The sequence below is a fragment of the Gossypium arboreum genome, chromosome 3 (genome assembly GCF_025698485.1).
Source record: "Gossypium arboreum isolate Shixiya-1 chromosome 3, ASM2569848v2, whole genome shotgun sequence".
Classification (NCBI taxonomy): domain Eukaryota; kingdom Viridiplantae; phylum Streptophyta; class Magnoliopsida; order Malvales; family Malvaceae; genus Gossypium; species Gossypium arboreum.
In genome coordinates this window covers 1,779,966-1,895,829 of record NC_069072.1, presented here as the reverse complement: position 1 = coordinate 1,895,829, position 115,864 = coordinate 1,779,966, and the positions used below count along the sequence as shown (strand labels likewise).

Here is a 115,864-nt window from a genome sequence, read left to right as displayed (position 1 = left end):
CTTTTTTTTAGTAACTGGGTAAAATGCAATCTGACTCTTAATACAAGGGCCTTCGTGATATTTTTACTGTTTTTAGTGCATTAATTAAGAAATATAAAATTTTTATAGGGTAAAAAAATCTTCGAATTTTGAAAAAAAAATTAAGTCCCTTCATAAAAAAACGCATTCAATTAAGTCCTCAAACTCTCAAATTATATAAATTAAGCCCTATAATCAACATTTTCTATCTTTGACCATTATGTCACTAATGTGGCCATTAACGACGCTGATGTGACGATCCACATTAGTAAAAAATTAAAAATTTTAAAAAAGAAAAAAATTTTGTCCTAAAACATTTCGGACACAAAATTTTTTTATTTTTTTGAATTTTTTATTTTGATTTTTTTACTAACATCGTAGTTGACGTGGACCACCACTTCAATACATAACAATCAAATATGAAAAATGTTGGCCAAAATTCTTAATTGCTGTAATATGAGAGTTAGAAAGCTTTATTGAGTATCTATTTTATGAAGGGGTTTACTTGATTTTTTTTCTTAAGATTTAGGGACTTTTCACCATTTAAGCCAATTTTTAATAGAAGTTCTGTAAGCCACTCAGGTATCTGAGTCGAATTCAACTCGAAGTATTAAATAAGTTCAAGTAATTCGAGTTATTGAATAATCAATTTTTTTAGTGGCGTGTTTGAAACCATGATTTGGGTAAAAAAATTAGATTTGGATTTGGAAATCCAATTTTTTTTATAACAAATAAAATATTGGATTTGAATTTGGGCAAATCCAAATCTAATTTTCATAAGAGCTAAATTTTGGATTTAAAAATCCATTTTAAAACTTAGAATTTTCAAAATCCAAGATTGATTAAAAAAATGGAGAACTTTTTTGTTCTCTTCTTTCAAACATCCTTCAAAACCCAAACAATAAATATTTAATTTTACTTTTAATATATCATCAACAAAGTTCACGATTTTTAGAGTTTGGTCGGTAGGCAAACCGATCAGACCATCAGTTCTTGGTTCAATCAAGTCAATTGGTTCGATTGAATAAATTATTTAAAATAAAAAATTTAAAAATAGATAAAACTTATTCAACTGTTGGTTCAGCCAGTCCAATCGGTTCACGAGTAAACCAATCTGAGCCCTTATTATAGACTGGTACCTTAGCTGATTCCTAATCCAATCTGCCTGAACAATCAATTCAATTCTAAAAACAATGATGAAGCCTATACATTTAATTTAATACAATATAAATATTTTTAAAAAAATCATTTATACCATAATTTCCACGATTTTAATTTTAAATTCTTGATTTTTAATTTATATCTAAGTTCACTTATGCCTAGTGCAATCGGTTTAACCAACAAGTTCGGTCTGATTTTCAAAACTGAACTGGTGGCCAAACTAATTAGGCAACCAATTTGATCAGTTTGGTTGGTATGATTGGTTCGACCATTCCGTCCGGTTCTATTAAATAAAAATTTTAAAAATCATAAAAAAAAATGGTTCAAGTAGTTCAACCACCCAATCAAATAGTCCGTATCAATTCTCAAGTCAATCGATCTAATACTTTTCTCCAAACTGATACCCTAGCTAATTCTCGGTCCAATTGATTAGTCGAGTTTGATTCAAACAACGAAATATTTAAAATCCTCCTAAATAATAAAATTAAAAATATATTTTCAAAGCCTAGAATTAATTGAAATGAAAATTTAAATTTGAATTATCCAACAATGAATTTGGATTAATTCAAAATATTAAATTTTAAATTCTTCCATTACCAAATAAAAATTTAAAATAATAAATTCATAAATCATAAATTTTTAAAATCTAAATCTAAATCCGGATCCAAACTTTCCTAAATGTTACCTAGATTAAAAAAAAATTCTAATTCGAACTTATACTCGAGCTTTAAAGTAGAACTTAATCAAAGTTCAACTGAACTTTGGAACGCAAAATTTAATTCAGCTTAAGCTTCATTCAAGCTCAATTTGGTTCAATTACATCCCAAACCCATCACTTTAAAAAATAAAAAGATGCAAGTCTTCAACTCTAAATATGGACATTAGCATACCACAAAGAAGAGCTATAGTATACACAATTCAGGGATTTATCATAGAAAAAAGGAGGGATCGAGTTCATCGATTTGTAAAAACATTACAACGAAAGGAGCATAATGCTTCGGTACGTAGGAATTAAAGCCCAAAAAGATACAAATCAAAGAAAGCGGTATGAAACTTGACAAAAGCTAAGCCATACCAGAAAAACCTTTGAACCAAGATTGTTTATATCCATATAATTTCAATTTAGTCGAGGGCCGGAGTTCTTTACCGGAGGTGGAGATTGCCGAGAAAGAAAAGGAACATCCACTACTGTCCCAATAATCTTTTCTCCAACAATTACAGTGTCTCCATCTGAAGCCGCTTTCCTCTTGATGTAGCCTAAAGCAAAATGGTCACATTCCTTTCTTCCTGTTGTATAGCTTGTCAGCTTTCCCACCTGCAGCGATTCAAAGAAGATCAAATTCTTCTATAAGTCTTGTGGATTTAGTCCTTGTACTTTAATTTGGTCAATTTTAGTCAATGTACATTTCTATTTAAATACTAGTAGTTAGATCAGTTTGATTAAATTTTGCTATTAGTCTTGTATTATGCCTAAAGTTGTAGGTTTAATCCATGTTCTCCAATTAGATCATTATTAATTCCTATATTTTTCAAATTTCAAAATTTCAAAATTTTAATCTTAACACAAGCGATAGTCTTTAAATATAACTAACTTTTTTATGAGTGAAAATAACAATTTGATAAAGAATTATGTATGTGATAACATGTTTGCTACATCATATTCTGGAAATAACATAACTTAAATGAATTTGACAGTTATTGTTTTATCAAGATTGGAATTTTAAAATTCATAAACGCGTAATACAGGGACTAATGGCAGAAATTTCCCTTTAAAGAATAGCTTTATGTCAATAGTTCCCAAAATTACCCAAAATATAAAACCATACATATCATCAGTTCGGGGAAAGAGTGAGATTAGAACCTTTTTCCCATTAACTGTAATGGGGCTGCCTGGTTCTGCAGGTGCTGATAAATGAATACCCCACAGTCTCTGTTTAACTCCATCATATGTAATGAGTCTTGATATTGTCTCTTGTCCCTTGTAACAGCCTAAGGATCATAGAGTCCGATAACGCATGTTTTGTAATTTTCTTAGCAGACATTCAATGGTAAGGAATGTATATATTATAAGGGTTTGGGGTAGGGGTTGTCCAAGGATAGTAGCAAATCCAGAAAATTGCTTTGGGGGTCAAGAGATGAATCATAAATTTGGGGAGGCAAAATGCAATGTTATTATTATACAAACATGTAATTTCATAAATTTTTAAGGGCCAAATGGAAAATTTGCTCCCTTGCCTTCGCCCCTGTCAACAAAAAGACTTGATCGGAAGTCTTTTGTCACTCCACCAGTAGTTCAGTTTAACACATGGTAAGGATTAGGTACCTTTGTTCAATGAAATTGAGTTCCAAAGACCAGCCTCCAGAACATTAAAGTCATTGGTAAGTTCCTTTCCAGGAGCTGGTCTACCTGCAAAATTAAATTAGAATTTCCTAGGAACTTTGTTACAATAAGTACACCGTTCTTAAGCCATGACTAACCAATAAATCAAGAGTTACCACCTTGTGTAATCCTTAGCTTTTCCCAGGCATTAGAACCTAAAGGAATAGCACCTTTAGATAGAAGAGTTTTCCAGACGGAATCGGCTGCCGCTGGTGACATCAACAATGAAAAACCTTCGTCGGAAATGATATTTCCGACCCCAACAGTTACAGGCATACCGTTCACCTGAAATTGGTTAATGATCCTATTTTTGATTCACTGAAATGAACATTAAACAGAGTAAACTTTTACTATTTTTTCACTCAAGTATTGCTTTGATATTAGATTACCTCATTCTAATACGAAATAGTTCAAATGTTCAAACATTTACAACTTGGCATTGGCAATATATAGGTATCTTACGTTATAATGACGATTTGTGCCGTATGGTTGTCCAACAACATCACCCAGATTCAAATTAGCCATCACCTATCATTAAGATTATCAGATTAAAACCAACAAAAAGAGAAATATCCTGGAAATATGCACAATTTATACAAAATTGCTTACTTCAGAGCTCTTGGGACCAGATAAAGCGAAAAAGCAAGTTTGCTTGGTGATGTCTTGAATCTCTACCTTATCCGCAAAAAATATGTACCTGCATAAGAAAAGCTTAGCACTCACTACAGTAAAAGTATCATGGAAATATCTGTATTAAAAGTTAGATTGCATTTTCCCCCTTTACTAAAAAAATGGACAAATTGGTCTTCGTACCTAAGATCAAAGAGTAAACCGATCTTTCTATTAAAAATTTCATCAATTTCTACTTAAATCAACATGAGGTACACATAGCAAGTCATGTCTAATTTTCTGATTGTTTTGTTAGCCAAACCAATTTTTAACACTAGAAATGGATGAACTTTTTAACAGAGATCAGTTTGCTCTGTGATCTTCTATACAACGACTAATTTGCCTATTCTTTGAGTAAAGCAGACAAAATACAATTTGACTCCTAATAAAGACTCTCCATTTTTTTCTTCATAAATGAAGGCAAGGATCTAAAAGAGATTGATCATTGATGCACTAACTTATTGAGCATTTCAGTTATGTTTCCACATGTCTCTGGTGAAAGCACCAATAAAACTGCCTTCTTCTGTAAAAACATAAAATAAAAGTATAGTAAAGTCTTAACAAATCAACTAGGATCAATCCATTACTATAAACTAAAACTAAAGATTATTAGAAATAGCAAAAAGAAGAACTACCATAATCCAAGCATAAGCAATATCAATCGTCCTTGCAGTCGGCGTAACGAAAACGGTTTCACATCCCTAAGAATTTTACACAAAATCCAATCAATTTGAACCAAATTAAGCAAAAGAGAAGAAAAAAGAAGGGGTAGATTAGATGATTAGATCTATCACCTGCCCTTCACTAAGACATTCAAAATTGGCAGTGGTTTGATTATGAAGAAACTGAATCCTATCATCTCCACTGACTTTTTCAACAATTAAATCCAATACATGTAAATTTTCATAAAGAATAATAAATTCATAATAAATAAAATTTAAAAACCTAAAATTAATTGAAGCAGGAATTAAGCGGAGACACCAACCTCTTAACCTTCCAAAATGTGAAAGGTCCATAACCTAAAGCAATTATCAAATAAAAAATAAGAAGATAATATTAGAAATAGTAGTAAGAGATCGAATCAACGAAGACAGGAATTCAAAAGTAGAATCTTACCACCACGCCATTATCGAATGCATCCAAAGCTTCATCGTCATTTTCAAACGTTTCTATTATCCCTTCCTCAGAAACTTTTGCTCCTTCACCTGTAACTGAATCCTGCAACAACAAAAAAAAAACGAAATTAAAGTCCATAAACGAAGTTTTTTTCCTAGGATTAAAAGAGGAAGAAAGCTACTTACTAGGAAATCGTGATCGATAGGAGGAGGGGAAAGTTCGAAAGGTAAAGCGGCGGCGATGGTAGATGAAGTGTTTCTCGATGAGAGATTGTTCTTGGTGGTTTTCTTGGTCCGAAACGCGGCGTTTTGGTGAAGAAGAAGAGCGGCTCTGGAGTGTTGAAGACGAGCTGTGGAACGGCTAACTAAGTGAGCTACGCAAGGCGGCGCCGTCGCGGTTGCAGTCGTAGTCGTCATTGCTTCGTTTTGTCGCAGCGGATATGCCGGCTGTGAAGTGGGAAAATGCTGAAATATGGATTAAAAAATTAAAAATGAAAAATGAAAATAATCTTAACCGCCAGTTTAACCGTTGAGTTGGAAATTGAGTTTTATCTTCAATTTGTTTATTAATTTTAAGCTTAAATGTCCAGAAAATAATTAAAATTTTCATAGAAAATTACAAACAAGTGAGCTCTAATCAAAATTAATAATATAATTTTTTTAAAAAATAATAATATTAAGATGAAAAAAATATTCACATGGAAAATATTGAATTTAACAATTTAATTAAATGTCATATTTATAATAATTGATAAAAAAACTTTAAATTTATGATGTGAACTTAATTAAATATCATAATATAAATTTATAATATGACCGGACATAATCACTGAATCATGGTAATTTAAAAAACTCAAACGGTTGCATTTAACTAATAAATAATATATGAAATCGAATTATATTAAGTGCAATCGTTTGAATTTTTTAACTACAATAAATTCAATAACGTGTCATATCATATCACGACATATTTTAAATTGATGTAACATCATTTAATTAAATCTATCTTATAAAATAAACAATTTTATGTTGTTATAAAAATATCAGTTTTGCTTTTTTCTTCTTTAATATAAAAAGTCTTTTATTTTAAAAATATAAAAATAAAAAAGATAGAAAGGCATTTAGTCTTTAAACTTTTTTGGTTCACATTTAGTCGGTTAAAGTGTGACGACATGGCACTTCAAGATTATGCCACATCATTACTTTAAAAGTTTTTAATTTTTTTGTATTTTTAAAATTTTTATAAAATTTTAAATTTTCTTGTGATGAAGAGTACCATGTCATCTTACCTTAATAAAATACAAAATTAAGGACCAAATTGAAAAAATTTGCCAAGTTAAGAAAGATTTAAGGACCGAATTAAGAAAACTTGCTAAGTTTAGATCTCAAATAAATATACAGTCCAAGTTTTACCACAAGGGCGAAGCCAAAAAAAATTTTTACGGACCGAAATTAAAATATAATTTTTACGATAATAAAATACAATTTCACTATTTTAATTATAGCATATATCTTTATAATTTTAAAAGATTAAATCAAATTTTTATCATTTTTAAGATACTCAAAAGTAGAATTTTACCTTTATTAATTTAAAATTTTTATATTACCATATAAAATTCATATAGTCTTAATATACACAAAATATATGATTCCGCACAGCTATTTTTTGGATTATATGATACAACATGCCAATGAGATTGCAACAATGTTAACAGGCGATTGTAACTAAAAACTATAATCTAGTCCGAGTCGCCATTAATGGATATTTAGTAACCATCTTTACCCCAAAGTCAAGCTGAAGAGCATTTCATTCATTACTTTCAGATTGACAATCACGAAGCTAACAACAACAAAGATGGTGTCTGAAGCGGAATCGATGGCAAGAGAGAGTGTGATCGTGGTGATAGATGGTAAGAGAAGCAAAGGAATGGTGGAGCCACTTGACTGGGCTCTTAAACACGTCGTTCGCCGGAAAAACATCGTAATCGTCGTCGGAATTTTGGGTGATATGGGGAAGAAGAACGCTACTCAATGCTTTCCTTTGAACATGAGATTTAACATCTCTGGAATATGTGAGTTATTTTATTTATTTATTTATTTAGTTCTCTATGTGTTTGGAAAAAATAGTCTGACATCTCTCATCTCTAGTATAGGATGGCAGTTGAATTTGGGGTTTGAAAATATGGAAAAAAAAATTGGATGAAATAGTAATATTATTTCTTTCAAATAGTTTTATTTACAGTAATTTCATCTTAAATTTTAGGATTTTATTTAGATTTGATTTTTTAAGATGAAAATATTAAAAATTAGGATGAAAATATTAATGTAGCATACAATAATTGGAAAAAAAGTATTTAAATGACATGACGTTACTGTTTCATACAATCTTTTTCGAAAATACTTGTGAAAGTTTGGCGGTTGATAAAAGATACCAAAAGTGTAGGCAAGGGGTGAAGTAAGAAATTCAGGGTCAAATTTAAATTATAAATTTGTGAAAGTTAAAATGTAATTTTCAATAAATTTTTTTAACTTTTTGAGGGATTAATTATAATCTTTTTAAAGGAATAGAAATGAATTTTAAATTTTAAGAGGCCAACATGTAAATTTATTGTTAGATTAACTTAAAATTTTATAATTTTTAAAAGGAATAAAAAGAAAAAAAGTTTAGTTTAGGAGCGAAGGCTCGTGCCTACCCCTAGCTAGAGTTGTCTATAGGCCTAAATTTTTGCTCAAGCCCGGCTTGAATAAAAATGCTAAAATCAGGGCGAGTTAAAGATTAAAAATATTTTATTTTATTTTTATATAAAAATTTAGAAAAATATAATACATTATATAGACTAAAAACATTAAAATAAATATTTTCCAACAAATTGAAAATAAATTAAAAAAGTCTTTATACTTAAATAACATTAATATATGTGCAACTTAGCAAGCAAATAACTCTAAAATAGTAGCAAATTTAACAATAAAACATTAGTTATACAATATTCAAACAACAACAACAAAATAGTAACAATATAACAGTGAAATAGTAGCAAAACAGTGGGAAAACAACAACAAAATATTATAATATTTTTTTATAAATTCAGGTTGGGCTGGGTCAAAAAACCTTACCCGAGACCCAACTCCTTATTTTTTGCCCAAAATCTCACACTTTTCGATCATGACCCGGCTTATGGACAACTCTAACCCTAGCATAACTTCTATATATAGGTAAGGTTGGAACATCATTGGAGCCAAAGTAGGAGGCCTTAGCCTCAAAATTTTGAAAAACTTTTATTATATCACTCAAATTTTTTGAAAATTTTAATCATATTCTTTAAAGCTTTTAGAAAACTTAATTAAGTCTTTAAAAGTTTTAAAAAATCAATTAGACCTCTAATTTTTTTATAAATTTTCATTAATCTTTTTAATCAAAATTTTTAAAATTTTAATTCAACCCCTAATTAGATCTCCCAAAATTTTTTTTCATGTTTTTCCACTAAGTGTAAGCGTTGAGGATGAGTTTCATAATCGGAATTTATACATGACACCCGAGCTATCTAAAGGGCTACACGATGCATGTTCAGTGACTATCTGTCTAATCATAATAGTGCACTGGCCTCCGTGATCTGTTTAGTGATCAGTTTGTTTGTCCTGTAATATTGGTTGCTTAGAATAAGGTTATTGGGCATTAACAAGCACTTGTTATGTCTGGTGGCTTGTTTTCTTGACTACAACCAGACAAGCTATGTTGGGTTATGGCCAAAGAAATTTTCTTTTTCCTTGTGAGAAGTATTTATACATTTGGCACATATGAATTCTTGAATTGTTTGTTCTTTTTACTTGATAGTAAAAAGCTTAAATTCCTTGGTAAGCACTCAACTTGTTATCAAGGTCAAGACATAAGAGATTAGGGATATTAGATTAATGGACTTACATTTGATAATCAAAGCTCTAGATTTTTCAGGCTGAGAAATAATTTCTGAAAATTGGGTCCAAACTGCTTTGGCATCTCATTTTAGATATGTTATGGAGTTCATGGATTTTTCACATGGTGCAGGCTGCATAATATTATGGATTTCATGAGTTAAATTGTTCATCTAATGCTTTTGTAGTGGAAAAGTTGGAGTTTTCAATTTCATCAGGACATGCAGAAGTGAAACCCAGAGATCTTGGTGAAGAAATTGAGAGAAAAAGGGAACAGTTCCAAGCTATCCTTCAACCTTTCTCTAAACAATGTAAAAGAAACGAGGTAAGTGAAAAAAAAATTTGGAACTTAGTTATCTTCTATGTCCGTTTTATGGTATATAGGGATTAAATCTTTTTGGGGTTCGTGGTTGCCTCCAACAATATGATCTCTAGAATTGAACTTGCGTAGGGGTGCAGTTGAGTTGAGTTGAGCCTAAATAGTGGTAAGCTCAAGCTTGATTAGAAATTTGAGGTTTGATACTCGACTCAAGCTTGACTTGAGCATCAATTTCTATGTTTGAGCTTAGCTTGAGACATAATTAAACATGTTTATCAATTTTCGTACTCAAAACTTGATTATCTTTGTTTCTATATAATAAAGATAAAAAATGTAATTTTATGATATAAAAATATATTAAAATAAAAAGCTCAATTAGGCTACGAGATAGTGCTTGAATTTGGCTCGATTGAAAGTTGGAGTTGCTAAAGATCGAGATTGGCTCGATAATTACCGAATCAAATTAAAGTTTTTTCAAGTAGAACTCAAATAGTTTGCAAGCATTAGTATCTTATTTACAATCCTAAACTTGAGTTTTTTTCCCTAAGAGTGTATTGTATATTATCATTGCAATCGAGACTTGTCCGTAAATAGGGTTTTACTGGCATATTATCTGAAACTTTGTACTGATTAGGTTAAGATGGAGGTCAAACTTGCTGCTGGAATATGTCCTGAAGAAATAACACTCAAAGAAGCAGAAAATGCTAACACAAGATGGATTGTTCTTGACAGGTATGGCCAACTATCCTTTTCATTGCTTCTGTTTTTTGCATTCTAATGCATACAATTTCTCAAACTGGAAAAAGGGTATTAAATTTGAATATTGATTAGTGTTTTTTTTTATAATCTTGATTACTGACAGCCACTTAAAGAAGTACAAAATGTGTATATATTGGAATGTTGAATGCAATGTTGCAGTAATGAAAGGAAAAGATGTTGCTACTTTAATGCCATCAAGGGCTCCCAAGCCTGATTACTCTCCTGTAAGTAGTGAACAAGCGGATGCTCAAACTTGGCCCGATGATCGATCCCTTAATGATCAAGAAACCGGAAATCAGAACGTGATTGAGGAAGGGGAATCATCGATACAACAAACTCCACGGGGTCCCTCTTGGTATCCATTACAATTTAGACCTGGTTTTCCTCGAGAATTTTTGTTCAGTGAAATCGAAGAGATTACGAACGGCTTCTCTGATATCATTTGTCAAGAGGAAAATCTTAAAGTTTACGAAGGGGTATTGCAGAATACACCTGTTATAGTCAAATCTATTCAAGACGATGAACAGTTTTGGTCGATGCTTACGATCCTCTCCCGTGTACGCCATCGCAATATCATGAACATCGTTGGATATTGCTGTACCGCCACGAACAGATTACTCATATCCGATTATCCATGTTTGTATAGTTTTGCTATGAAGTTGCAATGTAAGATACCTTCTTCCTTTGTTCCCCCGTTTCAGTTCCACAGCTTTAGAGCAAAACATTCTTAATATTCTGCAGGTGATGTCTCTGCTATTAACCTTTCTTGGAGAGCAAGGTGGTATACTGCTATTGAAATAGGCGGTAGCTTGCGCTATCTCCATGAAGAATGCCCCGACGGACCGATCGTTCATCAATCTGTTTGTTCATCTAACATTGTTTATTCTCATGGTTGCTCACCTATGGTAAGTAAATCTAAAACTATATCTTTTGTATTAGAAATTTGCATACAGATTACTGACTGATGTTTATGGATTTGTATTACCATATTGAAGCTAAGCAATTTTATGACAGCCAAGTGGTACAAAGGTGATGTTCCTTTTAACGGGAATTCAACTGGAAAGTAAGAAAAAATTTTCTCCATATGAGTTGAATTTTTACACGTCTTTTGCCTGTAATTTTTACACGTCTTTGCATGTAACTTTTAAGGTGAGATTTTATAGGGTCTTTTTTAAATCAATGGTAATGGTTAAAAGATAAAAATAAGAGTTGTAACTGTTTGATTAAATCACGTTAGAAACTAAAAAATTATGCGGAAGACCTGAAACCTATCAATCCGTCACCAATATGTTACTTTTCTTTAGAAATTAGTTTTTCTCATTCTTTAGTATTAAAACTAATTAAATTGGTTAAAATGCAAATTTTACATGACATGATCAACAATGTATTGAAGTTTCTTTTTCTTCCTTTTTATTTCACCCGTTGATTTAAAAAAATCTCACAAGATCCCATTATAATATAATCTTTAAATAAATGTCACCCATGTCAAAATATTTGTGATAATTTTGAACCTGTTTTTGGTGGATGAAGATGCCCAAACCTAGAGGAAGACAAGCAACTTTATGTGGATATACATGACTATGGATTGTTTCTTGTGGAGCTTATTTCTGGAAAAGTTGCAGGTTGCTTTCCACATGAAAATGAGGGTCAGTCCCTGATAGACTGGGTAAGATTTTTGTTCAAATTGCTTCCTATGGTGACTATTTTCTATTGTTATAAGGAGGTTTTAGTAAAAACATCATGAACACCTCTGTATTAAAAATCAGATTACATTTTATCCCATTTACTAAAAAATAAATAAATTAATCCTAATACGTTAAATCAAAAAACAAATTGATCATTCTCTTAAAAATTTCATTCATTTCTATTATTAAAAACTGGTCCTTATACATCAGCATGTGATACACAAGACACGCTTGTATCACTGTTTGATTATTCTATCAACTACACTAGTTTTTAACAATATAAATGAATGAATTTTTTAACGAAAAAGATCAACTTCCTCTTCAATCTAAAATAGATGGACTAATTTGCCAATTCTTTAAATAGAGGAAACAAAATACAATCTAACTTCTAATAAAGGAAACTCCATAAAACTTTTATAGGAGTTTCTCGATGAAAATGATTATGAATCATCACATATGTTCTAAGAAATTTTTAGGCAGCTAGAAATATCGAACAAATATAAGCTATGTTACCCGGATTTAGATGAATGTTAGATACTAACATTTGTCTATCACGAGGTTATACCAACGTCTGACTATGTATTAGGGTGACATTAATGCTCTTCATACTTAAATGAAGGCGCTGCCGCTTCTAGAAAGCAGTTCAGTCACTCAACTGATGGATCCGAGATTGGCGGATAAAGAAGATGATTTGAAGGTGGTTCATTGTATGGCTCGGGCGGCTTTGCTTTGTCTGAAAAATGATTCTGGTCGCAGTATTTCCATAAGCGAGGTAAGGTTTTCTTTTCAAAATCACGTTCTTGCTTGCAATAATAATACCAGTTGGAACTCCCCAGATTTTAAGAGTTCCCTGCAAATTTTTGCAGGTCTTAGCTGTGGTTCGAGGTGATCAGCGTGCAGTACTTCAGCTTTGAATCGGTCCAAGAGTCGTATTCATGAACAAACCAAAAAAAAAAAAAAAAAAGAGAACGCTTGCTTGTAAAAGAAGAATATTGTTGAAGGAATAAAGAGAAGCACTTACATATATTATAAAGCAGCTTGTTTGCGAGTGAAAATTATGAAGGTTGCGGAGTTATTAATATCACTTCTTAAAAATGATTGCATGAACGGAAACCAACCTGAAAACTTGTCTCTCCTATCAAAAAAACTCTGGGTTGTTCTCCATTCGGAGCTTCTACTTTACAAAGCATCGATTTCCTGGTGAAAATTTACGGAAATCAGCTGAGGGAAGTGAATCCTGTCCACCTTCACTTCACAAGATACTATCTAATGGTTTGTTGAGTGAAGCTCAAGAAAAGAGGTTGAAACATGCTTTTTACATGGACGAAAGGTCTTCCCTACAAACACAAACAGATCCTAAAAGCATTGATATTTTGATATTGAAATGTCTTGGAAAAACAAAAAACTTGGAACACAAGAAAGAATAAACGTTAACACAAAGGAATTGGATTTTGGAAAATCAGAATTATCATTACCTGCAACCAGATTATTTGATTGGAATTCTTCTATTCAATGTAAACTGTTCCATTGAATGCTGACCCAGCTGTGATCTAACGTTTAGACTGTGACCCTTTCGACATTATATGTTGCTTGGATAATACCTCTGCAGTGAGTTGGCGTCCAAGTAACTCAGAGTTCTTAAGAATCAGGTTTCTTGTCGTTGAATCAACAGCATATCCTTGTCCTGGCATCCACTGCAGCAACTGCAGGAGCAATTCCTTTTTTTCGGGCTGAGCAATATAACGGGATACAGCAGTCTGAAACAGTCCCTGTGTAAAACCGAATAAATCGAATGATTTAATCATATTATGAATTATAACACACAGCCAAACCTGTATCAAAATCAAGAGATATTGCTCCAATTCCATGGAAGTAGGACTGGGTCTAATTGTGTTCAAAAACCTATGTTGCTCGGACTCTTCATTATTCATGAAGTACCCATGTCCGACACTGGTGTTTGACACACCGATACAAGGATATGACCTCCAAAAATCCTTCAAATACACGAAAAAACTTAGAAAAACCAACCATACCTGTATACAACACACACCCGAGTCTGAGTAACATAATCAGAAACTATTACCTATGTTTTAACCTGACCATCTTTTCTATGGCAATAAAAACTAAAAATAATGCCACTACAATACCGATGTATCCATGCTAAGGATCTCCAGGGTATAGCTTTCACGGACTGGAGATATTTAATCCAGCAGATGGATTATAACATTAATATGATCTGTTCAGCTCTAAGTATACCTACATACACCAATCTCATGATAATCAAACGCAGATGCAGTCCATGCATCAGAATGCAGAATAGCAGAGACATGGCAAGTTCATAGAAAAGTAATTTCAATTCGTGAATCAGATTAATTAAAGTCCATAAATACCTACCTGATCAATCTTGGACTCGGAACCATGAATAACCTTCAGGACATCATTTATCAAGTTGATATTACCGAACTTCATAAATGCACTTGCGAACTTCTTTATAGCAGGCTGAGAGATGTGTTCTGAATTATCCTGATAAGAGAAATAATTTGAGAGAAAAAAATTGATAGTAAAGAAGGGACTGATAGTTCTATCACATACCTTGACAACTACATATGCATCTTTGAACAGTTTTCCAGCTATAAGAATTTGTAGAATTTTCTCATGAAAGGCTTTACACATTGTTCTTTTGCTATATCTCAACATATTGTAAACCGAAAATGCTTCAGAATGAGCCTTCATTTTACCAAGTTGAAATATTAAGGAGGAGCAAAGTTCCTGCAAATAGAATAGAATTGTATGGTTATAATGATTTAACTTATTTCCATAAAAGATGCTGCCTACATGCCAAGCGTAGAATTCCCATTAAAGAAAAACCAATAACTTAGGTATGTTTTCCGGATAGCTTTTAATGCGACCCTTGTTATTAAGTAACATGTCCACTGCCAAAGCAGCAACGCAAATAAGCTTGAGCAAACAAAATTCACATAACGACAAGAAACCACCTTCAGGCATATTTGCGGGAAAAAAAAGAGAGTATAGTTGGAGATAACAATTGTATAGACAAAAAGACTCGTTCCAGTAATTTGTATTATGACAGGCAACCAAGTATATAGTCCCGTAACTGGAAGTACAAAACATTGCTATGGAAGAATGGACCAAGTTCTAAGAGTGTTTCATACGATGCGCAAAGTGAAGAAAAACTCATGGGATTACGTTAGTTATGCTGAACCGATGCTGGACAATGATAACAACTCAGAAACCCACGCTACCATTCATAATAACATCTAAAAATTTGAAAGTCCTGTACCTCCGCCGGATGATATCCTTTACCGTGCATGTCCTCCATGATCTTATAAGCAAGAAGATATAGTTTCTCCTTACAGAAATACTTTATTAGGATATGAAAAGTGCTATAATCTGGACTGATTGCAAGTTCATCCATTTTCTTCATTGTTTGCATTACACTCTCCATATCGCCTGCTCTACAGTAAGCACAAAGCATCGTATTTAACATAACCAGGTCATACTTGTTATACTTGGCCTCAAAATCTTGAGCCAACTTCTTTGCCTCTTCAAAAAGCTCGCTTCGACACAGAGCTGAGATCATGATGCTATGCGAGTATCCATCTGAAGGAGACAAATAAGTTTCATATACTTGGAATTGGAACCAAAACAAGGGTAAAAGTACCATAGAGAATCCCATACTAAGAATTAAATTGCATTTTGCTACCTATACTCAAAAAATGAGCAAATTAGTCCCTGTGCGTTAGATCGAAGAGGAAATTGGTCCTTTCTATTAAAAATTTCATCCATTTTTACTGTTAAAAACTCGCATAACTGACAGAATAACTAGACAAGGACACATGACATGCCACATGTACCTAATGTTAACATACATGGACCAATTTTTAACAATAGAAATGGATGAAATTTTTAATAGAATGACCAATTTGCTATTTGGTCTAACATATAGGGATTAATTTGCCAATTTTTTGAGTAAAGAGGGCAAAATGCAATCCGAATCCTAGTACAAGGGCCTCCATGGTACTTTTACTAAACAAGGGGAGATGAAACTTCAATATAACAAGGTAAGCGTGCCTTAAATCATTAGCCAGTGTTCCTTGAACATGCAGTAATTGTAAACTTACCGGATTTGACACGTTTTTCATGCATTTCGGCAAAAACTGATCTTGCTTCATCAAGGCGCCCAGCTTTCGAAAGACCATCCATCAATAAACAGTAAGGCATCTACATAAGTGTTTGTATATTACGAGCACTTAGTTACAAAACTAAGCAAGGTTTTCAATCACAAAAGCAGCCAATGAAGCTTAATCGTATGAATAAATGCATAACTTTATCAATTTTCACATCTCATATTTGACCAGGCACAAAATGAGAGGAAATTATCAAAGTACCTCATCTTTAGCATAACCCAAAGCTTCCAATTCAGATAATAATTTTCTCGATTTTTCAAACAAGCCTCCTCGAACATACACCTTTAACAAAGTAGTCAGTATAACCTGCAAGAATTACAAAACAAAATAAACGAAACATCAATTTACACACAAGTAACACTAGCTAATTCCCAAATGCAATTTTGAAATCTAACCAAATAAACGCAAAAAAAAAAAAAAAAAAAACCTTATTTGGTGCTAACCCTGAAGATTTCAATTCCTCCATCAACTCATCGGACTTACGATAATTCCCATCGTAAGAGTAAGCATTAAGTAAAGAGCTGTAATGATATAAATTAGGTGAAAGGCCTTCATCCTTCATCTGGTTGAAGTAGTTTTGAGCTTCTTCGCTAAGCCCACTTGAAGCACAAACGGCCAAAAGTGTTCCATACATCACATTATCCATTTCCAAACCATTATATTTCAACTCCTTAATCAACTCTAATGCCTTATAATGCCCATTTTTTATTCTTATGCAACCTGCCAGCAACTAAGTATTGACAAAAACAAAAACAACAATTAAAGATTCACATTCAAAAACAACCATTATATTCTCGGTAAAAGCACTGAGGATGCCTTTGTACTAGAAGTTGGATTGCATTTTACCTCTTCTATTCAAAAAATGGGCAAATTAGTCTTTATATGTTAGATCAAAGAGCAAATTGGTCTTTTTATTAAAAATTTCATTCATTTCTACTGCTAAAAATTGGTCCTTGTATATCAGAATGAGGTAAATGTGAAATTTTAACAAAAAGGAGTTGTTTTCTCTTTGATCTAACGTACAAGGACTAAATTGCCTATTTTTTAGTGAAGGGGACAAAATGCAATCTGATTCCTAGTGCACTGGCCCTCATGGTACTTTTAACTTATATTCTTAGTTGCATTAAGAAACATACCGTGTTATACGTAACCAAATCTGGGGTTAGGCCCTCTTGCTTCATCTTATCAAACAATTTGATACCACTATCGAATTTCCCATTCGTAACCAAAGAACTAAGAAGAGAATTACATATAAATACATTAACTTTGGTTGGTTTATCAGGAATACCATTGTAAATCCCCAAAGCTTTAACAGGGCTGAGTTTTTTCCCCATAACTTTCATATAAGTGCTATAAGATGAACCATTGGTCTTCCCATGCTGTTGCATCCAATCAAACAGCTGCAAAAAAATTATCCAAAACAACAAAGAATCAAAGTCCATCCAAACAAAATATCTACTTTGACATTAAGGATACATAGCAATAGCATACACACAGGGGTGAAACCAAGGGACAGGCAGGCCTTCGGTAAATGGAAAATTTGCATTTTAGGCCCTCCCAATAATTAAAATTTCAATTTAAGACCCTTTTAACAGCTGCAAAAAAATTATCCGAAACAACAAAGAATCAAAGTTCATCCAAACAAAATATCTACTTTGACATTAAGGATACGTAGCAATAGCATACAAACAGGGGTGAAACCAAGGGACAGGCAGGCCTTTGGTAAATGGAAATTTTGCATTTTGGTCCAACCAAGAATTAAAATTTCAATTTAAGACTTTTAACGCAAAATTCATGTCTTCCCACTGCATACAAAAATCTGGGTACCTGAGAAAGATGATGCCATTTGCCCAAGTTCCCGAAATGTCGTAAAACTACATTCAAATCTTGCGGCTTTAAAATCCCACCGAGTTCTTGAAGCGAAGAGCTCAGATTAGAAGATTGTTGGAGCTGAAGAAGAGCGGATTGTCTTTTTAAGTAAGACTTGGAGTGAGGACGAGTGGGGCTGGGTTCTTTAAAGGGAGTTGTTGGCGGTGGTGCAGAGGTTGGATTAGTGAAGCAGGCTCTTGGGGCGGGATGGGATATGGAAGGAATTGTGGGAAAAGAAGAGGGTAATGGATGGATGATAAAATGGTGATGAAACTGAAACCTGTTTGTACTAAGAATCGACGATATCTCCATTATAGAGAGTTTTGTTTTTCTTAATTTTATTTTATCAGTGTCTGCTTCGGTTTTCAACGTTTTTAAAAGATGGTTGACGTCCGGTATAGTTCATGGGCCGGGCCAGGCGGGTCATGGCAAGACCCGATTCATAAAAATCTTTAGGCCCGAACTCAAGCTCTGTCCTCTCGAGTCCACTTAAATGATCCATTCTACTGTAAAAGAAGGGTAAATTCCACCCAAGGTCACTAAACTACTAGTAAGTTTACATTTTGGTCACTCAACTTTAAAAAGTTACAAAATGGTCATTTAACTTTTTGAAAGTTTTCATTTAAGTCACTAGGCTTTTAAATTCGATGTTGTATGGCCTTCTTCATTCACAACACCTGCATCAATTGAAAACTCTTCTTCTCTTTCTCTTCTAAAGTTAAGTTTTTTTCTCATGAAACAACTTTAAACGTCACGAATTTATGAATCAAAATTCAAATAGCTTTCTTTTATTATCTCTAACATTGATTGTCAGATCGACTTCGATGTAAGATATGTTTCTTTATATCGTATCGATCATCAAGTCATCACTTGAAGCCCACTAACCGAACTTAAAAAAAAAAAAAACTTATCATCCTAGTAACTTAAATAAAAACTTTTGAATAGTTCAGTAACTTAAATGGAAACTTTCAAATAGTTCATTTTGTAACTTTTTAAAGTTGAGTAACTTAAACATAAACTTACTAATAATTTAGTGACCCTGGACGTAGTTTACATTGAAAAACAATAAAAAATATTTTTATTTGAATTTAATTTAAAATATATAAATATTTGTTATTTTTATGATTTTTAAATAATAAGTGGTTGAACTGGGTCGAAGTTGAAAAATATAAGCTTAATCTTAACTCAAAATTAGACCGATTGAGCAAGATACTTAAACTCGACTCGACTTGTTCAACCCATGAACACATCTATCAAAAACTAACTATGATCAAATACAATCGGTTCTCTCGATAACTGTAACACCCCCTTTACCCGAGACCGTCGCCGGAGTCGAGCACGAGGCATTACTAAACTTATTTGAGCACTTAAACAAATTCAAACAATTTATATCACACTTTCCAGACAAGTTGTCCAACTGTGTCATAGTTGCTAAATAATTCATATCTCGAGTTATAAAACTCAAATCCAAATCCGTAAATTTTCTATGAATTTATACTCATATATCTACTTACCAATTTTTTCTAGAATTTTGGTCAAGCCAATTAGTACAGTTTATTATTTAAAATCTCCCTGTTTCAGGGTTTGACTACTCTGACCTTTGTGTATTACGAATCAGATATCTCTCTGTACAGAGCTTCAATGACTATGCAGTTTGTCTCTAATAAAACTAGACTCAATAAGGAATCTGTACATATAAAGTATGACTTATAATTATCTTTGTAAAATTTATGGTGAATTTCCAAAGTCAGAACAGGGATCCAGAAATTGCTCTGGCCCTGTTTCACAAAAATTTAAACATCTCATAAAATATAGCTCATATACCTGTTTTGCTTCTTCCATATGAGAATAGACTCATCGAGATTCGATTCCATAATTTATTCATTATTTAATTCCATTTCTACTATTTTTAGTGATTTTTCAAAGTCAAACTACTGCTACTTACGAAAACTATTTTAGTACAAATATTGTTAACTAGTTTATAACATCTTTACTTCAATTCATTCAAACTCTATACATGCCATATAAATCTTCAAACATAAAACAAAAGCTACCGAATTGATCTGGATAGTGTGCTTTGTTGTGTTGATCCGATCTACCCACTTCACTTCAAGTCAATCTACATAAAAATATTAAACACACACAAGTAAGCTTATTGAAGCTTAGTAAGTTCATAGGTTAAAAGTAATGCTTACCAAACATAATATTTCCAAACAATACCAAAACATTTACTAAAGTTTCTGCGATTCACAACCATTGTTATAATATTTCACATAGTTGAGCTCAACAAGAATAACTACTCAATCTCTTCCATTTGGATCACTTCTCTTTATTTCTTATAATCAAATTAGGAAACGGCTTACGAAATTGAGTACGTCGTTGCTCAATGCCACGATTCACAACTCAGTATGGTTTTTCTCATTGAAATACCATACCTATATTTTTTAACTCGGTATGGGAAATGCCATACCTACATTTCTTAACTCAAGATGGATTTGATAATACCATACCTACATTTCACACTCAAGATGGATAATACCATACCTACATTTCACAACTCAAGATGGATGATACCATACCTACATTTCACACTTTGCCATGGAACAACCATGGTCTTATCCAATCAATTCATCACACGTCCACGATACTTAACGTACTCAATCCTGCGTTTTCCTAATTTGCATTTCCACATTTATTCTTTCATTAACAAAATCTACACAATCCCACAACAAATTCGTATATAATAACACATTATATACTTCAATCATTCACAAATAAACATCTAATTTCAACCATATGAACTTACCCGCTAATTTGTAGAAGATATTGAAATTTTGGGACTATTCCGCAACTTTTTCTTTTCCTCGTTCTTCTTTGGACTCTTGATCTATAATATAAAATATTTCTACTCATTAGCATTTATTTGATTTCTATTTCACTTCACAATTTATGCTGTTCAAATTTCGAAATTGCACTTTTACCCCAAAATTTACAGTTTTCACAATTTAGTCCCTACTCAATTCACCCATCAATTGAACTAATTTTTCTCAATTAACACTTTATTTTATCATTATAAACTATTTCAAAACCTTTTATATTCTGAATTTCAACAGAAACCTTCAATTCACAATTTTTTCACAATTAGGTCCTAAATATCATTTCCTATCAAAATCACTTAATAAAACCACCTTAATATGAAATTAGAACTTAAATTTCATAATAATTCATCATAAAATTCCCTTATCCATCCAGGGTAACTTCCAATTTCACCCATAAAATCAAAAACTAATGAATTCTACAAGTGGACCTAATTGTAAAAGTCATAAAACATAAAATTATCAAGAAAAAGCAAGAATTAGACTCACATGATGTAAAAATATGAAAACCAGCTTTCTCCAGACCTTCTATGGCGTTTTGGCTGAGAAATTATGAAGAAAATGTCTAGATTTTTCAATTACATCATTATTTAACTATTAACTTTTATCTATTTCCAATTTTGCCCCTTGTTCACATTGTTTTCTTGCTTATTTCATACCCAAACCGTCCAGACATTAACCTTTGGGTCTAATTGCTCTTTAAATCCATCTTTTTAAATACTTAAGCTATTTACTCACAATTTAACAAATTTTGTGCTATTTTCAATTTAATCCTTTTCAATTAATTAGCCATCCAAACGTTAAAATTTTCTAACGAAACTTTAATACTAACTCAATGACACTCCATAAATATTTATAAAAATATTTATAGCTCGATTTTCAACTTTGAGGTCTCGATACCTCATTTTTGACCCGCTTGACCTAATAAATTCTTTTAATTCACTAATTTCACCATTTCACAAATTCTTCTAAATTCTTACTTGACTCATAAATATTAAATTACTATCTTGTTCAATCTTATTTGTCGAATTTAGTGATCTCAAATCACCATTTCCGACACCAATTGAAAATTAGGCCGTTATAACTCTCCCCCTTTAAAAATTTCGTCCTCGAAATTTGTTACCTGAAAATAGATTTGGATACTGTGATCTTATTGACTCCTCTGTTTCCCAGGTTGCCTCCTCCATACCATGTCGATGCCATAATACTTTAACCAATGGTACTCTTTTGTTCCGCAATTCCTTAACTTCACGAGCCAAAATCTTCACTGGTTCTTCTGAATAAGTCATATCTGGTTGAAGCTCAATTTCAGTATGGGGAATTAAGTGTGAAGGATCTGACCTATACTGCCTTAGCATAGACACATGAAACACATTATGAATCTTCTCAAGTTCCGGAGGTAAAGCCAAACGATAAGCCACAGGACCAACCCTTTCCACAATTTCATATGGCCCTATGAATCTGGACTTAATTTTCCCTTTTACCAAATCGTAACACCCTTTTCCATGGTGAAACTTTTAAAATACTCGATCACCCACTGCATATTCTATGTCTCTTCGTTTTAAATCCGCATATGACTTCGACGATCCAAGCGACTTTTAGACTATCTCGAATAATCCGGACTTTCTCTTCGGTTTCTCGAATCAAATCAACCCCAACTATTTTTGATTCACTCAATTCGCACCAACACAATGGAGTCTTGCATTTTCTACCATAAAGAGCCTCAAATGGTGTCATTTTTATACTAGACTGATAGCTATTGTTGTAAGCAAACTCAGCCAACGGTAAATACCTTTCCCAACTGTCACCAAACTCGAGTATACAACATCTTAACATATCTTCTAAAATTTGAATCACTCGCTCTGACTGTCCATCTGTTTGAGGATGAAATGCTGTACTAAAATTCAATCTATAAAATTATTTTATATTGATAGTTTATATCGATCTATAAAATTATTCACTTTACTTGTTCAAGTTTCAAAAATTTGAAGAATTTGAATAAAAATGATATGTTTGAAAAATGATTTTAAAAAGAAAAATTTATCATAGTTGGATGCAGTTTATTTTGAATTTAGTGGAAGATCAATATATTTAAACAATAACAAAATAAAAAAAGGTTAAATTGTGCTATTAATCTCTATAGTTTGTAAACGCTATGGATTTAGTCCATGTATTTTAATATGGTCATTTTTAGTCTCTATAAACATATCATCACATGTGTAATACCATGTCAGCTTGTTATTTTCTCATATTACTAATAAAAATCTGGATAATGAAGGATTGTCATTTGGGTCAATATTGAAATTTTAAAATTTGAAAAGTATAGGGACTTAGTATGATCCAATTGGAGAATATGAACTAAATTTACAACTATATGTGTCATACAAGTTTAGTAATTAAATTTATCCAGATAAATTTAATTGCTACTGTTTGGGTTAGGACTTTCAAAATTAGAAAAATTTAGAGACTAAAATTGATCAAATTAAAGTATAAGGGCTAAATCCATAATTTTCATAAAGTACAAAGACTAATAGTAAAATTTAACTTTCAGGGAAGGTGGAATCAAATGTGTTATTCAGTCGTTTTAATTTATTCCGCTTAAAACGAAAAAAAGTTCATAATTTCAGCATCTTCGACTAGAGGTGTTCAATCGATTAACCGACCCAAACTACCATTAATCGACCCTTTTAAACTCTTAACTGTTAACCGAACTGAAATTTTTTTAAAAAAAATTTAATCGAACCGAACTTTTTAGGTTAATTTGATCAGTTAACCGAATTAACCAATATATATATATATATATATATTTGGTTAAAACAAGTATAAAACATATAAAAAATTAATTGAATTAACCGACCAATTAATTTATACTTTCAAAGAATTAACCGAACCTACCGACCCCTACCGGATACTTATATATTATAATATTATTTATTAAGTTCAGTTAACTCAGTTAACCGATCGATTTCGAACCGAATTAACTATTAACCAAACTTTTAAAAAATTAACCAATTCCAATCAAATTAATTCAATTAACCGACCAATTAACTAAATTCAATCGGTTAACCGAATTAATTCGATTTTAACCTAAATTTCAACAACCCTATCTTCAACCAATCAGACGAATCATTCAACGGCATCGATTACATGTTTAGTTAGCGATCTTATGGCTAGTGGTGAACCGCTACTACACCAGATAATTATATGTTGTTAGTCGTGGAAGAATCAATTACCTTAGCCTGGCGATAGCAAAATCACAGCAACAAATTTCACACTGACAGACTCAAAGTTCATTTTTTCTTTTGCCTTCTGGAAAACCAATCTCCTGACCCGTGGTGATGGAGGAGAAACGCCGGGACGCGGGGAACTCACCGGCTGGACCGAGCTCAGCCGAGCTGGAGCCGGCAACAACTCGCCGTCGAGTTGGAGCACAAAAGAGGAAAGCTAATTCTCTTTCCGGGTCCAGCTCATCATCGACGCCGTCGAAACGGGCTACACGGGAGAAGTCATCTAACTTGATCTCCCACTCTTCGATCAACCATAACGGTCCTTTAACTAGGGCTCGCCAAGGAGCGCCTAGTGGAAACCTAGCCTTGGGTTTGGGCTCGGGATTCGGTGGCGCGAAGCTTGAGGAGAGGATTTTGGTTAAAGAGAGTGTGAAGGCTGAAGATTTGGAGGAATTGAATAAGGCAAGTGAAGAGTTGGAGGCTTTGGAAGCTAAGATTGAAGCTGAGTTTGAAGCTCTTAGGTCTCGTGACAGTAATGCGCACGTGGTTCCTAATCATTGCGGTGAATTTTCTTTTTCTTTATTTGTTTGCTGGGAAAAAATGGGTAGAAAGGGAAGGGAAATCGAAGATTTACTTTTAGAACTTAAGTGAGCTGAATTTCTTCTTTGGGGAGCTAGTGAATTGGTGAAATTAGATTGAACTTTTTTTCCTGTTGATTTAGAAGTTAAATTCAGTTTGAATTGAATCTTAATTAAATGGAAACAGGGAAAAAAATTAGTGAGTTCTTAAGTTTTATTGAGTGCTTAAATAGAGAGTTTTCTTTCTTTATACGTTTGGACTTATATGATATTATGAATGCTGCGATAATGTCCTTATATAATAAGGATTTTATTATGTTTATTTACTTGAGAGTTCTTTCATTCAACTGTAGTCTTAAATGTCAATGCGGTTTGAATGGTTGCTATTCATACATTTGATCGGTAAACAGAAAGATTCGAAATGGATGAAATGTGAAAATGTTAATTCTTTTTTAAATTCGTTAATATTATGGTTTTCTCACAAGGAAATGATAATAAGTATTCTGGACAGTTTCTTGTGCTCACATTTTTCATTAACAGAGTGCAGACTAGGGCTATGAATAAATTGGCTATCATGGAAGCCTCTTAATTTGATGTTGTAAATATTGAAGAAAATGAAATATTAGACTCTCTGGTGTTTGATATTGTTGTCAATTTTGGTCTTCATCCTTTTTTGTACTCACAGGATGGTTTTCATGGAAAAAAGCTCACCATGTGGAGGAATGTATATTACCTTCATTCTTTAATGGGAAATCCCCAGTGCGTACCCCTGATGTGTACTTGGAGATACGTAATAGCATTATGAAGAAATTTCATGCAAATCCGAGTGTAAAAATTGAGTCTAAAGATCTGCCAGATATTGAAGTTGGCGACTTGGATGCAAGGCAGGAAGTACTGGAGTTCTTGGACTACTGGGGTTTGATTAACTTTCATCCATTCCCTCCAGGTGATTCTGCCGTGGTCAGCGCTGATGGTGATTGTGACGGGATAGCAAAAAAGGATTCTTTGCTTGAAAATTTGTTTCACTTTGAGGTGATTGAATCGCGCCCATCAGTTGTTCCCAAAGCTAACCTTTCAACTCCATCCATGCCATCTGGGTTTCTTCCTGAATCTGCAGTTCTTGATGATTTGTTGAGACTTGAGGGACCATCTGTTGATTACCATTGCAACTCTTGTTCAGCTGATTGCTCTCGGAAGCGCTACCATTGCCAGAAGCAGGTTCGTGAATAGTGACTTGACTAATAAGTCTTAACCTTAAAATATTTAGTGAACTATGCAAGAGAATAACTGCACCAATTATGTCTGTTCAGGTTCTCCCTATGTTGTTATTAAATCATGCCTGGGTGGAATTGATATATGTATTTTGTATCTACATATGCATTTTATATTCAGTTTTATGTTCCTAAGAGAGCAAGAGGGAATTCTACCATTTTATGCATCTTCTTTTAGGCCAAGTGGTAACGAAAAATCCACAAGCCTTTCCCGCTTCTCATCCGACTGTTGTAGAAATAGGTTTTCAGCTTGTAAGAAATCAACATGAATCTTTTGCACCATCTGTACAATTTGTTCTATGTTTGATGCACTACTTGCAATAATAATGTAATGAGCTTTGAAGCTTTGTATGAATTAGATGATCACAATGGCAAACGTAACTAATTTAGTAAATTGGTTTATGTTTATTTATTGACTTATTCTTACATTTCTTTATGATGCTAACTATGTTTGTATTTGACAGGCAGATTTTGACTTATGTACTGATTGCTTTAACAACCGGAAGTTTGGCTCTGGCATGTCTTCTTCTGATTTTATTCTCATGGAGCCTGGTGAGGCCTCTGGCCTTAGTGGCGGGAAGTGGACAGATCAGGAAACTCTCCTTCTTCTCGAGGCACTAGAACTTTATAAAGAAAACTGGAATGAGATTGCAGAGCATGTTGCGACAAAAACCAAAGCTCAATGCATACTGCACTTTCTTCAAATGCCAATTGAGGATGTATTCTTTAATTCTGATGATAATATAGACACTAATTCCAAAGAAACATCTGCACCTGCTGTAGTGACTGATGAAACATCTGTCCCTAAAGATGTCTCTGAAGCAACAGAGACTAAGACGACTTCTCAGGAAGATCAGGTTCCTCAAGAAGATCAGACCCAGACTACACCCGTGGATGCTTCAAAACCTGAAGATGAGAAAGAAAAGAGAGAGAGTGAGGAAATGTCAAAACCTAAAACAGGAACCGACATAAAATGTGCTCCAGAAACATCAAAGCCAGAAGAAACAGATGAAGCAAAAGATGGAGAAGACACCAAAGAAAATTGTGCAATTATGGCTCTAAGGGAGGCATTCGAAGCTGTTGGTTATAATTTAACATCTGAGAGTACACTCTCATTTGCTGATGTGGGAAACCCCGTCATGGCATTGGTGAGTTGCATATCAGGGAATCATGTATTTGTGTTTGAATAATTTTTGATGGCTTTATCAAGTTTGATTCAAATCAGAAGGCATGTTCATGGCTTTACTTCAATGTGCTAAATAAGCTGATTGGAAAAGATTGAGGACATGACTTGATGTGGTCCTACTTAAACACTTTGACCTGATTTCTTAACCCCCAAAGATGTTAGTCTTTTGATTCTATTTATGTGTCTGTTTATATATATTTTTTAATGAAATCGGTGCCAAGCGTCCTTGGATTTACATTCATATTTTCCGTGCTTGGTCATAAATGAAGGACAGAACCACAAAATGCTGCATTTTGCTTTTTCTGCTCCATTGCAGTAGCTTTTTCAAGGTCTTTTTTCTGAATCCACTTCTTTGTGAATGATTGTTATGCCATACAAAGTCCTTTATCTTATGCACATGCTATACTTAATGATGAACAATCTTCATTGCTTCAGTCTAGATGTTTTGCTTCAAGTAGACTTTGCAGCTTTTCTCTTGAGATATTCTACTTTTCATTATTGTCATCTATCGATTTTGTTTGATATGTTACAACTTAATTTTACTTCCTCTGCAGGCAGGATTCTTTGCACGCCTTGCTGGGCCCAAAATTGGTGCTGCTTCAGCACAGACTTCACTGAAAGCATTGTCTGGTAGTTCTCCCAACATTCAACTGGCTGCAAGGAACTGCTTTCTTTTGGAAGATCCACCAGATGACAAGAAGGAACAAACTGGTTCTGAGAGGTATGTAAACCTTTTCTCAAGCTTATATTTCCTTGCCACTTTGTGGCTTTTATATCTGATGTGAGTTAGAGTTTGGCAGTGTTGTCAATGATGCCGGTAATCAGGATGCTCAGAATGTCGAAAATTCAGAAAACAAAAGCCTCAAGGAGGACAAGTCCACCCCTGTTTTGGATCAGAAAAGTTCATCGAGCAACCATGCAGACCAAAATGCTGAAACTTCTCTTCCTGAAGAAAAGGTGACATCAGCTTCACCTAATTGCCTGTCCACTGATAAGAAAGAGCCAGGTACTTGTGCAACCAGTAAGGAAGCTAAAAAGGCTAGTCAGTCAAAAGATCATGAACCAGGTGTAATGAGGGGATCAGATAACTTGGCATCCCAGGTTCCAGCAAGTTCTGCGGAGGAGACTTGGGGGAAGGAAACCTCAGCACAAGAGTCTTCTCAACGAACAGAGGTAGTGAAGGAAGTAGAAATGTCCGAGTCTGTTCCATTAGAAAAGAATGAGCCTGCTGATGCAGCTGCATCAGAGCCAGTGGCAGAGCTATCTGAACCAGCAGAGGCATCAAAAAATGTAGAGACGGTTTCTGGCTCTCCATCTAGAGCAAAGAATGAGCAACAACCGGTTAAATCAAGTTCTGGTGGAGAGCTTTCTCAGCCTACAAAGGCATCAAATGATATAGAAATGGTGTCTGATTCACAGCCATCAGAAAGGAGCGAACTTCAGCAACCAGTCACATCTAATTCAGTAAATGAAAATGGAACAAGCACAGGTTTCTCTCCTTTTTCCCTTGAACTTTTTGTTCAGAAGCTGATTGTACTGAAATTTTAAGTAATATTTTGTGGGAATACATATAAATATTTCGTGAGTCATATTGAAAATATACATGGAGGGCTAGATGCAATACTTGGTCCTATAAGGTTAAGCATAGCAGCTTGGAAATTTGAATTTTGATACAGAGCAATGTCTTTATAGTGTCTACTAAAACATAAAAAGTTTATTATAAAAACCGCATTTTGGAAAAACAGGTACTGTTTATCTTCTCATTTTTCTTATTATTCTCGGCAGATGTGATTACAGAAGGTAAAAGTGAGAGCCATACCTCTACAGAAACAAAAGATGATAGTAGCATTGATAAAGTAAAGCGTGCTGCCGTAACAGCACTCTCAGCAGCTGCAGTGAAGGCCAAACTTCTTGCAGGCCAGGAAGAGGATCAAATCCGGCAACTTACAACATCATTAATAGAAAAGCAGGTAATTTAGTTGCAAAAGCAAATGCAGACTCCTTTTTAGGATTTACACAGCTGGAGCAAAAATTTGAGTTCTTTGAGGCTTTAATTCAATGCAGTTTTCTAAGATGGAAGCCAAATTAGGTTTCTTCAATGAAATGGAGGGTCTCATGATGAGAGTAAAAGAGCAATTAGACAGATCAAGGCAGAAGCTTTACCATGAACGAACTCAAATTATTGCAGCTCGACTGGGGTTACCAGCTTCCTCCTCTAGAGCAATGCCACCAGCAAATACCGCAAATAGAATTGCAACCAACTATGCAAATTCAGTCGCAAGGCCTCCGATGAGAACAACTGCCGCAAGACCACCAATGCAAAGACCTATGGGGCCTATGGCTCCTACCTCATCCAATCCATTTGTATCTACAACAGTTGCAGGAAGTTCAATCCGGCCTGCTAGCCAAGACAACCTTTCTTCAGTCAGAACAAAGTAGTCTCTTTTACTTGTGAATAGAATTTGTCATCCGTTCTTATACGACGGTCACCAATCATGAGGTTTGCCAGGTGAGTACCTCTTTCCCTTAAGCGTTGCCCTTCATTTCTGGAACTTTTAAGAACTTAAGATGTTTCCCTGTGATAGTTACAGCGCCAGCATCAAGAGCGTTGACTATCTCCAACCGACCAAATGGAGCTGGAATCTCATTGTCTTGGGAGGAAGGAGCAGATGGTTATTGTTCTCCCTTCGTCCCTACTCGAGTTAAAAAAGTTTAAGTCATCTAACCTGCAATTTTTTTTACTGTGTTTGGAATTTTGTAAGGATAATAGGTAGTTGTACTCTTGTTGAATTTAGTGCAAAAATTAAACATTCATATAGCCTTAGTTACAGAACTCTTTGGTTGTCTTAAGGTGCAAGTGTGGCTGATGTAACCCATGTAATCTATTTATTTATGATATTTTAGTGTTATAAATGATTGTAAATCTTTGGATTGGACCTCCTTTCATCGCTGCAAACTTTTAAAAAGCTCACTGTTTTCATGAACTTGGTCTTTTAGTTGAAATGCTTGGCTCTAGGGGCAGAGTGTTTGATGTTAGTTGAGTTGAAGAGTTTAAATCGAGTTGAATAATTTTTTTTGAGTTTAACATAAATTTGGAATTATATATTTATGAACTCTATCAAAGCAAAATAAGATAAAGATAATTTAGTATAATAAATTTGATTTTTACATCAATTTATTATTTGCAATCAATTCTAATTTGAAAAATTGAATAATCCAAATAATTAGATTTAACTAATTTAAAAGAAAAATAAAAAATTTAAGTTAAATAGTTTTTCTCATTCATATATAGATTTTTTAATTTCCTAATAAAGAATTTATATTTAATACAAAGGCCGTATATGTTTATATAATTTGATACGTTGTAAATAAATCACAATAAATCACTTATTAAAAAATACAATAAGTATCATTTATCTTTAATGTGTTTTAAATTTATTTATTAATTTTTCTAAAAACTATTTATTAATTTATTAATTATGCATTTTAATATGACAATTTGATAATGATATTGTAATTATCAACAAGATAAAATGAAATATTCATTATAATAAGAGCAAGATAAAGTATAGAAGTAGTATACTAGAAGGGCTCAACAGGTACATCATTTAGTAGATAAATATCTTTATTATATGCAATTTTAATTGGATTTTTATTAAATTTAAAATGGTTTTTATATTATAATAATAATTCTCTTACGAAATATATCAATATAATCCCTAGGATTCGCAGAATTTTAAAATGAAACCATAATAATACTAAGAAAACGAATAATATTAAAATGAAACTAAAATAATTACTAAATTTATAATTTTAAAAAAATTAGAAATATATTTCCAAATATTGTTAAATTAAATTATTATTTTTAACTATTACCATTTTAATAATTAATTAATTTGTTTTAACTATTAAAAAGGGTAAACTATACAATTGATCACTTATGTTTACGTAAATTTACATTTTAGTCATTGAACTTTATTAAATTATTTGACTATTAAAACTATTTTAAAAAAAAGAGAAGAAATTCATGTTTGACTAACTATTTTACTTCAGGGACTAGATAAGTAATTTATCTCAAAGTGAAAGACGTGAAATCTTAACGTGACCCTTTCTTTTCTTTTCTTTTATTATTATTTATTTCCTTTTTTATTTTATAATTATTTATTTTTAATATAAATAAAAATAGTAGCTTAAATTTATATATTACAAAGTCTTCCGATTTACTAGGACACTTTTTTTATATATTACATTAAATAAAATATTATATTAATAAATTAGTTTATCATCATCGTAATAAAATATAAAACCATTAATGAAAACTTATCTATTAAAATAAATAGACAGATTATAATATTACTCCTCAAGTAACCTATTTCTTGTTGTACAAGTAATCGTGGGCTTATATATAATCTTACGTGTGCTTACATGTTGAACTAACAAGATTAGAAAACAGTTGTTAAAAATCGGCACTCTACCGAAAAAACAGAGACAGAGATTACGATATTGAGCAGAGACAAAACAGAGTGAGATTACGGCAACAAAAACAAAGCAACGATGTTGATTTCTAGCAATAAGTCAATCGTTGTGAGACGAGTTTTTGCTGAAGATTTGGACAATGAACTCTGGTTGATTAAGGCTGCAATTCTGAGGTATCCTTTTGTATTTATGGATACTGAATTTCCAGGGACAATTTTTAAACCAAGTAAGCAAGTGGCTTGTGAAGATAATCCCGTTATTAATTATCATTATATGAAGTCGAATGTTGACGCGCTTCAAATTATTCAGCTCGGCTTGAGTCTTTCGGATGCTCAAGGTAATTTGCCGGATTTTGATTCTCCCTTTTGTTATGTTTGGGAATTTAATTTTAAAGATTTCAATATCAATCGAGACCACTATGCTAGCACTTCGATCGAGCTACTCAAACGTCAAGGGATAGATTTTGAGAAGAATAAAGAGAAGGGGATTGATTCTAGAGATTTTGCAAAGAAGCTTTTGGATTATGGTTTGGTTTTCAACTGTTATGGTTTGAATGGTATTACTTGGATTACTTTTCACGGCGCTTATGACTTTGGATTCATGCTAAAGATTCTTACTCAAAGTCCATTGCCCTTGGATCTTCACTCATTCGTGTATCAATTGGCTTTTTTCTTTGGCTACAACGTTTTCGACCTCAAACACACATTCAAATTATTAGGGTTGCTAGGTGGTTTAGAGAAAATAGCTCAAACATTAAACGTGACTCGTATTGTCGGATCAAGTCATCAAGCCGGGTCAGATAGTCTACTCACGCTTCAATGTTTTATGAAGCTCAAGAGTAAGAAAGTTTTTGAATCTATATGGAATGAGACGAATCAAATACTGCTGACTCCCTTAGCATTATACGGACTAGTTCAAACCATAGGATGAAATATTTTATTCTCTTTTCAAGTCTCTTTTGATTAGTGACATAAAAGCAATGTTATTGAAGATATTACATCAATATGTTTCCAAAACTATAATCTCCTACCGATTGATGATTTTTTTAGCTGTGTTCAGTTTTTTCTTTTATGACTTGTGTGGAATTTGAAGCTTCATTATGATGGGTTTTATTTATTTGCTTGGATATTCAAAACATAAACTGGCAGAGTACATATCAGTAATGTTTAGGTGCTTTCCATGGTGCTGCTGGTGTTTTAAGCGTATCGTGGGATATTATATTTTAGGAATATCTAAATATATCATATATTATTGTATATCTTTCCATATAGTTAGGTATATATCTAGGTAGATATATCTTTTCTATTCCTAAGTAACTACTGTTCTAATGTCTATCAAGAAAAGAATCCCTATTCTGGTCAATCCTCCATATTTGATTTACATTCAATAACAAGCCTTTCAAGGTTTCCAATTTGAGTTATAAGATAGTGATGAAACTTTTAAAAGCAGCTGAAAGGTGCAGAGGAAACAGGGGATAATCTTTGTTTGAAACAGCTGAAAGGTTTCCAATTCGAAAGTGCTGAAAGTTATGTTTGTACAACTACTTTATGGTTTTTAACTTAACATCTCTTCCTCCACCATGCTGGGGCCTTTAACTCCTTCCTTGGCAGATGTCTTGAAATAGGGGATATTTCCTTTCGAGGCACACCATGCTGGGGCCTTTTTCTCAGACACCTAGAGAGTCAAAACAAAGTGGATAATTGTAAGTTTTAGGGAGAAAGAGAACATCAAGTGACATTCTAAAGGAAGAATTGAAAAATACATACCACTCTACTATTTCAACATCAACATCGATTTTGTTTCCCAAAACAACAAACGGGAAATTCTCAGTGTAACGCCCCTTACCCGAGACCGTCGCCAGAGTCGAGCACAAGGCACTACTAAACTTATTTGAGCACTTAACCAAATTCAGATAATTTATATCATACTTTTCAGACAAGCTGTCCAACTGCGTCATAGTTGCTAAAAAAATCATGTCTCGAGTTATAAAACTCAAAATCCAAATCCGTAAATTTTTTCAGAATTTAGACTCATATATCTACTTACCAATTTTTTTATATAATTTTTGGTTGGTCCAATTAGTACAGTTTATTAGTTAAATTCTCCCATGTTTCAGGGTTTGGCTACTTTGACCCCTGTGCACTACGAACCAAATTTCTCTCTGTACAGAATTCAAATAACCATGCCGTTTGTTTCTCTTAAAAATAGACCCAATGAGGAATCCATACATTACAGTATGACTCATAATTATTTTTTTTCAATTTTTAATGATTTTTACAAATTAGAACAAGGGAACTCGAAGTCATTCAGACTCTGTCTCACAACAATTTAAATATCTTATAACATAAAATCCAATTGCATGCACCGTTTCCTCTATATGAAACTAGACTCATTAGGCTTTAATCTCATTTTTTTCTCAGCCCTTAACTCAATTTCCACAATTTATGGTGAATTTTCAAAGTCAAACTACTGCTACTTACCAAAAACTGTTTTAGTACAAATATTGTTAACTAGTTTATAACATCTTTACTTCAATTCATTCAAACTCTATACATGTCATATAAATCTTTAAACATAAAACAAAAACTACCGGAATTGATCTGAATAGTTTGTCTTGTTGTGTTGATCCGATCTACCAACTTCTCTTTAATTCAATCTATAAAAGAAATTTTCAAACACACACAAGTAAGCTTATTGAAACTTAGTAAGCTCATTGAAGCTTAGTAAGCTCATAGGCATAAAAACACAAATCTTATCAAATATTGTACACAATCATATATCTATTAGTTTAACTATTTCATCCTCCAAATCACAATTTCATTAATAACTCATTTAAATAATTTCCATATGGCTACTCACAATTTAACTCCCTTAGGCCCATTTCTCATTTACTTCATTGTCAAATTAGGGAACAATAAGGGAATTGAGTGCTTCATTATCACATTGCCATAGTAAACTATGGACTTTCACATTGTTACGCATCACACACGAAGCCATAGCCTTGCCATGGTCTTACAGTTCACATATCATACCAAGTCATATCCTGCACATGGTCTTATATGGAATCACATTATCACATTATATCGATGCCATAGCCCAGCTATGGTCTTATACGGAGTCACATTATCACATTGCACCGATGCCATAGCCCAGCTATGGTCTTAAACGGGCGCACTTATCACATATTTTTCGTCAATTCATCAGGGTCACAGAATAGAAGCACTCAAATCCATTGTTCCTACTAATTTGTACTTTTAGTTACACATTATTTATTAGTTAATGCAAATTGATAGTATTCATCAATAATAAAATACTTTAACAATCATAATATTTTCATAACAAAACATTGAACTTTGCCATATGAACTTACCTGGACTAATTTGCAAAAGTCGTAGAAATTCAGGGACTATTCTTGAATTTTCTCCTTTCCACGATTCAGTTCGTTTTCTTGATCTATAATTATAAAATCATTCCTTCATTAGCATCCATTTCAATTCTATTCTATTTCAAAATTTATTCCCTTAAATTTTCGAAATTATACAATTACCCTAAACTTTTCAAATTTTACAATCTAGTCCCTACTCAATTTATTCATCAATTGAACTAATTCTTCTCAAATAACACTTTATTTAAACATTATAAACTATTTCACAGCCTTTGACATTCAAATTTTCATCACAAAACCCTAATTTTATAACTTTCATAATTAGGTCCTAAATAATGATTTCTATGAAAATCTCTTCATAAAATCATCATATAATAGAACTAAAACCTCAATTCCATGATAAATCATCATAAAATTTCAGCACTTATTCATGGAAACTTTCAAAATTATATATATAATCAAAAACTAATGAATTAAATATATGGACCTAGTTGTAAAAGTTACAAAAACATAAAAATTATCAAGAAAAAGCAAGAATTAAACTTACATGATGTAAAAATATGAAAAACTAGCTTTCTCCAGACCTTCTATGGCGTTTTGGCTGATAAAATATGAAGAGATCTCTAGATTCTTCAATTTTGTTCTTATTTTATATGTTAAAGTTGTAAAATTTCTAATTTTGCCCTTATTTCCCTTATTTTTCTGCTGATTTTCTTGCCTTTGCCGTCCAGCCTATTCACTTTTAGGCTTAATTTCCCTTTAAATCTTACTTCTTTTAACACTTGAGCTATTTAATTCTTTTAGCAAAATTTATTTTTATTACAATTTAGTTCTTTTTATTTAATTGACTACCTAATCGTTAAAATTTCTCAACCAAACTTTAATACTAACTAAATGAAACTTCATAAATATTTATAAAAATATTTATAGCTTGATTTTCAAATTTGAGGTCTCGATACCTCGTTTTTGACCCGTTTGACCTAATAAATTCTTTTAATTCACTAATTTCACCATTTCACAAATTCTTCTAAATTCTTACTTGACTCATAAATATTAAATTACTATCTTATTCAATCTTATTTGTCGGATTTAGTGATCTCAAATCACCATTTCCGACACCACTAAAAATTAGGCCGTTACACTCAGGATCCGAAGGGCTCCATCGAATAAATCCCAGAGAGTTGATAGATGGCTTTCATCTGTATTCAAATGTTCAGAATATATATCTGAATAAGGAATTCTTCTCTACAGTTGTTAAGGTTTTCAATCGATTTCATTGAGTTGACATCATAAACAAGAAGACAACATTCAGCACCGGGATAGAAAGCAACGTCTAGGCTCTGGAATCTTTCCTGGCCAGCTGTGTCCCAGATCTTGGGTGGGGGGGGGGGGATTGATGAATTTTGAGCTAAGTGGCCACTCAGATAACACAAACAGGCAGAAAGAAAAGTTAGATAATTTTAGAATGCAATGCTACAATCTGCTAGAAAATACTCAATAGTAATCCATGAGGTTGTCTAATGCTAAATCACAGAAGTCTAGTCAACATAATTCCCTAGTCAAATAACCACAAATCCGCTCCTCGTCAATTGGTCAATGATATAACTAAAGAAAAAGGCAGCCATGGAGTTTTTCAATGAATAAAAAGGAAAAGGTTAGCATTGGCAGTTCTGAGTTAAATATCATAGAGAAAAGATGCAATTGAGAAATCCTGGTTAAGCACTAGTCCGCCATAGCTAGAGCTTGTTTTATGAACAGAGGAGTAGCCACTAGTCAATAGCACACCATAGTCGTTCATTGTAGATTAAGATCCCCTGCAGCAACTAAAACAAGCTCATCGAAATGTTAGAAAGTAGAGATGAGGGTGAAATCTAAGCCTCAAGCTGCACTTGCTTTGTCAAAAAATCAGCTCCAATCGTCGCCTTATACTGATTGCTAAACTTCTTATTTACATATCTAAAAGGCAAACAAAACCATAACTAATAGTAACACTAATTCAAATTAATTGATAATAAAAAACACTTCATTTCTCTGCTTTCCTCAATAATTAGTAAAAAACGACTGCTGCAGGATACTGATTCATCAAACACGTCTTCCCTACCCTGCAAGTTCAACATCATCACAATTCACAATCATTCGACAACAAACGACAGCAGTAATTCCTACAGCAACCATGCTGACCAAAATGCCGAAACTTCTCTTCCTGAAGAAAAGATGACATCAGCTTCACCCAGTTGCCTATCCACAGATAAACAGCACTCTCAGCAGCAGCAGTGAAGGCAAAACTTCTTGCAGACCAGGAAGAGGATCAAATCCGGCAACTTACGACATCATTAATGGAAAAGCAGGTAATTTATTTGCAAAAGCAAATGCAGACTCTTTTACTTGTGAATAGAATTTGTCATCCTGAATCCCTAAAATTTAATCAATTTTATTTTTTTACTTTTCTAAAAATTCCAATCATTATCCAAAGATAACTATTGAATCCTTTTGGTTAAATTACGCATTAGTCATTTATTAAGTATAATCGGATTAATCTTATTCTCTACCCTTTTCGAATTTCGAAATTTTAATCTTAATGCTAACGACAATTGTTAAATTCATTATCTAACTTCTTTTATTTTTTTAGTATGTGGAAATAGAAACTAACATGGTATCACATATGTGATAATATATCTGTCAAATCAGATTTTTGAATATAACATGACAAAATTTAAAGGCTACCATTTGGAAGATTGAAGTTTTAAAACTCAAAAACTATAAGACTTAAAAATTAGTTGAATTAAAGCATAGGGACTAAATCCACAACTTAATAATAAAATTTAACTAAATTCAAAAGTACTAAATATATATGTTTGCGGTAGTAAAACTAATTATGATTTTTTTAACTTCATTATGCATTGAAGGATTTTAATTAGAAGTGTTCATGGGCTATGCTAAAGTTCGATATTAAAAAAATTTCTAAGCCAGAGCTTGCTTAAGCCAACTCGTCCAAAAAGAGTACATTTTTTTTAAAATAATAAAATAACAAAAGAATATCTTTTATATTAATATTTATATATTTTAATAATTAAATTTCCATCAAAATATTTTTAAAAATCATTTAATTTAAACTTGGGCTAATCCAGCTAGACTCGAGGACAAAATTCATTGTTTAAGCTCAACCCAAATCAATCGAATCAAATAAAATACCCAACTCATGAATAGGTCTAATCTTAAACTCCTATAAAGTTAGGAGGTTAAAATATTATAATGATAAGTAAGTTAAATTGGAAGAAATCTAAAAAAGAGAGCAAGACAAATTAAAATGTTTTACACTAGAAAGGTTTGAGATGGTATATTATGTAGTCGATAAAATACCCTCAAAATGATGGAGTTAACGTTTTGATTTTGTAATTAAAAAATTATTATTGCAAGATATACGAGTTGAATGTCTTTGATGAGACAATAACGTCTATTATGAGACATATCCTATCATTCATTCTGATACAAGGTATAGAGCCACTGGAAAAAAAAAAATCCAACTCCTAAGCATACTAGCCTCCACTCCGTCAACTTACCCTCAACACTGAACATTCAAACTCTCTCCTTGTCTACTCTTTATAATTTTCGACTCTTCACCCAATTGATACCACCACATCCTCCTCTCTCTATAATTTCTGACTCTTCACCCTTATTATATCATTGCATCAACGCCCAAGTAAATGGATAAATCATGGAAAAAAATGGACCAAATTTTAGTAGCCGATTAGATTGATTTCACAAATATTTCGATGATTTTAGAATAATTTTCACAAGCTGCTGTTCATTTTACAGACCATGAAAATTAATTATTGCACAAGATAATCCTAGTTTAAAAACAATGCGTAGGCAATGCTGAACAAAAAACAATGTTTACAAATGAGAACATTACAGAACTAAAATCCAGCCAAACCAAAAGCAATAACAGACTTTTTTTTTTTTTTCCTTTTTGTTTCTCACACCAACACTATGAATCCCATAAAATGGTTGGAAAACACCAAATCATTCGAAACATTTTAACCGTACTTATTGGCGGAACAGGAAAAAATAATGAACATGCATGGTATCTTTCAACATTCGCATCCGCTTGACCTTGGTTGGCTGCTGCTGCTCCCAACATCTATGGTGTCGGGCAAGTATCTTCATGAACGAAAACAAAAACATGAGAAAATAAGAGCTAAAAAAACGAAAAATTAAATGGAGAGCTAAAATGACATTTTTTTGTAAAGTTGTAGGGCTAAATAAGTCATTATGCTAAAAATAAATTCACAAACTAAACAGTCTGCAACTATGTATCCTCAATATCAAATATTGCCATGCAAATATTGCTACTTCCCGGTTAGAGAATGTACAAGCTAAACCCTTGTATTGCATATCTATGTGTAGCAATTGATTGGTGTTACCGAGGGCATTTTTTTCACAATTCGAAAGTGCTGAATGTTATGTTTGCAGGAGTAGAACTACTTTATGGTTTTTAACTTACATGTCTTCCTCTTCCCCACTCTTTAGAGCATCCTTCGCTATGCATTGGAAAGCTTCTTCCACGTTAACTCCTTCCTTGGCAGATGTCTCGAAATAGGGGATATTTCCTTTTGAGGCACACCATGCTCGGGCCTTTTTCTCAGACACCTAGAGAGTCAAAACAATGTGGATAATTGTATCTTCTAGGAAGAAAGAGAATATCAAGTGACACTGTAAAGGAAGAATTGAAAAATACATACCACTCTACTGTTTCCACCATCAACATCGATTTTGTTCCCCAAAACAACAAACGGGAAATTCTCAGGATCCGAAGGGCTTGCCTGCAAGGTTTCTCAAATTGTCATTTCTCTACCGAATAAATCCCAAAGAGTTGATAGATGGTTTTCATCTGTATTCAGAAGTTCAGAATATATACCTGAATAAGAAATTCTTCTCTCCAGTTGTTAAGGTTGTCAAACGATTTCATTGAGTTGACATCATATACAAGAACACAACAATCAGCACCACGATAGAATGCAACACCTAGGCTCTGGAATCTTTCCTGGCCAGCTGTGTCCCAGATCTGAGGGAAAAAATTGATGAATTTTGAGCTAAGTGGTCACTCAAATAACACAAAAAGGCTAAAAGAAAACTTAGATAATTTTGGAATGCAATGCTACAATCTGCTAGAAAATACTCAATAGTGATCCATGAGGTTGTCTAATGCTAAACCACAGAAGTCTAGTCAACAAGTGGAGCAACATAATGCCCTAGTCAATAACCACAAATCCGCTCCTCGTCGATTGGTCAAGGATATAACTAAAGAAAAAAGCAGCCATGGAGTTTTTCAATGAATAAAAAGAAAAAAGTTAGCATTGGCAGTTCTGAGTTAAATATCATAGAGAAAAGATGCATTTGTTACAGATCTTGGATGCAATCGAGAAATCCTGGTTAAGCGCTAGTCCATCAAAGCTAGAACTTGGTTCAAGAACAAAGGAGTAGGTATAAAAACCCAAGCACTAGTCAATGACACAGCATAGTCGTTCATTGTAGATTAAGATCCCAAAAAAAAAAAAAAAAACAAATACAGCAACTAAAACAATCTCATCGAGATGCTAAAAAGTAGAGATCAGTGTGAAATCTAACCTGTAAGGTAAAAAGCCTATCCTCAAACTGCACTTCCTTTGTCAAAAAATCAGCTCCAATCGTCGCCTTATACTGATTGCTAAATTTCTTATTTACATATCTGAAAGTAAAATGTAAAGGCAAACAAAACTATAACTAATAGTAACAATAATTCAAATTAATTGATAATAAAAAAACACTTCATTTCTCTGCTTTTCTCAATAATTAGTATAAAACAACTGCTGCAGGATACTGATTCATCAAAGACGTCTTCCCTACCCTGCAAATTAAAGATCATCACAAATCACAATCAAATCATAATCATTCGACAACAAACGAGAGCAGTAATTCGAATAGAAAGATCTGTACGGAAAACCTAGAAACGAATTCTTTCAAAATACATGCGAATATATACGCATAAAATTGAACGGACAGGCTTATAATAATAACAACAAGAAAAAAAAAACACTAACCCGCTGTCGCCGAGGATGATGACCTTCAAGAGGGTTCTACGGCGCGACGGCATCGTAAAGAACACTAAGGAATCGGCGGATGTATAGATCGATAGAAAAAAGGAGAGAAAATTTTCTATATTGAAACCTAGTGAGAGGGCTGGTGGACTTGTTTGTCTGGCAGAAAAATTGGCTGAAACTTTCTAGCGTGTTTTTTCAAAGTATTTTCTAGCTTTTTTTCCTCTCCCTCTCTTATGCAAAAGCTGGAATGACCTGTAATTGGAACTTTTTTTTTTCAATTTTCTCTTAAATGTATGGGAGCTGTGAAGGAATTGAGGGAAAGTATGGGTGACAGCTTTATTGATTGTTTGTTTCGTTCAACATGAGTGAACCTATGAGTAACTGATTTGGTGGTAGCTTGTTGATTGGTCTGTTATTTATGGAAAAAGATTTAATGGTAACGTTATCTTCCCCTGTTGCTCCTGTTAGACCAAATTAATTCAATAGAGATGGACGGGCCAGGGTGGGGCTGGGTTTTCCTAACCGACCCGATTGAAATTTTATGTTGATCCGATCCGATTTCTATAAAGATTACTAGGTTCTCTCCGTCGAATTTTTGATAAAACTAATTTAACTGATTATAACCTACAAAAATTTCATCAGTGAAACATAAGTAAAAGTGGTCACCAAAAGACTACCATAAATACGATAACCTACATCCAATGTAGGTAGCACAATAATTTCATCAATGAAGACAGAGTACAAAAAATAAACATGGGATACATCGAATATTCTTGAAGAAAATTTTAGATTCGTTTATAGATTTATTTACTTGTGATGTTTATAGTGTGACATATATTAATCCTGAGTGAAAGATGGACTAAATACGCATGACTCATATTCTTTGATGTAAGTAAAAGTTTGAGTTCAAATAGATAATGAACCGAAAACTAGTGCGTTGGGTATACGACTTCTGTAGTATGTAGCATGTAGCATCATTCACAAAAGTGAAATTCATAGCTCAACTAATGGGTAAATGATATCCTCTCATCGACATTACATGATAGATGAAAAGTAAACGTGGTCATGGATCGTTTGTCTTTGTGACAAATGACTTCATTATTATCTGATAACAATTGACTTTTCATTAAGGAAGATGTAATGGTTACTATGAGATAAAATAAGATTATATTGGGAGAACGAATTTATTCTAAAGAGATTAATAATATCCTATGAAGGTAATGCACTTATGACAAGGCCCTTGGATGAGTACTGATTAGATTGCTTTCATAATGATATATAATTAGAGAGAGCTCAATTACGATACTATAGCGAAATAACTTTGTGACTAAATATGTTTATAATTAATAGGCAAAAAGTTAAAACTTAATTATCAATTATTCGAGCCCTAATTAAATATGTTCAATCGGTCCTTCAGCTACTTGTTGAAACCATAAATGAATTATATGTAAAACCAAATAAACAAATATGAATGAAACTGACGAAGATAAAGATATGGATCGCATTAACAATTGAATGTGTTTTCTCCCTATTTGAATTATCATTTAATTAAATATAATTAAATAATTGAAGTTCGAAAATTAGATATTAAAAGTGTCAAGGTTGGGTGCCATCCAAAGGTGTTTCAAGGCGAAGTCCAACCAAGCACCGAGGGAGAATGTGAAACCAAGCGAGAAGAAGTCCAACCCTTCTCATTTGAGAGTGCAACGAAAGGAGTGGTGAGAACATCGACAATGTGGAAGTAAAGGAACCTAGAACGATGGTTTCGAGAGTAGCAATGGTCAAGCAAAGCTGAGGGTAGAAGACTTGGCGTGGAGGCTCCGAATGAGTCACTCACGAAGAAGGTGTCGACGAAAGAATCGAGAGCAATGCTCCCTTAGCAACAAGGGCGTTGCTGGATTGAGTGAGGGAGAATGTCACGCCTCATAAGTGAGCAAGGCCTCATCAAGCTCGAAACCGAGCAAACACGAGAGTATCGAGCCACGAATTTCCCAAAGTGTCTCTGAAAACTCTAGAAGTCCAAAGAAGGGACCGAATCCTTGTAGAATGTTCTAAAAATTCTAGAATGGTCCAATATTGAGTTGGGTGGGAAGGTTGTAGAATTAGATATTGACTGTGCATTGAGATTAATTGTAACCATTAGATCGAATAGGGCTTGCCTTTATAAAGAGAGGCTCCCCTCCTTCATTTGTATCCATGCTAGCTTTGAGTAATAGAAATACTTCCACAGCCTCTCATTTTCTCTCTCTTTGTGTTCTAAGTGCTCTTTTCCTTATTTACTTGCTTAGGCTAAGTGTGCCAAGCCTCTCTCAAGCGGGGATTGAAGATTAACTAGACTTGTGGACGAGAAATCTATGTTCAAGGTCGTATGTGACTGAAGCTAAAGTCTCGACACGTGACACAAGAACTAACATATAGTAACTTATTTACTTGAAGTAGTAAGAGAGATTAGGTGGAAGCTTGTATTCAATTAGCCATGATGGCCAGTTATCTCTCCATGACCTTCTCGAAATAATAAACAAAGTTTTAATTGACCCTAATCTAGATATCAAATTAACCATGAATTAGCTGTTGAAAACTTTAAATCGTGGATGCATTATTATACTATTTGTTGCTATAGTAATTTTTTCTTTTTCACCCACTCATCTTAAGGCTAAAGTTGATTATGAATTAGCTGTTAAGAATTTTTCTTTTTCACCTATTTGAAGGTTAGAGTTAATTATGAATTTATGAAAATTTCAAATTATGGATGCCTTACAATATTGTGGCCATAGATTCTTTTGAAATAAAGCGATTGTTTTGCTGGCAAAATTTTCTTGATTGAGGATGTAAAGAATACATATATCTTAATAAAAATAATTTTTTTTTCTTATTTTCTTTTTGTTTATGGTGTTGTGTGAGAGGGAATAAGGAGGGATGATATGGATTTTGAATTATCTGATTGTATAACTCTTTTACATTATTTTCTGTTTTGTATGTTGTCGTGCGAGGAGGAATGGTATGGATTTTGAATTATCTTATGATATAAGATAGAGGGACCAAATTATATAAATTAAAATATAAGAAAGTTAAATCTAAAATTTAAGTATGTTAGATGAATCGAAATGAAATTCAACCTTTTTGTTATTTATACCCCCGCGAGCGAGAAAGAGAGAAAGAGAGAAAAGCGAGCGAGAAAGAGAGAAAAAAAAAATAAAGGGGGGAAAAATTGACTCGCCTGTAAATATAAAATAAGGATCTTCATATAACTATTGTTAGATCTCGAATATTCAAATTCTTAATTAGCGATGGCACAGCCTTTGGTGAAGAAAGACGATGATCGTGACGATGAAGGTAAGTTCAATTCTCATTTTCCTGCGATTCATCTTCACTCCACTCTTTTTCAGCCTTTTTTATGTATCTTTTTCTCTTATTCGGAATTGAATGTTTGTTTAGCGTTTAATTTTTAGTCGTAAATCTTATTATGTTCGCGAGTTGTTAGATAAGCCGTTAGCTTCTAGATCTGCGCGGTTTTGATTCATTTCGATTGATTTAGAGATGCACTGCGTAATTTATAGATCTTATTTTGAGGATTACGGTTTAGTTTTAGTGAAGTATTGTTTTGTTCTAGTTGATCTTATCTAAATTATTGCTCTACTATATTTTTCTGTTTCTGAAGGAGCAATGTAGCTTGGTTGGTTCGATGGATGCCTGTGATTTTAGTTGATTTTGATGTGGATCTCGAGGCTTTATGTTTCTGTTTTGTTCGAGTTCTATTTATAGTGTTGTTGAGTTCTTCTAGCTTTTCAGGTGTTCAGTGAAGGTCTTTTTTAATTGTTTATTTTGCAATTTTGTTGTTAAACAGTGGATTACTCTCCCTTTTTGGGGATTGAGAAGGGTGCCGTTCTCCAAGAAGCGAGGGTCTTTAATGACCCTCAGCTTGATCCACGAAGATGCTCTCAGGTTTCTTCTTTTAGGCTATCTTGATTCTCTATTTTCTGTGTTTGCTATTTCAATTTGTAGAGGAATGTTTGTTTATAAATGTTTTTAATGCAGGTTATAACAAAGCTTCTTTATCTACTGAACCAAGGAGAAACGTTCACTAAGGTCAGTCTTTCTTTCTAATTGTACAGGAAAGGACTAAATCCATTTTTCTTCTGTGCTGAATTACAATTGACCAATAATGTTTAGATTTCTACTTTAGTTAAGCATGTATAATGAAGGAAGTGTGCTCAATTTTGATGAAAATTGACCTTGTTGAATGATGATTTTCTCGTGTTATATGTATAGGTTGAAGCCACAGAAGTTTTCTTCGCTGTGACGAAGCTCTTCCAATCAAGGGATATGGGTTTGAGGAGAATGGTCTATGTGATAATAAAGGAACTATCTCCATCAGCAGATGAGGTTATATGTCTTGAATTTTCCATGCTTGTTGAATAACTTTTCACGTGTGTGTATGCATGTCTTCATATTTAGATACTAATTAATACTTACTCTTGTTGTTAATAGGTTATTATTGTTACGAGCTCTCTCATGAAGGATATGACTAGCAAGACTGATATGTATCGAGCAAATGCTATTCGTGTACTTTGCCGGATAACAGATGGAACTCTTCTTACCCAGATTGAGAGATACTTGAAACAAGCAATTGTTGACAAAAATCCAGTTGTTGCAAGTGCAGCCCTAGTCAGTGGTATTCACTTGCTGCAGGTAACAGTTTTGTCTTAAGGTTTCTTTTTTTATATGTAAATTTTAAATTAATTATCAAAATTCTGATGATTTATTAACTTGTCATAAATATTTGGGCAGACAAACCCTGAGATTGTTAAAAGATGGAGTAATGAGGTCCAAGAAGCTGTTCAATCAAGAGCAGCCCTTGTGCAGTTTCATGCCTTAGCATTGCTCCACCAGGTATTTACATTCCTTGTTTGGAAAGTTTTGGGGTTTTATCTGGTAATTGAAGACAAGTTTTTTCTTAAGATAGGTTGTGTCATATAGCTTCTCAAATATTTTTCGTTTCTTCAGATTAATTTTAGCATCTTATCAATTTCTGGTTACTAGATTTTAACACACAGCATGCTCATCATCCTAGTTAGAAAAGTTCTGCAACAAGTTGAAACTAAAATGAAGGAAAGTATAGTGAGTTCATGCAGTGCAAATCCATGGTATTTTTTGCATGGTTGGGTTTGGGGCAATGTTTGTTATGATTCACATTATTGATGGATGTATGTGATTTCATACTTGCAGATACGGCAAAATGATCGACTAGCTGTTAATAAGCTGGTCAGTAGTTTGACAAGGGGAAGTGTCCGTTCACCTTTAGCCCAATGCCTGTTGATACGGTATACTAGTCAGGTATTTCATCTCCAAAATATCTTTTCCCTTCTGCCAACCTTTTTTGTTCATAAACATTAAGTAATTGTTGAGTCTGCAGGTCATTCGGGAGTCAACCAATGGCACTCAAACAGGGGATCGCCCTTTTTATGATTTTCTTGAGGGCTGCCTGCGCCACAAGGCTGAGATGGTGATTTTTGAAGCTGCAAGAGCAATCACAGAGCTCAATGGTGTGACAAGCCGAGAATTGACACCAGCAATCACTGTTCTTCAGCTTTTCTTAAGCTCTTCTAAGCCAGTGCTGAGATTTGCTGCAGTTCGTACGCTGAACAAGGTTGATTTATTTTCCTCTGCTAATTAATGTATCATGCAATTATTAGATCTATTACTGGCTCAGAAAAATGATAGCCATGCACTTTAGTGGGAAGGGCTAGAGTAGTTCCTTCTGCAAATTGCAGAAGTTAAAACATGCTTATGGGGTGTGTTGAAAGGTCTGTTACTATATTGTTTAGGGAAAACATTTAATTAATGATAAGTGATTGTTGTTTCTTTATGATTCGGACATTCAGTTTTTTGTGTATCCTGACCTTTTGACTGTGTGACATAATTTCTCTTTAGGTTGCAATGTCTCATCCAATGGCTGTTACTAACTGCAATATTGACATGGAGAGTTTAATTTCTGACCAAAATAGAAGCATTGCCACACTTGCAATCACTACCCTTCTCAAGACTGGAAATGAGTCAAGTGTGGATCGCCTGATGAAGCAGATAACTAATTTTATGTCTGATATTGCTGATGAATTTAAAATTGTTGTGGTGGACGCCATAAGATCACTATGCTTAAAGTTTCCATTGAAGCACAGATCTTTGTAAGGGATACTTTGCTTTGTATTATTGGTCAGTAGGCTTCGGTAAATGCTTCCCTTAAAGTGTTTTTTATCCATTGTTATCTTCAGGATGAATTTCTTAAGCAATATTTTAAGGGAGGAAGGTGGATTTGAGTACAAAAAGGCCATTGTAGATTCAATTGTGATTCTAATCAAAGATATCCCTGAAGCAAAGGAGAGTGGATTGCTTCATTTGTGTGAGTTCATTGAAGATTGTGAATTCACATATCTTTCCACACAGGTAGCATTTTCATTTGTTATCTTGCATCAACTCTGTCATGTTATTTATTTATTTTCCATTTTTCTCCCATCTTTGAGTACGGTTAAATTTATCTGAACATTGTATTATAGATACTCCATTTCTTGGGGATTGAAGGCCCAAAAACATCTGATCCAAGCAAATATATACGTTACATTTACAACCGTGTGCATCTTGAGAATGCCACTGTCCGGGCTGGTGCAGTGAGCACCCTAGCAAAATTTGGTGCTATGGTTGATGGATTGAAGGTATGAAATGTTAATGATTCTCTTTCGTTTTTCTGAAGTAACCAAAACATTCAACTCATTGCTCACCTACTAAAGCTTGAAAATTTTGCCCTCTCTTTTGCAGCCCCGCATATTTGTTCTCTTAAGGCGCTGTCTTTTTGACAATGATGATGAGGTCAGTTTATTATAAATAATGTCATTTTTGCTGGTTTGCGTACTTTTCTTTTTATGTGCACAGTTGTATTACTTGCTGATGCATGCATTATTGTCCCATCATTTGTTATTTATGTTAGTTGCATTGTTAATTGGATTTTCTAGCAAGTCAAATGTGTTTTTCTTTTTACTCTTAAATAGGTTTTCTAAATCTGTTGCATTGTAGGTTCGTGACAGGGCTACACTCTATCTTAATACACTTGGTGGTGATGGTGCAGTTGTTGAAACTGATGAAGGTGTAAAGGAGTTTCTCTTTGGTTCACTAGATGTCCCTCTGGTGAACTTGGAGAACAGTTTGAAAAATTATGTAAGTTTCTAAATTTCTCTTTCAACTTTTCTGCTTTTCAGGTCATAATCTGATGTGTTTAATTTGGGTGCAGGATCCATCAGAAAAGGCATTTGACATTAATTCTGTGCCAAAGGACGTCAAGACTCAGCCACTTGCTGAGAAGAAAGCTACAAGTAAAAAACCAACTGGTCTTGGTGCTCCTCCCCCTGGCCCTCCATCAACTGTTGATGCTTACGAGAAGCTGCTTTCATCAATTCCCGAGTTCGCAAGCTTTGGCAAGCTCTTCAAGGTACTTCCATTGACTTTGCCTTGCATGTCCCTTTCATATAATTGCATATAATGATTTAGATGGTATTCCAAATTTGCCTCGTGTGACTTTTCCTTGTTTTTCGATTGGCCAGTCCTCTGCACCTGTGGAGTCGACAGAAGCAGAAACGGAATATGCAGTTAATGTCGTCAAACATATTTTTGATGGTCATGTTGTGTTTCAGTACAACTGCACTAATACCATTCCAGAGCAATTATTGGAGAACGTAATGATCAAATTACATGAAGCCATCAATAAATTACTTAAAAAATCTGGTAGACTATTTGATAACTTTATCTGCCTGTTACTAGGTAACTGTTATTGTGGATGCTTCAGAGGCTGAGGAATTTGCTGAAGTAGCTTCAAAGCCTTTAAGACAACTTCCATACGATTCACCCGGACAGACCTTCGTGGCATTTGAAAAGCCAGAGGGGGTCTCAGCTGTTGGAAAGTTTTCAAATATGCTGAGGTTCATCGTAAAAGAGGTACGCATTCTTCTCTTTTTTGCTCCAAAGAATGTGTGGTTTTTTTACATTGCTGAACTATTTGAATGATAACTTGGTTCTCGATGGTAACATATTTTGCAAAGACCGGACATCGGGTTTAAATTGATTCTGAATGATAACATGTTTTGGCATGAACTGGAGACATTTTAGGTGTTTTTCCTATCTCATGCTTGCAATGTTTCTGCTAGGTTGATCCAAGTACTGGCGAGGCTGAGGATGACGGAGTAGAGGACGAGTACCAACTGGAGGACCTTGAACTTGTTGCAGCCGATTACATGTTGAAGGTGGGTGTCTCTAATTTCAGGAATGCATGGGAAAGCGTGGGTGTGGACTTTGAACGTGTAGATGAATATGGCCTTGGCCCAAGGGATAGCCTAGCCGAAGCTGTAAATGCTGTCATTAATCTTCTCGGCATGCAACCCTGCGAGGTTCGTACCTGTTTTATTTTTTCATTTGTTTTGCTCTATACTGTTGCTATTGATATAATATAATTATACATGCCTTGCGATGCAGGGCACAGAGGTTGTCCCTCCAAATTCAAGGTCACACACTTGTCTTTTATCTGGGGTATACCTAGGCAATGTGAAAGTGCTTGTGCGGTTGCAATTCGGACTTGACGGTCCGAAGGACGTCGCCATGAAACTTGCTGTTAGATCCGAGGACGAAACTGTTAGTGACACCATTCATGAGATCGTAGCTAGCGGTTAGTTTTTCATTTTTTGGGGGCTCTAATCTGGCTTCTAAGCTATTTTTTTGGGGTGGTTTTGTACGAGTTCCAAAGGCAAATAATTGTGTAGAGAGAATTGCATGCAAACTTATTCCTGGATTTTCGTTTACATTTATATGGTCTGTGTTAATGCTGCCAATAATACCGTGTTATCAGTCAGGCTCAGGAATCATTTTTTCTTTTTACATTTATTTTTATGTCGGGATTCAAGTGTAGTGGATCAAAGCTTTGCTTCATTTTTAATTTTGTTATTAATCATGAATTTTGAGGTACACTTGTTTTTCCTGTTCTAATATAATAAAACGTTTGGTAATCTTGTTACCGATTATCAATCAATTTTATAAATATTTGGATCTGGGTTGTAGACATTAATTTTGAGTTATTTATTATCATTTTCTTATAATAAAGTTTTCTTTTAAAGTCTTGTAGTCTTTTTGCTCAGTTTGTGACTACCTGTGTGTTAAAAAATTCCTTAAAATTAAGGAAGATTATTCTCCTTTTCAATGACTAAATATTCTTTTGACAATTTAAATATAAAATATTTATGTTATAGGTAGAAATTCAGTTGCCATTAACACTTAAATTGATTAAAATTGGTAGCTAGATTGATGAAACGACTTGATTAAAATATTTAGAAACTAATGAACCAATTTGAAATTTAGCGATAATTTAGACATTTGATTAAATTAATTTCATAAATTTTATACTTTAGTCATCTTTTATTGCTATCAAGTGATCGACCGAGTATTTTTTTATACCAACCAATTTAATAAAAATTTAAATTGTGTAATTTTGAAATATAAAAAGAAAAATAAATTCTTAGAAATAAAAATATAAAGACTAAATTTTAAATTTATGAAAAGTACAGGAAGTATGACATATTTTAACCAATTACACTTCTCAATATAATCTCAACTTGATGCTGCTCCTGCTTAAGATGGTATGATTACACAAAGCTTATTAGTTTATTAATAAAAACAAAATTAGCAGATTTATAATTTAACACAAAAGTTACATTATACGAATGAAAACGGTCCAAAGTCAGACAATTTGGGAAAAATAAAATGAATTTTTTTTCTTACAAATCACAATCAAGCAAAAGCTATATAAGAAAAATGCAAATGAACATCTCTGCCTAATACAAAGTTTTTTTTCCTTAATCTTTCTTTATGCACTAATCAAATTGGGTTTTCAACATGGAAGTTTACAAGCAACAGTGCAAAGCATTAAAATACAAAGGAAATCTCCCACATAGGATAATGCCATGAAAGATTGCAGTTTGAAGAAACGGGGCACCTGCCGGAGATACCGTAACTGGTTTTCTCGGTCTGATGAATCAGATCACCTTTCTATGCCCTCCAAATGCCCAAATCTGCCATTTTCAAAGATCGCTTTTTCATTTAGAAGAAATTCTGAATTTCCATTTTTCGTTTCATTACCGATTCCTGGTCGTTTTGGTATGCAGAGCCAGTTTTTCATTCCTAGGAGTAGCAAATGCAAGTATGATAAAATGAAGAATATAGACTAACCTTGAGGTTTGTATCCGAACTTCCTGTACATAAGGCACTACCGTCGGCCGATAAACCCAAACAGCTAATCCGTCCCTCGTGTGAGTTCTGGACAGATCCCAAGTTCAAAACGACCTGACATAAAAGATGAAGGTGATTAGAGAATCACAGCCTACCATATGCCAAACCCGAGTCAGCTATAAATAGTTTCAGCTAAAGTGTAATTCAAGTAGTTGAAACTTTAAAGAATGGGATAAAAAACGAAAAATAAAAAAGTTTAGGCTGCAAGGTTCCAAAGCTGACTACATTTGACACTTCATATTATGCATTTGCACAAACCGTATTCAACCCGAAGAGAGGGAAAGTTGACAAAACTCGGGTTCATTGAGTCCTATGCCTTTCAGCTTAAGTATTCATTAAACATCTATGTCAACGATGTGAGCACCATGCTGGTCTAAATCATCAAAAAGTCTCATGCTAAAGAAAAGCCTGCTAATCACCGATGGTGATGAGCAGGGAAAGAATACAATGAGAACCGGTAACATTATGCCTAAACCAATATGCAATCCAAAACAAAACATCACATGGGGGAAAATAGGTTTACGAATGGATTAAAATTTCGTGTTTGGGAATCAAAGGGTTGGAAAGATGAAAGTAAGTCAAAAACGGGGGGTGGGGGATGGAGGATGGGTTATTATTAAGGGTGGGGGATGGAGGATGGGTTATTATTACCCTTTCCAATAACGTGTCCCATACGTAGCAATCTCCATTTGAGTATCCGGCAAAGAGAAGTCTTCCAGAAATGGAGAATGCGATGGAGGTCACATGTGGAACCTCGTTATCGCCATGTTGCTGATAGTATACTTGTAATTGGTGACCAGTTCTAATGTCAAACAACCTACAAGTCCCATCATCCGATCCAGTACCAAACCTATTGCCATCTGGAAAGAACTTCACGGTGTTTACATCGCCCTCGTGACCATGAAATGTACGAACTGCTCGACTTGCAACACGAGTATCCCACAATCGGGCAGTTGCATCACATGAACCAGAGACAAACATTCTTGAGTTCGATCCATTAATTGAGACACTGAAAGAATAAGCATAGAAGAAGACTTATTATCATTCAACAAAAGTTTTGATAAACACAAATATCACCGGACATAGGTTCTGCCATACCAATAAAAGGAGAACAGATTGATCAGAAGCAACAGAAAGTCTGCTCAGGATTCCTCGAGCTTATTATCCACAGTAGTTAACAGAGTATGTGCATAAAACAACCATTATACTAAGGTTAAAATATACCAGAAGTCCCTCTATTCTTCGAAAATTTGAAATTTAGCCCCTATACTTTTATTTCTAAAAATTTAGTCCTACTTTTCAGATTTTAAAATTCAGGTCCAACTGTTAACGCTTAACACTATTAAGATTATTTTGTTAAATTTAGGTTTATTGCAGCGTATTTTTTAGTTACACTGCTATCAATTGAGTTCTTTTTTTTAATTTCAAAATGTTATACCAACAAATTTAACAGTGTTAACAATTGGACTTGAATTTTAAAATCTGAAAAGTAGAGGAACTAAATTTCTAGGAAAAAAAAGTACAAGAACTAAATCCAAAATTTGTGAAGTGTACAGGGACCTATGGCATATTTTACCTTATACTAATCATAACTTTTCTGTATTAACTTCATACCCGAGCCACTTAAACAAAGATATCAAACACTTCATTAATGCAAATCAATGGACTTATAAGGTAATCCAAATAGGTTAAAAAACACTAAGATACCTTAGCACATCAGCAGTATGTCCGGATTGAAATTCTCCCCCGAAAACCGATGTTCTAAGGCCAGTAGTAATATCCCATAGAACACAGGTCTGATCACCGGAACTGGTAATAATGTGAATATCTTCATCCGGAACATACTGACAGCACGAGACGTAACCCTTATGTCCACTAAGGGTTTTTGATACAGGTAGGTTTCCATCCCTGTCAGTCGGAGAATTCAAGTTGAAAATGGAACACATACTATCGAGACCACCACAGGCAACTGATTGACCCGTGGGAGAAAAAGCACACGTCATAACCCACGCACAAGGCAGCTTTATGGCGTGAGTTTTCTGGCTAGTTAGAGCGTTCCACACAATTAATCGTCCATCCTGAGACGCGCTAACAATCCGGTTCCTTTCTGGAGTCCAATCCAAGGAGTAAACCTGCATAGTTCCTTGGAAATTAAGTTCAAATACACAACTTCATCTATAGCCATCAGTATAACAAGTGATCCGCAAACAAATTATCGTTAACTTAAGATTTTCCCTATCATCATGCAGAACTCAAAAACAATCCAAATGACTATTTGCTTCAATTTAGCAACTATTTAGCCCCATTTCAGTAAATAATTCATTCGTGAAACCCAAGACTCGAAAAAACGAAAAAAGAATTGAATGACAGTGAAATCAGCCCAAAAATATCAAATCTTAAATGAAGCACTCTAAGTCAAATTTTACTCCAAATTCGAATCTTTATCCGAGCTTCTCTTGCCATTGGAGCATCCATCATTTAAACAAACGACAATTATTCCGTCCACCGCCAGTATAGTAAAAAAACTCCACAAACGTTCTAAGATGATGCCAAGTGTCCTTAATAACAAATAGCATCACCCTAAACCCGCTTGTGAAGATTTTTATACTCCACTCGCGGCGGCGTATATGATAATAATCCATAAACTAAACCACCATTTTTGTCTTCCAACAAAGCATTTCTACTTACAAAGCTATCAACATAGCAAAAAAGAAAAAAAGTCCCTTTCTCCTAGAGAAAATACACATGCAACTGAAATCTGATATACATACATACATACATATATATATATAAACATGTCCCAAAGCAATTCAATTTCAAACAAAGTAAGCAAATTTTCACCTTCTTTAACCTTAAAAAAAACAATAATCAATTCAAAAAATTGCAATAAAAAAGTTTTTTTTTTTTAAATTACCTTGCCAGTGTGACCTTGCAAGGTCCTGCAACAAACCAGATCCGTAGGACCAAAAGTAACTGGACTCTTCCCTTGTGATCTTGCATATGTAGCAACTACACATGATAATTTACAAAAAAAAAAAACAAAAACCCAAATAGATCTTAGAAGCTAAAAAAAAACATTTATAATTACCCAAAAAAATTCAAAAACTTTGATTTTTTATTTTTTTTTACCATCAGTGTCGAGCAACTGTTGACGTCTTTGCTTTAATCGTTCTCTTAGATTATTCACTGTCTCCGTCGCCGCCGCGTGCTTCTCTTTCAGCTCTGCAACAGACATTTTTTTTTATACTTTTTTTGGGTCTTTTAAAATCTTTTTAACTTAAAAAGAAAAAGCATTTTTTTAAATTAAAAAAATAAACTTCCTTGTTGCGAGATCAATCAAAGGTCAAGCCTTCTTTCTATGATCTCTCTGCTATGGATTCATAATTAAAAAGAGAAAAAAAAACCAAAAATTTAGAAGGAAAAATAACCCAAAATAAAGGAAAGGGTTTTTTATAGTGAAGGTGATGATTGATGGTTTTATAAGATTCTGAAAGAGATAAAATAAAAAGGGGGGTTTATGGCTGATCGGTAAAGGTTTTGATTGTGTTTTGACTGTCGCCGCCGGCCCCACTTACCCTTCCACGTGGATCTCTACTGCGGCATTTTTTGGATTAATTTTATTATAAGTCCTCAAACTATGACTCAAATTCTAAATTGGTCTAAGCTAGATGCTTTTGGAGGTTAAATGCAACTCAAATATGATTTAGAAGGGTAAAAGTACCATAGAGGTCTATATACTTGAAGTTAGGTTGCATTTTGCTTATTCTACTTAAAAATTACATCAATGAGCAAATTGGTCTTTCTATTAAAAATTTCATCCATTTTGATTTTTTAAAATTGGTCCTTGTACATCATTATGAGGTACACGTAGAATGTTATGTGTTATTGTCGAGTTATTTCGTCAACCATGTCAATTTTTAACAAAAATGACTAATTTTCTCTTTGATTTATCATACTAGGACTAATTTCTCCATTTTTTACTAGAAGGGACAAAATATAGTTTGACTCTAATAGAAGGACTTCCATGATACTTTAAACGGTATAAAATATATTTTAAATGTGTGTATTAAATTATAAACACGTATATATTTACTACAGAAATAGTTTGGATATAATATGTTAAAAAATAGAGGTTCTAAATTTTATAGAGATGTTTTGTTTGAGAGATAAAAAAACATTTAGTCCCTGAATTTGGAAACTTTTCTTGCCTTAGCTTATCCATATTTGCCTCAAAACTTGACAGCTTTTCTTGATTTTATCATCCTCAAACTTGGTTTCTATTAAAGTGTAATAACATGCCACTTTAAGATTAGCTACATCATCACCTAAAGTTCGTTCCGGTGATAATATGACACTCTACTTAAAATATCCCATTATCACGTATTAATGGAATCCAAATTCAATGATCAGATTAAAAAAATTGTTCAATTTTGAAACTAATGTGAAAAAAGAAAAAGTTTTAAGAATCAAATTAATTTTTTTTATCAAGTTCAAGAACTAAATATTGCGTTTAACACATCTTACTCAAGATTCTTATACAATAATAGATTATACATTTACACTAATGTTTACAATTGATAGCTCTTATTCTCCTCTAGTTGATGCCTAAATTCATAGAATACTGATTTTCAACTACAATTTTTTGAAATTTAAGGATTAATTTAAATTTTGAGTAATAGTTTGGGGACTCTTAGAGGAATTAACTTTTTCCCCAATCTTCCTCCATTACCATGTTATTATTTTTTTCTTTTATTTCTTTCTCTTATAAACACTAGCAGAAGCATAGCTGGAAGATAATTTAATTAATTTTTAGTTTTTCTTTTATCTTAATCAATAATCGAGGGTTTGATCCTTATTCCGAGTATAAAGTAATTTTAAAATTTATGGCCAATAAACTTTACAAATTATTAATTACTAAACTCATTCCGATAAATATTTAAAAAAAACTTCTAACATTGAAGTCAACAACTAGAGGAGAATCTATCTTCAATATAATGGAATTTACTAAAATAACAAGTAATTAATAATATTAATAGTTGGAATGGCTGCTAATCATATAATATAACAAGAGAAAAGGTTGGCCCCATAAGAATACGACAGGAGAGGAAAAGTTGACATTGTATTTGTCAATTTTTTTTTGTTAATAAATATAATAAATATTATATTCTTGTAATAAGTTTTGAAATGGTCTAAACTAGATTTTATATAAATGAAAGGTATTTTTTATTTAGAATAGTTTTTTAAAATACCATTTAATTTTTTTGTACAATAAAAATATCATTTTTTATGGTTCTCTTCCTTCCCTTCTCATGGATTACTCCTCGTATTTATAAGACATGGTTTTTTGATGAAACGTGGTATGAGGACACGTTATCCTTTTAAAGGGTTCCTCAAAGAGGCATCCTTGTGGGTGTACGAATAAAGAAATGACGAGTTGTGGCCATCTAAAGGATGAGAGGATGACGAGCTATTGGTATCAGGCAGATAGGGGGATGGCGAGTTGTAGACGCGAGAGAAGGTGAGTTGTTGAGGTTTCCCTAATCAAGTCGTCATGTTTGAGTTTCTCTAATCGAGTGATTCTCTGGACCAAGTCATAAGACATGTAGTGGTAACACATTTAATAAATATAGAAAGACTACTTCTGTATATATATATTTATTATATTGATCTAAAGCCAATACTATAAAAGGAAAAAATGGAACCCAATAAAAAATTATAGAATTTTATATATATTTTTAATTATCCTTTTCTTTGAATGAATCATATTGAGTCAATACGGTTAAAATCATGTCCATAAGTTATTTTTTGCACTTAATGAAAAATATGAAATGCATTACTTTGATTTTTTTTTACTTTTTAAATTAAGGTAGTTAAAAATTAATTTTCAAAATTAACTTTATTTTAATATTAAATAAATATCCGACTACAAATGATTAAATTAATTTGAATTTTAAACATTAACAAGTTCATTTTAATAATATTTTTTATAGTTCATAATGACTTTGGTTTTTTTAAATAATTTCATACATATTCAATTATATTTATCCATGCCAATTAAACTAAGACTCAATCGATTTTCTGTCTGGCTTCAATTTTAGATCCATTGGTATTTGTATTTTTATCTTACACAAGTTATTTTCCGTTTTTAAGTCTTTGTTTTGTTAGAAATTGAAGCCCCATCTTAATTTTTTTCATATGAAGAAATCAACCTCCAAACGATAAAAGTATCATGAAGCCCTTTGTATTAAAAGTTAGATTGTATTGTGTCCCATTTACAAAAAAAAATGGGCAAATGAATCTCTATATATTAAATCAAAGAGCAGACTAATTCTCCTATAAAAATTTAATTTATTTCTACTGTTAAAAACTTGTCAGTGTATATTAAAAATTAAAATAAAGTATACGTGACACACCACGCATAATAATTTAATTGTTCTGTAAGCCGCACCTATTTTTAATAATAGAAATGGATAAATTTTCTAATAGAAAGTGCTAGTTTACTCTCTAAACTAATATATATGGACTAATTTTCTTATTTTTATAAAATAAAATATAATTTAATTCCTAATACAAAAATTACAACACGAGTTTGAGTAGTATTCAATCCTCAAACATTCATAAGCATATAATAAGCATTTGAACAAGTAAAGAATCAGCTGAAACTTGGATATGAAACCAACATCTTAGGCATAAGAAAAGGCCAAAATTCATTGACTATATATAAAACAATACATTTAGAGAAGACATGGTACATAGAACATGCAAGAAGCAAAATATGATTTTTTTTTTTTTAATAATTGGAGAAGAAAAATTAAATGTTTCGGATCGAATCTAAACTTTTATACCTACATCATACTGGTTTTGATATTATGTCTAAGAGATTATAAGCATGACCCCATTTTTTTTAACCACTAAAAGTTCATCACTGTTCCAACCCTAACTTTATTAGATCAAATAATTTACCCCCAAAAAAGAACACAGACCACAGCAAATCCATATCAAAGGAGAATAACTTTACAGTTAAAGCTACAAATATAAGGTACCCACAGCTTTTATTTAACCATCCTTTTCCTTTTTCCAATTTCAATTCACATTTTGTCTGGCTTTTCTAAGTGCTCCCACCAGGGTAGATGCAATTATTATAACCTGCAATCAAAGGAAAATTTTCATTTAGAGAAAAAAAAAATGGAAATTAAGATATTATATTATTCAGATTTTGATGTAAATGTGTTCTATATATATGTATGCATTGAACACCGGCATTGGAGGCTTATTTTTAAGGCTTAAATGTAAAGTTAGTCTTTAAATTATCGATTTAGTTTCGTTTTATCCCAAAATATAATTTCAATAAAAAAATGTGACATATGATATGTTTTTATTGGATGTCTTATAGATATATAGAATAAAATGAGACCACATTGGTAACATAAATATCACTTTTAACTAAAAAAACTTTAAAATCATTTAGGAGCCTAATTTTAAAGTTAATTAGATGTTTCAATATCACAAAGTTATTAGCACTAATACCACAAAAAGAGCATAATCTTTTACTAAATGTCCATTTCTATGGGTCTATTACTTGGATTTGGTATGTGGTTGGTATGTTTTTACTTTGATTTAATGGGTTAATTCAGTTGATTATTAATTTTTGAATTTTTAAATTGAACTGACCGAAAAAGCCAATTAAGTTTATATTAATTTTAAATTATTTAAAAGATATTTATATTTTATTATATAATAAATATATAGTCATATAACACAACCCAATAACTCAAGATTAGTTAACCGACAAAACTCATTCAAACCGACCGTATCACAGTCTCAGTTTGATTAGTTTTTTCAACTAAGCTGATCATATTAGTTTTCTCATGTTAAAGTTGGTTAAATAGATTTGAAAAAAACCCGATTGAACCGACTGATTAAACTGATTATCCTAGAAAAAATGCTATAGAACTGAGATGAAGTTTGAGTGAAGTATATTTACTAGGATTTTGGGATGTTAGTGTTGCCGTCTGCGAGAAATCACAGTTCCACGGATTCTTGGCGGAACTCTGGTAGTAAAGGTTCATGGCATAAGCAGCGTGAGACGCTATGGTGTTCGGTTCGAAACAGGCACCTCCCGGTTGGATCGGACTGCAATCGATGCCTTGGCCACATGCATAGTCTAGACTCGATTGCAATTGAGCATCGGAAATACCGGCCTTCGGTACACACCAACCAGTTGCAGTCGGTTTCGGTTGAGGAGTTACCGGAGTCGATGGAGTCGATGGAGTCTAGAACATAAAAAAGGAAAAATTCATTATTATAACTTTTTTTTCCGTTCAAATGAACAAATCAATTCACTTACCTGACTACTCTTTGAAATGCCAACATCATATACCATGGAAAGGTCCGGCTTGTAAAGTCCAAATGCCCGTTCAGAACCGGGACCGGGTTTCAAGTCCTCATCATAGAGTGCAAAGAGGTAAGTATCCACAGATTTCCCGGGCATCAACGGTGTCCCGACCATCGATTTCAAATGAGCAATCAAGTTCCCGTTATAGGCTTTTGCGTTCTCAATGCTAGGTCCGACCTCATTACTGTCGCCGCTATATGGCCATCCCGTTTCGGCAACCATAATCTCGACATCCTTGAACCCCATAGCACTCAAAGCAGAATGCACTGAATCAACCTGCACAACCATTAGGACCAACTATCAACATTTCAATGCCGTAATCAGTGGCAAAGTGCTGCATTATGGTAAGAATATAATCTTCTTCTTTTCTTTTACCCTGTTAAATATGTGCAATTATAAAATCCATGAAGCTCTTATACTGAAAACTAGATTACATTTTGTCCACTCTATTAAAAAAATAGACAAATTAATCCCTATACGTTAGAACAAAAAACAATTTGATCATTTCTATTAAAAAAATTCATCAATTTGTACTGTTAAAAACTAGTATGATTAACGGAATAATCAAGTAATGATATTTAATGAGCCATGTGGCATGACGTACAAAAATCAATTTTTAACAGTAGAAATAGAATGAATTTTTAACAAAGTGACCAATTTATTTTTTTGATCTAACATACATAGACTAATTTACCTATATTTTGAATAAAAAAACAAAATGCAATTCAACTTTTACTGCAAAAATAGTTTAGTTTTACTTAAAATCCATCTATATACATGCAACAGTTAACAAAACTATTGAAGGGCTAATCTAGAATTATTGGACTGGCCAGCCTGTTACCAAGCACAATAAATCACCCATCAACCACACTTATTAGTGCCTCCAATTATTTCATGAAAAAAGCTAAAGATGCATTTAATGTGATTAGGATTTAGTAGGGACACATTAGCTCAGTTAAAATATTATGTTTATCAGAAATTTTACTTTTTTATTTAAAAATAATTAAATTTTTATTATGTAAAAATAATATTTTATGTATAAAATTACAAGAATAATGTAAATATTCTACATAAATATATTGAATTGTTGATTTTTTTATTTACTTGAAATATTAATTTTAGAAATATTTATTTAAAAATTGAAACTTTATTGGATAATGTTCAAAAGTATAATATTAATTTTATTAAAATAAATTCAAAACTTCAAAATTGATATTAAAAAATAAAAATAGAACCGAGTCAATTGAGGCATAGAGTTGGCTATTTCTCATACCACAGCTATAGAATGACATGGTTTTGTGTGTATATGCACAATTTTTTTTTCAGTTATTTTAATTTCTTCCATTTGAGAAATTATTTTATAAATTTTTCTTAACATATCATTTATAGATCATTTCTAATTATTTAATAATATTTTAATAATTTGTTTTATGTTTGGTAATTTTTTATCATGAATCAAGAACCTCAAACTTATAATCCTAAACTCTAGACACAAAATTCTAAACTCAAATCTGAATCTTAAATCCAAATCCAAATCCTAAACCTTAAACTTGAGTTCAAAATTCGGTTTCAATGCTCAAAATTTGAGTTCGGATTTTAAAATTCGGGTTTAAAATTTATGATTTGGGGTTCAAAATTCTAAGTTTAAGGTAGAAAAAATATTAAAATTATGTGTCAATAACATGAAAAAATTACTAAAATATTATTAAATGATTAAAAAATCATGAATAATATGGTGGTAATTTATCTTTTTAAAAGTGATTAATTCCATAGAATATAATGATATACCCATGACAGATTGCAGCAAGATAATGAATTTTAATCAAACTTTTGCAACAAATCTAGTTCTTGGATAAGATTTTAAATTGAGTCCAAAAAACCCATCAAAATCATGAAAGAAAAGACAGGACAAACAATGACAAATGTCGTCTTAAAGAGTTCATTAATCAACTCAAGCTAATTAAGGGACAGTGTCACCAGTTATTTCTTAATTTTATATCTTAAACTTAAAGATTGATGATTCAACTAGTTCTCTAAAGCTGAGTCTGAACTAAAATTTGAAGATCGATATTCTGTTCGAGTTCGATTGAATATTTACTTTAAAATTTGAACTCAACTCAAGATATAATTAAACTACTCCAGTTCAAACTCAATTAAGCTCAGTTATCAATTTTTGTACTCAAACTTCGAGTACGACCTGAAATTCGGTGCTCGATGCTCGGCTCGAGTTCGATCGAATATCTATTTTTAAGTTTGAGTTCAACTAAAACTATAATTGAACTACACAAGTTCGGACTCAATTAAGCTCATTTACCAATTTTTATACTCGAACTTTGAGCTCGACTCAATAATTAAACTTAGGGTTGATGATATATATTAAGGGCAATAACATAATTTAACATTATAAAATAAGAAAAATTCAATAAGACTCGTGAGTCATTCGAATCAAGTATTACTAAGCTTGAATTCAACTCGATCGATAGTTATCGGCTCGATAATTACCGAATCAAGTTTAAAGTTTTTCTGAATCGTACTCAAGTAGCTCATGAGCACTCTTGTCTCATTTATCGATTCTCAATCCAATCGGTCTATCCAATTTAAATTATATAATTACTAAAAAAAATACTAAAAAGTTATGAAATTCGATTCAACCACTAATTTAACCAATATGCCGTTGCGGTCCCATCTAATTTCAAGTAAATGTATAAAAAAAACTCCTAAACTAAATGCATTAAGATAACCCTAATTTCTACATTTAACTAGATTTTCTTGTATATAACACCTTGATTTAAAAAGAAAAAAAAAGTTGGATTAGGCAAAGAAATAAATATATATATATAAATTCTGGGCTAAGTCAAAAAAGTAAATCAAACAAATTAAAAATTAAATTAAAAATAAATAAATAAATAAATAAATAAGAATTCATGTGATCAAATCCCACAGCATGGTCTACGTCAATGTCAAGGACCAGTGACTAATATTAACGTATGTCCTACGTTTTTATTTCCACAGTGTTGTCTGTGTTGACTCAGATTCCACTTTTTAACTGGGCTCGGTCCGAACCAAACTCAGCTCAACTCAGCCCATTACAGAAAAAAGACAATGGCAAGAATATTTATTTTATAGTGAATAATTAGCTCACACGTGAACGAGAGTGACGAATTCCACCGACAATTAAATATTTACAGCAAAAAGAAAAGTATTAATATAATCTGTGAAACATTCCTTGAAAACGATTACTACTTTGGAATTTTTGTAATCCCAATTTTTCTTTGTAAATAGAAAAAAATATAAATATATAATTTTGATTTTGATATTTTAATCATATTCTCAAAATTGAAATTTAAATGTGGTAGCAAAAGCTGGTAAAATTATGGTTCACTCCCTGTAAAAGCTATAAAAATATAGGTTGATACATTGTTAACATGCCTTTTTTTTGGATAAGGTAACATAAACCTAACAACTTTTTTTTTAATTCGGTCCCTAGCTTTTTTTTTTATTTGTATGAGTCCCTGAACTTACAACTCTTTCAAAGATATAAAATTTTGAGACTTTGTCATAGTATCAACTAAATTTTAAAGGATGGTATAGGATAATTTTATAGTGTCACATGGATAAAAATGAAAAAATTGTCAAGTTCAAGAATTAATTTTAAAAAAATTTAGAAATTAAGTTGGGAAAATTATCAATTTTAACAACTAAATATTTCTTGTTGTTCGAAAAGTTGTTTTCAAGAAAAAATTATGTTAATATTTTAATTGGAATAGGTTTAAATGCAAGGATTAAATCTTAAAATTAAAGATAACAAAAGCATCAAAACCAAATTTAACCAAAAGAAAAAGTTAGGGAGGGACCAAAACCTGGGCATCAAACATGTTCATGTACTTGATTCCGTTCCCCGAGTCAACTCGTCCCGCGTTGGGTTGAAACAAGCAGAAGGCAAGCGTTTCGGGTCTGGAGTCACTTTGATAAGCGAAAAACGGGTACGGATTAATGGCAAAAGGGGACCCGTTGTCCTTCTGGAACTGAAGCAAACCTTTCAATGCGGGTTGATAACTCGGGCTAAACAACCCGGAAGATGGCGGGTCGGATTGGCCCAACACCGCCATTGAATGAACCGTTGAGACCTTGATCTTTCCACCCAGTGAAGCACCGTTAATGGCGTTTTGCATATTTTGCATTGCGGGTAGCAGTTGGTTTATTAAATTCGGGTCATTTGTAGTCAATACCTGGGTAAAATAATAATAATTTATATGTTATTAAATTGAAATTGCCTGAATTTTTTAAATATTTTTAATTTAAATTCCTCGAATTTTTTTAAAAAATTTCATTAAATCCAAAATTTTTGAAATTTTTTAACTAAACTCCCAAATTTTTTTTAAAAAAATTCAATTAAACTCCGAAATTTAATACCTCGTTCCCAAGCCAGTAACAATATTAACTGAATTTTTTTTTAGTACAAGGTTTCACTTTTGCTGAAATTTAAGAATGTTTTTAGAAAGTGAAAAAAAAAATTGAAAAAGGGAGTGTAAAGCGAAGAATGGGTAATTTTTTAGAAAGTGACCTCGTTGCCAACAGTGATGAGGATGATTTTGCTAGCAGGGTAAAAAGGCAACACGTTGGAGTTAATCCACTGAGCTGCTGAGTTTGGATCGGAAGCCAAAGAAGGAATATCTCCATTAGCCGCTCCGATTACGATCCCAATTTCGGTATTAGCCAAAGCTTTGATAATCGCCGGATCCGCTCCGTACAATCTAACTTTCTCAATCGACGTCGATTTTAGAAGCTTCGCGGTGGCTGACGGCGGCGGTAAGTTGTCCGCCACTTGGCCGTAGTTCACTCCAATAAACGGCTCAGCACCTATTTACAAAAACAAAAAAAAACACAGAAATTATTAATTGGAAATATGGAGCTTGAAAGTGAAGTAACTGATAGTGATGCAGTTTCTTTTTTTTTTTTTTTTTGTGTGTGTGTGTGTAGAGTTTTCATTTTATTGAGAAAGGGAAAGGGAAAACGGTGTCGTTTTGGAGAGTAAGAAACTTACTTGACAAGTGAAAGCAGATAAGGAAGGAGAGGAGGAAGAAGAAGAAAGTAGCCATTAAAGAGACAAAGGAAATACAGAGAGAGAATGAGAGTGTGTGTTTGCTTATTTGTTAAGCTGAGTGTTTGTAGCTTGCAAGGGATGAGTTTATATAAGAGCTCATTGTTTGAATATCCAACGCATTAATTTTCTGTTAAATTATATTATTTTTGATTTAATAATAATTAAAATAATAATAAAATTAATTAAAATTTTTTATCGATTTTGGACATTCTTAATTCATATGAATCAATATTGTTTGTGGATCAAAATAATAATTAAACATATAATTTATTGATATTTTATAAAATTATATATATCAAATATAAACTTTAAATATCAAATTAATAAATTTTACCTTGAAAAATATTTAATACACAATATATTAGGTTAAGAATACGTATTAATCCTAGAATAGGGTACGTATTGACATGCATAGAAACCTACATACGACGTCACATCTGGAACTATATCATATAAATAAATAATTAATACTCTTTAGAAATTGACACACTAAAACACTCGACAATTATAAATTTTTGAATAAGATTTCATTACCAATTACTATTAGGCTAAGTGCAAACAAATTTGATGCACTTTTCGAGTTTTATCGGTAGAGAAAAGTCTAATGTTATTTGATTTTAGATTTAATCGAAGTTTAATGCGATTATCGGTTATTGAAAATTTCCGAATAAAAAAGTATATGATTCATTATTAATGTATAGATTTATACACTAATCATGCATCAAACCTAACCTTTTTATATTTGTAATATGATAAATCTTGTCTAATGATTAACAAGTAGATAATTGAAGTGAAATCCACCTCGTCTCTCGTAAATAAAAAGACACAAATTTAAATTCTGAAAAGTGTTCTTATTAGTTTTAACGCTTTTGAAACGATATAAAATGGTCTCATATTTAATATGATAAAATCAAAGTTTTCAGAACAAAATCGATTATCAAATCGATCACGCCACCACTTTAACGGTCTAATCATTTTATACAATTAAATCAAACAAATCATTAAAAATTTATAAAATTATAAATAAAAACAGTTTAATCAATTTCTTAGCTCGATTCATACCAATTTACAAATAACTCGATTTGATGTCTCTCTCCAAGCTTATAATCAAATTAGTTCTGAATCTAACCGATTTAATCCGATTCAAAAACCATATAGAAGGGTCAAACAGGGAGGATATGAGAAATTTAACATTTCAACTACCTCGTGCTGGGATGTGGGACCAAATTGTTAATTTTTCATAAATTATATTATTTTCCCAAAATTTTCCCAAAATTTTCCACAATTAAATGATGTAGCAGATTACTGTATCTCGTAGGGACCCCTCAAGTGTTTTTTTTTTCTTTCTCTCCTCTCTTTCTACTATATTAAATTTACAATTGGGTCTAGGTGAATAAGAGGTGGACCATTTACAGTTAGGGTTAAATTTAGTTTGGATTTTTCTTCGATAGTGTCCGTGGTAATTATAGCAAGAATTTATTAGGGATTAGATTGCATTTTACTTTTTCGATTTAAAAATGAGTAAATTAATCTCTATAGGTTAAATTAAATAGAAAATTAATCATTCTGTTAACAATTTCATCCAATTTTTTTGTTAAAAATTGGTCTTTGATGTTAGCATAAGGTACATGTGGTATACCATGTGTAACTGTTTGGTTACTTCGTCAGCCGCATCAGTTTTTAACAGTAGAAATGAATGAAAATTTTAACAGAAATGACTAGTTTACTCTTTAATCTAATGTATAATAACTAATTTACCCATTTTTTGAGTAAATGGGACAAAATACAAATTGATTCTTAGCACAGAAACATCTATGATACTTTTATCATAACAACTTTTAAAACAATTTTATGGAAACTACACGTTTTTAATTATTAGATCAAATTAAAATTTTCTAAATTATGAATTTCCTTTTCATTTTACCATCAAATAAAAGGGTAAAAAAATCCCATATATTAATGCTATTAAAATTATTAAATAATGGTTAAACATTTTCGAATTTGCTAAAAATGGGATCAAACATTTTCAAATATATTAAAATAAAGACTTTTTAAATATCGTACATTAGATTTAGATTATGTTTATATATATATAGTAATATCTAATTCAACTATCATATATTCTATTCTAAACCTTCCCTAATTTTAATTATTTAGCAAACTTGTAACTATAATGTAATATCTTCTTCCATTTTTTGGTATTGAACAATAAAAGAGTTAGTGTTCTCTCACACACATGGTCGAGACATACCTACACCACTCACCCATACACTATGTCTAAAGGAAACTGTTCAAATAAAGACTTACTACTTGTTCTCCGAAATACCCAAATCCAAATGAAGTCTATAACAATTAAGAAAGTTCAATATCTTCTTCCATTAATGAAATAGCAATCCCTTAACCTTTTCTTTTTCTGTTAAAGGACGAAGTTGGTGTCGCTTTCTGTGCCCTGGCTTTTGTTTTATTGGAACCAAACGTATGTATAAAGGCACAGAAGAAGATGGGGTAAGTTAAATCCAGTGTGCTAGATTTGAGCCACCAACCCAAGGATCGGGTTGCCATTGCAGGCACCTTAGCTCAAGCTTTAGCCCCACGTTTAAAAAGGAAAAAAGTTCTCTCTTCCTATTTATCTAAGTCATATCCTTAACAAATCTTGTGTATTAGCATGATAATTAAGATGTATATCGCTTTTAAATGTAACCTAAATTCGAGTCGCATTAATCGCGAATCACCGCAGTAAAAAAAAACAAAAAACATAGCCTTAATAATAACAAACAAAGAATGAAGAAAGAGCTGTTGGTATGGCGAAACGTCAAATCCCGGCCCATTCACTTTGCTTCAAATTTCAAATAAGGTGATTGATATTGCAATAGTTAAGGAGACGTGGATTAGACTGATTTAATTGTGCTTTTTTTTTTCGATTTAAAAGTTGGGAGTAATAAATAGGAGTAAGAATTCTATAAAAAATTTCAAATAAGGTTACTATATATTTTTAGTCATGGGTCTACTTTGATATTTGTATATTTTTAATTTTAATTTTGTACATAAACTTAGCAATTAAGTGTGACTTGGGCTTTAAACTTGATTTGATGATGTGACATTCAAAGTGTCATTTAGTCACGAGGTTCGTTTTAGTTATTAAAACTCGGATTCTGTCAAGATTTAGTGATTTGGCACATAAAGTGTTATGCCATCAAACATTTACATTTACCGAGTTTAAGGATAAAAAATTCTATATCCTATTTCAAGTTTGTTGATAGAGAAAGCAACTCTAGGAGAATTTCTCCCCATTCAGGGGTCTAACACAACTTGGCTTTGAAAATAGTTAAGATTCGATGTGATTATCAAATATTAATTTTTTTAAAAGAAAAAGTATATGGTTCTTTATAAATACTAGATTATAACGCACCACGTGAGTGTGTGAAAAAAGTATAAATAAAATATTTACAACAATTTTATGTCAAAATCAAATGAAGCTTTAATTGAATTGATATTCAGTCAAATGTTTAAAACTCGTGTGTTTGAGTTCAAATCTCATCTTAATATTATTTTATTAAAAACATAAATTAAATTGATATTCGATTAACTCATTAAGTTAACTCAATAAAAATTAATATAAATTTATATATCGATCATGCATCGAATTAGACTTTTTTATATTTATAATATAATAAATCGATCAACAAGTAGTCAATTGAAATGATACCCACTTTGCCAATAAATATAAAACACGAGTTTGAGTCAACGTGTTTATTTAAACGTGTAAAAGATTTCACTTTTAACACTTTCTAGACAATAAATACTAGAGTCAAAGCTAATATGATGAAATATTGCAAACATTTGGAAGGTTCAAAGAAACTGAGGACTGAATAAATGGTAAAGGAAAATGGGTTTTGGAAAACTCATCAAAGTAGTGTGAATTATTTTTAAAATATTTATTTTAGTCCACATAATTTTTTTTCCGAGATTAATATATTCTGATATCGATTTGTTTTGATGTATTTTTTCGAATTTACTGTAATTTTTTAAAATATTTTATATATGTATATAAAAATACTTTTAAATATCAAGTCTTAAATATAAAATAGTTTTCAGTCGTATAAAATATTCTTTAATAATATTTACAAAATACAATTTATTATTAAATAAACTCAAAATAAATAAATAAAAAATTATTTCATAAATTAAACAAGAAAATAGTCCCATATTATGCAAATCCAAACCCTTAAAAGTGTACAATTTCACTTTTAACCTTTTAAATTTTACAAGATTTAATTTAATAAATGATAAAATTACACATTAACCTCCCAAAATTATAAAAATATAAGTTGTTAAAATTGTGAAATTTCCTTTTAACTCTTATAAAAATATAAAACGTAATTCTGATCCCCTCGATTTTTTTTTTTGGTTTCACCCTTATATTTTAAAATCATTTTTTATACAGGTTGGTACACCATATTTTGGTCAATATGGATGGAATTAATCTGTATGCATCAATACAGTTGAGATTGACTGAAATTTACATTAGAACGGAATCTAAAATTATTATCGAAATAAAATTGACTACCATGTTTCAACTACCTTAAGTTGGGACGAGGGATGATTTTTTTATATTAGGTATAATAATTTTTTCAACCCTCTAACTTTATAAAATATATCATTTTAGCCTTCCATTTATTTTTAAATTTGCATTCGTTTGTCAAGTCACCTCAAAATAGATGAAAAAGTTAACAAACGTTAACTTTGTTGGAGTGGACGTACACATGGACTGCCACATAAACAATTAATTATTTTATAATATTTTTCAATTTTAAAATTTTTATAATATATTTTTTGTTTTTACAACATTTTAAATAATTTTAATAACTTTCCTTTTCTGAATTTTTTAAAATAATTAATTATTAATTTGGTTGTCTACATATATGTCCATGTTAAAAAATTAACTTTTGTTAAATTTTTCATCTATTTTGAGATAATTTAACAAAAATTAAATAAAAAATATAAAAATCAAACAAATAACTAAAATGATATTTTATTAAAGTTAAAATACTAAATAAATTATTAAACCTTCCACATATTTTCCACAATTAAGTGATGTAACATTCTGCATTTTCCTCAGGACCCACAACGTGTGTTTTTCTCTTTCGTTTTTGGGGTGGGGGCAAAACAGGAGTACCATTAGTTTGTTTTATTCGTGGACTTTTTGAATTATTTTATTTTATTTTAATTTTTAATTTATAATTAAGTACATTTTAATATTTATAATCTTTTGATCCATATTGGTATTTAAATTTAGTAATTAAATTTATTTTACTTATATTCAGTCAAGATTTAATGATTTAGCACTCAAAATATCACTTAGCAACAAAGTTTATTTTAATAATTAAATTTGAATTTTATTGAGATTTGATGATGTGGCATATAGAATGTCAAGTCATCAAACATTTACATTTATTATATTCAGGAACCAAAATTAATTTAGTTTTCAAATTTAAGTATTAAAGTAAACAAAATAAATACTAAAATTAAATTAATTATCAAGTTCAGGGGCTAAATATTAAATTAACCCATTGAAATATAGAAATTTTCAGCAAACTAGACGCGTCATGCTTATTTGGAGGAGCACGTGTATGGATAGGCCTACCAACCAAGTCTCCGACCAACGCCCGTTTTCCCAAGGCAGGGGCAATGCAAAGGGCGAAAGAAGTAAAGAAATTTCGTTTAATCAAATTGTACCCTGGGCTTCCCAATTGGGCCCATTTTAGATTCAGATTTTCGGATTAAATCATCTATTTTAATGAATAAAATTGGATTTATTTAAGATTTAATTACATTATTAAAATTTTCAAATTTAAAAACTAAAATAAAACTAATTGATAAAATTAATTAAATTTTTTAATAAGTAATTTATTAAATTTTGATGCTAAAAGTTTAAAGAAAAGTTTAAAGAAAAGTAAAATATTGTCACGTAACTTTCAAAATTAAAAATAAAGTAAATTTTTAAAAAAATCAGTAAAATTTTCAAAAACCTCGAAACTAATATTTTTACAACATTTATTTTTTTTAAAGTTTTCATTTTCAATGATGTCATTTACCAGTTAAATGAACGATTTTTAAAAACATGACCTTATTAATATAAAATTAATAGTTTAAAATGTAATTAAAATATTTTAAAATTTTAAAATTAATTTATGAACGTCATAGTTTAAGAATATTTTGTGCAATTAACTTTATTTTAAATTTAAAAAGTTCAAGTTTAGATTATTTCGAATATGAGGTGGTCAACATCTGATTAAAATTTGAAAGTTGTAGTACCAATCTACTATTCTTCATTTCTTCTTTACATTGACTCGATTATTGGAAAACATAAACTGTTTGTTTCACGTGTTCACATTTTATCACCTAACATCTTTTTCAGGACATCCAAATAAATTAATAAATTAAGCAACTTTAATCTAAGGAAAATAAATTGAAGAAATCTTTGTCCATATAAAATAAATAAACCGAATATATCAATTTATTTAAGAACAATTCAAAAAAAGAAGTTCCAATTACAACATAATATAAATAGTTGCAAAAAAGCTCATTGAAAGAGAATAAAAAAATTGTTTTTTTTATTAAACTGAAGGAATAAAAAAAAAAACAAATAATGACCGATTGATATGTATCATAAATTGATCAAAGGGTAGAAAAAGAGATCATAATCATTGTCCAAAGAAATAAAAGAATTGAAGTAAAAATTAGAAGAAAAAAAGGGCTAAAAATTGTGGATTTTAAAGTTAAGTCTTACTTAAGCTCCTGAGTGAGAGACTGGACTAGTTTCAAATTGGCCATTCTTATATACATGGATATACTGTTGTGGCAATGGATGCTCCGCCTATCACAACAAACATGGTTAAGCCATCATCCATTTCTTGGTAAAGAAATATATAAACCAACATGTCATTGAAAAGCATGCTTGACATAAATAATAATTGAAACATAAGAAGCATATAATCATGAAATAATGCAGGTCGAAATTTGGTTTTATCCCTTTACAATACTTTAATTTGATATTTAATGCCTGTATTTTAATTCAGTATAATTTAGTCTTTTACTAATGTCATTAGTTAATTTCTTTAACTATTTCGATTAAAATGTAGATATTGATTTTTATAATAAAAAAATATCTTGAACATTAGAAAAGCTTGTGTTAGTATGCTGAGTTGGAAGAGATTTTTTTTGAAGGAGAAATTAAAATCAACATTTTAACTATAATAATTAATAGTATTAACTATTTAAATTAACTAATGATATTATCAGTGAAAGTAATTGTCAAGTCACTCTATCATAAGGACGAGATCAAATAGTCCCTCTATTATTAAATACTTTAATTTAATTCTTATACTATTACAATGAAACAAATAAAGCAAACTTGTAGCATAGCTAACATTTAATGTTAAAAATTGACATGAAAACTAAATTTTTTCATTTGTAGTTTAACTCTAAACAAAAATTTTCATTTGCAAAATCATAAAAAAATTCAAAATATTAACTCTTTTATCCATAAATGCCATTTTTAAACAATAAATGTTAATTCTATTGAAATTTGGACTTATTTTATTTTTTTAATAATACCATACTAAATTGATCCATTTAATAATATAGGGACTAATTTAATTCTATTCTTATAATAAAGAGACCTGGCCGGTATATTCACTTCATGTTATTGGTCTTTCAATATATATGCAGAATAAACTTTTATTCTATAAGACATGGCAACCAAATCGATATTAACATAGTTCAAGCTCAACAATCCATAAGTAAAACAAAAGGATTCGAAACAAGAGGAAGGAGAATTAAGGTCATCAATAAAACCTTTAAAGCCAAAAGGTTCAAAAACTTGAAAACTTACCCAGTCAGCATCAGAGGTAGCACCAGGTACTAATACATTGATGTCAATTGACTTTGCTGTCGTTATAGCTGCTTCTAAAGAATCTTTGCTCAAGTACAACTGAGCTCCGGATGTGTTGTCCACTGAAATTGTTGGAGCCGAACCCTTGAACATCCGCAAAGTAGATAATCATAAGTATAAAAACTGTCAATCACTAATTACAGCATAGTAATTGGTAGAATTATCAATCAAAGAGCATGGGAAAAGGGCCCCTATACTAATTTATTTACCAAGTAACACGATCAGCATCAGGGATGAAGAAGTTACCTGACATTGTGCCTCAACGCCATTGCAATTTACTATCTCAAAAGCGGCCACAACATCCTGCCAATTTAAGTCAAAAGCAGCATAATGAGTAAATATTATGCTTCTGAAGATATATATGTAAAAAGTAGGTCTTCTCCTACAAACCTTAAATAACACTCCCATCTTAGTGCATTTGTCAAGTGTTATATTGTTAACTTTCCCTGCATAATATAACAACAGCGCTAAGTTGTTCATACAGCCAATGCAAACAAGCATACATGTTAACATTCATAGAGATAATAAATTTACCCTGAATCTGCAAAACGGAATCCTTGCATCCAAAAACATACACAGATTGTTTGGCATCACAATCATCAATAACTAAGTTCTTGTTTCCTATGTGATTCTCAACAGCCCACCTGCCAATATTACAAGTAATAAGTCAATTAACAAATCAAATACCACAACCACCAAAATAAAAGGTAATACAGAAAATATGCAAACTTACTTACGACCCATTTGCAGCTCTAGTTTTGGTGGTGCGACTTTTTTGATAGTGGGGGTAGTAGTAGAGGGTGTGGAACTTGTTTGCTTTTCGCCGGTGCTAACAACGCCTGTTCTATCAGTACGGTTCTTCGCCTTCATATCATCAGTAACCTTCCTCAGGCCTAGATATTAAGAGAATCTGATCATATTTGCTCAATCATTGACATAAAATTTAGACAGGAAAGCAGAAGAGAGAGAGGGGTAAGAGGTTAACCGGCAGTGACATTCCCGGAACTGAGTTCTTGAAAAACAGCTGACATCCCTTGTTTTGGTTGTGATGAAGAAGCTTTAGAAGGTTCTGAGGTGAAATGAGAAGCAGGTGGAGGACAAGGAGGTGCAGGGGCACCTGATGGAGGAGCTTTGGATGGAGCAGCAGATACCTTTTTACCAGAAGCATTCCATACTGGTCCAAGAGGATAATGACTTTTGACATAACCTCTCAGACCTGGTAAATACAGCTCCTTCAATGCTTTTGCCCACTCAACATGGTTTGGATCTTTAGTTTTGTACTCCACAAGAACCTGATATTTACAATAAATATTTCGATACGAACCAACTAGACATTTTGCTCAAATGTATGATCATACGGATTGAATGGACGATATTACATGAAAGATAATGTATTTATCACAGCTTACTACAAATTTAAACAGATAAAAGTTTCTTAGTCTGATAAATTTGTATATATAATGCATATTTTTGCAGTAAAAAGATCAATTGTATCAGAAAAGAGAGGTTTATTTGACCAACGACAACATCATAATTGATCGAAAGAAAACTTCCAAATAAATATAAGATTTGGCACTCTTGTTATGCATCCAATGTTGTTCCTTAGTTTCAAAGCAATAGATAACATGCATAGTGGATGATAGTTTCCAACTTGAGTTGCTTACTTCCTAGAAGTAAAAAGAAATACCTTGTTGTTGTAAAATTCAGCCGCTTGCCAACTTTCTTCCACATGTGCAATAGGCATGCTCATACCTTGAATAAGAAAGCATTACCAAGAATCAAACAACAAGTAGCAGGAGATCATATGCTATTGTCACGTACAACTGTAAAAAGGCTATTTAGACATAACAAAAACTTGACTGGATATTATGAAATATATACAAGCAGCAGCACCTCTCAAATTCTTTCACTAAAAGCCTAAGCATGGAAAGTACGAATTGGAAGTCACACTTTCCTAATTCTAGCTTTGACCTAAGGCATTAATATAAATCCACACTTCAAACAAACCGTGTGAAAAAGACTCCAGCTTTGTTCAACATTAGTTATGATTTATGCTACACTACACCCTAGACGAGAGTCACTTCATTGAGAAAAGTGACCCACTTCATGCAGACATATCTATGTGCAAATAGGCCACAACATACATTCACATACCACAATCTTTCCCAGTGTAAGCAATCCATGCTAAAGCTGAAAGACTCTCCGCAGCACTCTTAAAGTGGTTGATAAACTCAGAACCCCTCGCTTCTGCCATAGAATTAACCTTCATGATCACCTCATTTAATGGTTTGAGAAATTCAGCCAGCCCTGCCATATCAGGTTTCTGTACCAGCAGAGCAAAACGCGTTCAGCATTTCATTAGTATTTGATAGAATGGAACCACACTGAATAAAAACATGTAGAGTAAAAGGAATAAAAAAGCAAATAGCAGCTAAAACTTAGAAGACTTCTATTTTTGCTCTAACATCTAGAACCAAACCATAACATCAAACGCTCAAACCACCAAATGTTAATTTCCTCCTTGATAATGATCTTATTCAAACAGCTTCCTATAAACACTTTCACTGAAATGCTTCGTGATATTATTGTAATTTCCTTAATAATTCTAATGTTTCTTATATTAGTCAGACTTCAGAAACAAAAATGGACACTCTTCAGATTGGAATGAAAGCTATCTAACTAATAAAATATCTTTTTGCAGAGCAACAAAATCCAAAACCTCCTTTATACAATCATCGCAACAACCACATTAAGCTATATGGATAAATTCACACTTTAAATCTAATTCACAGAGTTTTCACGTAATTCATAAAAAAAAAAAAGTCATTTCAAAAACTAGCTAATAAAAAAAACTCAATCAAACAAAATTTGAACAAAAAAAAACAGTAACCTGAGTTTGCTTGATCTCCATAAGAAGCTTCTTTTCCACTGAAAATGCCTCGAGAAGCAACTTACTCACATCCAACACTTGACCTCCAATCTTCTCCGCAGCACCGGAAACCTTCGCCGCAAATTGATCCATCAGATCTTCAAACGCAACAATAGACGGATCCGAAGACATGTCATCACCGCCACTATCCGGTAACCCCCTGGCCGAAATTCCTCCTCCGGCAGCAAGAGCCTCCAGCCGCGCCACCGCGGCCTCTAACCTCTCAACCAGCTTCCCTTCCATAACCAAAAATAAACTTTCTCACACAAATGTATTTTTTCTTTAAAATCTGTCGCTTACATTCAGATCAAGAGGAGTTTGAAGGGATGATCGTGTATAACTGAATTTTAATTTCTTCTGGAATTTTTTAGGGGAGGGCCTTTTCATTGTTGTTTTGTACACGTGGAGTCTGTTGACGTGAGCATTTAGTTGTTTTAAGAGATTGAATGGGAAGAAGACACGTGTCGGATAGATATGGATTTGTGGCTGTTCCTCCGTTGGGAAACGGATAGCAGTGAAGTGGATTAAATTGAATTAAATAAAATTTACAGACCTTCAAAGAAGTGAAATTAGATCCGAATATAGAAGTTTCATTAGTTTTTTAATACAAATTAATAAATTAGAGTTTAAAATTTTGATTTGAATGAAATTATTATGGATAAAGGGAAAGTCAGAATTTTTGTGGGAGGATGAAATTAAATTATATATTTTATAATAGTAAAAATATAATTTTGTCATTTTAATAGTTTATATATTTATAATTTTAGAGGATTAAATAAAAATTTTATTATATAGGAGGTTAAAGTATAATTTTACAATTATTAATTTAAAATTTTATAAATTATAAAGAGTTTAAATAAAAAAATTCATTTTAAAGGGTCAGAACCCCATTAGCCCTCTAGATTTGTCCATATTATGGACTACTAAAAAAATTTTAAAAAATATGATTGCCAAACCGAAAAGTAAAGGGCATATTATTGTTATACTCCTTACTTTACTTAAATATATGAAATTCAGTTGATTGAGTTTTAGCTCAATTGATATGGATTTTATTGTCAATGTAGGAGAACGTGGGTTCGAGTGCGCTGAAGCGCATTATCCTATTATTTAAGGGTCGGGGAGCTATGAGTAATTCTAGGTATTGTGTTAAAAAGAGCAGATACAATCAGAACTATAACATTTGATCCTTCTATGATATTGAGAAAAAAAAAACCTTTTAACCGCTTTTATGTGTGATTCGTGTTGGTAGTGACTTATTTTTATTAGTAGAGTGTAAGTTGTAAATATATATATATATATAAATTTTAGGGTAAATTGCATCTAAAATTATTAAAGTATTAACAAGCTTATGTTTTAATTATTTAATTTTAAAAATTACAAAATAATCATTAAACTATTCAAAAGTTTTTATTTAAGTCACTAAACTATTAAAATGTTTTTATTTAAGTTATTAGGCTGTTAAGTTTTTTTTTTAAGTCCGACTAACAAGCTCTAAGCGACAATTCGGCAATCAATATAGTAGATCAGTACCCATAAATGAGTAGAAGAATATAACTTAAATCCAAATCGATCTAATGGCTAATGTTGGAGATCGAAAAAGAAAATTGTTTAATTTTAATTTACAAATTCATGACATTCAAAGTTGTCTTATGAAAAAAACTGAATTGTAAAAAAGAAGGAAAATGAGAGTTTTTTTATTAATACAAGTAGTGTGAACAGAGAAAATCAGACAACAACAATTTTAATGGCCTAATAACTTGAATATTCGAATAGTTAAAAAACCAATGTAGTTTCCTTGGTGTAATTTTCCCTAAACTTAATACATTCGTGTATTCCTGAATACAATAAAGAACTCAAGAATTGATTCCTAACTGAAGTTTTCCTTCTGGAATCAGCAATGTAATTTTTCTTTATTTTAGCTATTTGTTTACCCATTTTGGCAAAAATGGTGGTGGCTGTCATTTCATTACTAAAAGAACCAACAGAGTGATAGGCGTATATCAACAGACAATGTCATATTCATTATTCACTGTCCACATCAATAGTTCAACACGACATCGTGGTCCGAAAGCAACATATTCCATTAAAGCCACTGCCTGCCTGCCTGCCTTGTCATGTTGGTGAAACCAAAAGGATACCAAGTTAGGTACTAGCAACCAAATTTTCAAGCATTTCCACTTTCGGTAACTCGAAAGTTACTGTCTGCCTGAACGATTTTGATCTCCCGGAGCATTTACTCATTGACTTACGCAATTTATCTTAAAAGATGACATCCAACAGATTTAAACTTCGAAGTTTATATATATACAAAGCAAAAATGGCGATAATATATATGTATGTAGATATGCACATCCAAGGTGTTTTTTAGCATTCTTCATGTGGAACTAATGGAAAACTTATTCTACAACATATAATCTGACCTTGGTAAATTATAATGCCTTCTAAAAAAACCAATTATTTCCGTCTTGATTTCGCGGCATCAACTTTCTCGGTGTGCTTCTTTGGATGCGGAACTTTGGCGGATGTTGGCACGGAGGATGGAACAGAGTATCTCTCCCGTGCCGGTCGATGCTCCTGTCAAGAAAAGAAGTGTTATCACTAAATGAAGCTATTGTTTTCTCTACGAGAACGATTGCGATACAGGTTATGGTATGTTATCGATAACTGAGTGCTAGTTATAAAAGGCTGTGAAGCAACAAGTATTGTGATGAGATAGGGCATACCGAGCGAAAAGGGAAATCATCTGCCTCGAGCATATGAACGATTTGCCCCATTTTTGGTCGTTTATTGGCATCCAAATCTATACACCGGAGACAAACGAGCAATGCTCGTTTCAAAGCTCTAGGTGAAGGTTGAACCTCGATCAACGGGTCCACGAGCTCTTCACCGCGACGACTTGCTACCATGCCTTTGAACCATTCAACTAAGTTCATCTGAAAATATACATCAAATAAAAAAGGTGTTATTATGCACGGTATCCTGGCATTCGATGAAGGCATATTGGAAGAGAAAAAGCATTGGTTTTACCTCTCCTGGTGCCCTGGAATAATCAATCGGGCTTCTCCCCGTAATTATCTCCATCAGCAATACTCCAAAACTATAGACATCGCTTCCCTCATTCAACATGCCTGTGCTTGCATATTCTGGTGAAACATAACTGCATACACACACATATATATATGAAGTTCCCATCTGCTAAAACATATAGAAATGAGATTATGAAAGAAAACAAACCCGAACGTCCCCATTACACGCGTGGTCACATAGCTCGATTCAGATCCTAATAACTTGGCTAATCCGAAATCGGATACTTTCGGGTTCCACTTCTTGTCCAGTAGAATATTGCTTGATTTTACATCACGATGCACAACTTTGGGTTCTAGCCCTTCATGCAAATAGGCTAATCTGCAAAATAAACAAGAAAGGACTTGCAACCAGAGTTTTTCGAGTTTGATTCCTGAACAATCCGTATCCCGAAAAAAGGGAATAGAAGAGGAAGGTGCACTCACCCTTTAGCGGTTCCAATGGCAATCTTCATTCGTATATCCCAAGTAAGAGGGCTTACAGGTCCAACATCACCATGTAACCATTGTTCCAAGTTGCCATTGTCAACGTATTCGTACACAAGAATCCTGAATAAATGAATAATAATAATAATAATGATAATAATAACTTTAGGATTTGACGGTTCATTTTCATTAAAATGATATAAGGTTTTGTCTGTAAAGTGGAGGTAAAACTATCATAAAGGCCCCTATATTAAGAGTTGGATTACATTTTGACCTCTCTAGTAAAAAATAGACAAGTTAATCTTTGTGCGTTAGATTAAAGAGTAAACTTATCCTTTAGGTAAAAATTTCTTTCATTTCCACCATTAAAAACTGATCTTTATACGTTAGCATGAGATACATATTGCACACTACGTGTCTATGTCTGGTTATTCTGTCTGTCACACTAATTTTTAATAATACATATAGATGAAATTTTTAATAGAAATGACCAATTTATTTTTTGATATAACATATAAGTAGAAGTAAATAACTAAGTACACAAAACCTTTTTTTTTTTTTTTTTACCTTTGAGCACCTTCAGTGCAGTACCCAACTAGACCCACCAAGTTCTTATGTCTCACTTTGCCAATGGCTTCAACTTCAACGTTGAACTCCTTCTCTGCTTGGCCTCTGTAGAACAATGTTATAAAGAATTTCGATTAAACATTATTTTAAATCAAAATAAAAGCTGGTCGAATTCTATAAAAGGTCCCTGTATTATGTATTTTTGGAGGATTTAGTCCTTGGGCAAATTTTTACACATTAAAAAAAAAAGGCAAAAAGGGTAAATATGTATCACATTTGTCTATCTGTACAAAAAAATGTTAAGGTGTATGACACACATAACTAGTGGCCCATTGGCCCCAGAATGGTAAATTTTCCATTCGGTCATTTTAATATTTGTGAAATTTTAGTAAAATTGTACTTTAGCCTTTCAAAACTTTTACAATTCAATTATGTCCCCTGAAACAATTTTCTGGCTTTGTCCTTGACTAAATGTTTTGAAAAAAAATGGTCCATGCAAATTATTTGATGAAATGAAAGTACAAGAAAAAAGTTTTTTTTCAGGACTAAAAATATAAATTTTGAAAAGTATAGGAGTAGAAATGATTAGGACTAAATCTGTCAAACAGATATAATTCAGGGACTTCTATATAATTTGACCATAAGAATTTTGCTAATAAGTGCATTAGGTAAGAGAAAAAAGTTTAGTTTTTTAAATATTATTAAAATTTAAAACCAAGAACATAGTAACTCATTGAAAAGAAATCTAAAGCCAAATTGGAGTCAAATTACAAGGTTGGACCAAATAAAAAGTCAAATCAGAAATTAAAAGGAAAAATAATATACAATTTTCAATTGTCTGTCTTGGATCTAACATGCATGAATAAAATAACCAAAGAGCGCAAATGTTTTCCCGGGAAACAAACAGAGCAGAAAAAAAAGCATGATCTCTCGAAACGATCAAAAGAAGTATAGTGTATACGTACTTGTTATTAAGCAGATTTTTTACAGCGACGACGGAACCGTCTTGCAAAAGGCCACGGAAAACGACGCCGTAACCACCTTCACCGATCACATTCTCCTCGGCGAATCCACGTGTCGACATCTCCAGCTCCTTCATGCTATACCACCGACCCCAACCAATATTCTGAGCATCCGCCGCCGATGAGACGTCACTGGCTCCCGACGCATCGTCGCTGACTCCCTCACTACTCTTACTAGGAACCGCATTTCCGATCTTTCCTTCCTCGGAAGAGAAACAAGAACCTACGTTCCGATTCAACGCCTTGATCTCCAAGATCTCTTTAGAGACCAACGGGATTAGACCAGAACTGTGCTTCACTTTGCGCTTTCGCGCGTTTCTGTTTAAACGGAAACATAGGAAGATCGTTAAAGAAAAAAGTAGTACGAAGGCTACGAGAATGGTGATTACTGCGTAAAGTTTGAGATTGAACAGCGGCGTTTTCGAGGTAAGAATGTGAGTTATGGAGTTGTTTTTGTTGTTGTCTTCGGTATTGCCGGTGACCGGCATTGGTTCCGGCGAGTGATGGGACCTTTTTTTTTTCTCGGGAAAGTGAAGGAAAATGAATTTTACGGGAAAAAAAAAAAAAGGTTAAGGAGCGGAGGGGTTTTTGGTGCTTTAAAGAGAAAGAAGAAAAGTGAAGCTTCAACTTTCAAAAATGGATATACAAATGAAGAGCGTGAAGAAGACAGTGGAGGATGACTTTTAACTACAATATTGGGTTTGGTTATGCAGATTTATTACAGAAATGCCACTATAATTTAAATATTTATGAATTCGGATAATATTTGAATTTAAATATTTAAGTACTTAAAAATATACCAATTTTTCACTTTAGTACTTAAAAATTAAAAGGTTTAATTTCGATTTAGCCCTAAAATATACTATTTTTTCACTTTAATACTTCAACTCTTCTTTTTCATATCTAAATTTTAAAAACGTTATGTTTTTTTTGGTCCAAATATAAACCGACGTCTGAAAAAAAGATTGGTCCAATAAGAATATTAGAAATATATTTTATTTATTAATTTGTTTTATTTATACTAAATAAAGCGGTAAATATTCTATCATCGTTGTTGATTGAGTCTTAACTCAATTGGTACAAGCATTGTTGTCAGTTACAGAAAACTATTGGTTCAAGTGCATTGAAGCACATTATCCTCCAATTTAAGAATTGGGGAGGGGCTATAAGTACTTTTAAATATTGTGTTAAAAAAACAAATATGATCAAAACTATAATATAATTAAAATATGAACAAATATTATAATTTTTAAATTACTAATATTATATAAAATTTTATGATTTTTTTAATTTTCAAATATCATAAATTATATTTTTCGTTACGTATCTTTATTTTTTATAATGATTAAAGTCTCAATATTTAAGAAATTATAATATAATTAATATATGAACAAACTATTTAATAATAAAATATAGAAACATAAAGTTACATTAATTTAGAATAAATTTTCATTTCGATTAAAGTAAATTATAATAGAAAAATATACATTTTTACTTTGTCTTTAGACTAAAATTTCATTTAAGTTAAACTATTATTACGTGCCTACTTTTCATATAAAATATATCAAAAGATAAAATCACGATATAATTTTTTTGTAAAATAATCATATTTTAATTAATATTCAACTAAATTGACATAAAATATAATTAAAGGCTTAATATGTAGTAGAAGCTAGTCTTTTTACGATATACACGAGTTTAATTGTAATTATTGATTAATGAGACTTTAATCATAATTTTGATCACAATAAAACTTCAAAAACTTGTGTAACGCAAAGATTGGTTGTGTGTATTTATTAAAATATGTTATATTTATTTGTTGAGTTTTTCTACAATTTTTCAAGGTTTGATAAATAAAATGATTTTGGAAAATAAAAAAAATTAATGAGTAGTTCATATTTAGAAAAGTAACTTATTCCGTAAACATTTTATAAATAGAAAAAATTACGGGTAAAAGAGGAGAAATTCACTAATGTTAAAAAATAACAATACAAGAGAAGTACCGCCACAAGTCTCCTATTTTGCCTCTCTATTTTATTTTTTTAATAATTAATAGGATTCGGGTCACACAACTCTAATAATATATATATAAATATCCATGCAAAGTTAAAAAATTGTGTTTGTTAATTTATTTATTTATTTTCAACAACCTTTTATTAATATTATTATTATTATTATTATTATTATTATTAAGAGAGAATGACCAAAGTGTCCTTTACCTAGATCACAATTTTTGTAAAGCAGACCAGGATACCAAAGATATTTGAACGACAACCAAGTTCAGTTGTCATTTGTCTTTAAACACTGAACCAGGTTGAATGTGAATATCTAATGTAAACTTACTACCTAATCCATTTTGTCTTCATTTTAACGACCCTTCTCATTTTTACGGCAAACAACATTTAAAGTCATTAAATTGTTAATAACTTTACGTCTTCATCATTCAATTTTAAAAAATTACAAAATAGTCACTTAATTATTCGAAAGTTTTTTTTCTTTAATTCACTAAGCTAAAAAGGCTTTTTTTTTAAATTCGACTAGTAAGTTCTAAGTGATGATTCGACGATCGGTATAGTAAATTGGTACCCATATACAAGTATAAGTACATACATTGGATTGAAGTTGATTTGATAGTCAATGTCAGAGACTAGAGAAGAAAGGTATTTGGATTTTAGTTTGTAGAATTCGTGACGTTTAAAACTGTTTTATGAAAAAATTGAATTGTAAAAGAGAAGGGGAATGAGAGTTTTCGATTGGTATAAATAGTGTGAACAAAAAAGACCATACAATAGCGATTTTAACAACTCAGTGACTTAAATGAAAATTTTCGAATAGTTTCACTAATAATTTAGTGACTTTGGGTGTAGTTTACCCTATTTTTTATTACATTTATTATATTATATAACATTTTTATTTCTTTTATGTTTATTTTACAGTTCATGTTTGAAGTTTGTGACTACTCCTCTCAATAATATTATCTCCAATATTCGAATATATATTCTTCTATTGAAAATGCAATATACCTTACCGTAAAATTTATTTAAATTAATTACATAATTATTTGTTACTGATTCTCTTATAAACGTTATTATAAATAATAATTTAACTAATCTAAATAAAGATTTTAAACACAAAATAGAATTACATAGTTATGATGGTAGGAGTCTAAATTTTATTTCGGTATAAATCAATATTTAGTCTTTAAATTTGATAAAATTTTCAATTCGATCACAAAGTTATTTTTTTAACCATGTTAGTTTCAAAACTTGAAGATATTTTTCAGTTTGGTTCCTATACTTGGATTTCATTAAGATGTGATAATTTTACACTCTAATATCGTGTCACATCATCACTCTAAAAATTAAAACTTTCTTCAATTGACAATGTGATATAATCTTAGAGTATCACGTTATTGTATCTTAATGGAATCCAAATTCAATAACCAAATTGAAAAAAAAAAAAAAACTGATAAATTCCAAAAGTGATAATCAAAAGAAAGTTTAGGGACAAAATGAGAAATTATTAAAATTTCAGGGACTTAAATATAATGTTATCCCTTTTTATTTTAGATCACAATAAATTGCAGCTGGTAGAATTGGAGAGGAGTAATCATTTTTATCGTTGCTTCTCGCTATTGCAATCTTTACGCACCAAGCATTGCCAGGAAAAAAAAAATATATATATATATATTGTATATAACTATTCAAGACTCATCTTTAACTTATAAATAAGAGAATAATACGCTTCAGAGCACTTAAACCTATATCTTCCTGCATTAACAACAATATTCGTACAAATCAATTAAGATTGAAACTTTTAAATTTTCAATTAAAATATATTTCTGAATTTAAATTTTAGTTTATTTTTATTTTCCCCATTTAAATATCTCAATTTAATCTATACTACATCTCATAAAATCATTTTAACTTCATAATCTTATAATAAATGAATTCTAATAGAGAATATTTACAATTTAAACAATTGAATTAATTTTATAATAAATAATTTATAATTACGATTAAATCTCAAAATTTATCAAAATTAAATTTCAAGAGAGTTTGATATTTTAAAGATTAGAAGTTATCTATTGTCCCTCTTAAATTTGATATTGAGTAAATTTATCTCTTAAAAAGAAATTGAGTAATTTAAATTTAATATTAATATTTTCCGTCAATTGTACATATTTTTATTTGTACAATAAAAATATAGCCCTCCAAGTTTACTTATTCTATCAAATTGGTCTTTATTTAGCAATTTTAGCTTGCAACATTTACATATATTATGTCAACTTTTAGTCTTTTACAGCATGAGCTAGATTTTTTATTATACTTATCAAAATCATGTACAATTAACGTAAAACATTAACGCTGTGATTACTTGTCATTGGGTGTTCACTTTCAAATTTGACAGAAATTAAATTAATCTAGTTTTTTTAAAAAAGACTAATTTGCTCGATGTTAAAATTAAAAGGGACCAAAGTGATATTTCTACCTGGACAATTTGCAGTATATTTGATTAGTGAGGTATATATTACATATCACAACTACTTTCCAGCTAAAGATTATGAAAAGACAACTAATTAATCTATAATTAAGGAATAAGTAATAAGTAATTAATATAATATTGTTGACCAAACAAATTGAAGTGGGTGGGGTGAGGGGTTTATTGTAAATTTACGAACAAACCGGGGGCTTTTTTTGTTTTATAGGTCGGTGTGTGAGTGTTTTTTTTTCCAGTGAGAAAGGCCTTAGGGAAGTTTACAGTAGGGACGCACGGTCACCGCGGGACCTTTGAAAACTTTATATTAATGAGGAATGTTAAGGATTCGTGAGTTTAAGAATTTGGAATCCATTTAAAAATTAATTGGGCAATATAATTTTTAGCCCCTAAGTTTGGTGATTAGGATCATTTTGATATTTGTATTTTTTTTAGTTTATTTTGGCACTAATTTGGCAACTATATCCATTTTAGTCATTAAATTTAGATTCTGCCAATATTTGATTATGTGACTTGTCTTACTGGAACAAGATCAATTTAGTCGATTGGATTGAGAATTGATTGATATAATGGTCCGAACAAGGAGATTGTACCAATTGCATTGGAAACTGTTTCAAATTGGAAAAAGTAAAAAACTGGACTAAAAATCGATAGTTGAACAGGTTGAATCGGTGTAATAATTTTTTTAATTTTAAATTTTTTAGATTTTAATGAATTTTTAATTATTTATTTAATTATTCTTGGTCTAACGGTCGAACCAATTGAACCAATTAAATTAGGAATTGGTGGTTTGATCGGTTCAACCATCAGTCAAGTTATTAAAACACTAGATGTGACACTATGAGATTGTACCACACTATCGTCTCTGAAAATTCATATAAATCTTTTAATTTTTAGGTGATGATGCAACACAATCTTAGAGTACCACATTATCAGTTTTTTTATATTTTTCAAGTTTAAGGACCAAAATGAACTTAAATATCAAGTTCAAGCGGAAATGTGGACAAAAATATAAAAATACCAACGTGAACTTGTTTTGAGGTCAAAATTGTATTATTCCAAAATAATAATAATAAAAAGGAAGCATTCGTGGTTTTTCTTCATGAACCGATAATTCAAACTTTATTTGGAAAAATTACAAGTCAAATTCTACTATCAGATATTGTACTTTGTGTAAGTTGTGAATTTAGTATTTATACTTTAATTTGGTCATTTTTGGTTTATGTACTTCTAAATATTGAAAAATTTAGTCCTAATCAAATGATAACTATTAAATTCATTAAGTTAAGTTCTGTTATTTTCAATTTCTGATGTGTCAAACATATTATCACATGTGTAATGCTATGTTTCTTTGTTATTTTCATGTTTTTACTCACAAAAAATCAATTATTATATTTAACGCTTGTCATTTGCATTAATACATAAAATTACAAATTCAAAAGTTACAACCACTAAGAATGATCCAATTGGTGAACGTGGACACATAATACAAGACTAATGACATAATTTAACCAAACAGATTTAATTGTTACCATCGGGTTAGGTATAAAATTTCAAAATTTGAAAAGTACAGAGACTAAAATTGATCAAATTAAAGTATAAGTACTAAATTCATAATTTACACAAAGTACGATATCCAAAATCAAAATTTGACCAAAATTATATAATGTAAGTGTAATATCCTGATTTTGGGCCTAGTCGGAATAGTGGTTTCGTGACCACAAAATCTGAGATAGAAATAATTATTTTATGGTTATTTTAAGGTCTATGATATTATTGCATGATTGTGTGAAAATTTCGTGAAGAAATTTTATGCATAAAGTGCTTAAATTGAAATTAGGGACTAAATCGAATAATTTGCAAAACTTGCATTCTAGAAGTTTCTATTATGAAATGGTTTGAAATATTAATTAGGAGGTCTTAAATAGCAATTTTACCAATTTCTAAGTCTTGGACAAAATTGGACATGGATGGAATTTTGGAAAGTTTAGTAGTAAGGGCATTTTGGTCATTTAGGGTAAAATGAATTAAAATACAAAATTAAAAGCCAATTTTGCTCATCTTCAACCCCATGGCCGAATATAGCAAGGAGAAACCATGGCTAGGGTTTTCAAGCTTCCAAGCTCGATTGTAAGTCCGTTCTAGCCTCGTTTTTAATGATTTTACGTTTTGGAGTCCCGTAGCTCGATTAAGCTTATGTTAGCAATAATTCAACCTAGGGTTCATATTTGGAAAAATACCCATAGGTGAAATTTGTGTATTTTGGTGTTTTATGATAGAATATGAGGTTTTAAATTATGTTAGACAACTTGTACTACTCGGTTTTATGCGAAAACGAGCAAAAGGGCTTAATTGGTAAAAATACCTAATAGTCATAAGTACATGTTAGAGTGAGAATTTGATGTTGCCATAGAAGGGAAAAATGATCAGCATGTCATAAAACATAAGAAAATAGGCTGAAGTTTAATTTACGAGCTTTGGGGCAAAAGTGTAAATATGCAAAAGTTTAGGGGCAAAATTGTAATTTTTCCAAAATATGATTTTGGGTCAATTTGAATAATGTGAGTCCTAATTAGACTATATTTTAAATGATAGAGCAAGGAAAACTGAAATTCGGGCTAAAATGGGGAAAATACCAAGTTGTGGACGAAATGGTAAAAGTAGCCATTTTCGCATACGAGGTAAGTTCATGTGTAAATGTAGTAACATAATTGTCATTTTAAGCAATTTAATGTTGTTTATATGATTTGATGCTTATTATTATCATGAAACGTTATGTTTTGTGGTTATTGTTGAATAATATGTAATTATGTGAATTACTTGATGAGTATGAACTATCACCGAGTATCGGTTCTGATATTCCGTGGAAGACAACAAAGATGTGAGATCGAGTAAAAAAGCCCGTTTGAACCTTAGGAATAGATTAGGATACAAGTGACATGTCACTAGGATATCTGGGCATCCGAACTCGTTGAGTTGAGTCCGAGTTCACTTATGGATGCGAATGTCTGAACTCGTTGAGTTGAGTCCGAGTTCGAGAGATGTAACTAGGCATCCGAGCTCGTTGAGTTGAGTCCGAGTTCACTTATGGATGCGAACGCCCGAGCTCATTGAGTTGAGTCCGAGTTCGCTTATGGGCGGGTTACATGGTAGCTTGGCTACATATGTGGCACTTATGTGCAAACTTTCCATGTATCCGAATTATATTCCGATGTGTTCAACGGGTAAAGTTCTACTGAAATGGAGGAATACTCAAGATGAAAGGGACGTATTGGTAAGTGTTGTGAAATGGGTAATTTGAACAGGTATGTACTTAACCCTCGGGTTGAAAAATCGATATAACAACAATATGGTAAGATGATAAATGAAAATGTGATATGAATGTCTTGGTGATGATTATGCAAATGATGTTTTATGTTTGCTTATATGGTTATGTTACTTGCTATTTGCATGTGAACTTACTAAGCATTTATGCTTACTCCCTCCTTTTCATTCCTTGTAGTTTTGACAAGCCAGCTCGAAAATCGGGAACGGTCGGAGGCTCGCTCACACTATCCGTATACCATCTTGGCATGATGGCTTGTATATTTTGAGTATGGCATGTATAGCATTATAATCATTTTGTATATATGGTCTTATGATATGGTTATTGAGTGGTATGGAAATGCTTGGTAATGAGTAGCCATTGGAATGGCTAATCATGATCATATTTGGTGTTATGTATGTCAAATTACTAGCTAATCCATGGAAACCATGAAATAGGTAAAATTTACCATAAAATAGATTCAGACAGCAGTAGTGATGTGAATTTGAAAAATCACTAAAAATAGTAGAAATGGAATTAAATAATTAATAAGTTATGGAATCGAAGCTTGATGAGTCTATTTTCATATGGAAGAAGCAAAACAGGTATATGAGCTATATTTTATGAGATGTTTAAATTTTTGTGAAACAGGGCCAGAGCAATTTCTGGATCCCCTGTTCTGACTTTGGAAATTCACCATAAATTTTACAAAGATAATTAGAAGTCATTCTTTATATGTACAGATTCATTATTGAGTCTAGTTTTATTAGAGACAAACGGCATAGTAATTAAAGCTCTGTACAAGGAGATATCTGATTCGTAACACACAGAGGTCAGAGTAGTTGAACCCTGAAATAGGGGTAACTTTAACTAATAAACTGTACTAATTGGCCCAACCAAAAATTCTAGAAAAAAATTAGTAGATAGGTATATGAGCCTAGATTCAGGGAAAATTTACGGATCTTGATTTCGAGTTTTTTAACTTGAGATATGATTTTTCTTGTGATTGTGACGCAAGTAGCTTAAAAGCTGTGAATGTAGAAACAAATAATCCAAAGTTCTAAAAATGTTAAATTAAGCTTAGTAACACCTCATACTCGACTCCGGCGACGGTCTCGGGCGTGGGGGCGTTACAGTAAGTATTTAATAATTTTGAATATAATATACAATTATAATATGTTCATGTAATGTAAACATAATGGTTAATATATTGTAAATTATGATAGAAAAGTAGATCAATAAGTGTTGAATGTAACGGTAAGTCATATTATTATTTTAAGAAATGAACTTAGGTTCAAATTTTGGATATAAAGATGGTAAAAGTCAAATTGCTTGATTGAAAAGTGGATATAGGACTAGGCAGGTGGATTTTTTTTTAGTTGGTATAGAGTAATTATAATAATTGCTCGTCTCCTCCCATTTTACCGACAAAATGTGTCAACTATGAAGCGGTAATAAATTTGACGATGTCCATTATGTACCACTATATTGCCACCCCTAATTATGCTTAGGGGTTAAGCTCAATATTAAAATAAATACAGGTAAAGCACACCCAAGATTACTAAACTATTAGTAAGTTTAAGTTTTGGTCACTCAACTTAAAAAAGTTACAAAATAGTCATTGAATTATTCAAAAATTTTCATTTAAGTCACAAAACTATTAAAAAGTTTTGTTATTAAGTCACTAAACTATTAAGTTCTTTTTAAAGAAGCTCGATTAGCAAGTTCCAAACGACGTCCAGTACACTGGATCAATACCCATCGGCTAGTGTCGGAGATCAAAGAAGAAAACTGTTTGGATTTTGGTTTACAGATTTGTGATGTTTAAAACTGTTCCATGAAAAAAAAACTAAACTGTAAAAAAGGAGGGGAATGAGAGCTTTTAATTGGTACAAGCAGTACAGACATAGAAGGTTAAACAACAATTTTAACAACCCAATTACTTAAATGAAAACTTTCGAATAATTTAATAATTATTTTATAACTAATTAAAATTAAGTAACTAAAATGTAAACTTACTAATAATTTAATATACTTTACCAATTTACCCAATAAATATAAAAGTCTGGCCCCCATGCCCCAAATTCTGCTTGTCCAAGGATAATCCATTACTAGGCCCTACAAAATAGTTCAAAGAAAAATCTAATCCAAATGATAGATAAATATAAAATCTTATTGATTACCTTACATTATTCTCTTCCTTATCTACTAATTTTTCCTTTTGATCCGTTAATTATAAAATATTATAAAATAATCATTCAATTATTAAATTTTTTTAAAATTATTTAATTATAAAAATTATAAAATTATTACTTAACTATTTAAATATTTTTCTTTTATTATCAATAACTAATTATAGCGACTTTTAAAATTAACATTATAACAATTTTAATCATTAATATTTATAAATTATTTCGATTTAATAACTTCAATATTCATGGTTTGGGTAGGCAAGGAAAGTAACAACCACGTCACGTTACATGGTGTGTCCTAAGTCCAACTACTGCATCAATGTAATTAAAACATGAGCTGAGCAGCTCGTGACAGCCATCCCCAAACCACCAAATTATTTTTCAAATCAACCCCCATCTGCTATTCAAATTTTTGGGTATAAATTTTTTATTTTTTTAGGGAAAAAAACCTAAAAAAAGAAATAGGTAAATCTCAATTTTATTAAAAATAAGATGGAAACCACCATATGATAATGGGAAAAAGTGAATATTGACGGGGTTGTGTGTCAATTTTTAGAAAATGCTATTTTAAAAGGAATAATCCGTGATCAAATTAGAATATAGATTGCAGGCTTTTTAAGAAATATTAGAAGTTGTTCAGTACTCGTGGCTGAGCTTTGGGGTATATTTGATGGTCATCAATTAGCATGAAACTTAAGCTCGAAGAAAGTGATTCTTGAGACAAACAACATAGAAGCTATTCAAGCAATTCAAGAAGTTGGAAAGAAACAAAATGATTCTTCGGTGATCTGTAGCATTAAGGAGCTTATTCAGCATGATTGAACAATTCGCTTAATACATGTTTTCAGAAAGACCAACAAGGTAACAGATGATTTGGCAAAAATAACATCCTCAAGACTTTTGGGCAAGTCTATATTCATATGCAACCCCCGAATGAAGTCTTTCATTCTCTACATGATGATTTATCTAATGTAGTGTGATCTTGCTTTAATTTGTTTTGGTTTAATCTCTCTTTTATAAAAAATAATTAAATATTAAATTAATTGGATTGAGTTATTTAATTTTTTAAAATTAACTATTAATTTAATTAAGAAAAAAACTAGCTAGAAAACAAAAGAAAGTGATAAAAGTTTATAAATAAGATAGATTGTGGAATGTAATAACAAACGAAGAAATACAACTCTCATTGTCGGTTTATTGTAATAACAATGATTTTATTTGAAAGAAAATTGTAAAAAAATATAGAATTCTAATTAATCAAATAAGCAAACTACATCCGGAGCAGGATGAAAGTACAAACTACATTTTATGTTATTTCATAATTTCATGCAATAGTTCGCCTTGAAAATTTCATATAATATTTTTATATTACATATTATTAAGCAAATCCCCTAACCGAGAAATAGCAATATTTGAATTTAATTTTGTATGTAATTTATTCTTTTCTTATTAATTATTAATATTTAATTCAGACCAAAATTGTTTCATCCTATGATTTCAACTAGTCTGTATAATATTAGGGAAGGCAGCAAGATTTGATTCATCTCGTTCCACTTAAATTAAAAAATATTTTCACTCTTGAGCTTCATAAAACATCAAAGCGTGAGTAGATGTAATTTCACTCAATTAAGCTTAGATTATATATAAGCCTCATTTTAACTTTTCATTTAATCCCACCTCAATTAAAATTTATCTTTTTAGTTTTTCATTTAATCCCACCTATCTTTTGAATTTTTCATTTAATCCCACTTTAATTAGGATTTATCTTTTTAATTTTTCATTTAACCCCACCTCAATTACGATTTATTTTTTATTTTTTCATTTAATCCGTGTTTGCTACTATTTGCTCTCTCGTTTAGGTTTATAATCTTACTTGAGAACTACTTTATATAAGCACTTACTTAAGACACAAGTTTTTCCACCCGATTAGGATATAGATTATGAAATAAATACCTAAAATTTTATTGGGAAAAACTTAACCTTATTCTGAAAATTTTAAAAAGTAATTATGAATTATTTAATAATTATGGAAGTAATATTAAAATAAATAAATTCTAGTAAAAACTAATTAAAATTAATTAGTAATGGTAAAAAAATTAATAGTTAATGTAATCTTTTAATATACTCAAATTATGACCTGTTTTATATTAAATAAAATATAATCCATCCTTAAATCCTTAATTTTTTAAGTTTCAGCATCTTTTTCCCACTCAATTGAAGTAATAATATAATTATTTTTGTTAGAACTGTTATATTTTATAAATATACTTTTATTTAACATTTGCTATATTATAAGGTTCAGATTAAATAAGAAAATAAATATCTGTGTTCACAATTTTTTGACATGTGGTTCTCTTCATTTACAACACTTAATTTTATTTTGGTGGAACCTGGGATGCCAAGTTATCTGATCCCCTCTTGAGGAACCTCATCTTACTGAGAAATTGTCTTAGTCTCTGCTGCTTCAGAGACATCTTTAGGGACAGAATTCCCTCTTGCTCTCTTAGGAACATAAAACTGAATATAACATGCATACGTAGATGCAAAATACATATATCAGTTCCACCCCAACAGACATAGTTGGTGCAGTTATTCCTTGCATAGTGCACTCAATATTTTGAGGTTATTAGTTAAGTCACTATTCGCGAACCTGCTTCTGGCAATGGTAGCGCTTCCGAGCGCAATCAGCTGAACAAGAGTTGCAATGGTAATCAACAAATGGTCCCTCAAGTCTCAACAAATCATCAAGAACTGCAGACTCTGGAAGAAACCCAGATGGCATGCATGGAGTTGAAAGGTTAGCTTTGGGAACAACTGATGGGCGTGATTCAATCACCTCAAAGTGAAACAAATTTTCAAGCAAAGAATCCTATCCCGTCACCATCATCATCAGCACTGACCACCGCAGAATCACCTGGATGAAAGTTAATCAAACCCCAGTAGTCCAAGAACCCCAATGCTTCCTGCTTTGCATCCAAGTCGCCTACTTCAGTATCTGGCACTCAATTTGTACACTCGGAATTGCATGAAATTTCTTCATAATCTTTTTACGTAAAAATTTGACCTTTGAATTATGGAAAAAAAGCCTACAGCTATACGATGGTTGAACGAACAAACTCCGGTCTTATGTTATTTCATATTTTCAAATAGTAATCGTGTTGAAAAATTCATGAAATATTTTTATGACATATTATTAAGCAAATTCCCTAACCGAGAAGTAACAATATTTGCATCTGATTATGTATGTAATTTATCCTTTCTTATTAAATACTAATATGTAATTCATTCATTACAATGATGTTTTCGATAACATTGCTTTTATGTTTCTAAACAAAAGAGGCTAAAGAGAGCAAAATGTTTCATCCTACAGTTTGAACTAGTCCGTATAATGCTAGGGGAGGCAGCAATATTTGATTTGTCTCGTTCCACTTAGATTCAAAAACATTCTCACTCTTGAGCTTCATAAAACATCGAAGCGTGAGTAGACTATCCGACCCGGCTTGATGACTTGATCCGGTAATACGAGCCACATTTAATGCTTGAGCTATTTTCTCTAAACCGCCTAGCAGCCCCAAGAACTTGAAGGTGTATTTGAGGTCGAAAATGTTGTAGCCAAAGAAATAAGCCAATTGATGCACGAACGAGTGAAGATGCAAAGGCAGTGGACTTTGAGTAAGAATCTTTAGCATGAATCCGAAGTCATAAATGCCGTGAAAAGTAATCCAGGTAATACTTTTCAGACCATAGCAGTTGAAAAGCAAGCCGTAATCCCAAAACTTCTTTGCAAAATCTTTAGAATCAATCCCTTTCTCTTTATTCTTCTCAAAATCTATCCCTTGACGTTTGAGCAGCTCGATCGAATCGCTAGCATAACGGTCTCGATTGATATCGAAATCTTTAAAATTAAATTCCCAAATGTAAGAAAAGGGAGAATCAAAGTTCGGTAAATTACCCTGAGCATTTGAAAGACTCAAGCCGAGCTGAATAATTTGAAGCGCGTCAACATTCAACTTCATGTAGTGATAATTGATAATCGGATTGCCTTCACGGATCATTTGCTTACTAGGTTTAAATATCGTCCCCGGAAATTCAATATCTATAGATACAAAAGGATACCTCAAAATTGCTGCCTTAATCATCAAAAGTTCACTGTCCAAATCTTCAGCAAAAACTTGTCTCACAACGATGGATTTATTGCTAGAATTCGACATAGTTAATCACAATAATTTCTCTCTATTTTGTAGTGTTTGGTTACTGTCTCTGTTGAGTGCCGACTTTAAAATTATTTTTAACCTTACTTATTGAATAGATATAATTTCACTCAACTGAGCTAAGATTATTTATAAGCCCCACAGTTAATTCCACCTCAATTAGGATTTATCTTTTTAGCTTTTCAATCCCTCCTCAATTAGGATTTATATAAGCTTTTCTTTTCTAGTTTTCATTTAATCTCACTTCAATTAGGATTTAACTTAGAAAATAAATACCTAATTAAAAATTAATTATGGATATTTTTAATAATTATAGAAATTAAATTAAATTCTAGTTGTAATAGTAATAATGAAACACGACAATAAATTTAATCATATCCGTTGGTCTCTGTTTTATAACGTTTAATTATATTTAAGTAAAATTATTTGTATTTTTTGAAAAATTATTTATATTTATTTACAAGTACTAATGATATGATGTGAGTACGTTATTATTCATAATGCATTGACAAAACATTAAATATTTTTCGGATTTATAATTATCGATCAATGGATTATGAAACAAGTACTGAAATTAAAAAATTATTAACCTTTACCGTTTTGAAACAACACCAAAAACACAATGTAAATGGCATTGCATTTGACTTCAATCTTTTGTCCACAAGTATATAAAATCATCATATTCGGATACAAACAGTCAAATGTGACAATATACAATGTCTCCTCAATGTTTTTGGGGGAAAAGAAAAGAAAACTCAATTTCTGCCACAGGTAGAAAATGATTCCAGCAAAGAGATGAGAAATGCAGAAAAGGGATGAAAACGAACTGCTGGTTGACTGCAAGACAGTTCGGTTTGGAATGACGGAAGCTCTCACTCTTGTCACCGAGGAACCGCGAAGTCTAGGACACAAGGAAGAAAAATGGAAGATAATCAATAGGAAGAAAAGCTTGGCCGAAATATCTTTTCGATCTCTGCTGATTAGAATAAAAGTATGAAGCAAGTTGAAAGAGAAAAGCATGCAATAAAAGGGTATATTACAAAATCCGCAATAACAGCCTAGGTTCGGAACAAGCAAGGTCTAAGAACATCGAGTGATAGAAGACTGATGAGCATCAATTAAATATGAGGATTTTTGATATGGACACTGTACAGTGATTCCTTAAATACCGTATCGACAGCCTAACAGATTCATCATGCAATATATGGAGATGGAAGTGTATAGGAAAGGTATATCGTAAAATCTGCAATAACATTGTAGGTTTGGAACATGCAACATCTACGGACTTCACTTTGAAAGTGATTTAAGACTGATGAGCATCACTTAAATACGAGGATTTTGAAACGGACACTGGACGGTGATTCCTCAAAACCATATGGAAGGCCTAACAGATTCATCACAGAGGGACAACAAAAAGCATGCAATAAATGGAGATGAGAGTTGCTATATAGCAATGTTATATTGGAACAAGCAGGGTCTAAGAACTTCACTTTGCAAGCAATTAAAGACTGAATCACTTAAATACAAGGATTTCGATATGGACACTGGACAGTAATTCCTCAAAACCATATGGAAGGACTAACAGATTCATCACATAGAAACATCAACAAGAAAAATCCCATTATCTTGAACAAATTTGAATACCAAAGCAAAAACAGTATGTCATCCCTATCATTCAACCCATCATAAAGAAGCTCGGGATTCGAAACAAATAGTAAAGGAAAAAAAAATCTGTAGACCCTAAAAGTTAAATGCATAATTTCAGAATACAAAGACAATCTTGAACAATTTGATTTCCATTGACATAGATTTCTATAAAAAAAAAAAGATCATATGCCTTTCATTGTCCAACAAAGGATCCAGCTTTGTCACAATGGTGTTGCAAGTCCTATTTTTGCATAAAGTGGGAAAGCAAGTTAGTGTATTGCTGAAAATTATTGTATTTTTTATGGGGACTAGATCAAATTAGTCCCTCTATTATTAAAAGGATCAATTTAGTCCTTATAATATTAAAAAGGATCAAATAAGTCCAAATTGTAACAGAGATAAGCTCACTATATAAAGAATATCTTGAAATTTATTATTAATTGCTGTTCAATTCCAAACAAAAGATTTCATTTGCAAAACCATAAAAAACAGTAAATGATTTGACCTTATTTGATTCTTTTCAGTAGTTCAGAGACTATACTGATCTATTTAGTAGTAGAGGGACTAATTTGACCAGGTCCCTATAATAGAAGGCCACTCAGGTCCATTCACCTTTTTTTATTTATATATTTCCTCATAAAAATTATAACTAAGAGCAACACAAAAATCATTTCTATCTAAAATCTCCACTTTGGGTTCTTGAAAAAACATCGAATGGAACTTAGGGAAGTAAACAAAAATGAGAATTAATGCACAAGAAGAATTAAGGAAAAAATCCAAAAAAAATAAAAATATGAACCTTGAGAGAGCCAGCTCCAGAAGGAAGAATCAACGGCGATGTTTGATTGTAATCGAGCAGAAGCAATGGCACTATGAAGTGGCATCATCGACTCTACTCCTCCCAACGCCGATACGATCCTTCAAATCGAAAGGAAAGTTAAGAATTTGACACAAAATTTAGACGGAAAATTGAAAAAGAAAGTACCTTGAAGCGCAAGGGAGGGTTCTTGTTGATGGAGAAGAGAAAGGAGAAGAAATGGGTTTTGGGGTTAGGGTTCTTAAATTAAGGGATTTGGGTCGAGAAGAGAGGGATCTAGAAGCCGCCATTAATGCTGTCCTGCAAAACGACGTCATTTTCTTGCTTGCTTGGTCTTCTGGCTGGTGAAAACCAGAGGCGAAGAATTAGGAGGCCAAGTTCATCCTTAAACCCTATAATTCAGATTCGAGATTTTAGATCTAAAAATGACGCCGTAACTGAACTATTACTAAGTTTATATTTTAGTTAACTTTAAAGAGTTATAAAATAATCATTAAATTATTCGTAAATTTTTATTTAATTTATTGGACTGTTAAAATTACTGATATATTAATCTTTTTATGTGAAATAACTTTGAACATTACGATTTTTTTTCAATATCTAGCTCATATTAGCTTAGATTTAATATATATTCTTTTATTCATTGATAGGTATTAATCCATTTTATGAATCGTTAAATCGTCGCTTAAAACTTACTTTCCAGATTTAAAAAAAAGTTAATAAAACTTCAAATAGTTTAATAATATTTTTGTAATTTTTTAAAGTTAAATAATTAAAATGTAAGCTTATTAATAATTTAACGTCCTTTGCGTTATTTACTAAAAAAATTGATTCTACAGGCCCTGGCCCAATCTCAAAGGAGCAATAGGCTTGCAATTGGATCACCGAAACGATGCCGTTACTTGTCATCCTAAAATGATCTGAAAACTGGAAATAAACCCCCAATTAACGAGCAGGTTCTCCTGTAGCTTGGTTTTACAGTCCGATCGGCGAAGACCTTAATCGTCTTCAAGTACCGTTAAATTAACCAGCAACGAAAAGAAAATCAATGGCTGCGATCTTCGCTCGCAACTCTCTCACCGCTCTCAGAGCTCGACATCTCGTAATAAGAACTCACTTTTCTCCTCTTTATTTTTTTATTTGAAAATTTTCGTTTCACTTAAACTCTAGATTTGTAATTTCATGGAATCGATTATAAATTCTCCATTTCCGTTGATATAGGCTAGGGGAATTAGAATGTTAGGATTTTTCTGGCATGCGGTGATTTAATTTAGGAAATGAATTAAGGAAAAGGGGAAGGCTCCGTAAGTAACAGTTTAGGTTAGAGAAGATGTTTACGTTGTTTGTAATATTAAAATTTTCTGTTTTAATTGCTTTTTCTGTCGACTGAAAATGCTATATTAACTTCACTTTATTGATTCAGTGTCATCAGGCATCGTTATGATTTTCTAGGGTTCTTTGTTTTACTGATTACTTTGTTATGTATGAATAGGCTTTGTCAGGGCAAGCGTTGCAGGGTTCATCACAACACTATGGGCTGCGACTCGGTGCACACTCCTATGGCACCATGAAAGGTTGCTCGACTCTCTCTTTGTAATTCATTTTTATTATAAATCTCGTTATTTTGAAAGGGGAAGTATTTGAGAAATCTTTGGAGGATGGATGTAAAGTTAAGAATATGAATTATGAGAATGTTTTTTGCTATTAATCGGGAGAGACTGAGAGATGTTTTGAATTTTGAAACAGCCTGCAATGGGGAATAAGTGCTCAAAAACCATTCTACTCAAAAACCACTCTAAGACTGCCTATTACAGCTTTTTTTCAATGCATGTTCACTAGCCTAGGTGTTTGAATTTTACTTAATATTTAGATGTCTTGGCTCATTTATGTTTTCATGTGTGTAAACTGTAGATGATGAAGAAAGAGAGCAGCTTGCAAAGGAGATTTCGAAGGACTGGAGTTCTGGTAATTTAAAGCACTGAAATGTTCTGCGTTCCGTAACTTGTTACATGATCTATTTTAGGGAATAATGATTTGTTATGCTCTGCTGAATTGCAGTTTTCGAGCGAAGCATAAACACATTGTTTCTAACTGAAATGGTTAGGGGTCTCATGTTGACACTCAAGTACTTCTTTGAACGAAAAGTTACTGTAAGTGTCTTTTTATTTCCTTCTCTTTGGGGGTGGGGGTGGAGTGGACATTGAAGCAAATGCTTGAATTATGATACTAACATGGCTTCTCTTCTGCAGATTAACTATCCTTTTGAGAAGGGTCCATTGAGCCCTCGTTTTCGTGGGGAGCATGCTCTCCGCCGATATCCAACTGGAGAGGAACGTTGCATTGCTTGTAAACTTTGTGAAGCTGTAAGTTGAAGCTTCATCTTATTGACCCCATTATCTAAATTGCTTCTTTTATTGGGTGGGAATAATACCATGATGGCATTGCCTATGGGCTTTAACTTTTGAGTCTGTATTTTGCTTTAGATTGAAATACTGAGATTTAAACAGATATTATGGTCACTTAATCGATTCCTTTACTATATTTTCTTTGTGTTGTCTCTATTACTCCCACTGGTTATAGAAGGGAGCCATGTCTGCAATCAGCAAATGTTTGGACCTGGTCAAACCGTGCTCGTATTTGCTATTGAAGTTTACTTATATGGATTAACTATCACGATTTATTTCTCATGAAGTGGTTGTGGTTTTATAGATATGCCCAGCACAGGCAATCACAATAGAGGCTGAAGAACGAGAGGACGGAAGTCGTCGGACAACAAGGTGCATCGTCTCTCTTCTTCTTCTGTTATTGTTGTCTCCTTTGTCTGACATCAGTTCAATTTTTCAGGTATGACATTGATATGACCAAGTGTATCTATTGTGGACTTTGCCAAGAGGCATGTCCTGTTGATGCAATCGTTGAAGGACCCAACTTTGAATTTGCCACCGAGACTCATGAGGTTCATCTTCTTTTTAATTAAATCATAAACAGCTACTATCCCTTGCAAGTTGAAGTAAAATTTGTTATTGTCAATGATCTTGCAGGAACTTTTATATGACAAAGAGAAGCTGCTCGAGAATGGTGACCGTTGGGAAACTGAGATCGCAGAGAATCTCAGATCCGAAAGCCTTTATCGCTGATGTTGTTCCTCTACTTTTTTTCTTGCTCAGTTGCTGAAAATAAAATGATACATGCATGTTCTTGCAATGGCATATACCATGTTTTTAGGGCATTGACACTGTGAATCTATGCTATGAATTATTTTGTTTTTGCTACATTTTAATGCAATGATGGATAAATGAATCCTGTGGAAATCCTAGGTTCAGGGAACAAATTTTCAATTTGTAAAACTTTGCCAAATGAGAAGTGACAAGATCTTTCTGATTTGTTTATTATTATTATTTGATATACTGATGGAGTTCGGATCCTTTTTCATATTTTCCTGAATTTTTAATCCGAGTTAAAAAAAACTCGTTGCCATTCCTTGGTCAAGTAAATAGGTTTTAAAATTTTCATATTTTAGATTAGTGTCAATTTCAAGTTTGGTCGTTTTAGGTTTTTTTAGATTTACGTTATTTCAGGTTCAGGTCATTTGAGTTGGTTACTTTGATTTTTCAATATAAATTATTATTTTGTTCGGGTCATTTCAAATAATTTTAATTTTATAAATTAAAATTTTTGGATTAAAATAATTTCAAACTCAAATTATTTCAATTTCGGATCATTTTAGATTTAAAAATTTTTTATTCAAGTTGGACAATTCGAGTTACTACTTTTATAATCAAATTGAATTTATATTTTGGTAAAGTCAGAAGCAAAGTTGTTTAAACCGAAGTGGATAAGTCAACTGGATTGAAATTTGATGGAAACAGTGGTTTGAAAAGATAGGTTAGACCAATTAACTAGTAAATCATTCGAGAATTTAAGTTAAAAACTACTATTGAACTGATTGAAAGGGTTTTTTTTTCTTTTTAATTCTTGTATTTTTAATAGTTTATTTAATTAAATTCAACGAATAAAAAATCAGGTAGAATAATAGAAATGACATCACAAGAACTGCACAATCCAATTGCAAAACGTTCCCTCCAATAAAATTATGCCATATAGATATTTCTTACATGTCAGCCCTATCACTCCATACACCCAACATGAAACATGCTCGTCTTTCTGATTTCTCTTCATAGCAAAAATGGAGTTCAAACGGAAATGCTAACATCTTTTTACTTAGGATTTACTGGAAGAAAACCGGAAAAAAAAAGAAAGGGCAATGTTCTTCTTTATTTGGATCAAGCCTACTGTCGTTCTTAAAGCTTAAAATGTTTCTTCAAAATTTTACTTGTTTCGAGCAGTTTTCTCCTCAACCCTTATGTCTGGAGCAGGTAGACTAACCATTTATTGCTTTACATAATGTGAGTGTCGGAGCATTATATAATGAATATGTTGTTTCAGGTGGAGAGAGGTGACTTTTGACTTTTGAGTACGGAGGACAAGGTGAGGTGCGGTGGTTGAAGGATATACGGCGGTGGATGGGGGTGGTTAGATTGGCAAACGTTACTTCCCTTTGTTCATATGAAAAAATAAAACGTGACATCAGATGGTTCCATGGTCTAGTGGTCAGGACATTGGACTCTGAATCCAGTAACCCGAGTTCAAATCTCGGTGGAACCTCTATCTCCTTTTTTTTTTCTTTTTTTTTTTTAAATTGTCAATTCTAATTGTTATTAATGGATCTTTCAATTGAATCCATGTTTGTCTGTTTATCTCCTTTGTATCTTTCGATGGAATAGTAATGCATGTCTGTTTGTTTATATCCTTTATATATATATATATGGATACACTTTTATCACCAATTTCATGACCATATAAATAACACTCTTTTTCTCAATTTGTAATCTAAACAATTTACATAACAAAGAAAAACAAAGATCAATTACAGATTAAACTGTAAAAAGCTTGTTTTAAACCCTGAAAACAAGCTGTTGAAAATCGAATCCGAACAAAAAACCATCGTATATGTGCATATTGGAAGTCTTGAAAAAACCCGATTTACCTTTTCGGGTACCAGCCAAAAGGTCTTATTAACAAAAAAGAATAAAAGAAACAAACTAAATCTAATCTGCTAGTTACGACGGGAGTCTTTCGGTTTCTTGTGGTGGTGGCTCAGGGAATATGAATATCTCCTTCGAATGGTGTTTATGGGAGGATGTATGGTCGGCTCCACCTTCAGCTCTAGTGGTGGAGGCTGCTATATCGGAAGAGCTTCGACGCCAGCTACCGAAAAGAGCAGTGTTCCATGAACCTCTTGAGGATGTTGTTCTAAGCCTTGCGGAGCTTGAATGATCCTCCCTAACTACCCTTAATGGATTTTCCAAAGCTTTGAGAATGTATCTCATTAGGGGTCGCCTAGACGGTTTCAAGTTGAGACATGATCCAGCAACGATGGCCATGGCCCAGACTTCTTCCAATAGATCCTCGTCCACGAGAAGAGATGGGTCTAAAATTTTTGTCACAAGTTCTTTATCGTATATACTGATATATGGTAGTGTTTGTTCTAACCATTCCTTCATCTCGGTTTCACTTGATGCATTCATGTCTAATTTACCAGTTACCAGTCCAAGTAAAACCGTCCCGAAGCAGAAAACATCATATGCACATAATGCCGTAGAAGAATCTAGCCATTTTACAAATAAAAAAGGAAATTTCAGCAAAAGCTCAAGGATATCACGACAATAGGTGCTGGTTCCTATACATGCGACCATATAAGAGATGGAACAAACGCATTGGGCCTAATACGATAAGAAATCAATGAATGAATGGCGATCGAGATCTAAATAAGCTTGAATTTTTACAAACAAAAAGTACACGTACCTGAAGAACCCTGTTCTGATGATGACCTGCATGCAACAATGAAAAGCCGTATGAAACCCTTTATCAAGTAAAATAAATTCATCATGTGTACAAGGATGACCCTATGGAATACTCACCGTGGCAACTGCAGTAATCTTGTAATTCCATTTTGACGGCCATCGTCTTCTTGAAGACAGACCTCACTCAAGCTCCCTAGTCGTACTTCAAATTTATCATCGAGGAGTATACTACTAGCTCGAACATCTCTTCAACAACATAAAAAAAAACATATTGTTGATACAAAGCAGATTTATAAACACGGAAACATACAAAATCTTCATCATACGATTGTTTGCCTACATAAAGCGCAACTAAATTCGGAAATTTAAGCATAAAAAAAGGGAAGCTGAAAAAATACCTATGGACGATCGGTGGTGTGCATTCATGATGAAGATAAGAAAGGCCTTCGGCAGCTCCTATAGCGATTTTCAATCTTGTTATCCAATCTAACGACTGTAAACCATCAGTTTCCGAATTGATTTTCCTGTACAAAGAACTCAACAAGTCCCCGTTCGGCATATATTTATAAACCAAGAATTTTTCGTTCTCTTTCTCCAAGCAGTGTCCCAATAGGGGAACCAGTCGTGTATGCGTAAATCTGTTAAAGAAATCCAATTCTGATAAGTACACTTCCTTTTTAATCGATTGCAAATCGACCCTTTTGATGACAACAGGAAGCCCACTTTCTAAGATACCCTTGAAGAGATCCCCAGAATGGCCGTGCTTGATGAGGTTCGCTTCGGTGAAATCACCGGTGGCTTGAAGAAGTTGCTGATATGTAAATAGATCACCTAGGCTCGAAAAATTAATAGCTAATCCAGGTGAAGGAGGTGTTGTTTCAGCACAGACTGGTCCTACATCAATCCCTCTATGACTTACTCTCCTTCGTGTACGGACACGTAGGACCAGCAATAGAAACAGCGTTAGTAGCATGATAAATCCGGCTCCGCCTAAAACTGCAGCCAATATAATTCTATTTCTGTTGCTGTTACTCTTCCCACTTTCGGGAGCTGGAGGCCCGAAATTATCGAAACTCAGGCCCCTCTCGCCATAGAATGATACACAATCTGTCAAAGTCCTCTGATTTGACACGTTTTGGAGACAATTAGTACCGAGTGATGTATTGCCAAGCACGAAATCTGGAACACTGCCTTCAAAATAGTTTTCCGACAAATTCATAGAACTGAACCGCCTGAGTACAGTCGTGAGACTTCCATAAAACTTGTTCCCGGAAATGTCGAGTACTGCAGCAGTGGCATTATCATACGAAGCAAAATTCGGCAGCTCGGTGGTGAAGTTATTGTGAGAGATATCGAGCAGGTTCAACCCTGATATTGACCATATTACTTCAGGGAGTTCACCAGTGAAACTATTGTTTCTAAGGACTATAACCTGCAACAAACTTGGAGATCGGAACAAATTGACCGGCAACAAACCAGTGAGACCGTTGTTCCCTAAGACCATTCTCTGCAAATTCCGTAAACCACTAAGATCTTCCGGTATCAACCCTGACAAACTGTTATTGCTGAGATCAAGGTCAACCAAGCTATCGAGGTCCCCAAGTTGTGCAGGTATCGAAAACTTTAAACTATTGCTTGAAAGATTCAAGATTTGTAGTCGCGAAAGTGCCCCAATGCCTGGAGGAATCGACCCGGTAAGCAAATTCTTTGAAAGATCAAGAACCGAAAGGCTTAACAATCGACTCAAACTCGAAGGAATCGCCCCGGTAAGCCTATTATCTGACAAATACAGAATACTCAAGTTACTCAAATTCCCAATACTCGAAGGTATAACACCAGTGATATTACAAGACCTAAGGTCCAACACTTGTAGTGTCAACAACCGTCGGCCAAACCAATCCGGGATCGAACCAGGAAGCAAGAACTTAGAGGCATTAAAAGAGACCAAACGCGTAAAATTCACAAGGGAATTGACGGCGAACCGCGGGTTTTGTCTACCGACCGTGGTCCTTCTAAACCCGGATATGTTAATCCCGAAAACACTACCGTTTTCACATCGTATACCGTTCCAACTCGAACAAGGATCAACTTTTCTAGGCCAATCCCTACTTGTAAGCCCCAAAGATGATCTAAGTTCAAACAAAGCTGTAAACTCGATACTCGAACTCAGTCGCTGCTCGACTGTAGGCTTGAACAACAGCGACAACAACAATAGATAAAATAAAACTAAAGCTACCCCTATATTTCTCTGATCCACCATGGCTCATAAAACCCTAAACCCAATTCTCATATTATCTACTATACATAATATTCAATGAGAATTTAACAAAAATAAAAGAACTAATAATAAAAATAATTTCTTACTTAGAACCCAATGAAGCTCTTACCTTGACAGACAAAAACTCGTACTTTTTCTTTTTGGTTTAAATCTCTATCAACTTTTCTTCATCTACTCTGTGTGTTTTTTAATTTCTCAATTTCTTTCAGTTGACAAAATAGACAAAAATGAAAGTTTGAATCAATAATTAGTAAAAAAATCTTAATTAATTAATTAATTAATCAATCAAGGTTGGTCAAAAACTAAAGTGGTGGACTTTGAACACTCTGTCTCTTTCCTTTTCAAGCACTGACAAATCAACTTATCATAAAGAAAAATAGAAACTTTCAGAGAAATAGCAATAAAAAAATAAGGTAAGAAATTAAACAAGGAATAGTAAAAGAGATTGAACCGGTGATAGGGATTGAAGTCTGAACCGGTGGCACCATTTTCGTCTCACGACAGAACCAGGTCCGGCGCCGTTAATCTCGTTTAAAACCGGTTATATAACCAAAGCTTCAAACATTACATTCTCTTTCTTTTTTTCGTTGTTTTTGTAAGAAAAAAGGGATTTTTTTTCGTGAATTTTTTAAGCTGAATTTGTTTAAGGAAACTCACTTTACTGCTAATTGTTGACCCCAAAAAATACAGAGAGATCCTAATCTTTTAACAGTTGTTTTGGTGCTGGAATTATCTGTTCTTGCTATTTAAGCAAACACGTTTTACTTTTCCTTAAATTTTTGTGTACAATTTGGGTTTTAGTCCCTTTATTATGCTCAAGTTTAGTTCTAATCCCTGTATTTTAAATTCTCAATTTTTTTTTCCTTTAAAAATATTACTTTCAACTCATTATAGTGACTTGATCAGTTAGACTCGTTTTGGGTAAAGTTTGGATTTATATTTTCAATTCAATTTATTTTATTATCTTATAATTAATTATAAATAAAAATTATTTTATTAAAATTTTAATCAATAAAATATGTCTTTTGGGTAAACCAAGTTCAAGCTCTAGTCTGAATTTTTTTTAGTATAGCCCTTTAATTAGAATGATTTTTTATATATAAATTATATCAATATTTTAATTATTTAGACTAATAATATTATAATAGTAATAAATGTAAAAATGTATTTATTAAAATCGTAATTACATCGTCTTGTAATTATAAGAAATTTTAATGCCATTAAATTTAAAATTTTTAATTACATTTTAAACATAAATTAAAAGCAGGTATTAAAATTTAAAATATACTCAATTTAGTTAGATTTATTATTATTAATAATTATAAAATATATTGCAATTACATCCAAATTTATTTATTTTAACCCTATTTTGAATTTTATTCAAGTTTTTAGTCAATGCAAGGAGTAGGTGGTTGTGAGATTTTTGCTTTGCTTGAATTATTTATTTATTTATTTATTTTACTATTGAATGATTATCTTAAATATATTCTTATTGAATATACATCTTTCCTTTGACTAAGTTTAATCTTTTTGTTGGGTTTTGATAATGATGAGATAATGGAATAAATTATCCATATTCAAACTCTATGTACTTTTATTTTATTTTAATTATATTTTTATTAGGTCAAATTCTATTATTAGTTATTATATTATGGGTAAATTACAGATTTAGTTTATATATTTTATATCAGTACTTTTAGTCCTTGTACTTTTTAAATTTTAGAATTTCAGTCCTAAATTTTAGAATTTTAGTCCTAATCAAACGGTAGATATTAAATTCGTTAAGTTAAACTATATTGTTTCTAAAATCTTACGCGACAAACACATTGTTAATAATATTTGTTGCAACTCATTTTGTATAATTTATCATATTTATTGGCATATTTTTACCTAAATATTTTGAATACTCACTTTTTATTTAGGATTTTGAGCAGCGATATACAAGAATATAAGTGGTGAAGTTACTTGATCTAGCGAGAGTATTATTTGAAGAATCCTAATGTGGTTTACTTATAATATTCGGAGAGATATTGTTTTTAAAAAAGAAGATAACTCTCTATTTCATATGGTTTGGGAAGCATTTTTTGGATTAAATTAAAGAGCATTAATCGATCGTACTAGTTGGATATTCAAATTTCACGCTATTTGTATATTGAAAACATGTTTATTACTTTATGGATAAGTTCATGGGCGAATTTAAAATTTTTTTTAGGGAGTCGAAATTTAATAATAAAATTTTAAGATACTAAAATATAATTTTATAATGTAATTATTTCATCATTTTTTAAAGAATTAAACATAATTTTATTCATTTTGGGGGTCAACGTAGAATTTCCCTATAATTTTTTTTTAATTTAATCGTTGTATGAAGTACTTAAATAACAATTTTTCATTTGAGGGAGGGCCAATGCCCTTGCCTACCTCTCCCAGATATTCCCTTGGATAAATTGAATGAGCATTGTTTTGTTCATTAGAGAAGCGTGAATTAGGTTGTTTCTTTAGTTGCAACTTATAATTCAACCGACAAATAAGTCAACACTAATAAATATTATCATATGTATAATTCTATGTCAATTTGTTATTTCTACGTAATACTCACAAAAGCTACTTTATTTTAGTTAATGAATTCATGATTGGGGATTCAAAATCAAAACAATATAAGAATTAAAAATGATTAAATTTAAAAATAAGAATCTCAATAGTGATGATTGGTTAAATAATTATTTCTTATACATTTTTTTATACTTGGGAAATTTCATAATTTGAACCTAAATCAGTAAATTTAAAATTTTAATGGAGTTAAAGTTTTTTTTGAAAATTTTTAAAGTATTATTTATTTTGGAACCATAAAGTCTTCTCGGAGTTAATATTGTCATTAGTTAAGATTTTTTTATTAAGTGCTTGAAAAACTATTTAAGAAAATGAGTTCAAGCCTTATCAAGATGAATGCGTGGCGCACAATCACTTACCTCTTCAAATGTATATTTTCGATCATGGAGATAACCAAGTGTGTAACAAAAGGGGAACAAGAAGGGATCCATGCTCCATTTAGTTATTGTTAATACAATATTTTTAACTTTGTCCCTCTAAATTTCATAATCTTATCTTCGCTCCTTAAACAATTTTCTAAGGCTAACATTTATTTTTTGTTAATTTTGTCAACTAATTTAACATATATTTTTAAGATATGGTGATGTGACATATAATTATTGATATTTTTAAACAATTGGACAAATATTATATTTTTCATTTTTATTATATGTGAAAAAGCATCAAACTATAAAAAAAATGTCAATATGATGTATATCATGCCATCACATATTTAAAAAAAAAGCAATAAATATTACATATTTAAAAAGTAAACAAACTATAAATGTTGAAACTACAATAGAGAGACTAAATCCAAAAGAAATACATAGTACAAGTACCTTTTAAAAATTTGACCTTTTATATTATAAGAAAAAAGAAAAGTAATTTGGATGGTGTCTTTGTCGTCGTCATCATCTTGATTTTCCTCATGTGATTGGAATATTATCTTCAATGGTGTCATTATCATGGTCGTTTATTATTTTTCAAAGTAGTTAATTAGATGAATAGATAACATCGTAAAAGTAGTCAACAAAAAAATAAGGGGAAATTTCAAAGTTGGTCATCCAATTTTCATAAGTTTTTATTTTAGGTATTGAAAATAAAAAAATTGTGAAATGAGCACTCATATTGCATAATTTGATCATTTTAATCACTTGAAATTTTGTAATTAATAAATAATTTATATAATTCCCATCTAAATATTTGAATTTCCACGTCATGATGATTTGGAAATTCCAACTCTCTAAAAAAAGATTAAATGTTTTTAAATCTATCCTGATTTCCAAAGAGTGTTCTAACTTTACCCATTTTATCATCAGCCAGGGGTGTAGTTAGGGAGGTTGGCAGGGGCTTATCTCCTTAAAATAAAAAATTTTTCACTTAAATCTTTTAAAATTTTAAATTAATAAAGGTAAAAATTACACTTTATCCCTAAAATAATAAAAAAATTATTTTAATCATTTAAAAATTATAAAGATATAAGTTATTAGGATGGTGAAATTGTATTTTTACTATATTAAATATTATAATTTAATTTCGGCCCCTAACAAAATTTTATGGCTTCACCCCTGTCATTAGCTCTGCCAAATCTTTAGCAAAAGTCAATTCATGGTTGGAAGCTTGCAAGCCATAAGCTTTGGCCTATTCCAATGGTGTGCCCTCCTCCACTCTCAATCTCAAACCCACTACCAAAACCTCATAAAACACCATAAGTTGACCCAAACTTAATTCCACCAACACCACTGTCTACCCTTCAACATCCATACCCAAAGTTACAAATGAATCAACCCCGCTTGTTTTTTCTGTTGATAGGTTAGATTCTCGGTTGAACGTTAGGAAACCCTACCAAAAATGGAGTCTTTCCCCTATATCCCAGTGCCTCGACTAGTGCTTTTCCTAAGTGGTGGATATTTTTTTTAGGCTTTTAGTCATATGTATTCCCCTCTTTGAGTGTGCTAGTAATAAGCTGGGAAAGTCAAATCCATCAAGGCGAGGAAAAACTAGTTTGAAAGTAGTCCTCCTTGAAGTTCCTTTTAATTGAATGTGGTAAGGATAAATAGAAATGCAATCTCTGAATTTCTGTCATCCAACCTACAACCCAAATCTCCATCATTAGGAAAAATGAAAAAGCCTTAAACTAAAACTTGAAAAACAAAAAAGGAATAAATTTAAAAAATAAAATATAAAAAAAGTTGTTTTGAAAGATGATCGATTGAACGAAGTCCTCAATGTTCTACTTCCAAATCTTGACAGCGGGTTCGATGTCAATAATGAGAAGAATAACATGGCTGAGAACCCAAGCAATCGAACAATCAGAGGAGGAGATCAAAAGACATTAACTCTCGATTTCAAAGTAAGATTTGAAGAGTTTATGTCCGTTTAGGCAAAACTAATGGGAGATTTGAGACGAGGAGGAACAAATGAGAGTTCTAGTGAGCCTAGCTATTGGAAAAAGACCATCAAATGCGACGGCGATAAGTTGGAAATGGCAAGGGTACCTTTAATTCTTTGTTATATGGTTGTAACTTATGGTGATTGATGCCCTATAAATAGATTTGTATATACTCTTCTCTCTTGTTCATACTATAATTCTTTTAGTTTTATTATACGTTATCAACACGATCTTTCTTAGAGTGATAGTTTTTTTATTGACGATCAAATTTATCCTCCATAATTTTCAAGATCTTAGACCACAAGATGCAAATTTTTTATAAGAAATTTCTTTTATTTAATGTTTCATATCTAATTATATTTTTGCTAATTCATGATCAATTATAATTGCTTTGGTTAACTTATTTTAATTTTTATATTCTCAAGGATGGTGAAAATTTTGATATCGTTATCTATATGAAATGGGGAAATAAGATTAACTCTCAAAGTTTACTATTGATAAATTTTGATTAGATTTACATCTCCTATTAGAGTTTAATTTGTTTACTTATTGATAAATTCATCAAGTCTCAACATTTAACAAAAAAGACGCATCAACTTAATTAGATTTCTACTTTTACATTATTTTTCAATAATAACATCTTTAAATATTAAATCGACTTGATATATGGTTTAAATATTTGAAATTATATTCTTTTAAATTTTGATTTCATGGGTTACTTGAAAATGAATATTGATTGACTTATTTATATCTCTATAGTATGCAATTTTGTGTTGATAAACCAATAGACTTATGATTGTTGGTAAATCAATGAATTTTATGATTGTTCAGATTTAATTTAGTTCAGATAAAGATTGCGTTCCTCTAAAGCCTCTTCTTAAATTGGTTATAGAATTTGAAAATTTTCAATACCCGTACATGTGTAAAGATAATTTTCGAGGAGTATCTAAACTGATTTTTGAGTCGATTCTAATCTAGAATTTCAAAGTTTAATTGTTGTTATTTTTAATTATTGAAATTATTTTAGTTGAAAACATTTTCATAAATTTACAAATGAGAATTACTATATTAATGAGGCCATTGACATTTTTATGGACCTTGTTTGTATTAATTAATTGTTTCATAAGAAGTATAAAAAAAAACTCGCGTGGTTTAATTTTACAAATGTAATATATTTTGCCCCCTGTGCATCCTCAAGAAACTTGTAACTTTTGTAAAGATGTCAAAGGTAATTCATACGCTTTATATTATTCCATTAATTAATTATTTAGAGAAATGACATAAGTAATTCTAAAAGGAAAAGATAAATGAACATAAACGGTTAGATTTTGAGTTGAATTTCATGCACGTTTGCAATGATGGATATGAAAAAATTGCTAGTCCTTACATTATGTCTGATTTTAATGTTTAACATGTGTCTTTTATTCATACGTTTTATTTAATTTTGTCTCTATACATTACCTAACTAGTTGCATTATTTTATATCTTTCGAAGTTTGGATTTTTTATGACATATTAATTGATGTTACTTTTATTTGGGACTTTTAAACATGATTGATTGATTGTTTAATCGAGGTTAAATTTTTCTGATATTAGTTTTTGTTTAAATAAATAATCTATCAGCATGAATATAAGTATATCTAATAAGATTTGTTTCATTCCTCGAAGAGAATACAAATTGGTGGCATAATAAAAACCACCATAGGAATAGTCGTAGTACTTCTGATCACCACGGAAAGTTGAAACCTACAAAACAAAAAGAGTTCTAAAGATAATATATTAAATGTACAAAATTAATTCGAAGCTCTAAAAGAACTAATATATTAAATCTATTATATTGGGTAATAATTTTGTATTACAAAACTACCACTTTTCTTTTAATTTGTACTATGTAATGGTAAATCAGAAGTTTACTAGTTCATATATATTTATTAGTTATGTATAATCGATTAAACCGTTCCGATCAATAATGATGCGATAAATGAGAATTTATATGGATGAAAAATCATTATTATTATTATTATTATTATTATTAACCTACCCAAACAAACCAGAAAATAAGTAACCATAGTTAACCTCACTCTTCTTTTTCCCTCTATAAAAACTAGGTCTAGATCTCTTCATCTCTCATTCTCTTCTATCTCCAAAATACCCTTTCCATTTTCCCTTTATTTCCTTTGCCGCCCCTAGGGTTTAATTACATTCCGCACATGGCTTCTGCAGATGTCGAGTACCAGTGCTTTGTCGGAGGTCTCGCATGGACCATCAACGACCGTGCTCTCGAAGAAGCCTTCAGTGCTTACGGCGAGATCGTCGATTCGAAGGTCCGTTTGTCGCAGTGATCGGACTCCAGATCTGACTCGAATCCAACCCGACCTGGGCCTCCATGTCTATGATCTGTGATCCTTGATCTGTTATTTTGTGTTACTACTCGATAATCTCTTGTTACTATTCTAAACTGTTTTCTAAAGTCTCGCTGGTACGTTCCATCTTCATACCCTCTGGGCCGAAGATCGATCGATTCTAACAATTTTTAGTTTTTTTTTGAGATTTTGTTGATTTTTTTTCCAGATCATTAACGATCGTGAGACTGGAAGATCCAGAGGCTTTGGCTTCGTTACTTTCCGTGATGAGAAATCGATGAGAGATGCTATTGAAGGAATGAACGGTCGGAGTCTCGATGGAAGGAATATAACCGTCAACGAAGCACAATCTCGCCGAAGCGGCGGCGGAGGTGGTGGTGGAGGATTTGGAGGAAAAGGTGGGTACAACCGTGGTGGCGGCGGTGGATATGGTGGTCGGCGTGAAGGTGGATATGGAGGTGGTGGATACGGAGGTGGACGCCGTGATGGTGGTGGATACGGTGATGGTGGATCTCGTTACTCAGGTGGCGGCGGTTCTTGGGCTTAGGTTAAGGCGTTTTAGGGTTTGAGTGAGCTTCGGCGCTTATTTTAGGGTTTAATGGGTTTCCTTGTTAGTGTCTGGTTTCTATCGATATTTTTTCTTGTATTATCAGGAGTTTTAAAACATGAAAGTGGAATGAAGTAAATGCTTTCTTTTCAATTCATTTGTTACCTCTCTTTTTTATTTTTATATGAAGAGAGGAAAATAAACAAATAAACATTTCTTTAAATAAATAAATTGATTAAAAAATATTGTATAAAACGGTGATAATTTTTCATAATAATTTCCAAGGTGAGCAAGCTGTCAACGCCGGTACGGCGGTCTCTCAGCGATTTTCGGTAGTTCCTTTTCTCTTCCTCCCATGCATGGCGGCGCTGTTAATAAAAAACTATGGTTTTTGTAGGGTTTTGTCCTTCGTAACTTTTGAGCTTTAGGCCCATAATGAAATGATATTAAGTTTATTTTTGAAAATATAAATTTATTTTATATTTTTTTACAATTTTATTTCTTTTAAATATCCTCAATTTTTTAGACAACTAGACACGTGATAGTTGGATTATTACATTTTGAAAAATATTATTATCAAATGAATTAATTTAATCTCTATATTATTTTAAAAATTAAATAAAATTAAATTAAAACTAAATTAAAATTTACATGTATATAATAAGGCATATATTAATTCAACTCATGAACATCTTTACTTATTATGGTCTAGTAATAACGGGGTGTGACAAAAATAACCCAATTAGATCTATTGTATGGACTATAGAAAATTTAGGTTTGGGTTGAAGTTTTTGCACCACTGTCTAAAACACCACCAATAAATTTATTATATGGAAATAAGGTTAATTGTATCATTTGGTACTTAAATTTAATTTTAAGGTTCAATTTAGTACTTTATTTTTTTTGTCTAATTTAGTACCTAAGTTTGACTTCAAGGTATAATTTAATATATAGGTTAAACAACATCATGTGGCCTGGTGAATGTTTGACAAATGTGCTATTGTAAAAAAAAACATAAAAAAAAACTCATGTATTAAATTGAATGTCGAAACAAATTTGTTCTCTTTGATTCTTAGATTCTCCATTACTCTTGTATGAGGATCAAAATGAAAGTTTGTGACAAAAGTAAGAAAGGACACCAAAGCAAGCTAGGTAAAAACAACAAAAGCCACGAGTGGAACAAGCACAGTGAGTATGCCGGGGACGGAGCACCACCACCAACCCCTTCAAGGCCATACTATAAGTGAAAACAGTAGAGAAAAAGCAAAGCAAGTAAACGGAATAGTAAAGAAAACGATAAAGGAAAAAAAGGAGCATGGTTGAAGAAAGGAAATAGCGAGTTAAGGTCTGAAAAAAGGGGGCCGCCACAAGCACAAAACTCTGTTATAATGCTTTTGAATTTTGAAATTTTAGTCCTAACCAGATGGTAGCAGTTAAATTTATCTGATTAAAATTTACTATTAGTCTCGTATTATGTGTGAGATTGTAGATTTAGTCTATGTTCTCCAATTGAATTATTCTTAGTTTTTATATTTTTTAAATTTCGAAATTTCAATTTTAATGCAAACAACAATTGTTAATTTATTAACTGGTTTTTTGTGAGTAATAAGTGAAAACAATAACCTAACATTTGATCTAGCCTAAAATTATAAAGTTTTAAAAGCACAATGACTAAAAATGATCAAATTATAATACAAGGACTAAATGCACAATTTACACATAGTAAGAAGAGTTCTAATATAGGTTAAATTATGTTATTGGTCCATGTACTTTACGAAAGTTGTGGATTTAATTTCTACACTTTAATTTGATCATTTTTAATTTTTGTACTTTTCAAATTTTAAAATTTAATTATCACCAAACAATAATGTTAAATCCATTAAGTTTTGATATTTCCAAAATCTAACACAAAAATATATCATTAAATATGTAATACCATGTTAACTGATTATTTTCACATATTATTCACTAAATATCTAATTAATGGGTTGGCAAATATCATTTGCGTCAAGATTGAAATTTCAAAATTCGAAAAATACATAAACTAAATCTATAACTTTCACACAAAATACAGGAATCAATAGTAGAATTTAACCTCTATATTGATTACAAAATAACGAAACAGACACGAAGCCGACGTTGACTTTTATATATGCACCTTAGGGAAAAGGACAGAACAAGATCAGCATAAGAACA

General features: G+C 32.0%; 17 protein-coding genes, 2 long non-coding RNA genes and 1 other non-coding gene across 26 annotated transcripts; 9 read left to right on the top strand and 11 right to left on the bottom strand.

Annotated features, from left to right (window-relative positions):
• Nucleotides 1-1,912: 1,912 nt before the first annotated feature.
• On the bottom strand, nt 1,913-5,892 carry LOC108474692 (putative transferase At1g60990, chloroplastic). Its single transcript, XM_017776688.2, has 12 exons — nt 5,530-5,892; nt 5,345-5,446; nt 5,214-5,247; nt 5,023-5,096; nt 4,864-4,929; nt 4,687-4,751; nt 4,169-4,256; nt 4,022-4,087; nt 3,679-3,844; nt 3,503-3,586; nt 3,041-3,168; nt 1,913-2,494 (listed from the first exon to the last, which is right to left on the bottom strand). Exons 1-12 carry the CDS (start codon nt 5,758-5,760, stop codon nt 2,297-2,299), a joined length of 1,302 nt encoding a protein of 433 aa, XP_017632177.1. The 5' UTR covers nt 5,761-5,892; the 3' UTR covers nt 1,913-2,296.
• Nucleotides 5,893-7,198: 1,306 nt separating this feature from the next.
• On the top strand, nt 7,199-12,929 carry LOC108474928 (serine/threonine-protein kinase CDG1-like). Its single transcript, XM_017776959.1, has 9 exons — nt 7,199-7,415; nt 9,441-9,577; nt 10,206-10,303; nt 10,434-10,966; nt 11,072-11,235; nt 11,326-11,393; nt 11,861-11,996; nt 12,635-12,787; nt 12,882-12,929. Exons 1-9 carry the CDS (start codon nt 7,199-7,201, stop codon nt 12,927-12,929), a joined length of 1,554 nt encoding a protein of 517 aa, XP_017632448.1.
• Nucleotides 12,171-18,456, bottom strand: LOC108476434 (pentatricopeptide repeat-containing protein At1g10910, chloroplastic). 3 transcript variants are annotated; one of them, XM_053025383.1, is made up of 11 exons: nt 18,051-18,456; nt 17,360-17,623; nt 16,651-16,953; nt 16,425-16,529; nt 16,158-16,257; nt 15,317-15,636; nt 14,608-14,784; nt 14,410-14,538; nt 13,491-13,784; nt 13,037-13,352; nt 12,171-12,865 (listed from the first exon to the last, which is right to left on the bottom strand). In XM_053025383.1, exons 1-9 carry the CDS (start codon nt 18,402-18,404, stop codon nt 13,566-13,568), a joined length of 1,971 nt encoding a protein of 656 aa, XP_052881343.1. In that variant the 5' UTR covers nt 18,405-18,456; the 3' UTR covers nt 12,171-12,865; nt 13,037-13,352; nt 13,491-13,565. The 3 variants fall into 3 exon arrangements, with proteins under 3 accessions (XP_052881343.1, XP_052881344.1, XP_017634143.1); XM_053025384.1 differs by having other exon boundaries at nt 13,134-13,352; XM_017778654.2 differs by having other exon boundaries at nt 12,171-13,352.
• A 5,612-nt stretch (nt 18,457-24,068) lies between these two features.
• Nucleotides 24,069-30,153, top strand: LOC108476289 (SWI/SNF complex subunit SWI3D-like). Of its 2 annotated transcripts, none has more exons than XM_017778460.2 (8): nt 24,069-24,757; nt 25,459-25,991; nt 26,509-27,192; nt 27,785-27,951; nt 28,031-28,719; nt 29,016-29,200; nt 29,295-29,739; nt 29,822-30,153. In XM_017778460.2, exons 1-7 carry the CDS (start codon nt 24,307-24,309, stop codon nt 29,667-29,669), a joined length of 3,084 nt encoding a protein of 1,027 aa, XP_017633949.1. In that variant the 5' UTR covers nt 24,069-24,306; the 3' UTR covers nt 29,670-29,739; nt 29,822-30,153. The 2 variants fall into 2 exon arrangements, with proteins under 2 accessions (XP_017633949.1, XP_017633948.1); XM_017778459.2 differs by having other exon boundaries at nt 29,816-30,153.
• Nucleotides 30,154-31,784: 1,631 nt separating this feature from the next.
• LOC108474929 (probable CCR4-associated factor 1 homolog 11) lies at nt 31,785-32,636 on the top strand. The gene has a single exon (XM_017776960.1). It carries the CDS (start codon nt 31,785-31,787, stop codon nt 32,634-32,636), a length of 852 nt encoding a protein of 283 aa, XP_017632449.1.
• Nucleotides 32,637-33,260: 624 nt separating this feature from the next.
• Nucleotides 33,261-37,422, bottom strand: LOC108474931 (ras-related protein Rab7-like). Its single transcript, XM_017776962.1, has 7 exons — nt 37,418-37,422; nt 37,273-37,329; nt 37,167-37,193; nt 36,969-37,047; nt 36,303-36,464; nt 33,481-33,537; nt 33,261-33,380 (listed from the first exon to the last, which is right to left on the bottom strand). Exons 1-7 carry the CDS (start codon nt 37,420-37,422, stop codon nt 33,261-33,263), a joined length of 507 nt encoding a protein of 168 aa, XP_017632451.1.
• A 1,422-nt stretch (nt 37,423-38,844) lies between these two features.
• On the bottom strand, nt 38,845-41,565 carry LOC108476418 (ras-related protein Rab7). The gene is made up of 7 exons (XM_017778636.2): nt 41,172-41,565; nt 40,952-40,978; nt 40,720-40,819; nt 40,010-40,156; nt 39,834-39,914; nt 39,596-39,741; nt 38,845-39,252 (listed from the first exon to the last, which is right to left on the bottom strand). The coding sequence occupies exons 1-7, from the start codon at nt 41,222-41,224 to the stop codon at nt 39,183-39,185; spliced, it is 624 nt and encodes a 207-aa protein (XP_017634125.1). The 5' UTR covers nt 41,225-41,565; the 3' UTR covers nt 38,845-39,182.
• A 2,697-nt stretch (nt 41,566-44,262) lies between these two features.
• On the top strand, nt 44,263-50,244 carry LOC108476296 (coatomer subunit gamma-like). The gene is made up of 18 exons (XM_017778468.2): nt 44,263-44,504; nt 45,016-45,113; nt 45,207-45,257; nt 45,441-45,554; nt 45,660-45,860; nt 45,960-46,061; nt 46,398-46,505; nt 46,585-46,818; nt 47,103-47,353; nt 47,441-47,612; nt 47,723-47,878; nt 47,982-48,032; nt 48,237-48,377; nt 48,451-48,648; nt 48,761-48,892; nt 48,978-49,151; nt 49,361-49,600; nt 49,686-50,244. Exons 1-18 carry the CDS (start codon nt 44,459-44,461, stop codon nt 49,878-49,880), a joined length of 2,664 nt encoding a protein of 887 aa, XP_017633957.1. The 5' UTR covers nt 44,263-44,458; the 3' UTR covers nt 49,881-50,244.
• Nucleotides 50,245-50,890: 646 nt separating this feature from the next.
• Nucleotides 50,891-55,012, bottom strand: LOC108476346 (guanine nucleotide-binding protein subunit beta-2). The gene is made up of 6 exons (XM_017778534.2): nt 54,618-55,012; nt 54,403-54,497; nt 53,196-53,620; nt 52,140-52,497; nt 51,429-51,542; nt 50,891-51,271 (listed from the first exon to the last, which is right to left on the bottom strand). The coding sequence occupies exons 1-6, from the start codon at nt 54,721-54,723 to the stop codon at nt 51,236-51,238; spliced, it is 1,134 nt and encodes a 377-aa protein (XP_017634023.1). The 5' UTR covers nt 54,724-55,012; the 3' UTR covers nt 50,891-51,235.
• A 3,159-nt stretch (nt 55,013-58,171) lies between these two features.
• On the bottom strand, nt 58,172-65,086 carry LOC108476248 (glucan endo-1,3-beta-glucosidase 7). Its single transcript, XM_017778399.2, has 6 exons — nt 64,928-65,086; nt 64,448-64,743; nt 63,744-64,112; nt 59,836-60,159; nt 59,473-59,761; nt 58,172-58,634 (listed from the first exon to the last, which is right to left on the bottom strand). The coding sequence occupies exons 1-6, from the start codon at nt 64,980-64,982 to the stop codon at nt 58,597-58,599; spliced, it is 1,371 nt and encodes a 456-aa protein (XP_017633888.1). The 5' UTR covers nt 64,983-65,086; the 3' UTR covers nt 58,172-58,596.
• Nucleotides 65,087-71,573: 6,487 nt separating this feature from the next.
• LOC108475502 (cyclase-associated protein 1-like) lies at nt 71,574-76,274 on the bottom strand. The gene is made up of 10 exons (XM_017777476.2): nt 75,832-76,274; nt 75,096-75,264; nt 74,629-74,693; nt 73,927-74,233; nt 73,675-73,834; nt 73,476-73,585; nt 73,332-73,387; nt 73,188-73,244; nt 72,882-73,025; nt 71,574-71,864 (listed from the first exon to the last, which is right to left on the bottom strand). The coding sequence occupies exons 1-10, from the start codon at nt 76,111-76,113 to the stop codon at nt 71,778-71,780; spliced, it is 1,437 nt and encodes a 478-aa protein (XP_017632965.1). The 5' UTR covers nt 76,114-76,274; the 3' UTR covers nt 71,574-71,777.
• A 1,592-nt stretch (nt 76,275-77,866) lies between these two features.
• LOC108474567 (probable receptor-like serine/threonine-protein kinase At4g34500) lies at nt 77,867-81,630 on the bottom strand. Its single transcript, XM_017776535.2, has 7 exons — nt 80,912-81,630; nt 79,947-80,051; nt 79,380-79,502; nt 79,105-79,275; nt 78,898-79,027; nt 78,594-78,803; nt 77,867-78,444 (listed from the first exon to the last, which is right to left on the bottom strand). The coding sequence occupies exons 1-7, from the start codon at nt 81,454-81,456 to the stop codon at nt 78,325-78,327; spliced, it is 1,404 nt and encodes a 467-aa protein (XP_017632024.1). The 5' UTR covers nt 81,457-81,630; the 3' UTR covers nt 77,867-78,324.
• A 6,430-nt stretch (nt 81,631-88,060) lies between these two features.
• Nucleotides 88,061-89,245, top strand: LOC128290676 (uncharacterized). Its single transcript, XR_008280464.1, has 2 exons — nt 88,061-88,146; nt 88,968-89,245. It is a non-coding gene; the product is annotated as an uncharacterized LOC128290676 (long non-coding RNA).
• Nucleotides 89,246-93,394: 4,149 nt separating this feature from the next.
• Nucleotides 93,395-95,172, bottom strand: LOC108474932 (probable CCR4-associated factor 1 homolog 11). Its single transcript, XM_017776963.1, has 4 exons — nt 94,413-95,172; nt 93,862-93,956; nt 93,612-93,797; nt 93,395-93,478 (listed from the first exon to the last, which is right to left on the bottom strand). Exons 1-4 carry the CDS (start codon nt 95,170-95,172, stop codon nt 93,395-93,397), a joined length of 1,125 nt encoding a protein of 374 aa, XP_017632452.1.
• Nucleotides 95,173-95,770: 598 nt separating this feature from the next.
• On the bottom strand, nt 95,771-98,097 carry LOC108474841 (protein NONRESPONDING TO OXYLIPINS 2, mitochondrial-like). 2 transcript variants are annotated; one of them, XM_017776866.2, is made up of 3 exons: nt 97,805-98,097; nt 97,619-97,737; nt 95,771-96,073 (listed from the first exon to the last, which is right to left on the bottom strand). In XM_017776866.2, the coding sequence occupies exons 1-3, from the start codon at nt 97,951-97,953 to the stop codon at nt 96,054-96,056; spliced, it is 288 nt and encodes a 95-aa protein (XP_017632355.1). In that variant the 5' UTR covers nt 97,954-98,097; the 3' UTR covers nt 95,771-96,053. The 2 variants fall into 2 exon arrangements, with proteins under 2 accessions (XP_017632355.1, XP_017632356.1); XM_017776867.2 differs by lacking the exon at nt 95,771-96,073 and adding an exon at nt 96,794-97,060.
• Nucleotides 98,098-98,494: 397 nt separating this feature from the next.
• LOC108474732 (NADH dehydrogenase [ubiquinone] iron-sulfur protein 8-B, mitochondrial-like) lies at nt 98,495-100,967 on the top strand. Its single transcript, XM_017776742.2, has 8 exons — nt 98,495-98,738; nt 99,129-99,210; nt 99,548-99,601; nt 99,695-99,786; nt 99,886-99,999; nt 100,346-100,413; nt 100,481-100,592; nt 100,678-100,967. The coding sequence occupies exons 1-8, from the start codon at nt 98,685-98,687 to the stop codon at nt 100,771-100,773; spliced, it is 672 nt and encodes a 223-aa protein (XP_017632231.1). The 5' UTR covers nt 98,495-98,684; the 3' UTR covers nt 100,774-100,967.
• Nucleotides 100,968-101,685: 718 nt separating this feature from the next.
• Nucleotides 101,686-102,360, top strand: LOC128290207 (uncharacterized). The gene is made up of 2 exons (XR_008279851.1): nt 101,686-102,012; nt 102,083-102,360. It is a non-coding gene; the product is annotated as an uncharacterized LOC128290207 (long non-coding RNA).
• Nucleotides 102,230-102,301, top strand: TRNAQ-CUG (transfer RNA glutamine (anticodon CUG)). The gene has a single exon. It is a non-coding gene; the product is annotated as a tRNA-Gln (tRNA).
• A 148-nt stretch (nt 102,361-102,508) lies between the features above and the next one.
• LOC108474580 (probable LRR receptor-like serine/threonine-protein kinase At2g16250) lies at nt 102,509-106,494 on the bottom strand. 3 transcript variants are annotated; one of them, XM_017776550.2, is made up of 5 exons: nt 106,230-106,494; nt 103,899-105,279; nt 103,618-103,746; nt 103,502-103,527; nt 102,509-103,304 (listed from the first exon to the last, which is right to left on the bottom strand). In XM_017776550.2, the coding sequence occupies exons 1-5, from the start codon at nt 106,264-106,266 to the stop codon at nt 102,757-102,759; spliced, it is 2,121 nt and encodes a 706-aa protein (XP_017632039.1). In that variant the 5' UTR covers nt 106,267-106,494; the 3' UTR covers nt 102,509-102,756. The 3 variants fall into 3 exon arrangements, with proteins under 3 accessions (XP_017632039.1, XP_052881341.1, XP_052881342.1); XM_053025381.1 differs by having other exon boundaries at nt 103,899-106,494; XM_053025382.1 differs by having other exon boundaries at nt 103,304-103,419; nt 103,899-106,494.
• Nucleotides 106,495-112,859: 6,365 nt separating this feature from the next.
• LOC108474522 (glycine-rich RNA-binding protein GRP2A-like) lies at nt 112,860-113,821 on the top strand. The gene is made up of 2 exons (XM_017776468.2): nt 112,860-113,082; nt 113,330-113,821. Exons 1-2 carry the CDS (start codon nt 112,969-112,971, stop codon nt 113,666-113,668), a joined length of 453 nt encoding a protein of 150 aa, XP_017631957.1. The 5' UTR covers nt 112,860-112,968; the 3' UTR covers nt 113,669-113,821.
• The last annotated feature ends 2,043 nt before the right edge of the window (nt 113,822-115,864 follow it).

What these genes read in the sequence shown, in the direction of transcription:
- LOC108476296 (XM_017778468.2), top strand. Translation starts at nt 44,459, where the DNA reads ATGGCACAGCCTTTGGTGAAGAAAGACGATGATCGTGACGATGAAG. An exon ending in TTTTTGACAATGATGATGAG is followed by an intron (nt 48,033 to 48,236) that starts GTCAGTTTATTA and finishes GTTGCATTGTAG; the next exon opens with GTTCGTGACAGGGCTACACT. An exon ending in CAGAGCAATTATTGGAGAAC is followed by an intron (nt 48,893 to 48,977) that starts GTAATGATCAAA and finishes GCCTGTTACTAG; the next exon opens with GTAACTGTTATTGTGGATGC.
- LOC108474580 (XM_053025381.1), bottom strand. Translation starts at nt 105,760, where the DNA reads ATGGTGGATCAGAGAAATATAGGGGTAGCTTTAGTTTTATTTTATCTA. An exon ending in AGATTACTGCAGTTGCCACG is followed by an intron (nt 103,528 to 103,617) that starts GTGAGTATTCCA and finishes TGTTGCATGCAG; the next exon opens with GTCATCATCAGAACAGGGTT. An exon ending in ATCAGAACAGGGTTCTTCAG is followed by an intron (nt 103,305 to 103,501) that starts GTACGTGTACTT and finishes TAAAATGGCTAG; the next exon opens with ATTCTTCTACGGCATTATGT.
- LOC108474522 (XM_017776468.2), top strand. Translation starts at nt 112,969, where the DNA reads ATGGCTTCTGCAGATGTCGAGTACCAGTGCTTTGTCGGAGGTCTCGCA. An exon ending in GCGAGATCGTCGATTCGAAG is followed by an intron (nt 113,083 to 113,329) that starts GTCCGTTTGTCG and finishes TTTTTTTTCCAG; the next exon opens with ATCATTAACGATCGTGAGAC.
- LOC108476346 (XM_017778534.2), bottom strand. Translation starts at nt 54,723, where the DNA reads ATGTCTGTTGCAGAGCTGAAAGAGAAGCACGCGGCGGCGACGGAGACA. An exon ending in CATACTGCTGATGTGCTAAG is followed by an intron (nt 52,498 to 53,195) that starts GTATCTTAGTGT and finishes TTATTCTTTCAG; the next exon opens with TGTCTCAATTAATGGATCGA. An exon ending in GGGACACGTTATTGGAAAGG is followed by an intron (nt 51,543 to 52,139) that starts GTAATAATAACC and finishes CTTTTATGTCAG; the next exon opens with GTCGTTTTGAACTTGGGATC.
- LOC108474732 (XM_017776742.2), top strand. Translation starts at nt 98,685, where the DNA reads ATGGCTGCGATCTTCGCTCGCAACTCTCTCACCGCTCTCAGAGCTCGA. An exon ending in CTCCTATGGCACCATGAAAG is followed by an intron (nt 99,211 to 99,547) that starts GTTGCTCGACTC and finishes TGTAAACTGTAG; the next exon opens with ATGATGAAGAAAGAGAGCAG. An exon ending in GGAAGTCGTCGGACAACAAG is followed by an intron (nt 100,414 to 100,480) that starts GTGCATCGTCTC and finishes TCAATTTTTCAG; the next exon opens with GTATGACATTGATATGACCA.
- LOC108474931 (XM_017776962.1), bottom strand. An exon ending in AGAGAAGTTTCGGCATTTTG is followed by an intron (nt 37,194 to 37,272) that starts GTCAGCATGGTT and finishes TTGAACTTGCAG; the next exon opens with GGTAGGGAAGACGTGTTTGA. An exon ending in AAGACGTGTTTGATGAATCA is followed by an intron (nt 37,048 to 37,166) that starts GTATCCTGCAGC and finishes TTTGCCTTTTAG; the next exon opens with ATATGTAAATAAGAAGTTTA.
- LOC108474929 (XM_017776960.1), top strand. Translation starts at nt 31,785, where the DNA reads ATGTTGATTTCTAGCAATAAGTCAATCGTTGTGAGACGAGTTTTTGCT.
- LOC108476248 (XM_017778399.2), bottom strand. Translation starts at nt 64,982, where the DNA reads ATGGCTACTTTCTTCTTCTTCCTCCTCTCCTTCCTTATCTGCTTTCAC. An exon ending in TGAACATGTTTGATGCCCAG is followed by an intron (nt 60,160 to 63,743) that starts GTTTTGGTCCCT and finishes ATGGTTGTGCAG; the next exon opens with GTTGATTCAGTGCATTCTGC. An exon ending in GCATTTCAAAGAGTAGTCAG is followed by an intron (nt 59,762 to 59,835) that starts GTAAGTGAATTG and finishes TTTATGTTCTAG; the next exon opens with ACTCCATCGACTCCATCGAC.
- LOC108474692 (XM_017776688.2), bottom strand. Translation starts at nt 5,760, where the DNA reads ATGACGACTACGACTGCAACCGCGACGGCGCCGCCTTGCGTAGCTCAC. An exon ending in CTATCGATCACGATTTCCTA is followed by an intron (nt 5,447 to 5,529) that starts GTAAGTAGCTTT and finishes TTGTTGTTGCAG; the next exon opens with GATTCAGTTACAGGTGAAGG. An exon ending in CTGGTCCCAAGAGCTCTGAA is followed by an intron (nt 4,088 to 4,168) that starts GTAAGCAATTTT and finishes TCTTAATGATAG; the next exon opens with GTGATGGCTAATTTGAATCT.
- LOC108476418 (XM_017778636.2), bottom strand. Translation starts at nt 41,224, where the DNA reads ATGCCGTCGCGCCGTAGAACCCTCTTGAAGGTCATCATCCTCGGCGAC. An exon ending in ATAGGCTTTTTACCTTACAG is followed by an intron (nt 40,157 to 40,719) that starts GTTAGATTTCAC and finishes TTTTTCCCTCAG; the next exon opens with ATCTGGGACACAGCTGGCCA. An exon ending in GAGAAGAATTTCTTATTCAG is followed by an intron (nt 39,915 to 40,009) that starts GTATATATTCTG and finishes GAAACCTTGCAG; the next exon opens with GCAAGCCCTTCGGATCCTGA.
- LOC108475502 (XM_017777476.2), bottom strand. Translation starts at nt 76,113, where the DNA reads ATGGAAGGGAAGCTGGTTGAGAGGTTAGAGGCCGCGGTGGCGCGGCTG. An exon ending in TGGAGATCAAGCAAACTCAG is followed by an intron (nt 75,265 to 75,831) that starts GTTACTGTTTTT and finishes CTGCTGGTACAG; the next exon opens with AAACCTGATATGGCAGGGCT. An exon ending in TTACACTGGGAAAGATTGTG is followed by an intron (nt 74,694 to 75,095) that starts GTATGTGAATGT and finishes TTCTTATTCAAG; the next exon opens with GTATGAGCATGCCTATTGCA.
- LOC108474841 (XM_017776866.2), bottom strand. Translation starts at nt 97,953, where the DNA reads ATGACGTCGTTTTGCAGGACAGCATTAATGGCGGCTTCTAGATCCCTC. An exon ending in ACCCTCCCTTGCGCTTCAAG is followed by an intron (nt 97,738 to 97,804) that starts GTACTTTCTTTT and finishes TTCGATTTGAAG; the next exon opens with GATCGTATCGGCGTTGGGAG. An exon ending in CTGGAGCTGGCTCTCTCAAG is followed by an intron (nt 96,074 to 97,618) that starts GTTCATATTTTT and finishes CTTGTGTCCTAG; the next exon opens with ACTTCGCGGTTCCTCGGTGA.
- LOC108476434 (XM_017778654.2), bottom strand. Translation starts at nt 18,404, where the DNA reads ATGGAGATATCGTCGATTCTTAGTACAAACAGGTTTCAGTTTCATCAC. An exon ending in AATGGCATCATCTTTCTCAG is followed by an intron (nt 17,624 to 18,050) that starts GTACCCAGATTT and finishes ATTTTTTTGCAG; the next exon opens with CTGTTTGATTGGATGCAACA. An exon ending in ATTTGGTTACGTATAACACG is followed by an intron (nt 16,954 to 17,359) that starts GTATGTTTCTTA and finishes GTCAATACTTAG; the next exon opens with TTGCTGGCAGGTTGCATAAG.
- LOC108476289 (XM_017778460.2), top strand. Translation starts at nt 24,307, where the DNA reads ATGGAGGAGAAACGCCGGGACGCGGGGAACTCACCGGCTGGACCGAGC. An exon ending in CGTGGTTCCTAATCATTGCG is followed by an intron (nt 24,758 to 25,458) that starts GTGAATTTTCTT and finishes TTGTACTCACAG; the next exon opens with GATGGTTTTCATGGAAAAAA. An exon ending in TGAAAATGGAACAAGCACAG is followed by an intron (nt 28,720 to 29,015) that starts GTTTCTCTCCTT and finishes TATTCTCGGCAG; the next exon opens with ATGTGATTACAGAAGGTAAA.
- LOC108474567 (XM_017776535.2), bottom strand. Translation starts at nt 81,456, where the DNA reads ATGCCGGTCACCGGCAATACCGAAGACAACAACAAAAACAACTCCATA. An exon ending in GCCATTGGAACCGCTAAAGG is followed by an intron (nt 79,276 to 79,379) that starts GTGAGTGCACCT and finishes TTTATTTTGCAG; the next exon opens with ATTAGCCTATTTGCATGAAG. An exon ending in ATGATTTCCCTTTTCGCTCG is followed by an intron (nt 78,445 to 78,593) that starts GTATGCCCTATC and finishes TTTTCTTGACAG; the next exon opens with GAGCATCGACCGGCACGGGA.
- LOC108474928 (XM_017776959.1), top strand. Translation starts at nt 7,199, where the DNA reads ATGGTGTCTGAAGCGGAATCGATGGCAAGAGAGAGTGTGATCGTGGTG. An exon ending in AGATGGATTGTTCTTGACAG is followed by an intron (nt 10,304 to 10,433) that starts GTATGGCCAACT and finishes GATTACTGACAG; the next exon opens with CCACTTAAAGAAGTACAAAA. An exon ending in GTCAGTCCCTGATAGACTGG is followed by an intron (nt 11,997 to 12,634) that starts GTAAGATTTTTG and finishes ACTTAAATGAAG; the next exon opens with GCGCTGCCGCTTCTAGAAAG.
- LOC108474932 (XM_017776963.1), bottom strand. Translation starts at nt 95,172, where the DNA reads ATGTCGAATTCTAGCAATAAATCCATCGTTGTGAGACAAGTTTTTGCT. An exon ending in ATGTTTTATGAAGCTCAAGA is followed by an intron (nt 93,957 to 94,412) that starts GTGAGAATGTTT and finishes ATTGAGTGCCAG; the next exon opens with ATACTGAAGTAGGCGACTTG. An exon ending in GCTACCATTGCCAGAAGCAG is followed by an intron (nt 93,479 to 93,611) that starts GTTCGCGAATAG and finishes TGTTATATTCAG; the next exon opens with TTTTATGTTCCTAAGAGAGC.